Source organism: Aristolochia californica, unplaced genomic scaffold, assembly GCF_029961685.1.
Source record: "Aristolochia californica isolate CCGP_79_NKW_82.1479 unplaced genomic scaffold, dmAriCali1.0.hap1 SCAF_10, whole genome shotgun sequence".
Classification (NCBI taxonomy): domain Eukaryota; kingdom Viridiplantae; phylum Streptophyta; class Magnoliopsida; order Piperales; family Aristolochiaceae; genus Aristolochia; species Aristolochia californica.
Genome location: NW_027181771.1, coordinates 5,371,392 through 5,515,570, shown reverse-complemented (window position 1 = coordinate 5,515,570; position 144,179 = coordinate 5,371,392). Strand labels below are relative to the sequence as shown.

At 37.3% G+C, this 144,179-nt stretch overlaps 5 protein-coding genes and 1 non-coding gene across 11 annotated transcripts; 5 read left to right on the top strand and 1 right to left on the bottom strand.

Moving 5' to 3' along the window:
- The first annotated feature begins 43,216 nt into the window (after positions 1 to 43,216).
- TRNAR-CCG (transfer RNA arginine (anticodon CCG)) lies at positions 43,217 to 43,289 on the top strand. The gene has a single exon. It is a non-coding gene; the product is annotated as a tRNA-Arg (tRNA).
- A 1,921-nt stretch (positions 43,290 to 45,210) lies between these two features.
- Positions 45,211 to 50,193, top strand: LOC137940808 (cell division control protein 2 homolog). Its single transcript, XM_068785936.1, has 9 exons — positions 45,211 to 45,380; positions 46,009 to 46,061; positions 46,178 to 46,362; positions 47,217 to 47,337; positions 48,293 to 48,466; positions 49,111 to 49,274; positions 49,387 to 49,474; positions 49,608 to 49,661; positions 49,869 to 50,193. The coding sequence occupies exons 2-9, from the start codon at positions 46,053 to 46,055 to the stop codon at positions 49,956 to 49,958; spliced, it is 885 nt and encodes a 294-aa protein (XP_068642037.1). The 5' UTR covers positions 45,211 to 45,380; positions 46,009 to 46,052; the 3' UTR covers positions 49,959 to 50,193.
- Positions 50,194 to 52,487: 2,294 nt separating this feature from the next.
- LOC137942452 (uncharacterized) lies at positions 52,488 to 55,509 on the top strand. 2 transcript variants are annotated; one of them, XM_068788098.1, is made up of 5 exons: positions 52,488 to 53,120; positions 53,944 to 54,091; positions 54,200 to 54,417; positions 54,508 to 54,690; positions 55,036 to 55,509. In XM_068788098.1, exons 1-5 carry the CDS (start codon positions 52,932 to 52,934, stop codon positions 55,120 to 55,122), a joined length of 825 nt encoding a protein of 274 aa, XP_068644199.1. In that variant the 5' UTR covers positions 52,488 to 52,931; the 3' UTR covers positions 55,123 to 55,509. The 2 variants fall into 2 exon arrangements, with proteins under 2 accessions (XP_068644199.1, XP_068644198.1); XM_068788097.1 differs by having other exon boundaries at positions 54,505 to 54,690.
- A 5,045-nt stretch (positions 55,510 to 60,554) lies between these two features.
- Positions 60,555 to 65,348, bottom strand: LOC137942668 (organelle RRM domain-containing protein 2, mitochondrial-like). Its single transcript, XM_068788398.1, has 4 exons — positions 64,980 to 65,348; positions 62,829 to 62,897; positions 62,614 to 62,720; positions 60,555 to 60,687 (listed from the first exon to the last, which is right to left on the bottom strand). The coding sequence occupies exons 1-4, from the start codon at positions 65,098 to 65,100 to the stop codon at positions 60,604 to 60,606; spliced, it is 381 nt and encodes a 126-aa protein (XP_068644499.1). The 5' UTR covers positions 65,101 to 65,348; the 3' UTR covers positions 60,555 to 60,603.
- Positions 65,349 to 72,583: 7,235 nt separating this feature from the next.
- LOC137934514 (5-oxoprolinase 1) lies at positions 72,584 to 77,767 on the top strand. The gene is made up of 2 exons (XM_068778906.1): positions 72,584 to 72,884; positions 73,706 to 77,767. The coding sequence occupies exon 2, from the start codon at positions 73,777 to 73,779 to the stop codon at positions 77,593 to 77,595; it is 3,819 nt and encodes a 1,272-aa protein (XP_068635007.1). The 5' UTR covers positions 72,584 to 72,884; positions 73,706 to 73,776; the 3' UTR covers positions 77,596 to 77,767.
- Positions 77,768 to 100,078: 22,311 nt separating this feature from the next.
- On the top strand, positions 100,079 to 143,692 carry LOC137940756 (kinetochore-associated protein KNL-2 homolog). Of its 5 annotated transcripts, XM_068785902.1 has the most exons (10): positions 100,079 to 100,365; positions 100,446 to 100,531; positions 100,808 to 100,952; positions 107,609 to 108,448; positions 108,533 to 108,592; positions 118,569 to 118,656; positions 126,535 to 126,593; positions 132,259 to 132,307; positions 143,189 to 143,276; positions 143,344 to 143,692. In XM_068785902.1, exons 1-9 carry the CDS (start codon positions 100,246 to 100,248, stop codon positions 143,266 to 143,268), a joined length of 1,527 nt encoding a protein of 508 aa, XP_068642003.1. In that variant the 5' UTR covers positions 100,079 to 100,245; the 3' UTR covers positions 143,269 to 143,276; positions 143,344 to 143,692. The 5 variants fall into 5 exon arrangements, with proteins under 5 accessions (XP_068642003.1, XP_068641998.1, XP_068641993.1 ...); XM_068785897.1 differs by having other exon boundaries at positions 100,080 to 100,365; positions 107,609 to 108,592; positions 143,192 to 143,241; XM_068785892.1 differs by having other exon boundaries at positions 100,080 to 100,365; positions 107,609 to 108,592; positions 143,192 to 143,276.
- The last annotated feature ends 487 nt before the right edge of the window (positions 143,693 to 144,179 follow it).

Genomic DNA, 144,179 nt, shown 5'->3' with positions numbered 1-144,179 from the left:
ACTGTTTGCACTCGAAAAGAATCATGTATCTCACACAAAAGTTAGGTTAATTCCTAAGATAAAAGAGAGAGAAATTTGGATGTGATTAGGTTCATGGATTCAAAGCCCTTTACTCGATCAAGTGGTCACCATCCATGTATTATATACTTACAGTATTATATGATGATGTGATATCTAGTCAGATCATTGTCCAATGTTTAACAGTTCATATATGACCATCTAAACATACAAACATGTAAGTGAACAACCCTAATTTTCTCCAATGTTATTGACCTAGATGAATTTTGAGCACTAGGCTCTACAACACGATATCAATAGACACCCACCTCCCAATGATCAATCGCGAAATAGATGAATTCCGCAGAAACAAATAAATATGTACATAAAATATCTATTATAAAATATAGTAAATTCTTATAAAGTATTCTATATAGGACCAAATTGTAAATACACTTAGAAATATCCCACTTGACTTGATTACAATGTTCATACTTTTGATATAATCAAAAAACACTTTCATACTCAATCCCTTAGGCATGGGATCAACAATCATCTTTGCAAAGTTCTTTCTTCAACCTCCAATTGGTTTTTTTGCTCTCTACCTCTGATCTTTCCATTAATGTGCTTTGACCTCAAATGAAATTGAAAATCCTTGGTCAGACTTCAAGCAGTTTCATTATCACAATATAATGTGATTGGATCCTTCGCAAAATCCTGAATACACAACTCTAACATGACATTTCTAATCCAATTTGCTTATTGAGATGCTAAGTTTCTTACAATGCACTCTTCCTCTGTTGTGGAAATTGCAACACAATCCTGTTTTTTTATTCTTCCATGATATTGTGGCTCCACCAAACATGAAAACAAAACTAGAAATAGATTTACTATCATCTACATCACCCTAGTAATTTGAGTCAAAGTAACCCTCCACCATAAAAGCCATTTAACCCCTTTCCAATTATGTGGCACAGGATCCACTTGGTAATGACTATGCAAGCTAACAATGACACAAACACGAGGTCTTTTACAAGACATAAGATACATTAGACTCCCAATGGCATAAGCATAAGCATAAGCCGATTTCATCTTGTCCATCTTCTTCCTCTCCATTTCATCATGTGGATATTGTGACTTATAAAAAATGTTCTCTTTTGAAATTGGTTCATTGAGTATTTGGAAATGATGCTATCCACATAGGTAGTTTGAGATAAACCAAAAAATTTTGCCTTCCTATTCCACTCAATCTTAATCCCAAATGTTAAGGAGATAGTGACATCATATGTAATTAAGTGGGTGAGTAGCATGAGATGTAACTATGCAAAAATTGAAGTTTTTTTTTTTCACTCATGTATTAGGATTTTCAACCGTCTTAAAGCCCGACTTGTAGCTAAAGGCTATACCCAAGTTTAGGATTGATTATGAGAAAACTTTTTCATCCGTCGCCAAGTTTAACTCGGTGCGTCTGTTATTACCTCAGGCAGCTAATTCTCGGTAACTTGTCTTTTAGCTCATTGTAAAAAATGTCTTCCTCAATGGCGATATTAAGGAGGAAATTTATATGCAACAACCACCTGGATATGCGATTGAGGGGGAGTTGGTGTGCCACCTTACAAAATCATTATATGGTTTGAAGCAATCTCCACAGGCCTGGTTTGACAAGTTTAATCAAACAATAATTCGTTTTGGGTTCACAAGGTGTTCTATGGACCATTTTGTAATTGTCAAACATACTGAGAAAGGAGTTGTACTACTCACTATATATGTGGATGATATTATTTTGACAAGTAGTGATTTTGATAGAATCAGTTAAGTAAAAGACAAGATATGCAATGAATTCAAGACAAAAAACTTGGGATTTCTTAAGTATTTTCTCGGTATTGAAGTTCTTCAGTCCAAGTATGAAATTATCTTATCCTAGAGGAATAATGTTCTTGACTTGCTTGAAGAAATAAGAATGATGGGATGTCGTCCTGGTAAAACTCCCATGGAGACAAACACAAAACTATGTGCTATCTCAAGTGAAGAAGTTGATGTTAACAAGTACCAGAGGCTAGTTGGCAAGCTTATCTATCTCAATGTGATTAGACTAGATATTTCATTTGCAGTCAGTATGGTCAGTCAATATATGCATTAACCTCAGATGTTTCATTCACAAGCACTGGAAAGAATTTTCAGGTACTTAAAAAAGGCACCAGGACAAGTAGGTGTCATAGTCATCTCAATGTTGAAAGTTTTGCCGACGTGGATTGAGTTGGATCACCAAATGATAGGAAATATCCTTCGAGGTATTGTACTCTAGTTGGAGGCAACCTTATTACATTGAGAAGTAAAAAACAGAATGTAATTACAAGGTCTAGTGCTGAAGCAGAATACATAGCCATGACACATGCAGAATACAAAGCCATGACACAAGCGGTAAGTGAGCTTCTTTGGATTAAATATCTTCTAACTGAATTGGGATTTCACAAAAAGGCACTATGGAACTCCATTGTGAGAATCAAGCAGCAATCCACATTGCCTCAAACCCAGTGTTTCATGAGAGAACAAAACATATTGAGGTGGGCCGTCACTTTGTAAGATAAAAGTTGCAAACAGGAATCTTAAGCCTTAAACATGTTTCGACTCATAAACAGCTTGCTAATATGTTCACAAAATCAGTCAACTCCAAAAGTTTCTCTAATGCATGTACCAAGTTGGGGTTATATGATGTCTTTTTACCACAAACTTGAGGGAGAGTGTTGAAAATCATAGACAAGCTTAGGTGGTATCATTGTAAATACCTTATGTTTTGACTTTTCTTCCCTCTCATTGGAGGGTATTCTTGTAATTTTGTACTCTTGATATCTATAAATAAAGGTTAAGGGAGAGGGTTTGGAGTTCTTTCACAACCCTTATTCTCTCTCTCTCTCTCTCTCTTTTCCTCTTCATTCATCTCACGTCGTCCTTTCTCAGCTTCTCTTTTCTTCTTCTCTTCTACACTCTACGTTGAAGACCTTAATATTATGGAATCCTATAATCAACAAGAAAGAGTATGCTTGTCCTACACTCCAAAACATATTCATACCTAAGATTTGGAATCTTGATGGCTATCCTCTTCACATAGCTAGAGTTCTTAAGATACCTCGACACAAATACCTCTAGAGTTTAATATTATATAAGGATTATGTAACCCTGATACAAATACCTCTAGAGTTTAATATTATATAAGGATTATGTAACCCTGATTATCATTAGTGACAAATTATCCCTATCAAGTAGGCTCAGCCGAACCATCGTAAATTGGTCTTGTTCGTTCCTATTGTTGGCGTTATTCATCAACAAGTAGCAATTTAATAGTGACAGTGGTTGCCAGGTATGCCAAATATACATCAATCAATAATGCTCATTCTATTTTTGATAGTTGGGACCAACAAGTTCTACTGGCATTGAATGCTCTCTTTGCTGGTTACTTACCAATTGGGAAACCTTACTAGTGCTCGCTCAATCTTTTCTCGAAGGGACAAAAAGAAAAACTTGATCTCTGCCTTGTGTTGGAATTTTTGTGGAGCCATAGCAACAATGTATGTATAGACAAGTGAAGGACCACTGGATGAACTTGGGCAGCCTGTCATAATTAGGAATCAGCTCAATCCGGTTACTAAGGTTACCGGGGACATGCCGCATTTTGCCAATGAGGCAGCCATGAGGACCATCTACTTAAGTGGACTCGGACGTACTGAACTCAAATGGATGTCGTTAGGCATAAGGTAGCTACTGCGAAAGAAAGGCAAGATCCCCAACACTGGTTTTCCTCTACCTCCTCCTCTTCCTCATGTCTATATAAAGTTAAATTTTGATGGTTGCTCCCCTAGTGCCCGGTCAAGCTGGATTTAGAGGTATTTGTCGCTGGAGTTGACGTCTTCGCCATCTATTGGGAGAAGTTGCCTCTCCACAGAACTTGCATGATGACCAAACGCAGTCATTTAGTGAAGATAACATACACAAAAGCATTAAATATGGACCAGACGCTGTATTTAACAGTTTTGTGTACCCATCCTCACTATTTGACTTTTATCACAAAGAACTTGGTATTTGGATAGTTAACAAGTAAACTGTCCTTGTTGTACTGATCAGCATTTATTATAATGTTCCCTTGTGCACCCGCTACCACCCATCTCAGTATTGTACTCTTTCATTGCTATAGATGTCGACCATTTATTCTTCAACCTGCTTGTTCTTGGACCCCCATTCTGCTCACCAAATGCCCTTAAACCCACATTTCTAAGCGTATGCTTTGCTGCCTACCCATGTGCATCTGATCCAAAATCAAACCCATTATTAACAGGCAAAGAAGCCTTCAGTGGGTTATCCATAGGAGCCCTTCCAAGTGTAAAGTTTTATGCTGGTTTATTTGAGGCTGAAACACTTCTATTCTGCATGCCAGTGTTTTAATTCTAATTAGGCATCAGATACCACACAACTTCAACAAGTAAAAAGAGAATTAAATGCTCCCTTGATTACCTGATTAAACCATAAACTATTCCATTTTGGAAAAGCTATAAATTGTTTCAACTAAATAACAAAAAAAATTCGTTCGTGAGGAGGCTATCTACTTGATAAAAAAAACTGGGGCCATTTCTAAAAACATGCTATCTTTCTTTTCATGATTCGACATGACCTTACCTTAATAAAAAAAACAACGTCATACTTACTAGAGAAGCACCAGTAGCATATTATGAAATGGTGGACTCCGAAGAAATCATATTAATATCCAGATATTCTTTATGGATTAGGTCAGTCTCATGAGAATTGGGTTTCAACCAGGATGAGCCGATGAACATGTTTTGTGGTAATTAGGTTTTGATCTTTATTGCAAGTAACCTAGTTTTTTCATGAGAGGACTAAACATAAAGAAGTAGATTGCCACTTTACTCGAGATGCAATGATGAAAAAGGAGGTAGTGACTTTGTTCGTTTGGACTAGAGATCCGTTGAGAAATGTCTTCACCAAGGCCCTTGGCAAGTGAGAATTTATATCATTCTATAACAAGTTGTGACTCCTGGATATATACGCTTCTGCTTGAGGGGGAGTGTAAGAAAATACATCCAGGGTTATTTTGGTTATTTTAACCTCCACGGGTACTTTGGTCATTTTGCCACTTCAATAGTTAATTATTTTATGCAATCTTGTTTTGCATGATAAATTATATCATTGGTTAAATTTTCATATATATAGGATGTGTAGTTAGGGAGATACAAGGAGATTAAGGTTATTAATTGTATAGGGGTATTTTTGTAATTTGTAACTCAAAACACAAGTCGAAAAATTCATGCACATTTCCCAATGAAGCCTTTCAAGATCTTCATAAATTTCTTCTTATCCTTTTTCCCTCAATTTTCTTCACCCAAATCTGGATTTTTACAAAACAAATTTCACAACTTTCGAGTTTGTGTGCAGTCATTGTGATTATTCTTTATTCATTTTACGTCGTGCATCTAGTTTTGTGGATCTTGTGGTATATGTAGATGATCTTTGATTGTTTGGAAATGAATGAGGAAGTGAAAATTTATTGGTATAGACATTTCCAAACAATAGCAGACTTGATAAAGGGTAGTAGATTCCTAATTGTGGCTCACTTTCTGCTAAATCCAACATTTGCCTCCAGATTTCATCATCATGTTTACCGTTTTATTATGAGAAACGGCTTTCTCATAATCGTGGTCTCAACTTCTGGCAGTTGCAACTCCCTTGGTAACACGAAGCCATGAACAACCTTGATGGGAGGTTGGCTTCACGTTGTTGTTTGGTCCCCTGTCTCGTCACTCAAGCCCCTTCAATTGAGCCCTCGCCGAGAGTGTTCAGATCAGAAGCGCCGAATAGAGAACAGAGAGAAGGAATCTGAAGCGTATGGAAGGAGGTATGATCTTTACTTCCGTTTAAATTTATATGATGAATTTCATGTCGTTAGAAATTCATGTTTAGGCTTACAGTATGTATCAAAGCAGACCAGACCTCTCAGCGTTTCGATTCCGAGAGTTCTTTATTTTCGGTGTCTGTTTTTAAAAACAAATTATGTGGTCTCTACATGAGAGAGTGTGGACTCTGGCATCGGCGACAACCAGTGTCAAGCATGACGTCGGCGCCAACGACCATTCCGCACGGTTTGCTAGCGTCGACAACTTACAGAACGTCGATAGAGCCTGTCGATGTACGCTCTCTGTGAGCTCACCGCAACGACAGTTCGCGGCTCTCCGGCATCGCCGTAACACGTCGGACCCGGCACTGGTGATATTTTCGACAGGTTTGCTAGCGTCGACGACTTTAAGAAACGCCGACAAACCTTTGTCTCTGCGGACGGCTGGAGGTTGAAGACGACCTCCAGCGCGCATATATGAAATTAAATTCATAAAGTATTTTTGTAAATACCGTCGAGTTGGCTCAGGATGAGTCTTCTGCGACTCGCCGTTCCAACTCGGTAACCGCGACTCAAGTTGGGGTGATTCGGTGAAAAAAAAGGGAATGGGTCAACTCGGACGAGTTGAGTTGGCTCGCATTTCCTAAACCGAGCCAACTCAGTACTTATATTTGATTTTGCGCCAACGGGATTCGAACCCACGCACTGGCAAAATCATCTGCGCCAGCGACCATTAGGCCACTGGCCGTCTGCTGTTATGTATATTTTAATTTTTAGATTTATTTCCTGTTACAGTTTTATGCATTTTGGCATATATTTAAATGCATGAAATTAAAGTTATGCAAAATATTATAGTTTTTAATTATGCATATCTTATGAGAATATTTTGTGCATAATGATAACATGTTAGTGTAAGCTAAAATTATGCAATTCATGCTATTCTCATACATTTGTGAGATTTAATGTCTAGTGATTCATATAATTTTTATTAATTAGAGAGTAGCCACATCATCTTTAACTTAATAAAAATTATATATTACGATTAGGATCACATAAAGAATATTAAACATTAATTGTAACTAATTTTACTTGATATAATAAATTTTATCCTACAGGAATTTTTATTATATTTGAGTTTATTAGTTAGGATAAAATATCAAGTTATTCATAATTTACCCATAGGGGTTATGAATTCATAAATAATTTGATAGTTTTATCATAAAAAAAAAGTAGATATTAATTTTAATTAATTATATTTAATATAATAAATTTTATCCCACAGGAATTTTTATTATATTTGAGTACATTAATTAGGTTAAAATATCAAATTATTCATAATTTACCCATAGGAATTATGAATTCATAAATAATTTGCTAGTTTTGTCATCAAGTTTACTCATAAAGAATATTGAATCTAATTGAATTAAAAAATATTTAGCCCACATGAAATATTTTTTATGTCAATTGATTTAATTTTGAAGCATGATATTTTATTCAGGCCTCAGTTTTAACATCAGCATGTAATTTGTAATTTTATGCAGTTGTACAACCTGCACATTTCTCTAATATTCGTTTTGATATCCCTGATCTTAAGGGAGATAACTATAAGGTCTGGAAAGAGATAATACTTCTTCATTTAGGGTGGATGGACATGTTACGATATGTTAAAATGTATATTAAATGTAATTTATGTTCATAATTGTTGTATAATTTGGGATATGTACATAGGGTTATTTGATTAGGCTTAATGGGATGGAAGGGTATTGTCTTGGGCCCATGGGCCATTCTGTAACAGGAAAACCTAAAGGTTAAATACTTAATGAAAGGGGGAAAATCCCCTAACGGAAACATTTTTTGGATTGATTTTCATGTGTTTCGTTTCGCCGTGAAACCAGAGAGCTACGCTCCTCAGACTGTTCCGTCAGTCCCTTGATTTTACTTTGACATGGTATCAGAGCTCTGAAGGGTAATCGTCCGACGCAATTTTGTCTGACGACCTGTGCTGTCCGACGAGTTTTTTTCCTCTTTCGTTTCCGCATTGATTTCGAGAGTTGTTGGAAACACTTGTCGGGGGGGTTCCGTTGTCGGATAAGTTACGGGGGTTCCGTTGTCGGATAAGTTACGGGGGTTCCGTTGCCAGGCAGGGGGTTCTTACAGGAAGGGCAAACGAACGACAGAGGGTTCTCGCCAGAAGGGGAAACGACAAGGGTTGTCGGAAAGTATTCTCCGAGCTCGAAAAAGTTGTGGTTCCGTTGTCGGAAAAGTTCCATTGGTGGTTTCGTTGCCGGAGAAGCTACAACGGGGAGGGGGTTCTCACCGGAAGGGGGAACGAAGGTACGATTTTTTTTTTCTCCCGCATGTTTGATTCGATTGATTATTTGGCATATGTTTGTTTTGCAATTTGAGAATATTTGGGGGCCGATTTGCAATTTCTGAAAGTTTGGGGGCCATTCAGGAATTTCTGAAGGTACAAGGGTGTTTTTTGAATTTCTAATAGTTTGGGGGTCTAATTCGAATTTCTGTTACCCTGGGGACAAATCTTGGATTTCTACAAGTGTAGGGGTCTATTTGCAATTTCCGAAAAGTGGGGGTATATTTGGATTTTATCATGTCAACAGACAAGTCCGATTTCGCTCCTATTCGGTTCACGGGCAAGAATTACGGTACTTGGGAATTTCAATTCTGGTTATTTGTTCAGGGAAGAGGTTTATGGGGTCATATTGATGGGAGTGATCCGGCACCTGGCGATGCTGACACATTGTCAAAATGGATCATCATGGATGCTAGAGTCATGACTTGGATACTTGGATCTCTTGAGCCTCACCTAGTCCCAAATCTGAGGCCTTACAAAACTGTCGCCGATATGTGGAATTACCTCCACAAGGTTTATCGTCAAACCGGCATGGCCCGTCGATTTCAAGTTGAATATGAACGTGCAAATTTCACCCAAGGCAGTCGTTCGATTGAAGAATATTTCTCGGGCTTCCAAAATCTATGGGCTGACTACACTGACATTGTTTACAAGGATGTCCCTGCTGCTGCTCTCTCTCTACTGTACAAGTTGTACATGACACCAGTAAACGGGATCAATTCTTAATGAAGCTTTGTCCCGAGTTTGAGATTGCTCGATCACATCTGATGAATCGTCATCCAGTGTTGTCCCTAGATGCCTGTTTGAGTGAACTTCTTCGGGAGGAGCAGCGCCTCACTACTCAAGCTGGCATGGAACCTCGCGTTCAGGCTGATCTCTCAGCTCCTGTAGCTAATGTAGCACAAGGAAGGCCTCAAAGTGGGGAAACTAGTTCGGTTCAGTGATTCCACTGCAAGGCTTATGGTCACTTTGTTCGAGACTGCCCCAAGAAGTTGGTTCTGTTTTGTAGCTACTGTAAGAAGTCGGGTCATCACATCACCATTTGCCCTACACGACCTCCACGGAGGAAGCCTACAGCTTATCATGCATCCACCGGTCCATCTAGTTCTGCCACTTTGTCGCTTGCCGTTTCGGTCCCTATCATTCCTGTTCCACCAGCACCTGCCAGTTCCACCACTCTCACTCCTGAAATGGTACAACAGATGATCATTTCTGCCTTTTCTACTTTTGGTATCTCAGGTAAACAATACATTTCTACTCAACCATGGTATTTTGATTCTGGTGCCTCTAACCACATGACCAACAATGTGGTATCTCTTTCAAATGTCATAAAGTATGATGGCAATCTGCACATCAACACTGCTGATGGCAATACTCTGCCTATCAGTGTTGTTGGTGATCTCTCTCCATCTTTAGCTGATGTCTTTGTGTCTCCTGATCTGTTGGCAAACCTTTTGTCTGTTGGTCAATTGGTTGATAAAAATTGTAATGTTCAGTTTTCTCGCTTTGGCTGTCTTGCGCAGGATCAAGCGTCGGGGAAGGTGATCGCGAAGAGGCCTAAAGTGGGTAGGCTATTTCCACTTAAAGTCTTTCTATCCACTGTTATTCCCCGTTCTCCTATAATTTCTTTTGCTTGTAATTTTGTTGGATATGGCCCTAAGTTGTGGCATAGACGTCTAGGCCACCCAAACTCAGCTGTACTTTATACATTATTTAAATCGGGTTTATTAGGCAATCAAGATTGTACTTCTCATGACACGTCTTTTGACTGTTCATCATGTAAACTTGGCAAAAGTAAAACTCTATCATTTCAGCATCATGCCTCGCACTGCTTTGACCTTATTCATAGTGATGTTTGGGGAATTGCTCCCGTTATCTCACATGCCCAAATTAAGTACTTTGTCACCTTTATTAATGATTTTAGTCGATTTACCTCGGTCTACTTCCTATGAGCTAAGTCTGACTTTTTTGTCGTTTTTAAAAGGTTTCTTGCACTCATTGAAACTCAGTTCTCCGCTCACCTTAAAGTACTCCGCTCTGACTCTGGAGGCAAGTACATGTAGGCAGAATTCCAAGAATTTCTTCAAAATAAAGGCATTATCTCTCAATGTTTTTGTCCCTCGACACCCCAACAAAATGGTGTTGCTGAGCGCAAAAATCGTCACCTTCTTGATATGGTCCGCACCCTTCTCATTGAATCATCCGTTCCTCCTAGGTTTTTGTGTGAAACTCTCTCTACCACCATCCATTAAATTAACCTCCTGCCCTCACCTGTATTGCATCATGTCTCTCCTTTTGTTAAATTATTCTGTTATTCTCCGTCCTACACAGATCTTCGGACGTTCGGTTGTGTTTGTTTTGTGCATTTACCAAATCATGAACGACATAAACTTACAGCTCAATCTGTTATGTGTGCATTTCTTAGGTATGCCGGTTCTCAAAAGGGCTATGTTTGCTATGATCCTCAGGCGCGTCGAGTCTGTGTTTCTCGGAATGTGGTTTTTTTTTAAAACCAATATTTCTTTCCCTCTCAAGTTACACTTCTGTCTATCTCTTTGTCTAGTTTGTCGAGCTTTGATGAGCCTCAACCCACTACCTCGCTGCCCTCTCCTCCTTCTGACCGAGCATCTGCTCCTGATCCTCCCTCTGCTCCTGCTCCCCTCCATCTTTGCAGATCCACACGTAGTTCTCACCCCCTGACTGGTATGGTTTTACCTCCCATGTATCTCTGGTAGCTACTTTGTCTTCTATTTCCATTCCTTCTGGATATAAACAGGCTATAGCACATGAGTGTTGGCAAAAGGCCATCCAAACTGAACTACAAGCGCTAGAGGACAATCACACATGGGACATTGTGGCTTGCCCTCCTACTATTCGGCCTCTTGGAAGTAAGTGGGTCTTCTCTGTCAAGCTGCGTTCTGATGGATTGTTGGATCGGTACAAAGCCCGCCTTGTGGCCCTAGGAAACAGGCAAGAATATGGGATTGATTATGAGGAAACTTTTGCCCCAGTTGCCAAGATGACCACAGTCCGTACAATCTTAGCCATTGCCGCCTCTCAATCTTGGCCCTTGCATCAGATGGATGTGAAGAATGCCTTTCTCCACGATGATCTTCAGGAAGACATCTATATGAAGCTTCCCTCGGGTATGTCTACATCCTCTCCTGATCATGTCTGCAAGCTACGACGTCCTTTGTATGGGCTTAAACAAGCCCCCCGGGCTTGATTTGAGAAATTTCGTAGCACACTTATCCTCCATCGGTTTACCTAGAGTCAGTATGATTCCTCTATCTTTTATCATAAGTCTGTTGTGGGCATGATCATTCTCTTGGTTTATGTGGATGACATCATCATTACTGGCACTGACTCTGGACTGATTACCAAGCTTCAGAGGTGTTGCATGCCACTTTTCATATGAAGGATCTTGGTCGCCTCACCTACTTCTTAGGGCTGGAGGTCCATCACACACTCAAAGGTATTTTCTTAAACCAACATAAGTATATTCAAGATCTTATCACACTCGCTGGGTTGGAGGACACATCTTCGGTGGCAACCCCTATGGAGGTTAATGTCAAATATTGTAAAGATGAAGGGACTCTCCTTACTGATCCGACTATCTATCGATGACTAGTCGGGAGTCTCATCTACTTGACTACTACTCGCCCGGACATTTCCTATGTTGTTCATAAGGTCAGTCAGTTTATGGCATCTCCTCGACACCTTCATCTTGCGACAGTTCAGCGCATCATCCGCTATCTGCGCGGCTCCCCTGCTCGTGGTTTATTCTTTCCTACTGGCTCCGCGCTACATCTGGTTGCCTACAGTGATGCTAATTGGGCAGGGTGCCCCGATACCCGTCGCTCTACTACAGGCTGGTGTATGTTTTTAGGCGATGCACTGATTTCTTGGAAATGTAAGAAATAAGATCGAGTGTCAAAGTCATCTACCGAGGCCGAGTATCGTGCTATGTCTACTGCGTGTTCGGAAGTTATTTGGCTCCGTGGTCTTCTTGCTGAGCTCCAGTTTCCTCAGCCCTCATCTACACCGTTTCATGCAGATAATACAAGTGCTATACAAATTGCAGCCAATCCGGTTTTTCATGAGTGTACCAAGCATATTGAGGTTGACTGTCACTCCATCCGCGACACTTTGGAGCGCCGGGTAATATCTCTTCCATACATTTCTTCGGATCTTCAAGTGGCCGATGTCTTCACCAAAGCATTGTCTCAATCCCGAGATAATGTTTTGGTTGGAAAATTGTTGCTGGTTGACTCACCATCATCAATTTGAGGGGGGATGTTACGATATATTAAAATGTATATTAAATATAATTTATGTTCATAATTATTGTATAATTTGGGATATATACATAGGGTTATTTGATTAGGCTTAATGGGATGGGGGGGTATTGTCTTGGGCCCATGGGCCATTCTGTAACAGGAAAACCTAAAGGTTAAATACTTAATGAAAGGGGGAAAGTCCCCAACGAAAACATTTTTTGGATTGATTTTCGTGTGCTTCGTTTCGCCGTGAAACCAGAGAGCTACGCTCTCTGTTGTGGATCCTCAAACTATTCAGTCAGTCCCTTGATTTTACTTTGACAGGACATAGATTATGATATTCGGAAAGATGAACCACCAGTAATTACCGATACCAGCACTGCATCTGCAATTACACTTTATGAACGATGGGAGTGATCTAATCGCCTCAGTGTAATGTTCATTAAGACTAAAATTGTTGTTGGTATTCGTGGTTCTGTTGAGCAGTATGAAAATGTCAAAGACTTGCTGAAAGTCATTGATGCTCAATTTGTCACTTCAGATAAGGCATTAGCAAGCACCCTAATCATGATGTTCTCATCCCTAAAGCACACCAGTATGAGAGGAGTGCGCGAGCACATCATCCAAATGAGGGATATTGCGGCTCAATTAAAAAATCTCGAGGTTGATATGTCAGAATCTTTCGTGGTGCATTACATCCTGAATTCCCTTCTGCACCAATATGGACCCTTCAAAATCTCGTACAACACACATAAAGATAAATGGTCAGTTAATGAACTTTTGACCATGTGTGTTCTAGAGGAAGGGAGACTGGTGATGGAACAAGGAGAAAGTGTCACGTTAGCAACACATGGAAAGGGCAAAAATCAAGCCAAACAAAAAGGTAAAGGTAAAATACACCCCCGCCCCCCCCCCCCCCCCCCCCCCCCCCCCCTCCCCCCCTAGCTGGTATTAAGAAAGATTTCAAGTGTTTTTTTTTTTTGTAAAAAGAAAGGACACATAAAGAAGGAATGCGCCAAGTCTCAGAAATGGCTTGCTGACAAAGGTACACCAACCTCATTTTTTTGTTATGAATCCAATATGGTTAATGTCAATAATTACACTTGGTGGATTGATTCTAGATCAACAATCCACATCTCACATTCCTTGTAGGGTTTGCAAAACCTAAGGAAACCAGTAGGAAGTGAGCATCACATTTTCTCAGAAGACCAGATGAGCTCACATGTGGAAGCTATAGGAACTTTCTATTTAACTTTAAGTAGTGGTTTTGTTTTAAAATTAGAAAAGACCTTTTATGTTCCAAGTTTCTCTAGAAACTTGATTTCAGTTTCAAGGTTTGTACCTTATGAATATTCTTTTAACTTTTTAGACTCATCTTTCAGTTTATATTATAAGTCTGATTGTGTTGGGAATGGTACATTGTCTGATGGTCTTTATAGCATTAATTTACAAAACAATGCCACTTACGATTCAATGCATGTTCACACTGGTAATAAAAGAGGTGTTATTAATGAGGATTCCTCTACATTATGGTACCGGAGATTATGTCATATCTCCATAGATAGAATTAAAAGATTAGTGAATGAAGGGGCACTTAATACTCTAGATTTTACTGATTTTGAGACTTGTGTAGACTGCATTAAGGGAAAGCAGACTAACAAGTCAAAGAAAGGTGCCAATAGGAGTTCAACCATATTAGAGATCATACATACTGATAAATGTAGTCCAGACATGGACTCACATGGTCAGAAATACTTCATCTCTTTTATAGATGATTCCTCACGATACATGTATTTCTATATACTTTATAACAAGAATGAAGCATTAGATGCCTTTAAGATCTTTAAGGTTGAAGTAGAGACACAATGCGGTAATCAAATTAAGATCATGAGATCAAATAGAGGTGGAGAATACTATGGTAGATACACAGAGAATGGACAAGCACCTGGGCCATTTGCAAAGTTTCTTCAAGAACATGGGATTGTTGCCCATATACCATGCCTGGTTCTCCAGACCAAAATGGTGTAGCAAAAAGAAGAAACTGAACATTATTAGGCATGGAGCGGAGTATGCTTAGCAACTCCAATCTTCCTAGATCCTTGTGGCCTGAAGCACTTAAGAAGTCAGTGTATATATTAAACCAAGTTCAAGCCAAGGCTGTTCCAAAAACGCTATTTGAATTATGGAAAGGTTGGAAACCGAGTTTGCGACATATGTGCGTTTGGGGATGCCCGTCTGAAGTGAGAATTTATAATCCACAAGAGAAGAAGTTGGACCCCAAGGACCATAAGTGGGTATTTCATTGGATATGCTGAAAGGTCTAAAGGTTACAAATTTTATTGTCCATCTCACAACACTAAGATTGTGGAATCAAGAAATGCAAAAATTTTTGAAAATGACTTGATCAGTGGGAGGAATCCAACTCGGAACATAGTTTTTGAGAAGTATCATTCAAAATTTCAACCTTCCACCTCAAGTGATAGATTGGTTATTGTTCACAGCACCCCTCAAGTACAAACTGGTGTTGAACAACCAATCATTGAAGTTCTACAAACTGCTGATGAAATTCCAGTAGATCAGGTACTTCAAGAGTTGCCAAGCATTTTTGAACAACTACTTGAACCACATACTTCTCAGGAAAATGATGGTTCAACATTAAGAAGATCTACTAGACTCAGGAGATCAATAATTCCTGATGATTCTATTGTGTATCTGCAAGAATCTGACATTGGAACCGCAAATGATCCCATGTATTTTTCAGAAGCCATGAATTGCAAAGAATCAGAATTATGGTACAATGTCATGAAGGAAGAGATGAATTCTATGAAGTGTAACGGAGTCTAGGATCTTGTTGAGTTGCCTAGTGGATTTAAAGCCATTGGATGTAAATGGGTCTTTAAAACAAAGAAAAACTCATTAGGCAACATTGAGCTATACAAGGCAAGACTCATTGCTAAGGGATTCACTCAGAAAGAAGGAATCGATTACAAGGAAACTTTTTCTCCTATATCTAAGAAAGATTCCTTGTGCATTATTTTGGCATTAGTAGCCCATTTTGACTTAGAGTTGCAACAAATGGATATGAAAATGGCATATCTCAATGGAGATCTAGAAGAGGAGGTTTACATGAAACAACCTAAAGGATTCCCCTCTAGTGATGGTAACCAATTGGTTTGCAAGGTAAAAAAGTCAATATATGGATTAAAACAAGCATCCCGCCTATGGTATTTGAAATTCCATAATGTAATTTCTTCATTCGGGTTTGTAGAAAACATTATGGATCAATGTATATACCAGAAGGTCAGTGGGAGTAAAATTTGTTTTCTTGTTTTATATGTGGACATTTTGCTAGCAACCAATGATAAGGGTTTCTACATGAGGTGAAACAATTCCTCTCTAACAATTTCGATATGAAGGATATGGGTGAGGCATCTTATGTCATTGGTATTAAGATTCATAGAGATAGATTTCGAGGTATCTTAGGTTTGTCTCAGGAAACCTGTATTAATACAGTGTTAGAGAGATTTCAGATGAAGGGTTGTTCACCAAGTGTAGCTCCCATTGTGAAGGGTGATAGGTTCAATTTGAACCAATGCCCGAAGAACGACCTTGAAAGGGAACAAATGAAGGACATTCCATATGCTTCTGCTATCAGAAGCCTAATGTATGTTCAAGTCTGCACAAGACCTGATATTGTATTTGTTGTTGAAATGTTGGGGCGATATCAAAGTAATCCCGGGTTAGACCACTGGAGAGCTGCGAAGAAAGTAATGAGGTACCTTCAAGGAACCAAAGACTAGATGTTGATGTATAGACGGACGGACAATCTAGAAGTCATTGGTTACTCAGATTCTGACTGTGCTGGCTGTATTGATTCCCGTAAATCAACATCAGGATACTTTTTCTTGATGGCCAGTGGAGCAATATCATGAAGAAGTGTCAAACAGACTTTTACCGCCACGTCGACTATGGAAGCCGAGTTAGTTTCCTTTTTTGAGGCTACTTCACATGGTGTATGGCTTAAGAGTTTCATTTTTGGGCTTAGAATTATGGATTCTATTTCTAGGCCATTAAGAATATATTACGATAATTCAGTTGCTGTTTTTATGGCCAAGAACAACAAAAGTGGAAGTCGAAGTAAACACATCGACATAAAGTATTTGGCCATAAGAGAACATGTTAAAGAAAAGAAAGTGGTCATTGAGCACGTCAGCACTGACTTAATGATCGCAGATCCTTTAACTAAGGGCATGCCACCGTTTAAATTCAAGGATCATGTTGTGAATATGGGACTTGGTTCCATTATGTAAATTTTTCATTGTATGAACAATGTTATTTCAGTGAAATTCTTAATTAATGTGATATTTTTTCTCATATTTATGTGCACTTTAATTTTGAGAAAATTCATCTGTGTTGGACCAAGAGTAAACATAGGGTTTATTCATAAAGTATAAGAAATAAATACATAGTAATACATGGAAGATAATACTCATCATTAGAGAACCTATCGCCATGATTCATGTATTTATTACTTAAATTTAGATTATCGATGGGTTTAAGATTATATTAGAAGTTTGGACCAAGTGGGAGAATGTTTACCATTTTATTATGAGAAACTGTTTTCTCATAATCGTGGTCTCAACTTTTGGCAGTTACAACTCCCTCGGTAACACGAAGCCATGAACAACCTTGATGGGAGGTTGGCTTCACGTTGTTGTTCGGTCCCCAGTCTCGTCACTCAAGCCCCTTCAGTTGAGAGCCATCGCCGAGAGTGTTCAGAGATCGGAAGCGCCGAACGGAGAACAGAGAGAAGGAATCTGAAACGGAGGTATGATTTTTGCTTCCGTTTAAATTTATATGATGAATTTCATGTTGTTAGAAATTCATGTTTAGGCTTACACATAATACTTGTGTCTTTTAGATAGGAGCTCAGCAACAACTTTGTGTGAGCAGAATTTGACTGGCGGATACTAAGAGGGATTGCTAGATCCTCTACTCTTCTGGTTCGTCCCCTCTCCTTTCTTTGATATGTTGCGAGGAGGGGGGAATGTGTTATCCGGGTAATCCTACTGGAGTACCGTGTCTTGGTTGGCTATGAGAGTGATTGGTTCAATGTCTGAGTGGTGGTCTGTTTGGCGGTGGGGGTGAGGAGGTGAAGGCAGAGGAATGTCCATTCTAGAATTGGGAAGACAAATTGGGGGTGAGGAGTGAGGAGGTGAAGGCAGACACTTCCAGCAGAGCTCCTGTGTAAGAAAAAAACACAACAAGAATTAGACTGAAAAGATAAGAAGAAGCGAATGAAGAAGGGAAGAAAAATCGATTAGAACTGCTTTTGGCCAGAACAGTTGTAGCCAAAAGAATTGATGAACTGCTTTCTTCATCAAGAAAGAAAGTCAGAAAGAAAAGAAGCAATTATGGTTCTCTCTAACATCTCCCCCAGCAGCGATGCCATAATAGTTCTAGCATTCTACCCATTGCGACTTCCAGACACACCATGGAGGGAAGAAAAACAGAGAGAGAGAGAGAGAGAACGGAGAGAGACAAGAAGAAAACGTATACAAAAAAGAGAGAGAAAAGGAAGATCACATCCACGGACGAAAATGAAAAATAAAGAGGGTAACAAAGAAATCCTTGGTCGCAAAAGAGAAAAAAAGGAAGAATATAGAACAATTACTAAAGAGATCGAATAGAGAATAATCAAGATAATTAAGAAAACGAAACTCAGAGAATTAAAAGAAAGAAAAGATGGGAGGAAAAAGATGCAAGAATACAGAGCAGTGAAACTTTGCAATTCGCCAAAAATATTACATAAAACAGGAAATTAAAACGACAGGTGACAAGATTAAGAAAAGGTGAGACCTCGGAAGACACCAAGAAGAAGTGACGAGAAAAAGAAAACTCTCGCTATCTTTGTTCTTGCCTGCTCGGATCCTCCGGCTCAACGGTGTTCCTAATGTGGTAGAGAGAGGAGGACGCAGTCAAGGCCGGAAAGATTGATGCTATCGTCTCCATCAAAAAGAAAAAATTAGAAAGAAAAGAAGCGACGATCGACGGCTTCCTCCAACAACTTAATCAACAGCGACGTGCCACGGAGGAACTCAATACATCACTCTCTCAGGCTCTCCTCCTAGAAAGCCAGAACAAGCAGTTCTAGCCCTGTTAGCCATCGAGGTTTCTAGAGGGAGAGACTGAGGGGAGAGATATTGAGTTCGGCTTCCTTCTTTCACGGAGGTCTTCCTGGTCGCCTAGGGGAAGACGAAGACGAAGATTTGTGGAGGCCGATTACCTTTAATAAAATTCCTAATTATAAATTAATTAGTTCAGCTTTTTAACTATTAAGGGGGGGGGGGGGGGGGGGGGGGTTAGTCCACAATGAAGTGGAATGAATTCTCCCTGTATTATTTAGTTCATTAAATAATACCGTTAGTGCATAATGAATTGAATTGAAGTTAAATTACATCACTTCATTCTCTCAGGCAAAAATCAGGGAATTTAGTTTCCCACCTATTTTGCAAATCAACCAATTGAATCACGCGTTGCTGCCCCGCGATATTTCGGCCAAATTTATTTTTTCTCGTCCCTCCCTCCCTCTCTGCCTTCCTCCCTCTCCTTTCCCTCTCGTCCTTCGTCGCATCCCTCCCTCCCTCCCTCTCGTCGGCCTTGCTCCCTCTCAGCCTCCCTCTCCTCTCCCTCTCGTCCTCCGTCGCAGAGTACAGGAGGCCGAGCCTCTCGGCCTCGCGGCATCTCTTCTCTCTCGGCTTCCCTCCCCGTCGGCCTTCCTCCCTCTCCTCTCCCTCTCGACCTCCATCGCAGAGCACGGGAGGTCGAGCCTCTCTGCCTCCCTCTCTTCTCATTCTCGGCGTACCGTCGGAGCGCCGCCCCCGTCGTCGTGGCCCGCTGGCCCACCGCTGAGGAAGACAACACGCACTACGAGGAAGACGATGGTTTAATTTTTCCTAAGTTACGAAAAAATTAAACCATCATAATAAGAATAATAATTTATATTATATATATATATAATAATTATTTTTATTTATTTTATGTATTTATTTTATAATTACTATATTAAATTAGTGATTTAATAGTCATAATTAAAATAATTTTAAATAAATATTTGAGAAATTGTTTTGGTTTAATTATCCCATTGCTATAATTAATTAAACCAATGGTTTTAAATTTTGTGACAATATATTATTAATTATTAATACATAAATATATATATTATGTTATTGATAAATATATTTATGTATTTATTACATTTATTTTTTTATTACTATATTAAATTAGTGAGTTTTAATGTTAAAATATTTCTTATATTATTACAAAATAATTTATTTATTTATTACATGCACTTCTGTTATTTTTTAATTTTTATTCATTTTTAATAATTTATTCTAGTCACAAGTGATTATTGTATTAATTTATAATAAACTATAATCATTAAGTCATATAATATTTTTTTTAATTAGGATATTAACATATTTTAATATTACACGTTAAATCACTTATAAGTGTAGTAACCTATTTATGGTTAATTATCTGTTTAGGTATATGTTCCATTTAAGTATATTATAAAAGGTTACTCATTCTCTTGTTTATATCATACTTTTCATTTGGGGGCACTAACATTGGAATCTGTTTTCCAGTGCACTTGAACTCGTCTATACTAAAACCCAAGGATGAGTTGAAGTTGAATCAATTCATTTATGTTTAATTCAGGGGGGGTTAGTCCACAATGAAGTGGAATGAATTCCCCCCGCATTACCTAGTTCATCCCATTTATGGTGTTAGTCCAGAATGACTTGACTTGAAGTGAGATAACACCGTTTTATCTCCTCAGGCAAAAACGACTGAATTCTATTTCCGCCCTTTTTTTCAAGTCATCGAATTACCACAAGCGACGGCGTCGCTTCTTTCTCCCCCTCCCCGAAACTAAAAAATCACCCTCATTTCCTTTCTCCTCTCCTCTCGTTCAGCCTTCGTCTCTGGACGAAAATTTTCGCCCGACTTCGTCTCTGCTCCTCTCGTTCGGCTCTCGTCTGCTTGCTCTGCTCCTCTCGCTCGGCGCTCGTCTTCGTTCTCTGCTCCCTCTCTCTTGTTATCTCTCGTTTTCGCCCCATCTCCCTCTCTCGTCTCTTTCTCTCTCGGCCTTTCTCTTCCCTCTCCCTCTCTCGTCTCCCTCTTCCTTCTCGTTCTCGCTCTTCTCTTTCCTCCTCCCCCGATTTCCTTTGATTTAACCTATTCCGGTTTCGAATTCCTTCGATTTCCTTCAATCTTCTTCGATTTTCGATGGTTAGGCGTTGATTTCTTCCATTGGGCTTACATTTCCCCATTCGGCGGTGATTTCCCCCAAATTTCAGAAAGTAATCCGAAACCCTAATTTTTTTTTCAACTAATTTAGTTTTGTGTTTGAGTTAATTTTAATTTTTGTGCGTAATTTATCTTGATTGTGGCCAAATTAATTCCAATAATATCACATTCATTGAAGCTGTTTTTATCTTTCATAAACTTGTGATGAATTTTATTTCTTATACTGTTTATCAGCAAAATCTCTACACCCGTCACAGAAGTGACTTGTTCCGACTCTAAACATAACTCCCCTTTTATTAGTTGGTTTGTTACAGATTTGATTGTGCCCCAATAAATAATTTGGAAGAGTATTGACTAAGAGAACTGTAACGTTTCCCCGTTTGCTTTTAAAAAATTTATAAAATACTAAAAAATGGTTGCTGCAACCCCTATCTTAAAACCAGAGTTGGTAAAAAGAAAATTGGTTGGACTCTAAAATCTGAGATTTATATACGAATGGGCATATATCTTGGAGATAACATGGGGATGTAAGAAAGAGTATGTCGATAGGTACATACTCAGGAGAGTAAATCTGATGATGATATATATGTAGCAGGTTCAGCTACTACCCTTGGTATGAACCTTTAAAATCTGAGAGTATTGAAAAGGGGGAATTAAAGATCTGGAAAGTAAAATGCCCTGTAGAGAGATGTGCTATGAAGATAATACTCAAAAAAATTTCTTTTCTTCTTTTCTAAGTTAATACTCTGCAATGAAATTAGTTAGATTAATTTTGAAATGTATTAGAATGTTGTTGAATATGTTTGAAGTGCTATGGAATGTTTATGTCATGTGGTGAGGAGATTTTGGAGTTATAAATATCCACCACATGGTCCAATTCAAACAAGGCTGAGTCGCCTACACGGGCGTCCATTAGCCAACGAAACCCGACCCCCATCAATGACGATGTACGGTTCGTAGTAACTGCGAAGTCATATGGGGCTCTACCAGGGGTGTTCGGTGAATTTGGACTTCATGAGTTTGTTTTTGCATTGTTATAGTTATCTGCAATGAAATTAGTTAGATTAATTTTGAAATGTGTTAGAATGTTGTTGAATATGTTTGAAGTGCTATGGAATGTTTATGTCATGTGGTGAAGAGATTTTGGAGTTATAAATATCCACCACATGGTCCAATTCAAACAAGGCTGAGTCGCCTACACGGGCATCCATTAGCCAACGAAACCCGACCCCCATCAATGATGATGTACGGTTCGTAGTGACTGCCAAGTCATATGGAGCTCTACCAGGGGTGTTCGGTGAATTTGGACTTCATGAGTTTGTTTTTGCATTGTTCTAGTCATCTTCAATGAAATTAGTTAGATTAATTTTGAAATGTGTTAGAATGTTGTTGAATATGTTTGAAGTGCTATGGAATGTTTATGTCATGTGGTGAGGAGATTTTGGAGTTATAAATATCCACCACATGGTCCAATTCAAACAAGGCTGAGTCGCCTACACGGGCATCCATTAGCCAACGAAACCCAACCCCCATCAATGACGATGTACGGTTCGTAGTGACTGCGAAGTCATATGGGGTTCTACCAGGGGTGTTCGGTGAATTTGGACTTCATGAGTTTGTTTTTGCATTGTTCTAGTCATCTGCAATGAAATTAGTTAGATTAATTTTGAAATGTGTTAGAATGTTGTTGAATATGTTTGAAGTGCTATGGAATGTTTATGTCATGTGGTGAGGAGATTTTGGAGTTATAAATATCCATCACATGGTCCAATTCAAACAAGGTTGAGTCGCCTACACGGGCGTCCATTAGCCAATGAAACCCGACCCCCATCAATGACGATGTACGTTTGTAGTGACTGCGAAGTTATATGGGGCTCTACCAGGGGTATTCGGTGAATTTGGACTTCATGAGTTTGTTTTTGCATTGTTCTAGTCATCTGCAATGAAATTAGTTAGATTAATTTTGAAATGTTTTAGAATGTGGTTGAATATGTTTGAACTACTATGGAATGTTTATGTCATGTGGTGAGGAGATTTTGGAGTTATAAATATCCACCACATGGTATTTTGTTATTTCTTGGTTGTGTTTCTGTGTGTCCCTAGTTACTACGACGAGTAATGGTTGTCTGATAAAAAAAATTTCTATGACGACCATCTCGGATTTAGATTATAAATGGCTGAAAGAAGACAATAAACTCCTCGATCATATGACATTTGGACCTTCGATGATGACAACAAAATGCTCGATCTGTTGGTTGAGCAAGTCAATATGGGGAATAGGATGCCTAATGGGGTTTGGAAGCATGAAGTATATTTGGACTGTGTCAATAGGTTCAATGAAGACACAGCTAATAAAAAAACTGTTGAGCAGCTCAAGAATCGAACAAGATCATGGAAGAAAACTTACCGAACAGTAACAAGTTGTCTCAACACTAGTGGGTTCGGTTGGGATGCAACCACACATCGAGTTACTGCATGTCATTTTGTATGGCAAGACTATATCAAGGTCAGTAAATTATGATTGAGTGTAAAACATTTTGTATGTTTTTCGCATTACTAGAACTCTATGCCAAGTCGTCTAAATGATGTTTTATCCTTGTAGGAGCATAAAGAAGCTGAAAAGTACACACAACAAGGCTGCCCTCTTTATGACAAATTGGCTTTGGTAGTGGGAAACTCAATAGCCATGGGGAGAACAAGTCAAACTGACGAAGACATGAGTAATGATGTCCAACATCAGGAAGAAAATGAGCACGTGGATATGCTCGAGGATGTCGATTTAGGTAGAGAATCTCCTTCGCCATTCTTTACAGAAAATGAGTCGGCACCTGATCAGTCTCCAAGTACTAACCCGTCAAGTTCAAGTCTTCGTAGAAAGAGACCACAAATGGCCACTGATGATAGTATTATGTTCGCTGATACAATGACAAGAATTGCCACCCTACTGCAATCTCTACAAGCTAAAAATGATAAAGCCACCGCAGAAATTTGGTATGGAGCACTCACAGAAATCCCGGACCTATCAATAGAGATGAAGCTTCGCGCTCCTATATTGTTAGATACACCAATGAAGAAGGACATGTTTACGAAACTGCCAGTGGAAGAGCGAATTAATTGGCTTAAATATTGTGCTGGTGAAATGGAGTCAATACTTTGAAGTACACTATGTATTTTGGGACGATTGTTTTGAAGTTTAATTATGTTTTTTTAATTATGACTTTATAAGACGTATCATTGATAGATTATGAATTTTATTATGGTTAAGATTTGGGTTTTCATGATTGTCGTGTTCTTATTGTGTGGATGAATGTTGTGGGTGTGTGATTGGAGATGATTTTATATAGGTGTGATTAAAAATAGGTTATGATTGAAGAACATGGTATGTTTTTGTGTTGATGATATTATGAAGAAATAGGAATTATTGTTGAAGTCGTTATTATGGTTGTGGTGATTGTATTTGCAGGTTTCCATGGAAGACGAAAATAGGAATACAATGATGATTTTATTGACATGTCTTATGTACATGATGGGAATATACTATATGAACCATAGGTCTAGACGTACATTACGTCCTCGTGGGATTGGTAGTCCAATTTATTTACAAAAGGCATTAGCGAAATCACCTGTTAAATTTTGAAAAGTTTATAGGATGAATCAAATTGTGTTTAAAAAAATGGCAGAGATACTTTATAGCAAAGGATTTTTATCACCTACAAAGACCATCTCAGTGGAAGAACAACTTGCATATTTTCTCTTAACTGTTGGTCAAGGACAAGCGTATAGTGTCACAGCAGAGATGTTTGATAGATCAAACTGGACTATAAGTAGGTATTTCAATAAGGTGTTGAATGCTATTATCAAACTTCGGCCTGATTACATCAAACGGCCTTCAGAACGGACTCACTCGAAGATTTTAAACAATCCAATGTTTAATCCGTATTTTAAGGTAACATCACTTGACATATAATGAACAATTTTAGATTAATATTTATGAGTTACTTGTATTAATTGAAATGATATAATTAGGATTGTATTGGGGCTATTGATTGAACTCATATCAAAGCAAACATCCAACTTGAAGAACAACAAAGGTTCTGGAACAGAAAAGGCTATCTCTCACAAAATGTGATGGCAGCATGTACATTTGATATACAATTCACTTATGTACTTGTTGGATGGGAGGGATTAACAGCTGATTCCCGTGTATTGAAGGACGCATTGACTCGCCGAAATAGAATTTGTGTACCTGAAGGTAAATAATATATTGTTATGTAGTATTTTTTTTTTAATTATCTTATGTGAAAAATATTTTGTATTGTAGGTAAATATTATCTAGTCGATGCTGGTTATGCAAATATGTCAAGATTTTTGGCTCTATATCGAGGAACTCGTTATCATCTACAAGAATTTGGAAACAACCTTCCTAGAAATGATAAAGAGTTATTCAACCGAAGGCACTCATCTTTGAGAAATACTATTGAACGAACTTTTGGTGCTTTAAAAGCTCAATTCCAAATGTTGAAAGTCGCTCCTCCCTCTTCTTATAAGATCCAGATGAAAATTGTAATAGCTTGTTGCATATTACACAATTATATACATAAAGAGGATTACAATGATATGTTTGAATTGGAAGATGATGATTCCGATGATGAGGTAGGTGGAGGAGGTGATGAGGTCCGATTAGCTAGTGAAAATTTGGATGGAGATAGCGATGATAGCAATGATAGCGATGATCTTGGGGATGAAGGCAACCTATCAACAACAATGCGGAGGCGTCGTGCATTAGAATCCACTAGAGCTGCACAATTTCGAGATGCCATAGCAACTAGCATGTGGAGTGATTATTAGTGGTTGTACTTTATTGCATTTGAACATGTATGTTGTCGTTCGTATCTACTAAACTAATCAGTTGATGATGTTAAACGCACAAACTCTAATTATATTGGTTGTTGTCATTTTATACCTTTTTGTTTTAATTTTATTTATTAAGTATTTTTATACTATATAGTATGTTATTACAAAATAATTTATTTATTAATTATATTCATTTATGTTATTTTTAATTGTTTTATGTAATTTAAATAATTTATTCTACTCACACGTAATTAGTTTAATAATTAATAATAAAATGTAATCATTAATTGGTTTAATTATGCAATTGATATAATTAATTAAACAATTTGGTTTATTTATTATATTCCCTTATGTTATTTTCAAATTTTTATTAATTTTAAATAATTTATTCTAATCCCACGTAATTAGTATAATAATTTATAATAAAATGTAATCATTAATTGGTTTAATTATGCAATTGCTATAATTAATTAAACAATTAGGTTTATTTATTATATTCCCTTATGTTATTTTTAAATTTTTATCAATTTTAAATAATTTATTCTAATCCCACATAATTAGTATAATAATTTATAATAAAATGAAATCATTAATTGGTGTAATTATGCAAATTCTATAATTAATTAAACAATTAGGTTTATTTATTATATTCCCTTATGTTATTTTGAAATTTTTATTAATTTTAAATAATTTATTCTAATCCCACGTAATTAGTATAATAATTTATAATAAAATGTAATCATTAATTGGTTTAATTATGCAATTGCTATAATTAATTAAACAATTAGGTTTATTTATTATATTCCCTTATGTTATTTTTAAATTTTTATTAACTTTAAATAATTTATTCTAATCCCACATAATTAGTATAATAATTTATAATAAATTTTAATCATTAATTGGTTTCATTATGCAATTTCTATAATTAATTAAACACTTAGGTTTATTTATTATATTCCCTTATGTTATTTTTAAATTTTTATTAATTTTAAATAATTTATTCTAATCCCACGTAATTAGTATGTTAATTTATATTGAATTTTATTCATTAATTGGTTAATTATCCAATTTCTAAAATTAATTAAACCATTATTTTTATTTATTATATTTCCTTATGCTATTTTGTAATTTTTAATAATTTTATATAATATATTCTAGTCACGTAATTAGTATATTAATTTATAATGAATTATAATCGTTAATTGGTTAATTATCCAATTGCTATAATTAATTAAACCATTAGGTTTATTTATTATATTTTCTTATGTTATTTTTAATTTTTTTATTAATTTTATATAATTTATTGTAGTCACACGTAATTATTGTTTTAATTTATAATAAACTATAATCATTTATCTAGAAAAGGACACTGAAATCTATTTTCCAAGCACTAACACTGGAATCTGTTTTCCAGCCACTTCAACTGGCCTGGACTAACACCCAAACATGACTTGAAGTGGAAACAATTCATCTCACTTCAATTCAATTTTTCACTTCATTTCCACTTCATTGTAGACTAACCCCCCCTCAATTCTTCACTTCAATTCAAATTCATTGTGGACAAACCACATCCCCCCCCCCCCCCCCCCCCCCCCTAAATATCAATTTATTTTATTATTGAGATTTTAAATAATTTTAATTAAATATTTATTTTATGCTATAAAATAAATATTTCAGGCATAAAATAATCAAATATGAATAAAATAAGTAATTGTCAATTAAAATAAAAACACCTCTATAAAGACCAACATATTTTATGGGTTGTTACTCATTTATTGCTAATTGAACATAAATTTTTGAGAATTTCAAAAGCGAGCGGATGTTGGCTTGTCTTCCCTTAGACATTGGAATGAAGGATAATAAGAAAAGATAAGAAAATAATGGGAGAGGCCATGACCCCTTAGGCAACCTACTCTCATCTCTGCTAAAAGAAGAAAAGGAAACCAAACAATGAGTTGGTTTATTTTTCTTCATAATAAACATAATAAGATACTAGTTCCTTTTCTACCATTAAAACTCATATGAACCCTAGGTAGCTCTAGTGATATGTTTATTTATTTCTTCCATAAAATGCAGCAGCTAGTATAGATGCATGAAGAGATTTGTGAATTTTTATCAACAAGCATTTTAAAGTTGTTGGTTGAGAGTTTCCACTTTATTGTTTGAGTGTTTGGAGATTAATTTTCTAACAAATCTTTGAAATCTTCCCACATCTATCTGAACCCCTTCTTTAGTGTGTAATTTTGCTTTAGAAGTGAATCAAAAGGTTTAAAGCTTAAAATACTTGTTTCTTCCAATATATCTAACACATATTTCCTTTATGATAAAATGATGTCATGTCTAGATTGCAAAACCTTTATGCTAAGGAAATATTTCGGCAATCCCAAGTCCTAGGTTTGGAATATTTGATGAGTTCTTCTTTCATCTTCTGAATTTCATAGTTATCACTTCCAATCAAGATAATGGCATCCACTTAAAGTATTGTACCGAATCTAGTATATTTGATAAATATACTATGATCAATTTCACATCTTTTGAATTTGGGACTATGGATTACCTTTGTGAAATTTGTCAAACCATACTTGAGGAGATTGTTTTAAGTCATAGATAGGTTTCTAAAGTTTACACACTTTTTCCCCCTCAACCATAAAATCGAGTAGTTGTAACATGTAAACTTCTTGGAGATCACCATTTTCAAAAGGCATTCTTAATGTCAAGTTGATAAAGATCTCATTGAAAATTTGCAACAAGTGAAATACGAACACATATCGAGTTAAGTTTAGCAATCGGTGAAAAGGTTTCTTCACAATCAATTTTGTATTCCATGACAATAAACATGACTTTGAGATGAGTTATACTTCCATCCGCATTACGTTTGATAGTGAAAATTCACTTACATCAAACATGTTCTTTCTTAGATAGTAAAATACTAAGATCCCGAGTGTGTTTGGTATGAATGGCAATCATTTCCTCTTTCATGGCAACTTTGCACCCTAGATGTTGTAGAGCTTCTTGATAATCTTTAGGAAGAGAGATGGAGGAAATGGCTACAAAGTGTTTTGACAACTAGGAGATTATTTGTGAGTACAGAGAAAATTGGAAAAAGGATGGAAAGTAGTGGGCCATGGAGTCACACTTGAGCAAGGTTCTTTCCAGAGAGTAATGGGATGAGTGTCATAATGGGAGCCAAAAGGAATAGAAGGACAAGGAGAAGAACTTACGTCAGAATTAGCAAACTCACATGTGACTAGTGAGCCAGAGGAGGAGGAGTGTCTTCATTATCAAGATATAGTATTTGTTCGTCCAGTAGCGCATGAGGTTTAGATAATTGGAAGGGGGTAAGACCAACAGAAGAAGAGTTTGTCTGAGGATAGAAAGGTTGATCTTCCTAAAAGGTTACATCAACAGATATAAAAGTATTCTGGGTGATAATATATATTTCTTTTTTTTTATACCAAGAAAGATACATTTGAAGGCCCATGCATCAAGTTTGTTTTGACTTGCAGTAAAATTGTTCACAAAACAAACGCAAAATTTTAAAGAGAAAGTGAAAAAGGTTATTCATGAGGAAGAAAAAGAGAGATGAGTGATGAGTTTTGTAAAACAGTAGAGGGTATTTGGTTTACAAGATTGCAGGCGATGAGAACCTATAGGGCCAATAAAATTGTGGAACATTGATTAAAAATATAATAGCACGAACCATTTCTAAGAAAAGCCTATTTTTCCATTCGTCCACACTATTTTGTTCAAGTGTATAGACACAAGAGGTTTAGTGAGTTATGTTCTTCTATATAGAAAACACTTATAAGGATTGAGAGACATACTCCCCAAATTAATCTCAAAAATACCAAATTTGGAGAGGAAGGGCCATTAGCCTTTTTCTTCATTTACAATAATAGGTGACTAGAGCATTTTCTAGACACCTGATATGTATCAGTAGAAGCTATAAGACTTAAGTGGTTAACAGAAGCATGATATGTATCGATGATACGGGCAACCCAGAAACTGCAGAATAATATGATCGATGCCAAACGGACATCCATAATAATTGTTGTGCAGATACGCAACTTTCATTGCAGAAAAATAGATAGAAATGACAATTAATGACATGCCCACTTCCCTGGACAGAAGTGATGATTATTCATGTATCGTATTCAATTCACAACTACAAGTTACCAATCTCCTTTTCTTTCGAGGGTATAATTCTAGTTATAGGAAGATTGACGTTGATTTCCAATGTAGTCCTGCAAATTAAAAAGACAAATGAGCTAATGAGTTGTTTGTCATGGTGACAACGACACACTAATGCAGATTTGAGCCAATATTTTCTATGGTCCATGCTAACACAAACGGTTCCTTTTATTAGGTTTACACTAGTGCTTTTTTTCTATTTGGCTGCTATCCTATGAGGAGTCTCAGTACATCCTCCATGTACGGCCTATCGGATGGAATAGTTTTCTCTCCTCTTTTTCTGCATTGGTGACTGAGAAGATGAACGTGACAAAAAAAACCCTTTTACTCGTATTTCAATTAATCTTTACAGTTAACACTGAATTCGCTTTCCTAAAGATCAAGTCATTGTTGAATTCTTAAGAAAGGGATTTGGTGTTACTAGACACATTACAAATTGCATACGATACATAGGTGGTTTAGTTAAAAAAAAATTAAAATTATATGGTCTGAAAACTTTTTCCATAATCTATGAAAATATTAAGAAAGGGTGTCTTTATGTATTAAAAAATGTAGGTAAGCTAAAATAATCCTTCATTTTTTAAAGTTAAAGAAGAAACTTTCTACTAATCAAAGAAAAATAACTGAACTTTTAAAAAACTATAAGTGAGAAAAAATAGTATTATTAGTAATATCAGACTCTTTTGGTGTGACTTGCCTAAGATTGATCACATTATTAAGTGTGCTAATTTTTTTGGATAAATCTTGCGTAAACAAGTCCAATTTCTCAACTCTCTTCAATTGTAAAACATGTGTGATTGTAATTGTGTAGGTAGTGAAGAACAAAGATAAATCGAAAACCAATAATCCACCAACATAGCCACATTATATGTGTTTCAATGTAAAGCAAGTGATCCTTGCTAATTTTTTTGGATAAGTCTTCCGATACAAATCCAATTTATCAACTCGCTTCAATCGTAAAACCTTTGTGATTGTAACAGTGAAGGTGGTGAAAATCACATCACTTTGTTCACTATTTAAACCGAAAAAATGGCCATGTTGACTAGTTTTTACTTAGATCTTGGGTTTTTCCAATATTAGAATTGGACAAGGGACTAAAATCCATTCAACCTGCTAGTCTTATTATATCATGTTAAAAAAGAATCCAAATATTATTCGGGGGTTCCGATTTGAGTCCCAATATGATATTTTGAATAACAGTCAAAATTTGAATCCAATGGAACTTAAGTATTCGATTGAGTTTCAAATTGAAACCGAAATTAGGAGATCAATATCCAAATCTAAAATTTATTCAAATTTTTTAATATGATGTAATAATTTATATATATAATATTGTTTAAATGAATGGACAATATATATATTAAATGCTTGAAACTTGGGAGGGGTCTAGTCTCATTGATAGCGTGATGATATAAAAGGAGAGAAGAATTCATAAATAAAAAACACTTAAGAAGGAGCAATCAAATATAGTCGTCTATCCAGGACACCTCTAATGAACTCAACATTAAATTACTTGGAATCCATCGACCTCCAACCCACTAGCAGAGCTCCTGGACCAAGAAAAACAACAACAACAAGAATTAGACTGAAAATATAAGAAGAAACAAATAAAGAAGGGGAGAAAATTGAGAGAAAGAAAATGGAGAGACGATAATAAAATGTATAAAAAAAAGAGGGAAACAGAAGACGTCCATGGAGAAAGCTAAAAGGAATGAGGGAACAGAAGAAATTCTTCGTCAAGAGAATTAAGACAACGAAACTCAGAGAATTATGAGGAAGAAAAGATTTCCAATGTAGTCGTGCTAATTAAAAGACAAATTTAATAAAGATGAAGAGGCCACAGTGAATGGTAGAAAGATTGGTCGTATAACAAAAAATGGAAAGAAGAATGGAAGAAATTAAGATCGAGGGAAAAAGAACGAAGACAGAGAAACAGAAGAGTAGAGAATGGCTTTCTAGAGAAAGAGGTCGTGTAGTAGGTCCCAATCGAGCAGCAAAATAATCTTTGAGGAGCACTTACTTTCTTCGGGTGAAAGTTAAACCGCAAGTGTAGTAAGAATTCTCTATCCTTTATTCATTGCTAATCTTCAAATATATAAAGTGAACCCATGGAAAATGAGATTTGACTAACTAACCTAAACTCACGGAAATAAGATCTAACAACTTTGAATGAGCAATGGTAGTAATTAAAAATGCAGAAATTAAAATGGTTTAGACTCAATCCTCAAGCTAAAAACTTTGGATTCTTCTTAGGAATTCGTCCCAATATTCTCAGCTTATCAGTACTCCTCCCGCCAATTGAGTCCTTGTCCTCAAGGTCCAGATAAGGAAACTGATTACGGATCAATATTGTATCCTTCCATGTAGCATCTTCAGTAGGCAATTGCTTCCACTTCACCAAGCTCTCTTCAATAAATTTATCGCTTTGTTTAATCCAGCATGTATCTAGGATTTTCTCTGGTTCTATGGAAGCTACACCATCATCAGTAATAGAGAGGATCTCTACGGTAACTTGCGGAGGATCTCCAACATATTTCTTCAAAAGAGAGACATGAAAAATAGGGTGGACTTAAGCAACATTGCCAATATTCTTCTCGATTAGATAAGGGTTGTAAAACTTGCTGGAAAGTTTATGATTAACTCGTTTGAAGGCGGTTTGCTAGCAATAAAGATGTAGCTTAAGGAGGACCATATCATTGTTTGAAACTCCACATGTCACCTCTTTTTGTCGGCCGTTTGTTTCATTCTATTAGCTGCCATGTTCTTCACTATGTCAGGCACCAAGTTGAAACTGAGCTCCGCCTACCACCCATAGACCAACGAACAAACAGAAGTTGTGAACCGTTGTGTGAAACAATACCTCCGCTGCTTCATCAATCAATGGCCACGAAAATGGTATAGTTATTTACCTTGGGCAGAATTTCTGGTATAACACCACCCAGTGAAGAACTCTTGCCAGAATTTGCTAATAAAGTCGGGGTTGTTGTCACTAATGATTGACTTTGGCATGCCATGGAGTTTGAGGATATGCTCTACAAAATTTTCAGCTACAATCTTTGTAGAAAACGGATGGGATAAAGCAACAAATGAGCACACTTACTGAGTCTATCTACAACCACCAAAACACTATCTTTGGCGTGGGAGGATGGAAGGCCTTCAATAAAATCTAAACTGATATCATCCCACACCTAACAGGGAATGGAAAATGGTTGAAGTAATCCCGCTGGGGCTAGAGTTTTAGTTTTGGTTCTTTAGCAAACTTCACATTGCATAATATAGTCTTGGACGGACCGGTACATGGATGGCCAATAAAAATTTTGAGCTAGCCTTTTGAATGTTCTCAATACTCCAGAATGCCCTACCATTTTATTGTCATGAAATTCTTTTAATAGCTGGTTGCGGATAGCTTGTGGAACAACTACTCTCTTTTTGTAGAAACATAGACCATTTTGTATTGGCTATGGACCAGTGGGATCCGTAGTTGATTGGCAGCTCACTTGTTGCATATATGGATCATTTTATGCAGTCTTTCTTATATCATCCCAAAGAGTAACTTGTGAGATAAACAAAGGATTAAGGAGAGGGTTGTCAAGGAGGCAAGAGAGGGCATCAACTGCTGAATTTTCTCATCCTGGCCGGTAAAGAATTTCGTAGTCGTAGCCCAACAGCTTGTCTGCCACTTTTGTGGCTCAGGAGTTGCCACACGTTGATCCAGAAAGTATTTGAGACTCTTGTGATCATTTTGAATGACGAATTCTTTGCCCAAAAGATAGGGCCGCCAGGTCCGAATTGCTTCCACAATTGCTAGCATTTCCTTGGCGTAGATGGACCATGCTCATTTACTGATTCCCAAAGCGTGACTCATAAAAGCAATTGGTTGGCCTTGCTGAGTAAGAACTGCCCCAATTCTGTCACATGAAGCATCAGTTTCAACAATAAAAGAGTCATTAAAATTTGGTATGGCTAAAGTTGGGGAAGTTGTCATGGCTTGCTTGAATGCATCCGTTGCTTCTTTAGTCCACCGAAAACCTCCATTTTTTAGGAGATTGGTAAAAGGGCAAGCCAAAAGTCCATAGCCCCAAACAAATTTCCAGTAATAACCAGTCAAGCTTAAAAATCCGTGTAAGTCGATAATATTAGCCGATTGTGGCCAAGCTACCTTGGCCTCAATTTTTTGTAGCCTACCTTTACCCTTTGATGCATCACAATATGGCCCAAATACTCCAATTCCTGTTTTCCAAAATCACACTTGCATGCTTTGATGAAAAACTGAAGTTGTCTCAGGATATCTAATGTGGTTTTGACATGTTCTATATGTAATTCCCAGGAAGGACTATAAACAAGAATATCATAAAAAAAAATTATAATGAACTTGCGGAGATGAGGATGGAATATTGAATTCATAGAGGCTTGGAAGGTGGAAGGGGCATTGCATAAACCAAAAGGCATGACTAGATACTCAAAATGGCCATTATGGGTTCTAAAGGTAGATTTTTGAATATCAAGAGCATGTACTCGTACCTGATGACATCCTGCTCGAGTGTCTAGTTTGGTAAAATATGTTGCCCAATACAACTCATCTAGCATAGCATCTACCGTAGGGATGGGAAATCGGTCTTTGATAGTAGTTGCATTTAGTGCTTGGTAATTAGCACAAAATCACCAAGTGTCATCTTTCTTTTTTACCAAAAAAAATAGGAGATGAGAATGGACTTGTGCAGGGTCGAATAACTCCCATGTTAAGCATCTCTTGGATCTATTTTTCAATCTCTACTTTTTGAAAATAGGCATATCTATAGGGCCAAACATTGATGGGTTGAGTACCTTCCTTGAGGGGAATGTGACGATCGATATCTCTTATGGGTGGTAGTGTGGTTGGTTCTTTGAACATGTCCGCATAGTCCTTCAATGTCTGCTGCATGTTAGGATTGGTGTTTGCCCAGGTGGACTTCTCGACATCATGTGGGTAGACGAAAAATAGCATTTGACCTTGGTGCATCTCTTTCACAACCGGCGCCAATGATATTGCTTGAATGGTGTGATTAATTCTTTGTAATTTTCGTGCTTGATTATCCCATTGGAAGTCCATGGTTAATTGTTTCCAATTGCAGACCAAGGAGCCTACCATCTCTAGCCATTGGATGCCTAAAACCATATCAATTCCCGTAAAGGGTAGAGAATAGAGGGTTAGAGAAAAAGTAATGTCTTGTAAATTCACTTGTACCTTCTCCAAGCGACCCTAGCAGATTAGTCGTTCTCCATTTGCTACACGGATAGCAAACGATTTCGTGGGTACCACCAGAAGTCGAAGAAATCGTGCTACTTTCTCACTCAGGAAATTGTGAGTAGATCCACTGTCAATCAACACCCTCATGTGTTGAGACCCGATGGTGGTTGTTAGTCGCATGGTTCATAGAGATGTTCAACCTATTAGTGGTGCAGTGAGATTTCTAGTTCGTCTTGATCTCCTCGAGTGTCTTCCATTTGCCATTCTTCATTCTCCACCTCGTATTATTTGGTTTGGTTGCTAGCGTTGCACTCGAGAAGGAGTAGTTGAGATCCTTGGCACTTGTGTCCTGGGGTGAATCTATCGTTGTAGTTGAAATAGAGCCCTTGTGCTCGCTGTTTCTACATTTCATCCCAACTCAATCTCTTGGGTGTCGTCGTTGGAGTAGAACAATTTACTGGAGTGATGTTGTTAAGTACACGGTTCGGTAGTGGAGGTCGTGGGAACCTTCTCGTTCTTGCGATCTATTCATCCTTCATTCATGCTAGACTGATGGCTTCCTTCAATGTTCTGGGCTTGAACATTTGAATTCCATCGGCAATTTCAGGCTTCAATCCTCCCATGAAAGTGCCTACGAGAGCCTTCTATGGCCACCCGTGAACTCGATTGCCTAACCTCTCGAACTCTTTTTGGTAATCATGAAGGGATCCGACTTGACGAACTCTGGAAAGAGCTTAATCAAAATCTTCACATTATGTCGGTCCAAAATGAGCCCATAATTCCTCAAAGGACTCTCAGGTCACCAAGCGGTATTCCTCCTGGTAAGCTCTACGCAACCATTGCACCATTGATTACCTTCTCCTTCAAGGTGGAAAGATGCTAGAGTTACCTTTTGATTGCTCGTTGTGCCTTGAAATTCAAATAACTAAGCTACTTTGCTAAGCCATTTTGTTGGATCTTCTCCAGAGTATTTTGGAAATTCCAACTTCGCCATCTTGGAAGAGAAAATTAGTCTACCGCCGTTGTTCTCCTCTCAATGCGAATGGAAAGATCCATCTCGCCCATTGTTGTTGTTGCTAGAGGCTTCTTTGGTTGACAGGAAGGCTTCTGAGAGCTTGTTGATGGATTCTTCTAATTTTTGCATTCTATCATGAACTCCACCGAGCCCAGCCTCCAAAGCTTTGATCCGCTCTTTATTGGATGCCATTGGAGCGAAAGTCACTTGGTTCAATTTTTTTTGCAAGACATCGATTTTGGTGGTCCCTCAAAAAATTAAAATGCGAGGGGCAGGAGCGATCGTCTCTCCCATTGCCAACAGCTTTCAGCTAGAGGCGCGGCGAGTGTCCGATGGTGCACCTGGCGCCTCTTTTCTCATTGGAGACGGATGGTGATGAACTGCGTTGATGACTCTCTGGAGTGTCACGACAGAAGCAAGCGTCTCTCTCATCGCTGATAGTTTTCAGCTGGAATCGTGGCAATTGTCTGAGATAATTTAGTTCGTCTCCGATTGCTTTCTCCTGGTGCCATTTTTTCTCGCTGGATATGGTCGATGATGAACGGCATGTCGGGACGAAATCAAAAGGCCGGTGAGCAGAGATGCGTAGCTTCTCGTCGAAAAGAATGACTATCAAAGAAACCTGGTCTGATACCAATGATAGGTCCCAATCCAGCAACAGAATAATATCTAAGGAACGCCTACTTTCTTTTGGTGAAAGTTAAACCACAAGTGTTGTAAGAATTATCTATCCTTTATTCATTGCTAATCTTCAAATAAATAGAGTGAACTCATGGAAAATGAGATCTGACTAATGTAAATTCACGGAAATGAGATCTAACAACTTTGAATGAGCAATGGCAATAATTAAAATGCATAAATTAAAATGGTTTAGGCTCATTCCTCAAGCTAAAAACTTTGGATTCTTCTTAGGAATTCGTCCCGATCTTCTAGGCTTATCACCGCACCAGGCTTCAGGCCGATTTCTTGCAACGCCTAGAAAAAACTCAACACTGACTTCTCTTCTCTCTCTTTCTTTGTGCTACCATGCCAAGGGGTGAATTGCGGCCGCTGCATTAAACCTCACTGGCGCAAGCACCAACAACGTCCCACTCCAAAAGTATTTTGACCAGGTAGTTTTGGCCTTCTTGAGAAGGAGGTTACCGGCGCAAGGTGTTGAACCTGATTTCTCGATTGTTTCAGGTGTTCTTGTTGGGGGGCGAGGGGATGAAAGAAGACGAATGAAATTGTTGGAATTTGTGTTTGTATTGACCGGGCCAGTCTTTGTATAAGATCCATGGGATGCTTTCCTAAAAGGTTCGAGCCTTTTAACGCACTGGTTTCAACATGGTATCAGAGCAGGTTGGTCCCGAGTTCGAGTCCCGCTCCCACCGAATTTTGTCCCAGGTATTTCTGGTGAATTTGTCCTGGGTTTTTCCAGGAGTTTGTCCCGGGTTTTTCCGATGAATTTGTCCACGGGTTTTCCCGTGCGGGGGAGTGTTGGAATTTGTGTTTGTATCGATAGGGCCAGTCCTTGTATAAGATCCGTGGGGTTGCTTTCCTAAAGGTTCGAGCCTTTTAGCGCACTGGTTTCAACAAGAATTATAGATTATTACTCGGTTAAGTATTCCAATTGGTCGGATCCAATTACTAAACAATGACAATTATGAAAAAAAACCATTTAATTTTTTAGCCAATCTATAATTTTTTTTGAAAAACTTATACAACCGTAAAAAATAGGATGTGCCTATTTGATATAAAAAATAGCCTTATAAGTATTGGCTTGGATTGAAACAAGTATGGGAAATATCTGACCCCCTATTTTTGTTCGGCCTAAAAGATGCCCCGAAAAGTTTAGAAGAATAGAGAAAAAGAAATTGTGGAGCAAGATAGTTTCTTTTGGGGGAGCAAAGAAAATATTACTTGGAAAATAGAATTTTTTCATTAAAGCATTAATATATTTCATGTATTAAATAATCAAATATGGATAAAATGTATGTAATTATCAATTAAAATAAAATATCTCTATGAAGACCAAGATATATTTATGGGTTATGATATTCATTTCTTTCTTCTTGGTTATAAATTTTGGAAAATATCATTAGCTTGTCTACCCTTATTCATAAGGTTGTTAACATAAAATATTAAATTCTCTTTCAAATATCTGCCCACAATAAAAATACTTAGTGGACCTAAAATTGGGTCACTATGAATTAGCAAAGTTTTATCAATCTAGTATCCTATCAAAGACTCAAAAGCTGAAAGGTCTTCTTTGGGCTTTGGATTTGTTTTCTTTCTTTATATCATGTTTTCATTTAAAATGTCAACATATAATAAGAGCAGGAGAGAGCATAATATCTGAATTTCTAATAAAAATTAAAACAATTGAAGAAATGACAAAAGACACTACCTTAGACATTGGAATGAAGGATTAATTTTCAAGTCATCTTTCTTCTCCACCCAACTCTCTCTCTCTCCCTTGCTTCTTTCAGACTTGGCAGCAAAATGATCTAGACAGGAGACTAGAAGAGCAGAAAATCAATCTTGGAGTATTCTTTCTTCTCCATCCAACTCTTCTCTCCATTGCTCCTTTTATCCTTAGCTGCAAAATGATCCACACATGAGATTAGAAGAACCAGAACCCCAAAAAGAGAAAAATAAATTCAGAAAAGAGAAACTGAGATGGATGAGCTTCTCTTTTTGGTGCATGAAGACCTGATGCATCTTTGTAGACTGGGGCTTTCCCTTTGCCAGAACTGAGAAGAAGGAAATGGAGAACAGAGACGAATGTCAATTGTCAAGGAAATGGAAGAGATGGTTTTTGGTTTTGAAGAAGGAGAAGTGGAATCAGGTTAGTGGCTGAAAATGTAAGAGTAATGCCTAGAAATATGCTTGGAAAAAAGGTTAAAGAGGCATGCACGAGTCTTGTGGAGTTTGAAAACATACCAGACCAGCCGTATCTGTTAGGGTCCAATGGGTCCGAGTGTTAAGATCCAAATCTGACCCATTTGTGATTCAGACCCTGGAGCCATCAGATCAAAATTAGGGTACACATCCTGTTCACTACAAATTCTGTCAGCTACCCTTGGCATAGTACTGCTAGGCTTACGCACAACTATCTCTTATTGTGGAGAAACTGTCATCGAGGGTAGCTATCAGGTAGCTCACTGTACTCATAAGAAGCTCCATTTGTTTCTGTTGTTATTGTAGCAGTTATTTTTGCACCACCCTCCACTTGAGCTACAAGGCGATTCTTCATATGTTCAAGCTTATCTCTTGTGCGGATATACTCTGCTAGATTGAGTAGAGGCTAATTTGAAGCTAAACCATGAGATGTGGTTGGAGTATATTCACTCATCCCATTGAGAAGCTTCATCTGGTATATACCCAATACCTAAGATACTGTTGAAGAGTAAGTATAGAAGAGTCTTATGTGACTCTCACAGTAAAGAAGTTTTACAAAGACAAAATTAATATGGTAGAGTCTTATAAGAGTATCAGTGGAGGAAGTCTCACGGAAGAGTCTCAGTTGAAGGTGTTTTAGTGATGTTAGTATTTTATTTATGTTCAATTATTTAATTTTTCTAGGATTTATCTTTTATTGTTTAACTTTAGGTTTAACTGGGATAACGGTAATTTAATTGTAATTGAACTCTGTTTGTTTCTTCTATTATAAAATGATGTTCATTATACTCAAATTAAAACAAGTTAGTGAAGTATTTCTCTTTTCCAGAAATTCAACAAGGTATCAAAGTAAGTTTTGTGACTTGACTCGGTCAACCAACAAAGGCAATGTGATCCTTTTATGATATATCATCTCTAGTAGTTTAAGCTTGTATTCTACCTTTTTTTTCTTTTTTTTCTTTTTTTCCTATCCCAATACCTTTTGATTTCTTGGCATTCACAACACCAAATGAAATTTTTTATATTTCAAAGTATATATATTGACGGAAGATCTCCGAATCTACTTTCCAACACAAAAATATTTTTTCAAACGGAGTTATCTAAAAAGACAAATTGATATTTGAAGCAGGAAAGGTCTGACAACAAGAAAGGTTCGAGCAACAACATAAAACTTCAACTTTTGAGCCATTGTATACTATCAAGATTGAGACTTTATATGGAGAATTATATATTAAAAGAAATATCTATAAGTATATTTTCTTACCTATCCAACCAATTCTTAATCTGATTTTTCTAAAAGGAGATATTGATCTTGGAAGAGTCAATGGTCTTGCTGGCCAAAGAAGAAAGAGTACTCAATTCCACTAGATTAAAGAGTCCAAAATATATCATATAATTTATATAAAAATAATTATAATTTATGAAAAATAATTATACTCTAATGAAAGGTATCGAAGTCTAGTTTCATAAGGAGAAAATTTCATGTCAATCTGATCTATATTTAAGGAGATCTTCGCATTGGATTTAGCAAGTGTAAAGTTACAGAACGAAGAAAATCAAAAGGTCATCAAAGATTCCATAATGAAGTGTTTTATGTCAAATTAGTCATCAATTTAAAGCTCTGAGTTTAGTGTCTTGAGAAATAAATTATTTTTAATTTTAAGATATATTTTTTAAGATATCAATATTAGAATTACCAAAGGTCAGTTTTACCAAAAATATCTCATTTTTTCCTATTTTCTCTCCTATTATCTCTCCATGCATTGACTTGAATTTAATTTCCTTTTCTCCTCAAATCCAAGTTTTTAAGACAAATTTCTCTTCAACCAAAGAAGTTTGGTCAAACTAAATCACTCCACGATGTTCTCAATCAAGGTATGCAAAAATTTCATTCTTCAATGTTGTTTTCAAGTTTTGCATTTTTGTTACTTGGTTGTGTATTTTATGCATCATCGTCAACTCCAAAAATTGTGGTTACCCCAAAAAGTTGTACTTGGTTGAATTTATTAAGTTCTATCGTTATAATCTCCTCTAGTTTTTTTGTAAAGGTCATATTCTAGAATTTGTTTGAAGTATGAGTGTTGCATAGTCGCCTCCTTCTGATTAAAGTTGTTTTCCACTAATATTTTTTCAGTTTATCCTCTAGTGTTTTTATCATTGTAGAGTAATGTCTGACCCTGCTATATAAAAAGTATAGGAGTGTGTCCAGCATCTACCTTGAATCAAGTCTTTTGTTCTTCACCTAAGAAGTGATTTGTGTTCGAGTTATTCTTAAAAAGTGAATAGTCTCTTTGTTGTGCCCTAATATTGGGCTATTTTTTCGCCTTTGAAATTGAGTGGAGTGTGTTTTGGACTATGACAAACCACATGTATCTCACCTGGAAGTTCATCAATTATAGGGATTAGGTATTGTTACTTACGGAATATACAATTCTAGTTTTCTTGTTGTACTAGAAGGGTACAATAGTGTTAAGTGGATTCTGATTCTGATAACACTAAATCCACTAGTGCTTTTGTATTTACACTATGTGGTGGGGCTATCGCTTACAAATATTCCAAGAAGACCTTGATTACCAAATCTACCATGGAGGCTGAGATGGTAGCCTTAGAGTTGGTTGGTGGAGAAGCCGAATGGCTTAGGGGTCTATTATCAAACATTCTCATGATGGATACGCCAATTGCAACTATCTTAATTAATCGTGATAATTAGACAAATATTATAAAAATTAAATATAAAAATCATAATTCAAAGTCGTTTATGCATGTTGTTGCATTTCCTTTAGTCCTACATTGCTAAAAGTAATGGGGATACAGCTACCAACCAGTCTTCCATGAATTTGTGTGAGACTTACACACGTAAGTGTGCAAGGCTCTCATGCTTGCATGTATGCTTAGTCTTATACGTGTACATGGTCTCGCATGTTTAGGTGGGCCCATATGTTACATGTGTGACATGGAGAGCCAAAGCAAGATGAGTCTTTTTTAATCGGATCAATTCAACCATTAAGAATGGATCAAGATGAGAGCTAGAGGACAAATATGGGGAGTGTATGACGTCCTCCTCCATTGTACAACAATGGGGTTTTCACCCTACAGCCTTGCCTAGAGATGTAAGGAGAAAGTGTGGCACATGGGACCTCTCCTTGCTTCTATTTTTCAATTTTAGAATAAGTTTTTATTCCTCACCATAGCCCATGCTCTACCTTTCCTCCTTTTTGTTTTTCACAAACTGTCGAGGAGCCCCCCCTTCTCATTGTCGACAATGACTGAAAAAAAATTTAACTCAAAAAATTTGAGTGAATTGATTTCTTTCAAATGATATGACTTTTAGACCTATTAAAGTACATCGTTAGTTTCTTGTGTTTGTTATCATCAAAATTAGGTGGAACAAAGTGATGTTTTCCTCTTTGTCAAAACCCATGGTGTTCAATTAGAGACTTTCATGTAGTCTTGGGGAGGTAGAAGTTGGGCATAGGTCTCAATCCCATTTCCTTTGAATTCGGAAAATATTTCCTACTTGGGCAGGTTGCTTAGAGAGGTCAATAATAGGCATGGCATAGATTTAGCCAAAGAAAAGTCAGATATAACAATTTTGGTGATTAAATTTCCAACCAGGGGCACTAACAGCGCCTTAATGTTGGATAATTGCAAAGCTTACATGCGACTCACACATGTGGGCACATACACATGATTGTTTTCCGCTCTCCACTGTTCTCGTTCGCGTGCCCTCACAAGTCGGAAGTTAGAAGGCACCGACTGTGTGATTCGTTGACACATGATTCTTCTATCAAAGCGCAAAAGATAAAAAAGGAGTATTTCTCTGTGCGGTCCTGCCCAAATGCACCTCGGAAACCCTAGTAAATTCCGTCCCTGCTGCCTCCGGCGGCGAGGCCGAGGCGAGAGCGAAGCTTGTGCGTTACTCTTCCGTTCCTTTTCTATTTTCCCTCTTCATCCGATCCGATCTGAATAAGTCGAAAACTCCGACCTAGTTCTGCGTCTGTCTCAGATCAGATCAGAGGTATGCATTTCCTCACTCCATTGTTTGTTCTTGGCGTTTCCCCCAACGATTAGATGCTTCTGCTCGATCAAACGATCCGGCCGGGAGAAGGAAGATACGTCCAGTTTTTCCGGTTGACGATCAGTTTTCCGAATTCGTTTTAAGCATTTCCGATTATGAAGAACAGTAAGCGATCGCATAGCGGAGTGGATATCGCATTAGACTCCGAATCTAAAGGTCGTGGGTTCGAATCCCACTGCGATCGTCAACACTTTTTATCTCGATCTTTTGTAGACCTTCTTGTTCTTCCTTCTGTCTTTTCCAATAATTGGATTTTTGGCTCTCTTACATCCTCTCAACTGCTTCCCGTCATTTCTACGGCCCCACGGCGCCTTCCTCCTTCAGTCGAACGCTGGAGGCTCATTGCCTTGGACTTACTTTCACACTTTTTATCTTTCGGCCTTTCAATATTCACGTCTGTTTCTGGCAGTCTGCATCAGATCAAAGCAGGAAATGGTCCCGTATCATGTCCGGCTCATTAGCTTCTTACTGGCCTGCCACACCGCAGAAGATGCGTAAAGTGTATGTACGGAGTACGGTGTATTGTGTATGCGGATTCCATCTTGATTAACGGAACGATGGGTGAAGCGAAAGTGCGGAACATTCTGGATGCCTTTTGGTTCTTTCACTGAAGAGATTTTTGCAACCGAGTTGCAGGTTACAAATTTTCACACTCTTGGTACATTTTTTGTCGCTATAGTCTGACTGTAGTTCGATGGTGTTTGGTACGAGTACGACTGAGTCGGGTTAAGAGGTATTTGTATTCTGTAGCCTACGCTCAGGCTTTCAGCTTTTTTCAGTTTCTGCCTACTGGGGGGGGCAAGTCTGTTTATTGCACTTCTCTCAGTCTCAGTCAACAGAAACCACATAAAACCTCGCATGTATAAGTTGATTCATTTTCCAATATCAGAGGGCTTATCCCTGGGGCGATTCTTTATGACCGTCTGGAAGAAAGTTTTCCATCAAAGCTTCCCACGGCTTTTTCATGGCGATTACTGATGACATCAATTTTCTTCTGTCAAACTGTCAACTCTTAACTCTGCCGTGCAATAAAGTAAAATGAAATTTACTGTTTGTCTTTTTTTTAAAAAAAGTACAGTTTATTATTAGTATAAGAAGCTTTTTGTATCAATCTTGAATGTAGGTTCCTGAGTCCTAATTTTGTCCTTTGATGTAACATCAATTGAATTAGTCCTGCAAACATCCAAGGGGTCAAAATGTTCTAGCTATCTCAATACGCGGTGTCTGGTTGACCAAAGGCTAACCAGTTTGATCTTTCTTTGGTGTGAAAATGCCAAACTGTCATGAACATATACGGCTGTGAAAATTTGATCTTTGAACAATACAGATGGAAATAAGTGAAGAATTATTGTTCCATATCCATCAATGAGCAAACAGAAGGAACAATTAATCAGATAAAGTTTGGAAAAAAAATTATACATTTGCACCCAGAGTTTGTCTGGACAGCTATGGCATTAAAATGTCACAAGATTCCGGGACAATTTTAGGCCAGAACCATACTGACAAAATGTTTGGATCTACTAACCGAAGGGTGGGTATCCGATACAATAGTGACCATGAATTGTTTGATCTCCCATTATTCATGGCATTGGGTCCACCCCGGTTGCGATTCTCAACAATTTCGATGGAAATAAATTGACATAGGTGTGAGTACATTAAAGGTGGCAAAGCCACCCAATAGAAATAACAATTCAACTCTCACGTTTAAGTCCGCAATTGACCGTCATTGCTTTTTCTCTTCGTAATTTAGTAAAAAGAAAGTATTCTCATGTTACGCTTTACTGTACCCCTCCTTACTTGACTCGCTTGTTCTATTTTAGGGTGTCTATTTTCAAACTCGGACTCACCGAGTTGGATCTCCCCGTGTCTAGTTCCAACTCAAGGTCAACAGATCCCAAATTAGGATAAAAGGCATAAAACCGTGGGGGAGTTTTTTGAGAATAAGCTTCAATGTAAGGGCTATTTTCGTGAGTACGAGTTGAAAAACACGTTTTTCCTGCTTGTCGCAGTTAACTAGTGAATTTGACGCTAATGTCGCATTTAGGGCGCTCTAATTGCCACTTGACAATTATATTAGACTCAGATTCGAGACTAGTCCACTACACTCTCACATACGAGAACTGTAAAAGCGAAAGTAAAGAGAGAGAGAGAGAGGGAGCAGGGAGTTTTTTTTTTATTTTTTATTTTTTCTATTTCTCTCCCGCCTCTCCTTTCTTTCATCTGTTACAAGAAAAAAAAACAAGGAACTGAAATCGCTTGCAATCTGCATATTTAGGTCTCTGCATTGCAGTTGATGATCATGCCTTGGATGCTTTCTGTTTTTTTTTTTTTTTTCGTGCATTTTGTTGTAATGTTTCCATATTTCACGTTATGATGTTCGATTCCTGCATGAAAGCTTGAAATCTTATTAATGCTTATGGTAATCGCCCCTTCGTTTATTGATTCGTTTTGGTCGGTGATTTTGTATTTCCTCGTTTCAACTTTTATTGCTTAATTTTTTTTATGAATGTTTATTGCTGTTTTGTTGCTGTCCTGCTGTTTTGCCGATCTGATCTTTGTTACATCAAGGATTTTAGCTTCTTACGCTTTACGCTTCTGATTGAAGCGTTTTGTGTTGAAATTGATTGTTATCAGTAAGTATGGTTGTCTCTGGTCTGTTACTGTTTGACAGCGTGGTGGATCCTTTTCTTTTCTAACACTTCCTGTCCAGGATATTGCTTCTTTTACGAGGTCTTGTCTTTAGCTACATGTTATCTTTTTCAGTTTTATCTTTTCAATTTTCCGACTTCTGGTTAAATTCGGTCATAGACCCGCCGCTTTAATTTTCTTGATTGTTGTTTGTTTCGGCTTTCCACCTATGAAGTCCTGTGTTACTGACTTTGCTGTGACATTGTGGATTCTAGGTCTATCGTTGCTCTGTGCATCGTGACAGTCCGGTTTTGAGTGAATGGATCAGGTGTGATGTTAAATTTGTGATCCTTGTTGCTCAATTCGCGGTTTCTTATTTTGAGTTATTGGATATTTTGTCTTTTTTCTTTAGGTGTTTTAAGTTGACTTTTTGAAGTTTTGTAGTATGAGAAAGTTGAGAAGATTGGAGAAGGGACCTATGGTGTTGTTTACAAGGCCCGAGATCGTCTAACAAATGAGACCATTGCACTTAAGAAGATCCGACTGGAGCAGGAAGATGAAGGTGTTCCAAGCACGGCAATACGAGAGATTTCCCTTTTGAAGGAAATGCAGCATGGAAACATCGTCAGGTCTTATTTATAGCATGTTCATAATGAGCTTCATTTGGGATTTGTTCATTTATATGCTCTTGCTATGCTTTGTTGTATATTTCTATATTTTTCCCTTAAAAATGGGAAAATCCATTTTTTTTTTTTTTCTCTTGTAGTTTAACCTTATAATAGCTTACAGGAAGTACTTCACAGAAGTGTAAACCATTATTAAAAGTCTTTATTATCATTCAGGTTTTTTTTATTCTTTTCCTGAAGAGTGAAGACCTATTATGCATGCCTATTTCTTACTTTCTGAAGGTGGAGAATAACCATCATTCAGAGTTATTGGTTGTTGATCTAGTTTCCATCCTGAAGCATGAGGTGTATACAAGAATTGAAGCAATTAGAGATTCTTAATTATTGCAACCCCTGCAAATAGGCAAGCCAATGTATGAATTTGCTTCCTCATGCTTTGTAGGCCAGATCATGGTCAGAAATTTTCTCATGCTGAAATTTTTGAGTATGAATGGGTTTGATGCCATTATGTATCAGCAACTTATCACAATCTCATCAACATTGTCATAATCTCCACATCTTAAATTTTCTTTTAACTTACCTCTCCCTTGTAGATCATCCAGCTAGCGTGGAATCTGCTTGATTTTTTTTATTTTATACATATTTGTCAGTTTTTTGTCCTTTCTTGAAAGACCTTACAAAATCCCGTGATTTAGCTTTATAGAGCAATGATGTGATTGTGTCTTCCACATTTCTGCATCTTTCCTTTTCTTGTTTCACTGGTGGGTCTTTCTGATACTTTTTTGGCTTGATGTTGGTTAAGTTGTACTTATAAATGACTTCTCTTTGCTATGCTTACAAGGTTTCATATTTACCAGGTTGCAAGACGTAGTGCACAGTGAAAAACGTTTGTATTTGGTTTTTGAGTATCTGGACCTAGACTTGAAGAAACACATGGATTCATGCCCAGAGCTTGCAAAGGATCCACGTCTAATAAAAGTAGGTGAGATCTGTATGGATATGTGCTGATTAATGTCTGCTTGGTTTTTCTTTATTTGCACAGGAATGTGCTTGTGGAAAAATTGTCTGCTGTTTATTTGTTGGTTTAGAATTACTCCCATGGGAAGTGTATGCAAATAAAAAATTGGGAAATCATTCCGAAAGTGAACTGGTGAAAAATGTTCAAAATTACACTGTATAGATTGTAGTCTGAGTTTCGGACTAAATATGACAGGAACATGCTCTAGGTTCTGTTATTTGATCTCAGATACCCAGCATAATGAAAATGCATTTGGGATGACACTTGTTTACTGAATTCTTTTATGATGCCAATATGTTCAAGTCTTTATGTGTTTGTAGGCGAGCTACAAGCTTCTACTGGGTAGGTTTTCTATTGAAATGAGTTTTCCTGATGGAGCAGAAAGTTGAATAGAACGATAAACTCAAGATTCTGGGGAAAACATATCCTTCAAGAGTAAGAAGTGATCTGATATACTTGATATAAATCTGATGAGACTTCAGCTTATGTCGGTTCCAACCTCTGATAATTGTTTCTTTGTTGCATAATTTTGAGCTAAACTGACTTTCCTGGACATGGCGTTCAAACAATACTGTGCTCCCTTCATTTTGGGCTAAGTAGTGGCAGTTTTTTAAGTGCTTGATCTTTGGGGTATGGAGGTCCTGGAACTTTTTAACTTATGTTACTAGCATGTAGTGTTAGTAGTGTGTCTATTGCCTAAATCCTGTACTTAGGTAAACATAAGTCCTTCATGATTAGTGTTTCTTCTAAATTTGTAAACTTGTTAGATTGCTCCTGTGCTCTTTTCGTCTGCATTTAAATCAAACAGCATAATGTGCATTTCTTTAATGTGCTCCTGTGTATGCAATAAGTTCTCCTTTATAATACAGTTAGTTTCTTGGTAGTCATGGATTCATTTCTAATATATTATTGCAGACATATTTGTATCAGATCCTACGTGGCATTGCTTACTGCCATTCTCATAGGGTGCTTCACCGAGATTTGAAACCTCAGAATTTGCTGATAGATCGCCGCACCAATGCATTGAAGCTTGCGGACTTTGGACTGGCCAGAGCATTTGGCATTCCGGTTCGGACTTTTACTCATGAGGTATATTTATGTGCCAGTTTGACTTTTATGAATTTCACTTTTTCCTTAAATGCTCTGAGTGTTCATTTTGCTTTACATTTATACCTTTAGTGGATTGCTCTTCTTTGTGGGACTTCTAAATGTAATTCTGCCGTAGTAACTATTGAAGATTTAAAAGGGGAGGATAAGTAACTCGAATAAGGACTTGGAATATGTGTTGTTATACAAGTACTTACATCCATCTTATGGTGAAAATGAAGCATGAAACTTCTATTGGTTGATCAAACATGCTTCCCCCCCCCCCCCACCCCCCCCCAAAAAAAGAGAGAGAGAGAGAGAGAGACATGAAACCTTTCATTGATGGTATCATACCTAAGTTCAGCCTGGTGTATCAGTTGGTTAAAATTTTTGTTGGAGGGAAATCTTAATCCGATGGTCTGACATATCATGTGACAAGGCCATTCCTAAGGTAGTGTGAGCTTCGCTGAAAAGCATAATGTATTCTTGTCCACATTTCATGAAAAGCAGCAGAAACAAGTGTGCTTCCTTTTTTTTTTTCTTAGTAATGATTTTGTATTTATAATAGGCAACAGGAATTTTGTCTTCCCACCTTTTTTAGAATCATATATGGTTGTCACTGAAAAACATTTTGATTCTGCTTTCAGGTTGTAACACTTTGGTACAGGGCGCCCGAAATCCTGCTAGGCTCTCGACATTATTCTACTCCTGTTGACGTGTGGTCAGTAGGTTGTATCTTTGCTGAAATGGTGAACCAGCGACCTCTTTTCCCTGGTGATTCTGAGATAGATGAGTTGTTCAAGATTTTCAGGTGTTTCTTTAAACTGATGATTCGGCATTTATAATATAGTGACTGTATAAGATATTTCTGTTTAGATGTATATTTTATGTAAAATTTGTTCTATTCCTTTTTCTTCATGAAGAGTCCTGGGTACACCGAATGAAGAAACTTGGCCAGGTGTGAGTTCCTTACCAGACTACAAGAGTGCGTTTCCTAAGTGGCCTTCAAAGGTTTGAAGCACATAACCACATAACATTTGCTCTTATCTTCTTCAAGTATAATGTCAATACAGAAGAGAGTAAGCTATTCATCAATTAGGGAAAAAGAAGATTATTAATGCATGCGCCCACATCTGTTATGCAGGACCTAGCAACTGTGGTCCCAGATATGGAACCAACTGGCATCGATCTTCTTTCTGTAAGTTTAATGCAGTCTCATGGCCTTTCATACATATAGGCTATCTGCATCATCTGCACAAGCATTTTGTTTATGATACTGGCAAGAAGAGTAGCTCTTCTTAGATGCAATTCCTTAAAATTTAAAAGTATGTAAGAGGAAAATTGTCTGCAATCTATTTTAATGGTCCATACTTAAAAAATCTTAATATGTTACTTATCTTTGCAGAAAATGCTGTGCATGGAACCAAGTAGAAGAATCACAGCTAGAAATGCCCTGGAGCACGAATACTTTAAGGACCTTGAGCTTGTACCATGACACTCTTTCTCGTTGTTCTGTAAATTGTATCTTCACGACTACAAGGAAGAGTAGCATTTAGAAACCTATAGGATTGACATGTGTGAGGTTTGTGTGCATTTGTATGTTTTTTATCCCTTTCTTTTTGGTCTGGAAGTGGTTCATATGGAACCAGTGCTTGCGTTTGCTTGATTCAGATTGCTTGAAAATGAAGAGCATTTTTTTGTCTCCAACAAAATACGGTTCGGAGAGTAAATCACTACTCCATCTCTCGGTAAACCCACTTACCTTTTTCTTATTCTCATATGTCAATGAGCGTTTTTTTTTTCATAATGTTAGACGATTTGTTTTAAAAGTCAATTTTCTTCTTAAAGTTAGTAAGAAGCATGCCCTAGTGGCCACAAAACTGTCCAAAGTAATTCAAGACTTTTAAGTCATTCTTGCATTTTCAGTGTGTAGTTGGTATTTAGCTGCGAAACTCATGCAATTTACTTTCACATCATATGCAAACATGCAACAAATCATATCATGCCCAAATTTTTCATTTTGCTTCCTTATTGAGTTGGTCTTCACATTATCTACCTACCCTAGGCATATTTACTTTAAAATATTAGTGTTTGCTTGCATGACTTTGTTGTGACATAGTTACTTTTATGTCAATCAATCAATTTAGCAAATTACTTTAGGCTTGAATTTAATAATTGCTTACACTTTGAATATTTTACAAAGGTTGTGTTTTCAACTTTGACTTGGGTTATTCCCAAAAGAACATTCTTACTTTAATATCAAATTATGTGGGAATATAATTGAGTTGCTAATCAAAATTGGAAGACGACGTGCGAGTAGCTTTTTTCTTTTATTCTTTTTGTAGAATCACCCTAGTTAAGAGGTTTTGCATGTGAGCTAAATTGTATGCATGTGAGCTAAATTATATGCATGTAACTTTTTTATTTGTTATTAGTCGAGCCTTGTCTAGGCAAGACCAAATCCACACCTTGTGGATGTAGATTGAGTTGTTAAAAATTCCTTTTTTGGGGTTTAGACTCGTAAAATCCTTTAGTGAGTCTATGCTTGTGTAACCTAGTGTGTTATTGTAAAGTTCTTTTGTGGGCATTAATATAATTGGCCTTTTGTTGCCTTTGAGTTTTAAGAGTCATTTGACTTGAATTTTGGTGGGTTCAACTCCAAAGTGCAAAACAATCTGGTCTTTTGTTCCCAGCCATGACTAACGAAACCACAATTTGTGAATAAGTCATCAATTTGGTCATACTTAAAAAGGCTACCATGTTAATTGTTGACTATTCTTAAGGAAAAGCACCCAAACCCAAAGGCTTAGAGATGTCCATCTATACCTTTTTGCAAGGATAATTAATTTTTGACCTAGATACAACAATGTCATCTCTTGCCACGTTACCAATATATGTCATGAAAATTTTTATGTAAATGATCAAGGGGAAATTCTCCAACTTCATCCAAACATCAAACATCCAAGTGGGAGATGTGTTTGCATTTTGTGTCTCCTTAGTAGTTCCAATTTTTTAGAATGATCGCCTCTCGATCTTCCATTCAATGCCAAGGGTCTGTTTGAAACTCATGGAAAATTAAAAAAAATAAGAATTTGACCGTTATTATTCCTAAAAATAGTTAGTAAAAAGAAGAATTTGATTATTATCTTATTTTCACTAACTACTTTTTTAGAATAATAATGGTCACATTTTTATTTTCTTTCTTTTCTAGGGGTTCCAAAAAGGCCCTACAGGTATAAGTTTGATTGTCCTTCTTTAGCCGATGATATGAAAAACCGTCGGCCATTTGTGGCTCTAGCCTCATACGGGTTTTTAGTATTGAGATCTCGTATCAAAACCTTGCCAGGCTTTAGGGTCTGGATATACATCTATTGTAATAGAATAGCTCTCCCATAACAAAAAAAAAAAAACAAAAAAGTAATAGACAAGGGTATCAATTTTATCTATTTACCTGTTTTCTTGTTTAATATTGTAAAACAAAACTGAATAATTTTTTTTACCTAATTAGATATTCAAATAATTTTATCCAATTACCCGTTTATCATTTATTAAATAAAATAAAATTAAGTAAGGGTTATTTTGTACGTGATCATCCAATTATTTAGTTATATATAAGGGAAATTTGGTAATTTTATTTAATATATAAAAGATATTTTATTATTCTAATATTTTTTTGAACTATGGAATATTTTCTATGATTTTGTTATACATTTGAGAGACAATTTTGTATATGATTAGCTAATTTTTATAATTATATTAAATTTAAAATTATTATTATTATTATTATTTTATTTATTTACCTAACGTTCTCTTTTATCGTTTGATAAATAGGTAAATCTACCGTATTCAAAATAAGGTATATGAAATAATTTATTTCTTTTTATTTATCATTTACTATGGATAACACAGAAAGTAGAGCGAAAGAGAACAAAAATAAGATTTCTGCTAAATTTCTGGTGTTCAGAAATCGATATATATATCGGTTACCTAACCCTGTGAAAAGAAGTTTCTGCGAGTAGTTTGAACCAAAGAAAATCCATTACCAGCGCTGAGTGAAAAGATTGAAGCAAGAGGTTCCGATTGGCCGAGGTCGGAATCGACTCTTTCTTTGTCTTCCTCAAAGACCCCAAAGCAGATGAAAATCGGGGGCATTCGCGGTTTTTCACCAATTGAATTTACAAAAAGGAAAAAGTAATAGCAGCATCCTTTTTCCTCTCCCGGCATCTTCCACCTCCCCTCTCTTTTCACACAGAAACTAGGGCTTTTGCGATCTTCAATTATTAATTATAGTTGGAAAAACGAAAAGACAGGAGACATCATCTCTCTGGAGTCCGGACTGTGTTTCTGAAATTCTACAAAATTGAAGCCCTAAGCCCTTTGCACGTCTCCTCCTTCCGGAGCATATTGCGGGGTTTGTCTTTCCCTGGTGAACCCCTTTATTGGTCTCGAGATTAGGGGTTTGGGTGAGATGTCGTTGGGGGTCTGTGGAAAGCGTTTGGGTTTTGAAGAGATTTTCGGATCTTCTGCGCCGTCTTCTTCGGCGAAGAGATCCCGTTGTTCTAGGTTTGGTTCACCGGTCCGATCATCGGACTTCGGATTGGGGCCAGACGATAAGGTCTCCATTTTACTAAGGATTTTCCCGACGATGGAACGAGAGGTGAGAATCGTCCCTCTGGATATTCTACTATTTCAGTTTTATGACATGTCCACTAGTTAACTAGTAATTATGCCGTCTTTCTCTTGCGGAAGCAAACTGCTTTCGGTTGTAGAATTTGATCGAACTTGAGCAATTGACTGAAATCAAGTTCTCGAGCTAAGAATTTTTCATAATATATTATTGTGAAACCATTAAGTATTCATTTCCCTCAATCATCAAGGTCAAGCAAGTATTCAATCTGGGAACAATTTCTTGCTACTGGGTGAACTAAACCTCGTTAGATTCTTCTTAATTTCTAGTTGCATTCTTGCTTTACAGTTATTTAAATAGTCGAAAATCACATGTGTAAGCAGGTTCGAAGCTCTTACATGTCGGTAATTCTTTCTGGGCTGTGTGGATTGAGAAAATCTAGGTTGCTGGTCCATACCTCTAGTTCTGGTTGATTGTGTGTTCAATGTCAAATTACTTGGAGTCGAGGAAGAAGGCTCTTATTATTAATAATTCAGATTTCATTTATTTTCTTATCTGTGTAAAGCTTCTGCAAATCTCATAATTTTAGGCTTCAAAACCATTGATAGCATAAACTAAAGTAGGATTTATGAAGACATTCCCACAGTTTTTATACATGGGTAATGCATCTGCAAAGTTCTTAATATTATGCACAACCATTGACATCTATTGACGAAGAAGGTTTAAAAATCTGATTACTCATCTTCTATTGAGTAAATGCTGCTGCTGCTGCTGCTATATTTTGAACTTTAATTGTTTGTGATATACCATTTTGAGATTGACTCTCATTTATGACTGGTCGTGTTTGCCATAGTTGGTGGAATCAGTTTTAAATTACCACAATCACAAATTTGAGGATGCTGTTGAAAGTCTCCATGCCCATTGTCTTGGTGATGGTCCGACCACAAATGAGCTCTTGAGCCCTGACTCTATGATCATTGCAAACAACAATGATTTTCAAGGTAAGGAAATGACTCCTTAAGTTAATAAGAATATAACTTTTCTTGTGCTAAATTAGCGGAAGGTTGGTGAATCTTTGAAACACATTTTTTGTCTATTGCATTATTTAGGAGAGGAAAATATTGGGACTTCTCATGAGAAGGTTGAAGACTTAAGGAATGATTTAAACACTCAATCAAGAATCGAAACAAAAGAATCATCATGGCTTGACATATTTGTTCAAGAGATTCGAAATATGTCAGATCTCAATGATGCTCGCGCACATGCTGCGAGGGTCTTAGGAGCTTTTGAAGGAAGCATCATGGCCTATTTCAAGTGTTCACAGGATGTAAGCATTATCGGTTTTGTCATCGTTTGATCATCTCCCTTTTCATGTTCAATGATTTTCATGCATTTTATCCATCTTGCTGTACAGCAGGAAGTGCAGGAAGGTGCCTTGCTGAAAGAGCAACTTCAGGCACTATTAAGGGATAATCAAATTCTGAAGAGAGCTGTTTCCATCCAGCATGAACGACATTTAGAGCAGGAAGAAAAGGTGAGGGAAGCTCAACAGTTGAAGAACATGATAACTCAGTACCAAGAACAAGTCCGGACTTTGGAGGTAACTATGTTATTCTTTCTACCTTACTCTCAGTGTCTTTTAGTTCCTAAGTTGTGCGCTTCTGTTTTCATGCTTCTTCTTGATTCCACATACTGTTACTTTCGAATAAAATTGATTTTAATCATCTCATAATTGAATTAATATTTTAAGCATTCGGCTTCATGGTTTTTTGTCTTCAGTTCAGTCAACTTGATTCACAATATTTTGTTTTCTTTCTTATGACTAATGACTTAAACAGTACAAACATGGGTCTCTGTGTTCTTCATCATTTCTTACTTTTCCATTATCTCTGTTTTTGCATTGTATTCTAGTGTATAATGCTGAACCCTTCATTTGATGTTGCAGATTAACAACTACACACTGAAACTCCATTTGCAGAGGTTACACGATAGTAGCTCCATTCCAAGCCATTTTCACCCTGATGTTTTCTGATGAGTATTAGATCTGTTTCCTGTCACAACGAAGTGTTTGTGCCAGCCTAGTATCAATGTCTTAGTTCTAACCTTGAGCTTGTTTTGAGGCTTGCTTATACTGAGAAGTTTGTGAACCATCAGCAGTTGTGCACAACTGGCACCGGTGGCATTTTGAGGATCCACTGGTTCTAGCATTGTAGCTTGCTGCGAGTAGAGGAGGTTCAAATTTGTATTTGTTAGATTGTTTATAAGTGCAGCTTGGTTTCGATCAATGTTTGTTTTATAAGGCGAAGGTTCCTCAGGAGTAGAATGAAATCAGAAATGCTTGTAATATTGGCTTGTACCAAATATTCACTTGAGAAGAAAAAGATTTGTGGCAAAGTAATCAGATGAATAGCCTTTTACAGTCTCCAAACTGGGTTATCTGTTTCTGTTGTAATATCGAATTAAAAATTGTGGAGATGGGTTTCGGTCTCCATCACATTTTTGCTTGGGGAGGGCCTGTTCTAAGTGGGATGGGTGAAGTGAATATCCCTCTTCCTCATCCACCCACTCGCCCCCTCATATCTTATTTGACAGAAGGCTTTCCTGCATTTTTTCAATTATTTGGCAGAAATTGCCAAAGCGGACAGAGAAGAGGGGAAGCCAGACTCCCTCTCTCCCTCCCCCTAAGTGCAACACGGAAATGATGATTCACTAAGGGCATTGTAGTTATTACAAACACTTTAGGGGACTATCTTAGGTTACACTTGACATACAATGACATATACTAGCTTTATAAAAAAAAAAAATTATTTACTTGTTATGCCACCCTACACGTGAGTGTCATTCTAACACTCCCCCTTCAAGGTGGTGCATAAACATCATAAATCCCTAATTTTGAACATCATAAGCATCAACTTCCCTCCAAGTTGGTTTCGTGATGATATCTCCTGCTTGTAACTTAACTATGATGAAATACTAGTTGACCTCAATATGCTTAATCCTTTCATGAAATCTTGGGTTTGTTGCTATGTGAATTGTTACCTGATTACCATAGTGGAGTTGTATTGGTTTTTTAAAAGGGAAAGTTAGTTTTGATAACAAGGGTTTTAGCCATATCATTACACTTATTGCATGGGTCATAGCTTAATATTCTACTTCTGCAATTGATCAAAGTACGACTAACCGTTTCTTGCTTCGCCAGGTGACCAGGTTTCCACCAACCGTTGTATAATACATGGAAGTGGTTTTTTTTTTTTTTTTTTTCATTCAGAGATTCTACCCAATCTACATCGACAAACCTTTCTATGTTTATATGTACATGGTTTTTGTATACAAGTCCCTATCTAGAACTTTTTTTGAGGTATCCCAAATATTTTTTTCCAAGACTTGCCAATGTGATTTAGGAGATGATGCATGAATTAACTAATAATGCTAACTGCACAAGAAATATATGGTCAAGTTATAGTAAAGTAGATTAGTTTTCAAGTAGTCTTTGAAATCTTACGATGTCTACCTCATCGCCCTCTTCCATACGTAGCTTAGCATTTGGATCCATAAGTCAATAAAGAACGTATTTAAGTGATCCTAGATCCTTGGTCTAGGATCACTTAAATACTTTCTTGGTATAGAGGATGTAATCAAAACATAGCATAGTTTTATCACACGGAAAATATGTGCTTGACTTTGCAATAAACTTCTTTATTAACCTATGGATCCAAATGCTGGTCTAGGATGTCTTGCTTAGTTCATCTTTTGTTTTCTCTATTCTAATTTTATCACTTCTAATTAATATAATGTTATCGGCATAAACAACCATAGGTATTATGTTGGATCTACTTTGTTTGACAAACACAAAATGATCAATTTTACATTAATTTAAGCCCAAAAATTACTTTGCTAAATTTGTCAAACTAAACCTAAAAAGATTGTTTTGAGTCATAGATGGCTTTCAAAAGTTTGCATATTCTCTCCCCTTCAACCACAAAATCGAGTGGTTGTATCATGTAAACTTCTACATGGAGATTACTGTCAGAGTGGTTCCATCCACTCTTGTAAGCGGAAGCTTTCCGCACCTAACAGATCGGTCTGTTGGGTGTATTGGCTAGTCGTTGTCATGGTATCAGAGCTGGGCACTCCACGTCCCACGTTCGAATCCCATGAGAGGCGGTCAAGAATGGGCAGGGTGGGTGTCAGAGTGGTTCTATCCACTCTTGTAAGCGGTAGCTTTCCGCACCTAAAAGATCGGTCTGTTGGTTAGTATTGGCTAGCCGCTGTCATTTACCATCTAAAAAACATTTCTAATATCAATTTGGTGAAGCTCCCATTGAAAATTTCTTGTAACATATCCATTCAACTCGCCTATGCCCATCCATATGGCCCATACAAACAAGGAAACAAACAACTCATGCCAGAAAGCACACCAGTTAAACAACCTAGCAATACCCCATTCACCTGGACATTAGAGGGAAAGATTTTGAAAAGAGACTATCAATGCAGTATCCGACTAGCAATGAAGGATGCTCTACACAGCAAGCAAGCAAAGCCCATACAATTGGACGGAGTGTAAGTTGACAATTTGACCAACAAGGGTGAAAACTCTCTATTGAATTCCATTTACCCAATCAACAGCACAGCTAGTTGAATGAAAGCTAGAAGAAAAGGAAGAAAACAAGCATAGTAAAGAAATTTATCCAATCAGACCAACTCCGACCAATCACTCAGTGAAGAAAGCTATTGGAAGCATCCATTTAACAAGCTTACCAAACAAACAAGTCAAAGAAGTTGAATGCCCTTGAGAGAGAAAATGCATTGATGACCTATTCAACAATCTATCCAGACGGAGTAAAGAGAACAAAGAGGCATCAGATTAAGACCATCTAAAAGACACATTCCAATAAAGTAGCAAAACGAGATTGAAGGTTTTGATTCAATCATGATAAATCTTTAAAATCTATAAGTGACTTATCTATGTGACTAACAACTCCCAAAGAATATTTTAAATATATTTTACGATTGTTAAAAGGTCCATTTTTCCAAGATCAATGATTCAATTTTTGGATGATGAGAGTTGTGAAATCAATTTAGAGATGACATTTGGGCTTAAAAAAAATAAACCCACAAAGAGCTAAGTATATTTGGGTTTGAAATCGTTATGTGCTTAGCATCTAGAATCATTGCTCTTACACTTTGAGATCATATTATTCAGCATTCAATTTAAAAGAGTTCTTGCAAAAATTGAACATTTATCAAAACCAAGAATACCATTATACATGTATTCAAAATTTTATTGATTATTCTTGGTGAAACATATCTGAAATTGAGTACACTTACTTTGAAATCAAGTTACTTGCACAGATTATTACTTCTCGGGCTAATTTTTTAGAAGTCCAAGTGCTTATATACCTAAAGTTTGAAATAAATTAGATACAATTAGTCAAAGTCTAAATTGAGCTTTCACTTTGCTTTATATGTCTCTTGGATTGGAAAAAAACAATCAAAAATTTATTATGAGCTTCAAATTTTGAAATTAAGTTATTTAAGGATTTGAGCTACTGTTACCCAGAATAGGTACTTAAGATTAGTGTAATTATCTACTTGTAATGTTAAATTTGCCCACTCAAAGAGGTTATTATAAAGGGCTAAATTGTAAATAACCCTTGCAAGCATAAGCCAAGCCTTGGGTAGGTAAGACTGCCCCTATCTCAAAATTGCTTGAGAAAAGCATGTGTCACCAAAGAGTAAAGGCTAGTAATCCTTGTTTTCTACTTTAGGATCCATAAGTCCTTATGTAGTGTAAGTTGTTGCAAGTCCCTTTTGTGCGTCTAGGCTTGCATAGCTTAGTTGGTTGTTGAAAAAATCCTTTTATAGATCTACATTGTGTGTCGAATTTGCCGTCATAAATCTAGATGAAAATGTGTATTATAAGTTGGTTGTTGTGGTCAATTGAATAATGTAAGTCCCTATGTTGGCAGCATTGTAATTAGGTTTCCATGCAATTTGTTGTAAATGTTATTTGGTAACCCTAAATGAGGTACAAGCACCTGGATTATCAATCCAAAAAAAGGATTGCAAACAACTATAAATCCATGTGTTTATTGTGTAATTAGTTATTTATCCTTGAACTTTGATTGGGAAATTAATTTGCACATTGAATTATATAAAAGTGTGAACACACATAAGACAAGAAAAAGAGTAAAAAAAAATTAGCAAACACGAGTTCAATACATAAAAAAGCTAGATTAGTTCAGATTGGAGGTCATAAAAAAAAACCTATAATTGATGTTAACAAATATAGTTATTAGCTCATTTTTATTTTTTTAATTATTTATCACTTAATGTATTTAGTAACTAGTACTAATATCTGTTAAATATTAACATCAATTATATTCAAGAGTATCAGAACATCAACTTTCATCTACAACTAATCAACTGCAGAGAGTTTTTATTTTTTACACGGCAATACACCCATAAGAGAGATACTCTTTTAACTTTGGATCTCCCTGTAATGCCTTTTTTAAAACTGAAAAAGGCCATTGTTGCAAGATTATAACTATCAGAGGCATTTGTTTTGAATGTGTGAATTATAATTCAATCTGAATAACCCATTAATTTTGTGGTTCTTTTTCTTTTTTTAACATTTTTTGTGCAGGTGGCCATTGTGTTGTGATTGACTATATGAGCCTTCACAGGAAAAGAACTGAGAGAAATTAATAATAATGGAACTATATGTGTTCACCTTCAACAAAAGCTAGAAATATACTCAAAATGGACAAGTCGAGAAGAAAACAATCCACAATTGATGCAAATGATAAATATGATGACTCTACTAAAACCTTTACATTTTTTGTCTGAATATGGTAATGTTGTGTTATGGCTACAATGCCTAAAAAAGCTGGTTACTTGGGACAAGCCACGAACTCCATGGCAGTTTAATAAAGTACAGTGAGTATCAACCTAAAATAAGTTATAAAAAAGATACACTAGTAAATTTTGGAGGTACTAATATGATTACAATACATTATATCTCGACTTTTGATCCTTAAACAAGTCTCTCAATCTGAAACAAGATACTACAGTGAGACATATGGTATGTATTAATTGAGGCATATCAGAGTTTAAAACAGATATCCAGATACCCACCCTACTCCCAATTACAAAAGAGGAAGATAAGTATCATAGTTATAGAGATAGTTACCTGTATCCGAGGAAGTCATTTGTATTGCCATTACCGCATCTTCTTTTTCTGAGCACAAACAGTATAAAGAAAGTTTTAAATTAAAAGGTTGAGTGACCCTTTAAACAAAAAGTTGAATGTAATTAACTATATTTTTCTGAGGGCATATAATTTCTCAAATTTTTAAGGAGATGAGTATAATTTACTCAGTCATGGAATTAAGTCACATAACCCATTACAAAAGAGTTTAACATAGACTGAGAGTTTTGAATTCACAGCAGGTCCGTCCTTACTAGCTAAACTGCGCCATTGTGGTTTGATCCAGGTAGTCATGAATCGTGGTTAAGATTGCAAGGATTCGGATGTGTCCCTTTTAGGTGCTCGAGGGCGTGCATATTCAGCAAATATCACCCAACCATCAAGAAACTGAATATACCAAACACAAATCGATGTATTAGACTTGGAATGAGAAAAAGAAGGAAACATAAAAAAAAAAATACAGCAAAACACAACCAATGCCAAGCTGCCAGAAATGCCTATAGGAATTAATTTTAGATCACTTCCTATACTGTTGCTCAATTATGATCCCACTCATCCACAGGCTTAGCCTATAATAAGATCCAGTATCTTGGTGACCTATTTGTCACACCTTCACATCGAGATCTATACGTGAAGTTAATGAAAATTCTGGTGCTTGCTCTTGCCTTTGACTGAGATTCTCTTGGAAGGTTTGGACTTCCATTCTTAGTATGTTGGGGTTACAATTCTGCATGGTGGCTGATCTGCACTCGTTCAGTAAGTCGCTCACTGGTACCCTTCTGTCTGGCCTCGGAAAAGTGATGCTCTCTGCTTGTGCTAGTTTCATCCCATGGGGGCTTTGGAATGAGCGTAATAGAAGACAATTTGATGCAAAAAGTAAATCTGCAAATCGGATCGCGGACCGGGTAGTGGGTCATATAACTACTTGGCTTATAACTAAGAAGTCTTTCTCCTCATTTTTGGGCACCCCTATCCGTGAAAACTGCAGAAATTTGGCTATGATGCACTCTGGGACAAAGGTCCCAGTTTTGCAGGAATGGATTCCTCCTGAACCCGATTACCTTAAGTTGAACTTTGATTGCTCTTCTCTTGGTAATCTTGGGATTTCTGGTTTCGAATGGGTTATTTTAGATCATTCTGGTAATCAGTTTTTCTCATATGCCGGCCCTTTAGGCATATCCGACTCTACGTCTGCAGAGCCTCATGGCCTCCTCTCTGGACTCCGTGTTTTCAGAGACAAGTACAATCGTCCTCTTCATATCGAAGGGGACTCAAAGGTAGTCATTGGATGGTGTGAGTGTGCATCCCTTCCCTCGTGACGGCATTGGGATACATTTCGGGAGATTTTAGAAATTACCTCAATTGTATCTTGTATTTGGTCTCACATTCCGAGATCCACAAATTCGGTAGCAGATGTGCCTGCCAAGCAGGGAGCTACCCTACAATCACTGGTTGTAAGGAATCTGCTCCCTTCTCTTTTGTAATTTCTCTCGTTTTATTAATACATCTTAATCAAAAAAAGATTCTTGCTTATTACTAATCACCTTATTAACTACTCTTTATTTTCCAAAAAATAATTTTACCCCCATTTTCATTAAAATTTTAACTAAAAGGAATCAAATTTCAAACTTTTAGAAAAAAGGGAGAGGGCGCTCACTCTCCCAACGTGCAAGAGAGTCGGGTGGGAGAGGTGGAGGTCCCTCTCAGGAACCCAAGGAAGGGGGAGGGTAAGGCCTTGTTGTGCACTCTCTTTCTCATTGAGAAGATAGGGAGAGACAAATGTGAAGGACGATGCCATACCCTCCTCTCTCATGGGGACCTATGCTCCACCCTTCCCCTTTTTATGCCTCCCACTCACCGAAGAGAAAACAAGGGGAGGGCCGCAGCCCCCTCCCCTATTAGGGATGGCAACTAAAGGGAGATAATAATAGGAGGATGGCCCCTGCCATCCCCCTTTTCTCACTTGGGGACAGGGATTATCCCCAAGGAAGGGAGGGAAAAGCACCACTCTCTCCCCTCCATATGTTCCAAGAGGGGCTGCAGAGATCTACTGGTTTATCTGGACCAGCAAAGAACCGCTGCCAACAAATCAGAAGAGGATCCAATCCACATGGATCTCATACGAATGTGACCCACGTGAACGAGTTCCTCTCAGAGTTCCCATATGATTCATGGTCCATCTAAACCAGCAATCTAAGTTCATAAAAACCAAGCGGATGACAGTAATGATAAATATTATGTTGTGAGCTTAATTTAGCCATTTTTCAAGGGTGAGAGTAATTAACCCATATAAAAATATTTCACAAATGTGACCTGTCCATCCATTCCTTTAATGCCTTGCTCAGCATCTCTGGTTGTAGCATATCTCACAAAACCGAAGCCTCTGGAATATCCTGAAACACGGTCTTTTGCCACTGTAGCTGAAACCAAATAGAAATTAAAGAAAACAATTCAATATACCAGAATATATCCTTTAAAAAACAACACCGCAATGTGTAAAACCAAGATTTCACAGACAAAAGAACTACCAGAAATAACTTCACCAAATTTGGAGAAAGCTTCCTTAAGTTTCTCGGATGTAGTTTGCTTGTTAAGGCCTGCATTAATAAGATACCAAGAAATTAAAGTCACTGTATATATTTTTCCCTTCCAAGTGATGAACACTTAAGTAGTCATAGAACTCATCATTTGAGGAAGGATTGCTCACAGAACTCAATATTAGAGAAGATTAGAGGATAGAAACACCAATTTCTGTGTTGTAGGATCCCAAAAACTAACACTAATTCGAAACTGAGTTTGTTAAGAAGATTATTGGGTCTCAAGCCTACTCAAATAGAATTCATATGCAGCTCTGGAATTTGATTGATTTTCTTTAAGTTGTTAATGGAAGCACATCTATTTCATACTTCCCCTCAAGAAAGGAGTTTTGTTCTCTCTGTCTAGTCAACCAAATCCGACTGGGAGTCCAACAAAGCCTCCACAAAGGTTTTGTCCACGAGTAGATTACTAAAAGAATGAACGCCACTATCAGAATTTATGAACTGGAGTGGAAGAGGAGAAAGAAGAGAAAAAGTGGGAGAAAAGAGAGAAGGCAACAGGAGAAATTAGGATTTACAGACCACTCTCTTTCATCTATAAATTTAAAACTTTAGTAAAAAATAACAATAATGTACCTACTCCCTTTACACCCTACTAAATAAGTTCCATAAGATAATATTTTCCTAAAAAATTAAAAAAGTAAGTAAATGTAAAATATATCTTCTAACACTCTCCCTCAACCTAAAGAACCAGGAAAACTTGATTGAACATACAAGGTGCCACTTAGCAATATTTTTACCAAGAAAAGGGGCTCCATGAGTCCATGTCGGGAGCACATGGCTATGAAGATAAGACCTGTAAGTGGCACATAAAATTTTCAGCTGGTTCATTACAAAAAGAACATTGAAATTGATCCCTGACAAGAAGTTATAGTCATAGCTGAGGCTCGAAAACAACTATTTGAGTGTCTCTCATGGTCTGCTGTGGAGGGACAGGTAACATCAATCTTCTAGATGATATCTGTGTGGCAGTGCTTCTTAAGAGAGTCAGGTACACAAATATCTCGAGTATTGGGCGGTTGCAGGCACTAGACCAGACAGTCGGCGGAATACTAATCCAAACAAGTAAAACTAAAATCTCTTGACACCAATCAGTTCCAAGGTTGCCAAATAACTTGAAAATTTCAAATCCATTAGTGTACAACAGAGACTCCCCTAAATGAATCCATACATTTGAGCAATGCCGATCATGAAAAGTAGGTACACTGTTCAGAAAAGTTTCCTGAAATGGGATATTTGAGTTTGTAGGTTTAGGCAGCCAATGGGTCACTTCTAAATGGAACAAATAGGAGCCTATGTTTGCAACTCCATCAGCCAGATCCAAGTATTTCTCTCTTTATAAGTGAGAGAGAGATTTTCAACAGGTTTATCAAGAAAACAACAACACTTTGATTAGAAAACAAACATTTGATTTGCCATCATGGTCAAGCAGATTGTGAAGGCAGAGATTACATTAATCTTCTAGAAGATATCTGTTGGAAAGCTTCCGAAAAGAATCAGGGTCAATAATGCCTCATTATTGGACTATTGCAGGCACTAGATCAGCCCGATAATGGCATACAGATCCAAACCATCTAAGACAAAATCTGTTGAGACCAATCAGTTCAGAGGTAGCCTAGTACTTGGATAATTTCTAACCCGATTTGGAACAACTGTTTGAGCAAATGCTAAAGAGGAAGTAGAAACGCGGTGCAGAAATATCTTGAAAGAGGAAATTTGAGACGGATTTTTCCAAGCAGCCATATGGTCCAATACAGAATGGAAAAATTAGGGGCAGAGCAGCAGACTTTGAGCTTCTTCAGTCTGTTCCATTTGCTACATAAGTTTGTTAAATATGAAATATTTGTCCACCAATATCCAAATAAAAACTCATTGTGCATGCATAACGATCCGATGAGTTGCTCTTGTCAATTCCCATTTTCAAAGAAAATATTCTTATTCTTTCCTACTAAACTAGGGCACCTACCAATACAACTTTGAGGAGGAGAGGAGCATAATGGTGTTTTGCAGAAGACCCGTGCTTAAAACACAAAGACTTCAACCAAAAAACGATATCTCAGTAAAACTCCCAAATGGACTCACCTGATACGAACAGACTCGTTGACGGAATGGTGTCTGGTTGAGAAGGCGCGGGAGCAGGGTTCTTCCATGGAAATGTTGAAGTAGAGAACAATCGCCTCCCAAGTCTGGACCTAAGTGCCATTTCTAGAGATCTTGTCTCCAAAAGCGGAAGCTCTCGATCTGGGATGAACTTGAGTCGCCGAATAGTCTCTTGAGCTCTGAAGTTTCGGAGAGAATCAAACAGGGGTTGGACCGAAGAAGAGAGGGTTTTGGGAGGGTATACAAGCTAATCGAAGAGAGGGTTTTGGGAGGGTATACAAAGCTAATCGAAGAGAGGGTATACGAAAAGCCATGCGAAACGGTTACTTATAGCTGTTTCGAATATTTCGCAATGGATCAACCCTTGAATCTTAAAAGATAACGGACAACCTATAAAGAATGATAAATTAGAACATTTGAGATGATAAGCAAGTTGTACTATTTTTCTTTGAGGCGTATATCATTGTAGAGCACTTGTAGAATGCTAGAAAATGGGTGCATTTCTAATTTTTGAAAGAAAAAACTACTCATCTTTTGGACCATGTCGATTTGGTGGTGGTTTTGAAAAATTGCCATGCCAACCTCATCAACGAACAGTTTGACCTAATTAGGATCATATTGACGGTTCATCCAATACGAAAAGTCATTTGGTGCAAAACATATAAAACATTATCTTAGTGACACAATAAACCCTTAGAATATTCTGTAGGAAACAAAAACATGTTCACTCAACCTGGGTATAAGAGAAAAAGATGGTCACTAAATACCAAACTTCCAATCGGTTTATTTATTAGACTAAATTACAAAAGTCACTTTCGTTTTAGAGTTCAAATATTTGAAATGCATCTACCTCACTCTAGATCATACATAACATATGAGGCAACTATCTATACTTGAGGCTTATTATTTGGATCATGCATCATATATTTTATGAGCTTTTTATTTTTTATTGGATGATTAAACTAACGTTAATTAATAATTTATCATAGGGATAATGTTCAATATAATGAAAGTTTTTTTTTTAATTTTCACTAGTCAGTATAATGTGATGGTAGTGACAAGTAATGGCACAAATGTCTGTGTAATAAATGTTATATAATGTGTAACACCTATTGGCTATTGTGTTTTGGATTTTCACTATCTCAATACAAACAAAAACTCAAGACCCCCACCCTCAAAGATCTATGATAGTCTTTTCATAAGATAGGATAGTTTCATATGCTCTCATTTGAGTGAATTAAGAATTAATGTGAAAAAAAACTAATTTTAAGTCTCATCCAATGGAGTAAATGAAAAACCCATACATCCATTAGAGTAGTCATTAGATTTTATAGTCTTAGTCAATATTATAAAAACCAAACCGTCTATCAAACTGATAGGATGATATGTTTTGACCCAATCAGGTTAGACCGGTATCGTCTATTACTTTGATGGAGTCCAATTAGGTCACCTTCTTATTTTTTGTATATATATTATTTTATTAAAATTAGAAATGAATCAGTCTATGGTTAGTTGATTTACTATATTTTCTACATAGGTATTTGGTCATCACTTTGAATACTCCTCGTAATTTTTTCACCATTTCTTTATTAAAAAATTTCTACATAGGTATTTGTTCATCATTTTGAATACTCTCTCGTAATTTTTTTTACCATTTTTTTATTAAAAATAAATGAATCGGATTTAACCAATTTGATTCAAGTTTAGACTTAGACCACCTAGCCAAGTACTAATATTTTAAGCCAAAAAAAATTGATTCAGATTTAATTTGGTCGAATCCACCAGTACAAACTAAAACTAAAAATAGTGCCCCGAAGGGAGGGGGGGGGGGGGGGGTTGATGTGGTTAACATGGTATCAGAGCAGGGTTTTTTAGTTGACTCGATTAACCCACAAAGATAATGTGATCCTTTTTTTATCTATTATCTCTAAAATTTTAAGTTTGTATCTATTTTTTTTCTCTTTTTAGTCCCTATACATGCTATTTTATTTGTGTTTTCACCTCTATATTGAGTTTTTCATATTGCATATTATATATTGGCGAAAAGATATTCGAGTCTACTTTCCAAAGAAAAATGAATTCTGGAAATCAGAGTTTTTTACAAAGAGAAATAAATAATTGAAGCAGCAAAGTTCAGATTGCAAAAGAGGTTTGATAAGTAGCAGAAAGCTTCAACTTCTAAGTTATTTTATGCTATCAAGAACGAGACTTTATATAAAAAATTATATATCAAAAGAAATATCTATAAGTCCATTTTCTTAGTCATTCAACTAATTTTCTATCTAAGTTTTTTATATTGAGATATTGATCTTGGAAGAGTCAATAGTCATGCTAGCAAAAGGAGAAAGAGTATTTAGTTCGGCTAGATTACATAAACTGAAATCTATCAAATTATTTATCTCAAAATAAGTATATTTTATGAAGTAAAGTTATACTTGGATAAAAGGTATTTAAGTTTAGTTTCATAAAGATAAAATTTCATGTCAATCTGATCTATATTTAAGCATATATTCGTATTGAAAGACTCAAAGGTCATGCTAGTATCCTATTGCATTGAAAAATCCGAATTTAAGCCGAATTTTTTGCTTTTCTTTTTGTGTTGTTGTTATTGATCAACTATATTAGAAAAATATCTTACTTACCCCTTTTTCGGTTACCTTTCTCCTACCATCTTTTTTTAACTCTTACATACCCCTTTGGGCGAACCTCTTATGTGTTGCTTCAGTTGGTTTACCTTTTTATATATATATATATATATATATATGTGTGTGTTTTTAAGTCCATTGAGACTTTTTATATGTATTCATGGGTCTTTTTTCACCATCTTGTGAATGATAAACATTACCCACTTATCACCGATTTTTACCTTTGAGAGTCAGTGCCTAGGTTGGGACACCGTGATGGAGGAACTTATTACTACATCTATGTTATTTAGTTCAAGATGGGATCACTATCATTACCTCCCAGCTTAAGGGGGAGAAGTATGAGAAGTACAAGAAAGAGGTATTTTATATGTAGTGGTAATTTTAATGTGACTAAAATATTCAAGAAATGGGGAGCACAAAGATGAAGTTTTTGCATCTATGAAGAAATTTTTGCAGCAAAAGAAAAATAAAGACCATTAATCAATTTCATTGCAAGTTGAAGTTATAAACTCCAGTTTGAGGGGGAGTGTTAAAGAAAATATACGAAATCATTTTACATGACTCTCACAGTAAGCAATCTCACGGTGATAGAATTAACATGGTGGATTCTTACAAGAGTCTCACAAAAAGTAGTCTCAATTTAAAGGATTTTTTTATTTAACATTTTATTAATAAGTTAAGATAGATATTAACTTGTTTGACTTAATAAATTATTAAAATTTTAAATTAACTTTATTTATTTTATTAAAAATATAAAAATAAAATACTTTAAAAAATTTTAATTTTATAATATCCAAATGCTTAATCATATTTTTATTTTTAATATCTAAATTTTCGCTCTTAAAATATTAATTAAATATAATATTAAAAATATATATTTATGTAAATAAAAGAGAGAGCATTTTATTGTACAAAATTAATTTTATAAATTTATTTTTGTAGGATAATTTTATTTAATAAACTAAAATATAATTTAACTATTTTAATATAATGAATAAAATTAATTAATTAATTAATTAATTAATTTTAAAATATACAAATAAAATCATTAAACAAATCCTTACTTTTATAATACCGAAATGCTAATCAAATTATTAGTTTTAAAATATCTAAATTCTCACTCTTAAAATTTTCATTAAATGTAATATTAAAAATTAGAAATTTATATACATAAAAAGGGTATTTTATTTTATAAAATTACTTTAATATATTTAAATTTTATTTTAGATAATTTTATTTGTCTAAACTAAAATATATCTTAACTTTTTAAATTAATAATTTTTAAAATAAATTTAATTTTAAAATATATTTTAAGTATTAAAATTAATTTTTTATATTAAAATTTTTTTAAATAAAAATTTATATATAATATCTAAACACTTAATCAAATTGTTACTTTTGTAATATCTAAATTCTCACTCTCAAATTAGAAATAAAAAATAATATTAAATCATGAATTTATATAAATTACTCTATTAATTTAATTTTTATAAGATAATTTTATTTAAATTTTTTGTTAATAAACTAAGATAAATTTCAACTTATTTAAATTAATAAATAATTTTAATTTTAATTTTAATTAAATATATGTTATAAAATACTTAATTTTTATAATATCCAAATGCAAGAGTGAGAAGGGCCAGAATGAGGAGAACAAGAGTTAGAGAGCAAATAAGCATGCGAGTGAAAGTGAATTCACTAGCCTTAGGAATTGATTTCACTTTCACTCGTTTTTATTAAGAATGAATCAAAACTAATGACCTAGGTAGGTAACTCATTTTGACTTGCCGCTTGGGGGTATTAGTGCACTTCAGGTTCAAGTTAGGGGGGTTAGTCAACTTGAAGTCCGAGAAGAAGATCAACCGTATTACACCCTTCATCAGTTGAAGTCGTTAGTGGAGAGTATATGACATTTCATCTAGATGTTGGGGATGAAGCGGTTCTTCGTCTCCACGTTATAAAAAAATTCATCTCGTTGAAGACCATTTTTCTCATTCTTCCAGATGAAGGACGCGCGTTGTGATTGATTTTTTTCCCCTCTCACTCTTCGCACCCCCCTCTCTCGCACGTCCTCATTTCCAATTTTTCCTCCCTCTCTCCTGCACCCCCTCTCTCGTCTCCATGCGCCCTCGACGTCTCTGCTCCCTCTCTTCTCTCGGACTCTCCTCTCCGACCTCCGTCTCTGCTCCCTCTCATCTCCGGCCTCTGGCTCTCGGACTCGCCCTCTCTCTCGCACCCCCTCTCTCGTCTCCGTGCCTCCCTCTCTTCTCTTAGACTCGCTCTCCGTTTTTCTCTCTTGCTTCTCTCTCTCTCTTATCCCTCTCGACCTCCCTTTCTTCTCTCTCTTCTCCCTCTCTTCTCCCTTTCAGCCTCCCACTCCCTTCTCTCTCGCTATTCTCCTTTCCCCCAAAATACCTTCCAATTTCGTTCGATTTCCCCATTTCGATTTCGATTTTCTTTGATTTTGACATTTGGGCATCCATGTTTAATTTCTACTTCGATTAGGCATCGATTTCCCCATTCGGCATCGATTTCACCCTTCGCCTTCGATTTTCCCCAAATTTCAGAAGTTATGATTAAACCCTAATTTTTTTTCATTAAATTAGTGTTTTATTTGGTTTAATTTTATTTTCAGTGCCTAATTGGGGGTTATTTGTGCATAATTGTGGGATTTAGGGTTACGATTTAGGGCCTAAATTCTTGATTCGGGTTAGGGATTATTTTTTGGGCATACTTAAAATAGTTCAAGAGATTAACTAGAGATAAAATCAGACATTTATTTTTTGTGAATCAGTGAATTAGAGTTGTTCAACATTTTCGGTAAACTATCTCAATAACTGGGTGATACAGACAGCGACGATTGCGATGGTCTTGAGGATGAGGGTAGCCAACTAACAAGCTTTCGGAGGCAGAGTGCATTACAATCCACAAGAGCCGCACAATTTCGAGATGCTATATCGACTTCCATGTGGAACGATAAATGATGGTTATATCTTATTACTTTCGAACATGTGTCGTTCATAAGTACTAAACTTGTAACTTGATGATTTTAATATTAAAGGCACGAACTCGTTATTTGAATAATCTTTCTTTTAGGTTATTAATAAAGTTGTATATGTATTTATTTATTATTTTTGTTCAATTTTATTACTATATTAAACTTCATATTTAAGTCTCTGGTAAATAAAATATAATTAAAGTATGCATTTGATTAATTAATTACTTTTAATTTTGTAAAAATATATTATTAATTAATACCATGTAAAAAATCTATCTTATGTTATTAATACAATACTTTTTTATTCATTAATCATATTTATTTTTTATTTACTTTATTGTATTAGTGATTTAATAGTGGTAATTAAAATATTGTTAACTCAAACACTTGGTTTAATTAACTCATTTTTATAATTAATAAAATCAGTGGTTTTAAATTTCGAAGATGAAGATAAAGATGAACTTGTTCACACTAACACCCTATTTTGAAGATTTCGAAGATGAACTTGTCCACACTAACACCCATTTCGAAGATGAAGATCATGTAGATGCATGAGATGAAGATGAAGATGAACTTCAAATTTCCAGTTTGTTGACTATCCCCCCTTCAAGTATAACTGATTACACTATTCATTCACTTGAACCTATTAGTGCCCTCTCAGCGGTTCCTGAGTAAAATGGGCAAATTAAGATTCCCATCAAAATCCTGGTTCATCTCATTTCACTCGTGCGTGCTCGAGTGAAGGTGCGCCCTCTTGCACTTTCATTTCTTCACTTTCTTCCTCTCTACGTCTCTCGGTCTCTCTTCCTCTTTGTGTCTCTCGACCCCCTCTTTTGTCTTGAGGTTCCCTCTCGCCTTCGGTGGTCTCTTTACGTCTTGGAACAATCTCTCTCCTCTCATACCTCTTGGACCTCTTAGTTATCCCTACACCTCTCGCCTCTCTCATCTCAAACTTCTTCCGATTTCCCCATTTCGGCGTCGATTTCCCCATTTAGGGTTCGATTGCCTTAACTTCTACCTATTTCCCCCCATTTTTGGCTTCAATTTCTCCCATTATACTTAGATTTCCCTCAATTTGCCCCATTTGGTTTCGATTTCCTCCAAATTTCAAAAGGGTTTAGAGGATTTAGGGTATAATTTTTACGATTTAGGGTATAATTTCGTGATTTGGCGTTAGGGTTTAGGGGATTTAGGATTTAAGGTATAATTTCGGGTTTTGGGGTTAGGGTTTACGGTATAATTTTCTGATTAAAAAGTACTATATTAAAATCTATCTTAATGTTATTACAAAAATTACTTATTTATTTATTATATCCATTACTGTTATTACTATATTAAACTAATGATTTAAGAGTAATAATTAAAATATTGTTAAAGTAAATCGGACATTATAAAATATACATTTTTGTTTAAGTTATTTATTTTTTTATAATTAAATAATGTATCAATTAATTTTATCACATAAATTATTGTTTTAATTTAGATTAAACTACATTCATTTAATGTATTAGTGAAATATCTTATTTAATTAATTATTGTATTAAAATATTATAATATTACTTTAAATTACTTATTATAAAAATAACCATATTTCAGTTAGGTTTATTATCTATTTAGATATATTATAAAAAGTAACTCGTTCTTTTGTTTACACTTCATTTTTTTCTTTTTGGGCACTGAGAAAAGTGTTTTCCAGTGCACTTTATATTGAACACACTAAACACGAAAATATTCACTTTTCATTTCACATACACTAGTCAATTTACTTTCACTTAAACCCCAAGTGCACTAATTCCCCTAAAGTGCACACTAAACAGATTTTGAGTAATTTTTACAGGTGAAAGTTCACTTTCACTTTCTGAGTGGACAAAAACGAGAAAAAACATTTTAATAGAACATAAACGTTTGTACACGAAAACGCCCAGCGTCATGCTGCCGATATTCTCCTTCCCTAAGACCTCTCGCATCCCTCTCCGTCGGGTTTCCTACTCTCGATTTTCTTTGTAACTGTTGAATAAAAGCTCTCCTGTTTTTTTCCCTCAACCCTAGATGCTGCCATCTAAGCTGCTCTCTCCCTAGTTTCTCATGTTTCTTATTGGCTTAGATTCTGACAGTGCGAGAGGAGGAGCTGCCATTTCAGCAAACTCCGAATTTTTCTCGACCCGTTCTTTGTTCATCTTTCACAGGTGACTGGCTTCTGCCTCTCCATGCTCCCCAGCTTCCTTAGTCGTTGTAGCGGCAAAGGTAATTCTTCGAACTTCGAAGTTCAGTGGGGTGTGTTTTTATGCAAAGACAAGTTCAAAAACTACTTCTAAACTTGACGGTTACGATTGCTGCAGACTATCTGTAAGGCGATAGTACTCGATATCTTTTCACTGTTTCTCGGCTCAGATTTTGATCTCTTTTATTTGCAATATTCATGTTCAGATCGAAGCTGCTACTGATTGAATGTGAACAAACTTACTGAACTGTAATAAGAAACTAGAGAGAAGAATGAATTGTTGGAGGATCCTGATGGGAAGTTCTTAAGAAACTGGGGAGAAGAATTAAGTGTTGTAAGATCCTGATGGGAAGTTCTAAAGTTATTTATTGGTCATTTTCCTTTTCCTTGTTCTTGAGTATTGGATTGGTAAACGCAGATTCCTTATGGGTGCAAGATGCTAATGGTAAACGCAGATTCCAAATGGGTACAAGTTGCTAATATAGGTCGTCAATAAACTAGTTACACCAAACACTGTTTACTTTGTTTTCTCGCCCCAAAATTTTCCCTTTCATAGGGGTGCGGATCACTGTGCCTAGTTTGCTTTTCAATTTAGCTTAACAGATAAGACAATTGAAAACTAATGATGCACCTGATCTAAGTTAGCTAAGATTTCTTTTTCGACTGGTGTCCTTTTTGTAATTAAGTTGCAGATACTTGGGTCTGTTGGTACATTGTTGAAAATGCAAGTCTCTGTAGCAGAAACAATTTCGTATCTGATTGTCCAGTCCTTTCATTTCATAATCTTGTTTCTTTATCTATTTTCCCCCCAGCTTCTCAATCAACCACTTAATTGTTGCTTCAGGTTGGAGTACGAACCACTATTAGCCAGACACATACCAGGTTTCCAAAGAATTTCTCAGTAGAGATTGCAGAATGGTCTACGTTGCAGAGAATAAATTTAGGTTCTGTATAGATAGAGGGGGAACATTTACTGATATTTATGCCGAGTTACCTGGTCAATTGGGTTGTCAAGTGATGAAGCTATTGTCAGTGGATCCTCTGAACTATGATGATGCTCCAATTGAAGGAATCCGGAGAATCTTAGAAAAGTATACTGGGGAGAAAATACCTCGAACTGCAAAAATTCCTACAGAGAAGATTGGGTGGATAAGGATGGGCACAACAGTTGCTACAAATGCTTTGCTGGAGAGGAAAGGTGAAAGGATTGCTCTTTGTGTGACTCGAGGATTTAGAGATTTGCTTCAAATAGGCAATCAGGCCCGCCCAGATATTTTTGACCTCACAGTCTCAAAGCCTTCAAATCTATATGAGGATGTTATAGAAGCTGATGAGAGAGTGGAACTAGTACTTGATGGAGAAGAGGAAAGTGCTCTTAATTCTTCTTCAACTAATTTTAAGGGTGTATCAGGTGAGCTTGTTAGGGTTGTTAAGCCACTTGATGAAGAAGCATTAATGACTCTCCTGAGGGGTTTACTGGAGAAAGGAATAAGCTGTTTGGCTGTTGTTTTATTGCACTCTTATACTTATCCTCATCATGAGATGTTGATTGAAAAGTTAGCTTTAAGTTTGGGGTTCAAACATGTTTCTTTGTCTTCATCTTTGACTCCTATGGTCCGAGCTGTGCCTCGAGGCTTAACTGCTAGTGTTGATGCATACTTGACTCCAGTTATTAAAGAATACTTATCTGGTTTTATTTCAAGATTTGATGAAGGGCTGGAAAAGGTGAATGTCTTGTTCATGCAGTCAGATGGGGGTCTTGCGCCTGAAAATAGATTTTCGGGCCATAAAGCAGTTCTATCTGGGCCTGCAGGAGGAGTTGTGGGTTATTCTCAGACCCTCTATGGGCTTGAAACTACAAAACCTCTCATTGGATTTGATATGGGTGGTACTTCCACCGATGTAAGTCGCTATGCTGGAATATATGAACAAGTGCTTGAAACTCAAATTGCTGGGGCTATAATTCAAGCTCCTCAGCTTGACATAAACACTGTTGCTGCTGGTGGTGGATCGAAGCTCAATTTTCAATTTGGAGCTTTTCATGTGGGACCTGAATCAGTTGGCGCACACCCAGGTCCTGTCTGTTATCGAAAAGGTGGGGAGTTGGCAGTTACTGATGCAAATCTTGTTTTAGGAACTGTCATTGCAGATTATTTTCCATCAATCTTTGGCCCAAACGAGGACCAGCCTTTGGACATAGAGGTGACTAGAAAAGAATTTGAGAAGCTTGCAACCAAGATTAATTCCTATAGAAAATGTCAGAACCCAAGTTCGAAAGATATGTCTGTAGAAGAAATAGCTCTGGGATTTGTAAATGTAGCTAATGAGACAATGTGCCGACCAATTCGACAATTAACTGAGATGAAGGGTCATGAAACACGGAACCATGCACTTGCTAGCTTTGGGGGTGCTGGGCCTCAACATGCATGTGCCATTGCTAGATCCTTAGGCATGAGTGAAGTGCTCATCCACAGGTACTGTGGGATCTTAAGTGCTTACGGAATGGGTTTGGCTGATGTTGTTGAAGAGGCACAGGAGCCTTTCTCTGCCATTTATGGTCGTGATGCTGTCCTGGAAGCCTTTCAGAGAGAAGCTAAATTGTTACAGGAGGTAAATATGAAGCTTAGAGCTCAAGGTTTTTCGCATGATAATATCCGGTCTGAATCATATTTGAACTTGAGATATGAGGGTACTGATACTGCTATTATGGTTAGAAGACAGATTGAAGGAGAGCTAAATGACTTCGCTGCTGAATTTGAGAAGTTATTCCAGCAAGAATATGGGTTTAAGTTACAGGACCGGAAAATCCTGATCTGTGATGTTAGAGTCCGAGGATTAGGAGTTACAAGTGTTTTGAGGCCTCAGCCTTTGGAATTGCATGTAGGCTCACCAGAGCCTGAAGGTCACCACAAAATTTATTTCAGAGAGGGGTGGCTTCTGACACCTCTGTACAAGCTTGAGAAATTGGGCTATGGGCACCTCTTGCCAGGCCCTGCTATTATTATGAATGGCAACAGTACAGTAATTGTAGAACCTGACTGTAAGGCAATTATTACACGATATGGTAACATAAAGATAGAAATTAACTCCGCTCCAAGCACTGTAAAAGTAACTGAAAAGGTTGCAGATGTAGTGCAGCTTTCTATCTTCAACCACAGGTTTATGGGCATTGCTGAACAAATGGGTCGGACACTTCAAAGAACCTCCATATCTACAAATATCAAGGAGAGGCTTGATTTCTCTTGTGCTCTGTTTGGGCCTGATGGTGGATTAGTTGCAAATGCCCCTCACGTTCCTGTGCATTTGGGTGCCATGTCCAGTACTGTTCGCTGGCAACTCAAGTACTGGGGTGAGCATTTGAATGAAGGAGACGTGTTAGTAACTAACCATCCTTGTGCAGGTGGGAGCCACCTACCTGATATTACAGTTATAACCCCTGTTTTTGATAACGGAAAGCTGGTGTTCTTCGTGGCAAGTAGGGGTCACCATGCAGAAATTGGTGGCATAACTCCAGGAAGTATGCCTCCTTTCTCAAAGTCAATATGGGAAGAAGGCACAGCAATAAAATCATTCAAACTTGTAGAGAAGGGTGTATTTCAAGAGAAAGGAATAGTTGATCTGTTTCAGTCCCCCCAGACTGATGATCTTTCAGGTATTAGTATTCCTGGAACACGTAGGCTTCATGATAACTTGTCTGATCTCCGAGCACAAGTGGCCGCAAACCAAAGAGGAATAACTCTAATCAAGGAGCTTATTCAACAGTATGGTTTGGATACAGTGCAATCTTACATGACACATGTTCAATCAAATGCAGAAGAAGCTGTCAGAGAAATGCTCAAATTCATGGGGCAGTTGTTGCATATGAAAGAAGAGAAGCATGGTATTGTGACCATCGAAGAGGAAGATTTTATGGATGATGGATCCAGTATCTGCCTAAAACTCAGTATTGATTCTGAGAAAGGTGAAGCTACTTTTGATTTTAGTGGAACCAGCCCTGAAGTGTATGGAAACTGGAATGCCCCTGAAGCTGTTACAGCTGCAGCTGTTATATACTGTCTCCGCAGTTTGGTAAACGTAGATATTCCCCTAAACCAAGGGTGCTTGGCACCTGTGGAGATCCTAATTCCAAAAGGTTCCTTTCTTTCTCCGAGTGATATGGCAGCTGTTGTTGGTGGCAATGTGCTTACCTCACAAAGGGTCACAGATGTTATTTTAACTGCATTTCAGGCTTGTGCTTGTTCACAAGGATGTATGAATAATCTCACTTTCGGAGATGAAAGCTTTGGTTATTATGAGACTATAGGAGGTGGAAGTGGAGCTGGACCGACCTGGGATGGGACGAGTGGAGTTCAGTGCCACATGACCAATACCCGGATGACTGATCCAGAGATATTTGAGCAGAGGTATCCTGCTATTTTGCATGAATTTGGAATTCGAGAGAACACTGGAGGTGCCGGCCTTCATAGAGGAGGTGACGGCCTTGTTAGGGACATAGAGTTTCGAAGACCCATTGTCGTTAGCGTGCTTTCTGAGAGGCGTTCACATGCTCCTAGAGGTTTGAAGGGAGGCGGAGATGGAGCCCGTGGTTGCAACTTTTTAGTAAGGAAAGATAATCGCCTGGTTAATCTTGGAGGTAAGAATACCATCAAAGTGAAGGCTGGTGAGAGGATCAAAATTTTAACTCCTGGTGGTGGTGGCTGGGGTAGACTGGCTGAAGCTGAGAATTTAAAATAAGGTTTCAGCATTTTAGATAAAAAGAGATTGTAAGGAACTCTTTGATTTGAGAAATGGTGTATAAGACAGGTCAACTTGGCCTATTTTTTTCATGAAAATGGAATGGCTTTACTGACTCAGTGTGTGTCCCATTGATAACTGCTTATTGTACCTTTAAGTGAGGTTCATTGTTGTGCCGAGACTAGTGTTTAACAGGTCTCCATGTTGATTTATTTGTTATTTCTTGTATAGAAATATGTTCAACCGTGCAGAGACAGGAGTAAACGCATAAATTGAATAAGATTTAATGAAATCAGAGGAAAATTTGTCCATCAATCATTATATCTTAACAGGGCCTATTCAATTATGGTTATAATAATCTTTTAAACAGTCATTAATTCTTCTAGTTATTTAAGAAAAATGGTATTAGATGATTCACCATAAGAAACGCGGAAGGGATTGTAGAATGTGTTTCCCTTAAATGTATAGCTAAAGAGAACATTGCTCATATATATTAAGAAAGGAAAAATAAGGGATAAATCCTATACCCTCAAGTGCATGTTTTTTGAAAGCTGAGTGAAACACACAATGATGTACCATTTTTAGCATAAACTAAAAATGAGAAGGGAGGGAAAGAATGGGGAGTGGGGAACCAGTTTTCATTTCATGCTGTAGACCAAGATCGAACGGCTGAGATAGCTATTTTGCATGATTCGCACGAAATCGCCTTTATCGTTAGATATCTAAATTATAAAATTAACCTACTTAATTTACAAATGAGGTGAGTGAGCAACATATATTAAATGACACTAAATTATTATTTTATTTATTTTATATAATGTTTAGATAATTGTTATTTTATAATTCTCATTAGAGATGGAATGGGCTAGGGGCAATGCAGTGACGGTTTTATAAGTTGAGTTTAGACTTTTTTAAAGTATGATCCTTTTTGCATAGTTAATATTAAAATAGTTGGGTATGGAAACTTTAGTTTGGGTGCAAATTTAATCATGGGTCTATAGTTTGAATCATTTATTTATGAATATGATCATAAAAAGTCCATTTTTATTTGATATATTTTTACTATTATTCCATTGTTTTATATTAGTTTTGTAGGGCATGACTTGCATTTATCAAAGTTTAAATGGTTATTTACTTGTGTAATTTTTTTTTCTAGCACATACACTATAAATGAGTAATTTAATATGGGCATAAACAAAGACTTGGGTTGAAGTTCAATGGTGATATGAATGGTTTTGTAAATGGAGATCTAAAGTTTGAGTCTCCATCCACAAAGAAAAAAAGGCTCAAAAGGATAGAAAATGAGGGAAAAATAAAAAAGTGTCTAGTCTACAAAGCAACAAAGGTCTAACCATGATACAATAATAGACATTGAATGAAGATGGTTGCTTTGTCTGAACGTTTTTTCACATGGTTCTTCTAATTAGAATTGTTTTAGAGCATGTATGCCCTTTGCTTGAAGTGTTAAGTTGTAGAGCCTAATTAACGCCTTACGCTGAGTCAGTCCACGATATATTGATTGTTGTTTCATTAAGGGTAGTTTGGAGATTTTACACTTGTATTGTGGTTGCCCTACTTTTATCTTTATATTTGGGGACTGTTATTAGGGTTATCATCGAGGATCCTATGTTGCATGGGAGAAAGGTTATTTCTGTTATAAACTAATTCATCATTATAGTGAGTTATTGTAGCGACATAAGATAAGATGTAGTCTCACCTTTAGGGGAACATGTATGAATCTTGTGTTTTTGTGCTTGATTATTTCTTCTTCTACGATTATTATTGCTCTCGTTAGTATTGAATTAGGGCGTCGAATTCCTAACATGAAGCGGATTCAAGTTTGAGTTATTTCTAAGGATGACATTAAGATGAGTTAAATAGAGAATGTATACTAACTTTTCTTACATAAAGTGAAGAGAAAGTAAAGATTTCATTTGTAGTGCATTTTTGAGGTTAACAATATCTTGTTGGTAAACTTCTCATCATATAATTTTTTTTGTGCCCAATAAAGTTAATGCAGTGAAATTGTAAATAAAATTACCTTAAAATTTTCTCTATTTTGTTCAATATAAAGTTGTGTTATTGCATTGGAACCTAATTCTTCACCTATAAAATCTCTGCCAAGTCACCTAAGAGGAATTGATTATTCAGTTATGTTGCATGGGTTGGATTCTTCTAAGCTTAAAAGCTAGATCCAGGGTTATCAAAGGTGAAATTACAACAAAATCTCAAGGTAAGTCTTACCCTTGAACTTGGCAAGCTCTTGAAAAATGAATCAACATGGCCAAGTTATGGGTCAATTTGCAAGGTTACAATACTATGGTATTTATTGCTTTTAATGTTTTTTGTATATTTTAAGTAATTTAATATTTTGCACAACTTGTTACAGTCATTTCATTCTATTTTTTTCAAGTGTACACCTCGTCTATGACCTCTTCTATTAGGAACTTAGCTTAGTTTTTAACATTGGATGAATTTGAAGTAGTTTGGATATTAAGAAGAAGAAGAAGAATTGATCTTACATAAATATTTTAAACAATATCATAAATGAAGTGATAATAAATCATAATATGTTTGGTTCTTTCATAAAATATAGAGATAAGTATCCTTCCATAGGTGATGTTGGCTTTGATGTGCTTTACTAACCTTGCATGTCCTCCTAGTGCCTTCAATTTGCATGGTGTCTTGCCATTTTCCCCACATCTAGAGGTGGCATCGAGCCGAGTCGAGCCCGAACTTACCTATGTTCGTGCCAACTTTGATTTAAATATTTTGAATTGGAGCCCAGCCTCGAGCCTAAAATTGTTATCGATTTTGAGCCCAATAATTTTAACCGAGTTCATGCTCGAGCTAGAGCCGAGTTTGAGTTCCAACATACATTTAAAACTTTTCAAAAAATACATGTCAAATAAATTATAAATAAAACTATGCATACATTTTACATAAAATTGGGCATGACCTGTACTTCAAATTGGGTACCTACATAAAATTGTCTATACACTCCATCAACACAGCATAATATTATGAATAAAACTTACACAATAATCAAATACAAAAAAATTAAAAGAAATGTCAATATCAAATTACAATCACCTAAATAAAAACTATAAATCCAGTACAAATTTATAAATTATAGCTCTTTCTCTTCATGCTAGAAAACAATAAACTAAGTCCCCACATGAGCAAAATCTTCAACTTTGACAAAAACAAAAAAAATAGAACTTATTATTGTCAGATAAAAAAATACTCTTCCAATACTAGTTACTTAATGTAGTTAAAAATATTAAAATTATCATGATGAGAAAAACATGAAAAATCATGTAACTGGTAGCTTTATCTCCACAATCTTCTTCTCAGGCTGTCATCATAAAACAAAATTTTAATAAATACAACTAAAAAATATCATAATAAATAATTATTCAAAAGAAATTCACCTTTTGAATTTTCTTGACACCGTGAAGAGCCCGAACCCAATTACTATAAAAAATCAAAGCTTGAACTGTATTTGGTGCCAAGGAAGAATGATATGAGTCTATTACTCTACCACCAACACTAAAGGTAGACTATGAAGCTATTGTAGATATGAAAATTATAAGGATATCTATTGCCATCTTAGATAATACCTGAAATTTTATATGATTCACTTTCCACCATTCTAAAACATCAAAATCATATTGTGAAGTTTTCTCACAAATATACACACCTTCTTCAAGATAATTTTCCAATTCTGACCTTGGTGAATTAACTACTTCCACTTGTTTCACATAAGTCATTAACTTTGACCAACCAGAACTTGATGGAGAATATGACATACGACTGGTGGAAACACCCATAGAGCTAGTACTTGAAGCAATCCCTTCATTTCTAATATCCACATTATATAAGGATACATATTCATTGTAAATCTCATATGAGGTACGCCGAACTAAGTTTATATTCATCGTAGCTTACTCCTTAGAATATATCTCTAGAAAACACATTTCAATCAGCCTTAATTTGACCCTTGGATCCAAACTGAAGCAACGACCATTAACAAATTGCATTCACCCCAATACTTCTCAAATTTCTTCTTCATTCTACTAACCATTGTCTTAATGAAAATATTTTCATTTGTAGAATTAAAATTCAGAACTTCTTTTGCCCTATATACCTGACTAAGTTACAAATTAGAAGTAGGGTAGTCACTCCCAAAAAATATATTGGTAACTACGTTGAAAACTTCTAGAATCTCACACACCATTTCAACCTTTTTCCATTCATCAAGACTTGGCAAACAATCATAAATTGGTTCTCTAACTTGAAATCTAGGGAAATAATATTTGAATTTTAATGCAGAAGACAATATGTCATAAGTGGAGTTCCAACGAGTTGGACAATCAATAACCAACCTCTTTTCACCTAGTTCTAGTTCTTGTACAATTTCAGAAAAAAGTGCGAAGTCTAACCTCAGATAGATTTATGAATTTGACACTCTCACGCATATTCTCAATGATATCTTTAATCTGAATAAGATCATCATGGACTAATAAGTTCAGAATATGAGTACAACAACGCACATGAAATAACTTTCCACCACAAATCAATTTCTTTTTTTTTGAAAAATCTTCTTTCAAAACTCCCAGACAAACATCATTTGAAGCATTATCAACTGAGACACTAAATACTTGATTTTCAATTTCCCAATCTTTCAAACACTTGTAAATAACATATGCTATGTCAACACCATGACAAAGAGGAGGAACATGCACAAAACTCAAGACTAGTTTTTGTAGCTTGCAATTACTGTCAATACAATGCCTAGTAATAACCATGTATTCAATCTTTTGATTTTGGGACTTCCAAAGATCGTGGTAAGACTAATCTTGTTAATCTCTTTTAATAAAAGTTTTAATTTCTTTTTCTCTGCCTTATACACCTCCATACACTCCTTCTTAATGGTCTTACGAGATATTTTTTCATAATTCACATTTACCACCTTCATTAAAAAATTAAATCCTTCCTCTTCTACTATCATGAATGGATGCTCATGCTTAAGAATCCAATAAGCAATGAGTACTCTCATTTTAGCTTGATCATATCTGCCTCCAAACTCCACAAAAGGAAGTCCAAATGGACTTTGATCACCATTAAGCCCCATTGTTTGAAAGTTTATGGTTTTTTGTTTTCTCATTGCCACTTTTCTACCAGGACAATGTTTCAAATGTCGACTCATATGTGTGGTCACTCCACTACTAATAACACTCAAATTGGTTTTACAATGAACACATTGAGCCTTTTTTGTACCATTAAGTGAGACATCTTTGAATTCCAACCACACATGAGATCTTTTTTGTCTTTTTTAACTATGGGTAGAGTCACCTTTATCCTCATTTAGGGTGCCTTTATCTAGGCTCACTTCTGTTACATTAATAGTTCCGGAGGGATATGACTCTGGCGGAGTTGAGTCACTATCTATGGCCACACTAGAGCTAGAGTTAATTATTGATGTCAATTGAGGAGGAGGTGTTGGCATTCTTACTTCTACAAAAAAAAAATACAAATTAAAAACGTAAAGAAAAAAAGCAATCCAAACAACATTAGTAGTTCCATGCAAACTGGGTTTAAGCCCCAATTGAACTGGATAGATACAAAAAAACCGATCAGTATTGAAAATTGTTATTTATTCTTCCTTGTTTAAATTCTTAAGTGCACACTATCCTAAATCTTGATTCTTGAGAAAACCCATGTACAAACCTTTTGCTAAGTTTGTGGCTGCCTGGAGAAAACCCTTAAAAATACCAACAGGCAACAGAGAAGTGTCCCACCAGAGGAGATTTCTTAGAAAGAAATTGGCAACAAAACCTTTTTAAACATGATGGTGGTACAGAGGATGAAAGTGGGTCATAATATGTAACAATTGAAAATTTTATGATGAAGGTTGAATCCAATTGTTTTGAGGTTGGGGTGTGATATTGGAGGGTTGATTGACAAATATCTATCATGGTGAACAGATATGACATATACTTATATCTACCAGAAATATTGTGCTAATATGTAACTTATAAGGAGCTTGCTGATTTCTGAACTTTAGGTCCCTCTATGATGCAAAAGGATTCTGCATAAGGGGGTAAACATGAAGCATACTGGTGACACAGAAAAGATTTTCGACTTTCTAATAGAGACTTTACAAAAACTGAACTACTTAATTGAAGACTTTTACAAAATAAAACTCTCTTCTTCATAAGATTTTCTATATCTTGTTTCTTGTTCTTTGTTTTTTCATAAAGCTGAAAAAAAGTAAGATAATGATAGAGAGAGAGAAAGAGAAAGAGAGAGAATAATGTATGGGAAATTAACAAAGGTAGTTATCTCCATAATCTTATCTCTCACAAATTATAGACCTACAACAGACATAATCCACTCTCAGGTAATACTACAATGTAGGCCATTTAGGCAATGCTAAAATATATGCTACTTTTATAAAATTGTAGACCAAAAAAGTGTGGAGAGGAAATATATATAAACATCGAAGACAAAACAATGAGAAGAAAATAAAAGATATATGTAATCTTACCATGAGAAGACTCAACATCCAGAAAATAAAAGATATATCTAATCTTACCACGAGAAGACTCAACATCTAGAATGTGTAGGAAATTAATAAAGAAGGAAAAAGTGGAACGAAAGAAGGAAGAAGAGGTTGACTGGTTGTTTCATAACAAAAATATATTTTTCTCATTACCAATAAAATTGACAGAAGGGAGAGTTTCTTTTGTGAAGTAAGGAATAAAACTGACACCAGGAATAAAAGGAAAATTTGGACAAAAGGTAGAGTTTCTTACCGAAGCCTTGATGGGATCTTCGCTTCAAACAATACGATTCCAGAGAACGGAGCTCTCTGAACCTTTTAATTTGCGGGGGAAAGGAAAAAGAAACATGCAGAGTGCCGAATCTATGGAGTGAGAGGTGGTGAGTTAAAACATTAATACAAAACACTTAAAACTCAAAACACAACAGAACGGTAAGAGCTAAAAACATAAAAATCAACAGTAGTGGAGAATGAGATTACCTTTGAGAAATGAGTAGGAATGAGTTCCTAAAACAGCATCAGCATGAGGCGTTCGTCCGATCGAAGGTAAATAATGGAATACAGAAGATAAAAATGAAAAAAAATTAGTGTTAGTTCGGCGAAGAAAAATAAAACCCAAAAGAATAAGAATAAAACAACTTACCTCTTTCCGTCACTTCCGTCAGCGAGGAAGAAGTTCGGAGGAGGAAACCGAAGAGGAATAAGATCATAGAGGAAAAATCGAAGATTGAGACCCAGAGTAAGTAATCAGAGACTAAGATTGAGAGTAAGGAATCTAAGAGGGAGAATGCGGAATAAGAAGATGAAATCCCCCCATTTGATCTAAATCACCGCCTGACGAATGCCATTCTCTATTCCCTTGATTCCCGCTGAGAAAACGAAACGGAAGAGACGAAATCAAAAGTCGACCTCCCACTTCTGCTCCCGCCTCCTGACTCCCGACTCCTCGAATCCCGGACCCCCATTATGTTAACAAGCCGACTCATGAGCTTTCGAACCGAACCATGGTTCGGTTGAGCTTAGCTTGTTAACTTAAATGAGCCTTATCTGGATCTCGAACTCAGGTCGAGATCCAGATAAATTGAATCAAACCGAGCCGAGCTTGAGCCGCTCACAAATCGGCTCAGTTTGATGCCACCCCTAACCACATCCCGAGTTTTAGACATGTGTGCTACCACTTGGTATGTTATTATACATGACCAAAGTAGACACATCTTTGCCGCATAAGTGTGGGCATTGGAATGCTTAAATAAGAACTTGACTTAATTCAACTTGCCAAAACCCAACCAGATTTTGGTGGGAATGAGGTGAGTGAAATAAAAAAAATTTCCCATCTCAGTGCTGAATTTAAGCCTAATTAAATGGTCTATTTCAAAAATGATAAAATAAATTTATTAAAATTTAATATTTTTATTATAAATTATTGAAAGTTTGATGCCATCATATTATTATTGTTTTCTATTTTAGGGTGGTTAGTCAACATGAATCAGGAGATGAAGTTCATCCTGACTACTTATGTCATTCAAAGAAGCTTAGGGGGGTTTAGTCAACATTGAAGTTGAAGTTGAAGTTAGACTTCAAATTCAAGGTAATGATTTGATTCAACTTCAACTCTTATTTGGGTGTTAAGGGGGGTTAGTCCACAATGAAGTGGAATGAATTCCCCCCGCATTATTTAGTTCATTAAAAAATAGCGTTAGTGTAGAAAGACTTGAATTGAAGTGAGATTACACCATTTCATTCGCTCAGGCAAAAACGGGGGAAAACTGTTTCCCACCTAGTTTGCGAATCATCAGCTTTCCACGCGACACACGCAGAGCACGGGAGGCCGAGCATCTGTCGCAGAGCCCCTCGGCCTCCCACTCTTTCCGCCCCCCCCCCCCCCCCCCCCCCCCCCTCCCTATCTGTCGGCCTTCCTTCCTCCCTCTCTCGACCTCCGTCGGCCTTCCTTCCTCCGTCGCAGAGCACGGGAGGCCAGACGGCCTCCTGGCTTCTCTTCTCTCTCGGCCTCCCTATTTTCTCCCTCTCGACGTACCGTTGGAGCGTCGCCTCCGTGGCCATTGCCCGCCGCCATCGCCGTTGTCCGCTGTCGTCGCCGTTGCCAAGCCCGCCGCAGAGGAAGACGAAGATGATATTTAATTTTTCCTAAGTTAGGAAAAATTAAACCATCGTAAAAATTGGTTTAATTATCCAATTAATTAAACCATTAGTTTTTCATTTTTTAATATATTATTAATTAATAATATTTAAAATATATATTATGTTATTTATAAATTAATATATTTATTTACTTATTATGTATTTTTTATTTTTTATTAAAATAGTGAGTTTTAATGTTAAACTATATCTTATGTTCTTACAGAATAATTTATTTATTTATTATATTCACTTATGTTCTTTTTAACTTTTTTATTTATTTTAAATAATTTATTCTAGTCACACGTAATTAGTATATTAATTTATAATAAACTATAATCATTAATTGGTTTAATTATCCAATTTTTATAATTAATTAAACCATTAGGTTTATTTATTATATTCTCTTGTGTTATTTTTTTATTTTTTTATTAATTTTGTATAATTTATTCTTGTCACACGTAATTATTGTTTTAATTTATAATAAGTTATAATCATTAAGTAATATAATATAGTTTTTCATTAATTAGGATATTAATATATTCTAATACTACACGTTAAATCACTTATAAGTATAGTAACCACGTTTATTTTTGTTAATTATATGTTTAGGTATATGTTCTATTTAAGTATATTAAAAAAAGTTACTTATTCTCTTTTTTATATCATATTTTTAATTTGAGGGCACTAACACTTGAATCTGTTTTCCAGCCACTTGAACTCGTCTATGCTAACACCCAAACATGAGTTGAAGTTGAATCAATTCATTTTACTTCAATTCAATTCTTCACTTCAATTCAAGTTCATTGTGGACTAACCCCCCCTTAGTGTACACGAGTTCAAGTGCACTAGAAAATAGATTCCAGTGTTAGTGCCGGGAAATGAAAAATATGATGTAAAAAAGAAAATGAGTAATTTTTTTATAATATACTTAAATAGAACATATACTTAAACATATAATTAACCAAAATAAACATGTTTACTACACAAATAAGTGATTTAATCTACTATTAAAATATATTAATATACGAATTAAAGAAATGCTATATTATATTAATTAATGAGTACAATTTATTATAAAATAATGTAATAATTACTTGTGACTGTAATAAATTATTAAAAAATAAAATAAAATAAAAAATAACATAAGAGAATATAATAAATAAATAAATATTTTTTTATCAATAACACAATATATATATTTGTATGTATTATTAATTAATAATATATTGCCACAAAATTTAAAACCATTGGTTTAATTAATTATAGCAATGGGATAATGAAACCAAAATAATTGATCAAATGTTTTCTTTAACGATATTTTAATTACGAATATTAAATCTCTAATTTAATATTGTAATTACAAAATGAATATACTGAATAAATAAATAAAATTATTTTAGTAATAATAGAAGATGAATTTTTCATGTAGTATTAATTAATAATATATTTCATAAAATTTAAAATGATTAAATTAATTAATTATAAATATGGGATAATTAAACCAAAATAGTTGATCAAATGCTTTCTTCAACAATATTTTAATTATCAGTGGTAAATTTTTAATGGCTGGAAAAAAGGTTTTATTAAACCAAAAATAAAAAAAGGTTAATTAAACCAAAATAATTTATCAAATGTTTGATTTAATAATATTTTAATTACCACTATTAAATCATAAATATAATACAATATTTAAAAAATAAATATAATAAATAAATAACGCTAGTTTAATTTTTCCTAACTTAGGAAAAATTAAATCACAGCGTCGTCTTCCTCACAACACCGATAATGGCAGGGAGACAACACAAGCCTAGATTCAAGCAGATGAACACAAGGAATCTGTTGTCCCTCACATAAGACAATTTTAATGCTTTAAGAAAAGCTGAAACCCTTGATTTTTGCACGTTATCCCTTCCTTAGAGCGTTCCCTGCATAGGCCTCTCCAAGATCTCTACATCTCTATCACTTTTGGTTCTGAGGGTCAAGATAAATCGGGAGTTGTAACTCTGACTAGCAGGCAACAACGATGGAGGTGGTGCTCTGACGGTACGCCAGAGGTAATAGTACATCGGAGGCCTTGCAATAGAGACACTCTACGACGAAGCGGCCGCAAGCAACTGTGACGAACGCTTGACGATTGCGGCTTTGTGACGGAGGCCGAGAGGGAGAAGGGAGAGGGAGAAAAAAAATTAGGGGGAGGAAAGCTAAGAGGGAGAAGAGAGCGCGAGACAAGAAAAAAAAATTCGTCGCGTCACGAATGATGGCTTCAAGTGAATGATTCGGAAAATTGGGTTGAATCGCAATTCCACCATTCTAGCCTGAGTAGATTACCTGTGGTTTTTACATGATACTGGAGCTCATTTATTAGTAACGGCCTAATTAAATGAACAATGTAATGCGTGTGAACTTCATTGTTTACTAACCCGTGCACCAGCGTCACCTTCAAGTGAATAAAATAGGTAATCGGGATGAAGCCGCCCAAGGCTTACGTTGTGGAATCAGGAATCCACAGTATTTTCTGAGTCATCCAATTGAAGCCGTTGGGACGCGTCTCTTCCTCCCGATTTTTTTCTTCTCTCCCGATCTATTCTCCCTCTCGGCTTCTTCGTCTTCGCACTCCCTTCTCCCTCTCGGTCTCCCTATCGTTGCTCTCCTCCTCTCGATCTTCCTCTCGCTCTCGCTCTCGGTCTCCCTATCACTGCTCTCCTCCTCTCGATGTCCGGTAGAGGGCCACCGGTGAAAACCGAAGCCCTCCTCTGCGTGTGGTTGGAGGTTGAAGACGACCTCTAGTGCGCAGGGAAGAAAGAGAGAAAGAAAAATTTGGAACTCAGGTTACTTTTGATTTAAATTACGAGTCGAGTCGACTGAGTCAACTCGAACCGATTGGGATGATTCGCCGGGGGATGAGATGAGTCGGACGGGTTGGCGTGACTAGGATATCAAGGGTCGAATCGGATGATTCGAGTCAACTCAAACAGGCTGATCTGGCTCGCCCGAGAGAGGACCGAGCCGACTCGGTTCTAAAAATCAATTTTTTTGCGGCCACGGGGATTCGAACCCACACACAAGTGTTCGTGTTTAGAGCATATGTCCAGTACCCCAACTCGCATCCGTGAGTTATCATAGGATAAAAAATAGTATATATATTAAATTTGAAAAATTAAAGAATCTGTTTTTTATGCAATTTTCATTCATGTGAATATTTATGCATGAACATATAGTTATTTAATGTGCATATTTAAGTTCATTTTTAAGTTGTGAAAATTCTTATTATTTTTATGCAATTGGTGTAGTATTTTAATCAAATTGATTGAAGTTACATGTTGCCAAAGTTGCCTCTGTAGTGTAGATTAATTTGACTAAAAATATATAGATGTTTGTAGGGAGTTATTTATGCAAACTGTACTTGACCCAAAGGAAGACACAGTTTGGCCAAATAAAAAACGTACATGTGATGATAAATGTGTGATAATTATAAAGACTTTTCATGTGAACAATAGTCAGTCCAAAGAAAAGTTATTGTTTGACATAACTAATTGTCAGTATTTGATCATTGCACAGAGAGTACCACTTAGAGTTAATTTCTCTGTCCAAAGACTAGGAATTAATGTTGTACTAGGTATCTTGAGATGGGTCACCAAATTGGATTGTTTGTACATGTCTTGTTTTTCTTTATATGACATGCTAGTTAATGTGAGTATACTTGTTTATTACTGCTCAAATAAACAACATTCCAATGCTGAGCGGGACAAACTTTAAGGCATGGAAAGATACCGTGGAAATTGTCTTCGATCGTATGGATTTGGATCTTGCACTTTGAGCAAAGCAACCCACTTCTACTCCGAAAAACCTCAATGAGGTTAAAATTGAGAAGTGGGAGCGCTCTAACTGAATGTGCTTGATGATCATGAAACGTTCCATTTTGGAGGCGTTTCGGGGCTTTATCACTAAGAGCAAGAGCGCTAAGAAGTTTCCTGAGGAAATATAGCAATATTTTGCCAAGAACGAAAAATCAGAGGCAAGTAGCCTTTTGGCTAAACTCGTTTCAATGAAGTATAAGGGCAAAGGGAACATAAGGGAGAACATCATGGAGATGTCTCAACTCACATCAAAACTCAAGTCATTTAAGATGGAGTTGTCTAAGGACTTGCTCGTGCATTTGGTTTTGATATCTCTTCCTGCTCACGTTGGGCAATTCAAAGTGAGTTATAACACTCAGAAGGACAAATGGTCCATAAATGAGCTTATATCTCACTGTGTGCAAGAGGAAGAGAGGCAACAACGGGATAAGACTGAAAGTGCTCACTTGGCCTCAACCTCTCGAAACAAGAAGAAGAAGAGAGGTAAGGATGTTACGGAAGGATTTTCTCATATTAAGAAATAGAAGAAGTAGGATGAGGAGTTTACCTACTACTTTTGCAAGAAGTCGGGACACATGAAGAAGAAGTGTCCCAAGTAAGCCACTTGGCTTGTAAAGAAGGGTATGCCTCTAGCTCTAGTTTGCTCTGAAGTTAATTTAGTTTCTGTACCTAACGATAATTGGTTGGTGGATTCTGGTGCTACCATTCACATAAGTATGTCTTTGTAGGGTTGCCTGTAGAGCTGATCGCCAAGTGATGCTTAAAAATTCATCTTTGTGGGCGACGACAATAAAGTTGCGGTAGAGGCTATAGGAATTTTTATATACAATTAAACACTGGATTTTATTTGGATTTATTTGAGACATTTGTAGCAACGTGTTTTAGGCGGAATTTAATTTCTATTTCCATTTGGAAAAATTAGGTTTTTCTTGTTCATTTGGAAATAATAAAGTTAGTCTCTGCCAAAGTTCAAATTTTGTTGGTTCAGGTTCCTTAATTGATAATCTGTATATGCTTGATGTTGTTAGTTCTTATAGAGAAATACTGCACACGAGTTCATGTGGTTCAAAGCGAAAATTAAGTGAGAATTCTGCCACATTATGGCACTAAAGTTTAGGACACATCTCTAAATAGAGAATTCAAAGGCTTGTGTCAGATGAAATTCTTGAACCCCTAGATACTACAAACTTCCAAGTTTATGTTGAGTGCATAAAGGAGAAACAAATAAACATTAGAAAATTAGATGTCGAAAGAGCTACAAATGTCTTAGAACTTATACATACAGATATGTCTGTGGTCCATTCCCTACAACCTCATGGAATGGACAACAGTATTTCATTACGTTCATAGAAGATTACTCTAGATTCGGTTACCTATATTTAACACATGAGAAGTCACAATCCCTGGATGTCTTCAAGTCTTTCAAAGCTGAAGTTGAATTTCGACTTGGAAAGAAAATAAAGGTTCTCAAATCTGACCGTGGTGGTGAAGACTACGGAAGGTATGATGGATCAGGAGAACAACGTCGAGGACCCTTCACGATTTTCCTCAAAGACGGTGGAATTGTTCCGCAATACACCATGCCGGGCATACCCAACATGAACAGTGTTACTGAGCGATGAAACCGAACTCTTAAGGATATGGTAAGGAGTATGATGAGTCATTTCTTTTTTCCAGAGTCACTTTGGGGAGAAGCTTTAAAGACTACAATGTACATCCTTAACAGGGTACCAAGCAAAGCAGTTGCCAAAACCCCCTATGAGCTTTGGACAGGCAAGTCCTAGCATTAGGCACTTGTACATTTGGGGTTGTCCAGCTGAGGCACGGCCTTATAGGCCACATGAAAGAAAAGTGGACTCAAGGACGGTTAGTTGTTATTTTGTTGGTTACGTTGAACGCTCTCGGGGCTCTAAGTTTTACGATCCCACATCAAGATCCTTCTTTGAAACGGGAAATGCGAGATTCCTTGAGGATATTGAGTTTGGAGGGGAAGAAAACATAAGGAATGTTGTGTTTGAAGAAGAATTTGTTATTGATAGAAATCAGGTCTCCATACCTATTGCTGTTCAAGACACAATTCATGCACTAGAGGACAATGTTCAGGCTCCTATTCCTGACATTGTTCCAGATCAAGACAAGAATGAGATTCTTCCTCAAACACCGCCTTTAGAACAAACTCAACAACCTCAAGAAGTGTCATTAAGGAGATCCACTAGGGAGAGGAGAAATGCGATTTTAGATGATTATATCATTTTTTCCAAGAACATGAGGATGGCGTCGGATTGACAGAAGATGGCCCGATCAACTTCTGTCAAGCCATGCACAGTTTTAACTCTCAACAGTGGATTGATGCCATGAAGGATGAGATGAAGTCTATAAAAGATAATGACATTTGGGATATCATCGAGTTGCCTAAAGGTGCGAAGCTTATTGGTTGTAAATGGATATTTAAAACCAAGAGAGACTCAAAGGGCAATGTCGAGAGATATAAGACTCGTCTAGTCACTAAAGGCTTTATTCAAAAGGAAGGCATAGACTATAAAGATATTTTCTCTCCGGTATTTTTGAAAGACTCTTTTAGAACAATAATGGCACTAGTGGCTCATTTAGATCTAGAGCTACATCAGATGGATGTCAAAACTGCTTTTCTCAATGGAGACATTGATGAAACGATTTATATGGTACAACCAAAAAACTTTGTATCTGGTGATCCAAAGTCTATGATCTGTAAATTAAAGAAATTCATCTATAGTCTCAAACAGGCTTCCCGTCAATGGTATCACAAGTTCCATCAAGTCATAACCTCAAACGGTTTTGAAGCGAATGATGTTGATGACTATGTATATCATAAGTTCAATGAGAGTAAATACATCTTCCTGATATTATATGTCGATGATATTCTGCTCGCTAGTAGCAATATAAGCTTACTGCACGAAACCAAAAAAATTTTGACGAAGAAATTCGAGATGAAAGATCTTGGTGATGCCTCTTTTGTATTAAGTATACAGATACTTAGAGATCGTTCTCAAGGTATCCTTAGGTTGTCACAAAAATGCTATATCGATAAGGTTTTGAGCAGATTCAGCATGAAAGATAGTAAACCAGGAGACACACCTGTTGCTAAAGGAGACAAGGTTAGACTCAAACAGTGCCCTAATAATGAACTTGAAAGAAAAGAGATGCAGCAAATTCCCTATGCATCAGTAGTAGGGAGTTTAATGTACGCTAAAGTTTGTACTCGTCCCGATTTAGCATTTATAGTAGGAGTTTTGGTTTGAGCAATCCGGGTATGCAACATTGGAAGGCAGCCAAACGCATGATGTGTTATTTGAGGAGAACAAAAGACTACATGCTCACTTATTGGAGATCAGACAATTTAGAAATCATTGGGTTCTCTGACTGGGACTTTGCTGGATGCCAAGATAGCAAATGCTCCACATCAGGCTACATCTTTATGTTGGGGGAAGGAGCTGTCTCATGGAAGTCTGCTAAGCAGACTCTCATAGCTTCTTCAACCATGGTTTTGGAGTTCATTGCTTGTTCTGAGGTGTCCAACCATGGAATATGGTTGCGAAACTTTGTCACTGGGCTGCGAGTAGTAGATGGCATTGACATGCCATGAAAGATTTATTGCGACAATAACTCGATGGTACTTTATTTCAACAACAACAGGAGCTTGGCGAAGTCGAAGTTTATCGACATCAAGTTTCTAGTTGTTAAAGAGAGAGTTTAGGATAAGTAGATTTCAATAGAAAATATAGGGATAGACTCTATGCTAGCAGACCCATTAACCAAGGGCTTAACGCCTAAGGTCTTTCATGAGTACACTGCTCATATGGGCGTTATTTATGAGGATACCTTGGTTTAGTGGGAGTCATTTTTGTAGTATATGTTTGCTTTAGACATTGAGTTATTCAATTTTTTTCGTAATAAAATTGATTGTATATTATTCTTTTTCTGAACTGGCTTGTGTTTCTTTTTATGAGCAATGTTCGCATTGCATTAAGGACTTTGGAAAGTTCTTACTAAAAACTATAGAAAGACCAGTTGGAAATAGGCATGTCCAAGATCACATTGCATGTAATTTCTATGCCACTCATCCATATTTGAGCTATGTCATTGAGTGTATTAATATGGTGATCATCGTGGTTTAGTCACGATTGTATTGTGATGATAGTCGTGGTGGTTCCATAGTATACAAATGTGTGCCTAAAGAATTTATGATATAATTGTTTCAGGAATTATATGTAACCCAAGTGGGAGATTGTTAGGAAACTCACATTTCCTAAGTTGGGCAATATATTTAATTCAATTATATTTAATATAGGCTAAAATTAAGTGGTCTAATTTTGGTAAGCCCATAGACTACTAAAGAATGAATATGAGCCAATTGAGTAGATACCTATATTGTCTTAATTAGGAAATTATGAGAACCCTAATTAAACAATATAAATAGAACATCAGGGTTGTGGTCCCCAATACACTAAATCCAACACGATTTCTCTTCTCCCCATCCGGAAGAGTCACGACGGTCCCGTAGTGGAATAAAGGTGATTTAGTTGAGGAAGATCATAAAACCATTCATCTGTTCGTCACAGTAATTCAGCATAAGAAAGATAAAATTTCGGAATGGATCCAAGTATGTATCCCAAATCCTAATATTCTAGCGTGAAGAAAAATTGGGATTATGATTTAAGATTACGATTTTCTAACATCCTCTAGATGACTAAAATGAATCCGAACATCATCTCCACATTTTAAATTATGGAATCTGGTTTCCGCCAATTGTTGCCAATCATCTAGATGAAGTAAACGCTGCGATTCGAACCCTCGACATTTTGTTCCCCTCTCTCGGTCTCTTCTCATTTTCGATTGTTTTTGCCCTTTCTTCCGCATCTTCACCCCCCACCCCGCTCATCTCCCTGTGGCCCCCGAGCTCTTTGCTCCCTCTCTTCTCTCCACCGTCTCTCTCCAGTCTTCGACCTCTGTCTCTTTGCGGCCTCCCTATCCCTTATCCGTCTCACTGTGAACGTCCTCTTGGTGTCCTTCTCTCTTTCTCGGACTCGCTCTCCCTCTAAACCTCCTGCTCGCTTCTCCCACTCTCTTATCCCTCTTGACCTCCCTCTCTTCTCTCTCTCTCTTTTCCCTCTCTCCTCCCTTTCGGACTCCCACTCCCTTCTCCCTCTCGCTATTCTCTTTTCCCCCAAGATACCTTATGATTTCGTTCAATTTCCCCCATGTTGATTCGATTTTCTTCGATTTTGACATTTGGGCATCAATTGCTTAATTTCTACTTCGATTCGGCATCGATTTCCCCATTCGGCTTTGGTTTTCCCCAAATTTCAGAAGGTATGACTAAACCCTAATTTTTTTATTAAATTAGTGTTTTATTTAATTTAATTTTAGTTTTAGTTCTTAATTTGGGGTTATTTGTGCATAATTATCGGATTTAGGGTTACAGTTATGGGTCTAAATTCACGATTAGGGTTAGGGTTTATTTTTAGGGTTTGGTGCTCGGTATTTAAGGGTTAAGTGTTTAGGGTGAAGGATTTATGGTATTTTTAGGGTTTAGGTTTTGGAATTAGGGTTTTGTTTTTCAAAACTTTTTAGGGTTTAGGTTTATTGGGTGGTGGGGTTCAGGGTTTAGGGTTAGGGGCTTTTTAGGTTTTTAAGGTTTAGGGTTTTTTGTTTAAGCTTTGGAATTAGGGTTTAGGGTTTAAGGTTTTTAAGGTTTAGGGTATCTAGGGTTTAGGGTTTTAAGTTTTGGAATTAGTGTTTAGGGTTTAGGTTTTATTAGAGTTTATTATGGTTTGTTTAGTCCAGTTAAACAAGGCTGAGTCGCCTACATGGGCGTCAATTAGCCAACGAAACCCGACCCCCATCATTGACGAGGTACAGTTCGTAGTGACTGGGAAGTCATATGAAGATCTACTTGAGTGTTCAGTGAATTTGGACTTGATGTGTGTGTTTTTGCATTGTTTAGTGCATCTGCAGTAGTGAAAATTGTTTGATTAATTTTGAAATATTTTAGAATGTTGTTGAGAATTTTTGAAGTGCTATGAAATATTTTTGCCATGTGGTGAGGAGATTCGGGTGTTATACATATCCACCACATGGTATTCTATTTTTTGTGGTTTGTATTTCTATGACGGGTAAAGGTTTTTTGTTAAAGTTTTTTCCATGAGGACCATCTCGGATTTAAATTATAAATGGCTGTAAGAAGACAACAAACTGCTTACCATATGACATTTGGACCTTCGAAGATGACAACAAAATACTCGATCTCTTGGTCGAGCAGGTGAATATAGGGAACAAGTTGCCTAATGGGGTTTGGAAGTGTGAGGTATATATGGACTGTGTTAATAAGTCCAATGAAGACGCAATCAATAAAACAACTGTTGAGCGGCTCAAGAATTGAACAAGATCATGGAAGAAAACATACCAAATGGTAACGAGCTGTATCAACACTAGTGGGTTCGATTGGGATACACCAACACAACGAGTTACTATATGTAATTTTGTATGGCTTGACTACATAAAGGTCATTAAATCATGATGTACTATAAAATATTATTTATATTTTCCACGATACTATAACTCTATTTCAAGACGTCTAATGAATGTTTTATTCTTCTAGGAGCATAGAGATGCTGAGAAGTATAGATGTGAAGGCTGCCCCTTGTACGACAAATTGGCTGTGGTGGGGGGAAACACAATAGCCATGGGGACATGAAGTGTAACTGTTGTAGATCAAGGCGATGAACTCCTCCGTGAGTCAGAACATGTCCTTATGGACGAGCCCAAGGACGTTGATATAGTTAGGGATACTCCATCGCCATTCTTTAGGTGGAATGAATCGATAGTTGATCAATCTCGAAGAAGTAATCGGTCATCTTCAAGTCGTCGTAGAAAGAGACGAAAAATGTCCAGTGATGACACTGGTAGATTCATTGATGCAATGAAGAAAATCCCGGAGGCATTGAAGGATGTCGATAAGCCTAAAAAGGGCGATATCGAAAGAGATTGGGTCAAATCTCTTAGGGAAATTCCGGATCTGTCGGTAGACTTGAAGTTTCGTGCTCCTGTATGGTTGGATACGCCAAGTTAGAAGGTCATGTTTACGGAGATGACAATGGAAGAGTGGGGCGAGTGGCTTAAATATTGTGCAACAAACTATTTGTAATGCATTTTAAGTTCACTATCTTCGTTGGGAATATTGTTATGTATTAGGTATGATGTTTGAATTATGACATTGCAAGACTTATTAGTATGGTTAATATTTTTATTTTATATGATTGTTGTGTTAATACATTGCATGGATGAATATGGTGGTTGAGTATGGATGTGGATAATTAAATGGATATGGTTGCGTAGGGATGTGATTGAAGGTAAGATGTGGGAATGTGGATGAATATGGTTGTGTATAGGTGTGATTGCAAATAGGTTATGATTGAAGATTGATGTTTATTTGTGTTTATGACTTTAGGTGATTGAATTTGTAGATTTTCATGGATATTATGACAAACGAAGAAAAGATTGCAACTATTATTGCATTCACAAGTTTATTTTTCTCAATAGGAAGATACTATCTCTACCATTGCAACAAATGTGTACCACGTTCTTGTGAGATTAATGGTCCATTGTATTTGCAAAATGCACTAGACAAATCACCAATTAAATTTCAAAAAGTTTACAGGATGAATCAAATAGACGCAAATTGGCAGAGATACTTACTAGCAGAGGGTTTTTATTAGCCACAAAGACCATTTCAGTGGAAGAACTACTTGCATATTTTCTCTAACTGTTGGTCAACAACAATCTTATAATGTCACAACATAAATGTTTGATAGATCGAACTGGACCATAAGTAGGTATTTCAACAAGGTGTTGGATGTAATCCTCAAACTTCACTCTGATTACGTCATACGGCCTTCAGAACGCACACATTCGATGATTTTAAGCAGTTCAATGTTTTATCCGTACTTCAAGGTAACATCCCTTCCTCTAACTAAACAATTTTAGATTAATATACAAAGTTAGTCAATATTAATTGAAAATGTATAATTAGGATTGTATTGGGACTATTGATGGAACTCATATCAAGGTAAACATTCCACTTGAAGAGCGACAAAGGTTGTGGAATAGAAAGGGCTATCTCTTACAAAAGGTGATGACAGCATGTTCATTTGATATGCAATTCACTTATGTACTTGCTAGATGGGAGGGATCAGCAAGTGATTCCCGTGTACTAAAGGATGCATTGACTCGTCGAGATAGAATCTTTGTACTTGAACGTAAATAATATATTTTTATGCAATCATTTTTTATCTATTTTATCTTCAATTATTTTATGTGGACTATAGTTTATCTTATAGGTAAATATTATCTAGTCGATGCTAGTTATGCAAATCTTCCGGGATTTTTGGCTCCATATCAAGGAACTCGGTATCATCTGCAAGAATTTGGAGATAATATTCCTAGAAATGAAAAATAATTATTCAACTGAAGACACTCATCTTTGCGGAATACTATTGAGCGAACTTTTGGTGCTTTAAAAGCTCGATTTCAAATGTTGAAAGACGCTTCTCCATTTTTTTAAGATCCAAACAAAAATTGTACTTGCTTGTTGTATATTGCACAATTATATACGTGAAGAAGATTACGATGATCTATTTGAATTGGAAGATGATGATTCGGGTGGCGAGCTCGATGGAGGAGGTGATGCGGTCCAATTAGGTGCAATGGATGATACAAACAACGACGATGACGATGGTTTTGAGGATGAGGGTAACCAAGTAACAAGCTTTCGGAGGCATCGTGCATTAGAATCCACAAGAGCCGCACAATTTTAAGATACCATAGCGACTTCCACCTGGAATGATAAATGATGGTTGTATCTTATTGCTTTTGAACATGTGTCATTCATATGTACTAAACTTGTAACTTGATGATTTTAATATTAAAGACACGAACTCGTTATTTGAATAATCTTTCTTTTAGGTTATTAATAAAGTTGTATATGTATTTATGTAATATTTTTGTTAAATTTTATTACTATATTAAACTTGATATTTAAGTATGGTAAATAAAATATAGTTAAAGTATGCATTTGATTAATTAATTATTTTTAATTATTTGGAAATATATTATTAATTAATACCATATAAAAATCCATCTTATGTTATTATTAAAATAATTTTTTATTTATTAATCATATTTATTTTTTAATTTATCAATTGTTTTAGTGATTTAATAGTGGTAATTAAAATATTGTTAACTCAAGCACTTGGTTTAATTAACTCATTTTTATAATTAATAAAATCAATGGTTTTAAATTTAATGGAAAAATATTATTAATTAATAATATGTAAAAATAGATAGTGTGTTAAAGTTAGCATTGATAGATTTTTCCTGCTTAAGCATGACTTTTTTATGTTAAATTATACCATATATTATCAATAAATTAATAACTAAATGTATTATATTTGTTTATGTTATTTTTAATGTTATTTTATTTTTTATAATTAATCATGTATACAGTTAATTGGCTCACGTAATTACTGTATTAATATATAATAAATAGTAATCATTAAATAATATAATATATAATTCAATTAATTAGTATATTAATATATTTTAGTTATACATTAAATTAATTATTTGTGTAGTAATACTTTTTTTACCTAATTTAATGTTTAAGTATTATATTTTAATTAACTATACTATTATAAGTTACTAATTCTCTTATTTTACATGTTTTTTTCATTTGGGGAACACTGGGATGAAGATGATATTAAAATTTTATGTTTGTTGACTAATAACGTTCATGAGTGGGGATGGTTTTAGAAAACCCCACCTGAAAGCGCCACCCATATTGGCACAGTTTAGAGGAACATAGCTGCATATGGAAAATTCTCGATGCTATAATAGGACTATTTGAAGTTCGCTAAGGTCTCTCTTCCCGCTCTACTCCATTGTCTTGTTACTCTAGTAGACTGGATGTCTGGATCGCTCTGCACTCAAAATTTCAGCTGTTGAAACCTTAGGTTGGAAAAGTCGTGCAATATTCAGGTTGTCAGCTTCTGAATGGGGAAAAACCACTCAAAAATGGGAGAAGTTTCTCAAAATAAAGAACAAGATTCCTGGGCAACCCCCTTGGGCAAAACCCCTCTATCATGCTCTACTTGTCTTTCTCTTCCAAAAAAAGTGCGTTTTGCAATGCTCCCTTCTCAGAGTTTTAGTTTTGGAAAGTTCTTTTTGTGTTGATTTGCAAGTCGTTCTTACAGGTTGTTTTGTATGATTGGTGGCTGATTAAAGCCGAAACCGGTGATGGGTCTGAAAAATTAGGTGTAGGAGGAATGGCCTGGACAGGGTGAGTTAATTCGTGGCGATACTATTTTATATCGTGATGTTTCAATTTTTTCTTTTTGTAATTGATTTTTCTTGTGCGCGAGACTTTGCCGTATTTTGGGAACTGTAGAGGATCAGAGTGTTTCCTCCACCATTTAAGTGTCTCTTTGCAAATTAGTGCTTATTTGGCGAGTCATTGATGGACACTTTCTTCCTTCTTTTTTATTCCTTACTCTTTCTGCTTTCTCAAAAATTTCTCATCTTCATGTTCTGGTTCTCTACCCTTGACGTATTTCAGGCAAAAAGCTAGCAGAGTTTTCTGTTCCTCAGCAATTGTAAAGAGGCATGATTCGTGGAATTTGGAGACTGCTGATGGTATCATGGTTAAGATTGAGGGTCTCATAAACAGATTACATACATATCAAAATGGATTCTCCAAAGAGGTTAAATCTTTATCTTTTTCAAATAACTTTTTCTGTTAACTTATTTCTTTTTGATATAATATCTCATTGCTGAACTGTTTTCTACTTTTCAATTCTTTTTTTTTAATATTGAATCCTGTAAAATTGAGATTTGGAGAAGAAATTGAGCAGAGAATAAAGAAATACAGCATCCGGAAGTTTGCATGAGGAATAGAAATAGAGAATAGGGTTGACTGCTTGCCCCCTCTCTCTCAAATCCATTCTATTAATAGAATATCACATGAGAGCTTAAATACCCCGACTTGAAAAAGTTTTAAGTTGCAAAATACAATATGTCAACAATACCCCCAGCAACATAAACGTAGGCATCAAATGGTATCGGTTTGTTACAATATACATTGAATTTTCCTTCTTGTTCATGGCCTTCAAAAAAAATTTACTAAGTTGATTTTCAAAGTATATATTTGGAGTTATGTTTTTTCTAGTCACAATTGCATCTCAAATAAAATAACAATCTATTCAATATGTGTAGTCTTTTCATGGAATACTAGGTTACTCATAATGAAGATACTAGTCTGCTTATCATAAATTATCACCATTGGCTTATTGGTTGTGACACCAAATTATCTCATATCGACTTAATCTGTAGAGGTTCGCAGGGTATATTTACCATGGCTTTATACCTAGGCTCAACACTAGATTTCACCAAGTAGTAATCCTTACCATGTGACAAGATTATCGCACACAAAGTGCAGTAACCACTGGTCGATCTCATTTCGACTTTCAAACTTGCATAATATGTATCTGACCATATTAAGATTGTCATGAGGTTTATATCATAGGCCTTTCCTAAGAGTCCTTTTTAGATGTCTCAACATTCTTTGCACTGCATCAAGGTGAATTCATCTTGGGTTTTCCATAAATTGACTTGTGATGACGACTACATAAGAAATATTAGGCCGAATCGCTGTAGTGTATATCAACTTATTCATAATGTAAATTTGCATTTATTTATATTAAGGTTTTTGTTGGTTTTGCTCCTAGTAAGTCTGTCTCAAACAACAGATTAATAATGTATTTCCTCTGTGACGACACAATGCTTCCTTGTTGCTTGTAACTTCAATTCCTATAAAGAATTTCAGGTGTCATAAGTCCTTGGTTTGGAAATGTTCTTTCAAATATATCTTCATGTCCCAAATTCTTTGTCAATCAATGCATAAAATAACAATGTTATCTACACAAACGGTTAAACTGACCCTATCAATATATCTCTCTAGTGCAAACCAAATGCTCTGACTTACTAAATCCAAGGAGCATGACAACCTTATTGAATTTGTCATACTGAGCCCTAGGATTTTTTTAAGGTAATCAATAACCTTTTTCAATCAATAGAACTTATCATTCTCCCCTAAAGCAACAAATCCAAGAGGTTATTCCATATACACCTCCTTTCTGATATTCTACTTAAAAAAGGTGTTCTTGACTTAATGCCAAACTTCAGTCATAACAATAGAGATCAATATATGTCATTCAAGATAACAATTGGGATCAATATATGAGCTGACGTTAGGAGAACAACTCCATGTATTGTGGTTTGTGATGTATGGATATGCAAAGTGTTTGGCTGTTGATCTAGGTAGAGAAAGCAAGCTTGCTTTCTTGGGTTGTTTTCAATCTTCTTGTTATTGAATCCGTGAGCTGTGGCCTCGTAAGGAGCTTGGATGGATTTTTGTAGAAGCGATTGGAACGGCTGGCGGCATTCTGATTGTGTGGGACACTAATACCATTGAGGTGCTTGATCGCTTTTGTGACACTTACTCCCTTAGAATTAAATTGAGAGACAAATGATCAGGGAACATTTGGTGCCTTGTGGGTGTGTAGGGTCCTACTAGACACCATGAGAGACATCTCTTCTGGGATGACCTTGTGAGGACTTGTCAGAGGTGGCCCATTCATCTGATGCTTGTGGGAGACTTCAATGTTACACGCTTTTGCCACGAGAAATCCCCGCCCTCCTGGAGAATCACTACCTCCATGAAGCTATTTGCATACTTTATTGGCAGCTGGGATCTTGATGAGGTTACCCTATCTGGGAAGACCTTCACTTGGTCAAACGGCAGACAGCCCCCCGTCCTCTCCAAGTGTTGGAAGACGGGGCCCAAGCCCACACGACCAAGGAAGGCTCACATATTCAAGTGTATTAGAAGATGGGCCTAAGCCCATAAGACCAAGGAAGACCCATGGATCCAAGAGATAAAGAAGATGGGCTCAAGGCCCATAGATCAAGGAGAAGGCCCATAGGTCCACATACAATGATGGCAGGATGGTAAATAAAGAGTCATCTCATAGAGATGGCATTGATGTAATTAAGTTAAAGTTTCTGGGTTAAAACCCTAAACCCTAAACCCTAAGTTTAGGGGTATTATTGTAATACAATAGTTTCATAAATCTATAAATAGAGCTTCAAGGGGAGGGTTAGGATCATCAAGTCCACAACTTCTTCTTCATCTAGTTTTCTCCCAATGGGTTTCTCTCCCTTTTTCTCCATGAGCTAAATTCATAGAGTCCTGAAAATCAACACCAAGCTTGACCACTTCTTAGCCAACAACGATTAGCTTTAGTTATACAGCAATGCCACAAGCAAAGTTCTCAATAGGGTTGTTTCCGACCATAGGCCGATTATGGTAGATACCCACTTCGGCAGTTGCTCCCCCCTCCCCTTCAGATTCAACAATGCTCGGATGGCGGACCCCTCTTTTGACTCCTCTACCCAGTCCTTCCGGGAGAGGATGGTGGTGGCGGGCCCGATCGGGTGGAATTTCCCAGCCAAGTTCAAGATGCTGAAGCCGTTGCAGCGATCATGGGCCTCTGCGAGAAAGGCCTCTTCCTCAGCCGAGAGAGCCTCCGTCCTTTCTCAGATTTCCACTCTTGACTCTAAAGAGGAATCTATAAACCTCTCTTCGTCAGAAGTTACTCAGAGATACGCCCTCCAAGGGCAAATGCAGTCCTTCGCTCATAGTAAACTCGTGCATTGGAAGCAGCGTGCAAGATTTAATTGGCTCGTTGAGGGGGATGCCAACACTAAACTCTTCCATGTAGTCACCTCTGCTTGGAGAAGAGCCAACTGCATCAACACACTCAACGTCAATGGTGAGAGTACCTCAGATCAATCCCTTATTTCAGACTCACTAGCGAACTTTTTTTGTAGAATTATACTCTGATGGCCAGCTTGTTCGCCCTTTCTTCGAAAGGGTTCATCTCCAGGGTTTTACTTCGGCCGCAACTAGACTGATCGAGCTCCCTTTCTCTAGTAAGGAAATTGAAAAAGCAGCAGTAATAAAAGAAAAGGCATAGGGTTTCAATCTCCCTTCCCCTAGCCATGCACTTCTCCTTTTATAGAAGAAAGAATACAATTTTAGTGAAACTCGGAAACATAAATAAAAAGGGTACTATCAGTCCAAATAAACCATGAAACTACTAAAGGCAGATAAACTATGAAACTACTGTCTAGGGAGCTCCTAATTCAGCAAGGAACACTCTCCAAATGGAGAAGGGACAGGTCCCCAAGCTGGTGCTAAATTTCTAAACTACCCCTCTACTTATAAAATAATTACAAGCATACCCTCAGTGTTCATGTGCTATCATTGCAACACCCAAGAACATTGTCTTAGAGGTTCGGCTATGACTATTGTTACTTGTGTTATCCATTGTCTCATAGTCTTGGGCTTTGATTGATGACTCCTCTCAATGGAGGATCAAGTGGCACATGAGTTAGAGGCCACAAAGAATTGAAATGAAGTGATTCTTGCACAAGAACTCGAGTGGGGCCCCATTTTTTGAAGAAACAAGTTGAGCATGATTGCTTGTTGGTTGGGAAAGGTTTGCCGTTACATTGATGATGAAGCATTCAACTTGGGCACCCTCAGCCCAAGGGACCGGCAAGAGCAAGCTTGAAGGAGCCTCTATAGATGTTGAATTAGCTTCCTCTTGTAAAAAAGTCACAACCACATCCTGCCTCTCAGTTGGTGGAGGTTTCGACATGCTTTCAGTTGTTGTTTCAAGTTTAGAACTTCTTGTCATGGTTTGTGGCTGCACTGTACCAAAGAGATTATGCAAAGGGATTTCTAGCTCAATTTTTATCTTCTTTCAAGAGAATCTTTGGGACTTCATCTTGTTTGAAACGGGGAAAATGACGTCTGACAAGGCAAGTTCTGGAAGGTGCTATCATGTGGGGAAGATGACTCTCCTATGTGATAAGGTAGTATAGGAGGGTGCATGGTGGGAAAGAGGGATGAGTGCAGTTGTGGTTTAGAGACTTATGAAGGAGATGATATGTTGGGGTACAACTGAAAGGTAGACGATGATGATGGTGTGAAAACGTTGGGGCTAAGGTGAAATACAGTGTGAGAGTTTAGTGATGAATTGTGGAATTGGCTAGTATATAGTAGGCAGGAGTGGCTTGGTAGGTGAAGGGAGATGGGAGGGTCCAAGGGTTAGGAGGGTGGTTTTCCTAGGTGATAAGTGGTGGTTGTGTTAGATGTGGAGGAAACTTGTGAGAGAGGAAAGGGGTAGGGTGTTGTATCTAAGTGAGGGCGATGTGTGACGGAAGATAGGACCAGGTGTGGTAAAAGGGAGTGAGGGAAGATTTGTGGGGAGGTTCGTTATGAGCATGGTTGAACTGTGTGGGGGAAGGGTATGAGTTAGAGGATGGTATTGAAGTAATAAATACTATAGACCGGTGTGGTCAAGGGGAGTGACTTGGAAGGAATTTAGAAAGTACAAACATAATTGTCTAGACACTTTCAAACTAAAGATTTGGGACAATTGAAATATTTTCTAGGTATTGAAGTTGCTTGGAGCAAGAAGGGTGTTGTTCTATGTAGTATATTGTATATATGTTGCAAGAGTATGGTTTCTTGGGAGTTAAGCTAGTGGATACTCCTTTAGAAGTAAATGCTGAACTTCATGACTCTCACTGTCTTGTTCTCAAGGATAAGATCCAGTATAGACACCTACTTGAAAAATTGATTTATGCAACGGTTACTGGGTTGGATATATCCTACCCAAAAGTAGTAAGCCAATTCATGGAAAACCAAAAACTAGTACTTTTAGAGGCGCCTCAAAGAATTTTGAAATATATGAAAGGTGCTCCTGGGAAAGACTTATTATATACTCAAAATGAGAAAAGGTTGATGGATTGGGATATTCAGATGTAATTTATGCTGGGTGTAAAATGGATAGAAGATCTACTATTGGTTACTGTTGTTCTGTTGGAGGTAACCTAGGAGTTGGAAGAGCAAGAAACAAACTGTCATTGCTAGATCTAGTGCATAAGCAAAATACAGGGTGACGGCTCATACAGTTAGTGAGCTTATGTAGGCAAAATATGTTCTTGTTGAGTTTGGGTTCCTACTCCCGAACCTATAGTTATGAAATGTGATGATCAAACTGCTATATTCATAGCCAATTGTTCGGTGTTCCATGAAAGGACAAAGTATATAAAAGTTGATTGGCACTTCATTAGGGATGTTGCATGCAAAGGAACCCTGTATGTGAAGTCTTCAGAACAACTTGAAGATGTGTTCACAAAACCTCTTGGAAGGCGTGAACACCTTGCATTTTGTGACTAGCTGGGACTATTGGTAATTCGCTCTTCAACTTGAGGGGGAGTATTAAAATACTGATGCAAGGGTAGTTTGGTCATTTACCAAACTCATGTGGAGGTCATATGATTCCAGCATGTTAGGTTATTTGTCTTTATGTGGTCTTCAGAACAACTTGGAGACGTGTTCACATACCTCTTAGAGAGTGTGAACATCTTGCATTTTGTGACTAGCTAGGACTAATGGTTATTTACTCTCCAGCTTGGGGGAGAATGTTAAAATACTGATGCAAGGGTAGTTTGGTCATTTTACGAAACTCATGTGTAGGTCATATGATTCCAGCATGTTAGGTTACTTGTCTTTATACTATGTTTCAAATTTAGTATAATTTTGTTTTGTATTAAAGAAAGTTATAAGGGATATTGTACCTTGGGGCATTATTGTCCTTATACATCAAGCCACTCTGATGTTATAAAGAGGGGACGGGCTTGAATTTTGGGCCTAATCTCAAAGCAGCTCTTGCTGTTTTTCCTCAAACTCTCTTCTCTTCTCAATTTCTTCTATCCCTCTCTTCTAAATCTCTCCAGGATTCTTATTTTTCAAGCAGTTTGTGCAAAGAAGAGAAGAGGAGAGTAGGGTTGATTGGTCAAGCTCTCTCCCTTAGATCTGTTCTCTTTTTTTGATCAAGGCAAATTTTTTAACATATCTGTTCTGTTAATAAAATATTCCATCTGAGGACTAAATTTCCCCAAACCATAAATGCCTATTACTTAAGACACTTTTAAGTTACAAAATACAATAAGACAATACTGCTCCATCAACATAAATATACCTACCAAACACTTAAAAGGAGACTACTAACAGGCACAATGACATGACTACCCCTGGACCGCGTAATGACTGAAATTCCCTTAGTATAAATCATCTGTTGACAAATACCATATCCTACTGACTTGGACCCATGTCCTTACATTCAAAACGATTCATATGGCCACTCAGCTGAAGGCCTTGGTGCTTCTTAATATTACTTTCTTTAATTTCACATCATATTACTTCTGACAACCCACTGAACAGGTTTGCAGCATTTTTATGATGGGATTTCCTTTTGATTGGGATATACACACCATTGATCATCTTAAAGAAGGTGTGGCTGGAAGATCTCCAACAAGAGTGACTTCTTTTGATGAATCATCGAAGACTCCAATTGCTTTTGCTTCATCTGTAGCCTCCATCAATAACCTTGTTAAATACGTTCAAAACTTTGGTGACAATGGTTTGGAGAATGAAGGCAGCAAAAATCAAAATGCAAGCTTCAGCTGTTCATCTATGGAAGAGAAAGCCTCTGTTAGAAGTGAAACAAATGTAAGCTGCGAGAAGGAAGGACACAGGTTTGTTGCCAGTGATGCATGGAACTGCAGCTCGAGTACCTTCACAGAACGAGAAAGAAGAAATCTTATTGAAGTGAAGAGAGGAGAAGGTGTGCATCCAGAATGTCTGAGTGAGTCTAGAAATGAGGCTATTAAAAGTTCTTCTGACATTAAGTCAAGATTAAGATGTAGAAAAAAATCACGGTCTGTGGGCAGGAAAGTAAATCCATCTCAAGGTGAAGTGATTTGCAAGGAAAGTCAAACCTCTACGACACAGAGTTTAACAAACAGTAAAGAGGAAAGTCGAGAACCGTTCTGTGAAGACGGAAATAAAGTTCTCAAAAGGAGTAGTTGTGCAGGTAAATCATGGGCGGATCAAAAGGCAGAGCCTTGTTATAATGGGAAAAATGTCATTGCCTCAGAAGGGGAAAAGGACGATCTTAAGGTTGGTGCAAATACCTCTCAGACGAGAGGATCAAGTAGCAGATTGCAAAATTTGAAAGACAAAGGTAAAAAGAATCAGACAACTGCAGATAGCCTTAAAGAGGTGAAGAGTGAGATCACTACTACTGCCATAAGCCCCAATATTCAGTCACCTATTCGACATACTCATGTGGTAAAGGTGAAGCAGGAAAATAATAATACCAAATTTGGAAAGAAGAAAAGCATGAAATCAGGTTCTACACCAGAGGTAAGTTGATATTGACACTCTATGATCTTATGATCTTACTTGAATTTTAGTAACTAATATGACCTTGTGAGGTTTAAATGCATATAACTGAACTATAGAGTGATTACTCTGAAAGGTCTGTCCTGGTGTTTTGTGGTGGAAGAGGGAGGGTGGATAGTATGGAGAAAGTAGATCACCTAAGGGGGGGTTAGTCCACAATGAAGTGGGAATGAAGTGAAAAATTGAATTGAAGTGAGATGAATTGTTTCCACTTCAATTCATGTTTGGGTGTTAGTATAGACGAGTTCAAGTGGCTGGAAAACAGATTCCAGTGTTAGTGCCCCTAAATGAAAAATATGATATAAAAAAGAGAATAAGTAACATTTTATAATATACTTAAATAGAACATATACCTAAACATATAATTAACAAAAATAAACGTGGTTACTACACTTATAAGTGATTTAACGTGTAGTATTAGAATATATTAATATCTTAATTAATGAAAAATTATATTATATTACTTAATGATTATAATTTATTATAAATTAAAACAATAATTATGGTTTAATTAATTATAACAATTGGATAATTAAACCAATTAATGATTACAGTTTATTATAAATTAATATACTAATTACGTGTGACTAGAATAAATTATTTAAAAAAAAAAAGTTAAAAATAACATAAGTGAATATAATAAATAAATAAATTATTCTGTAATAACATAAGATATAGTTTAACATTAAAACTCATTATTTTTAATATAAATAAATAAATACATAATAAATAAATAAATATATTAATTTATCAATAACATAATATACATTTTAAATATTATTATTTAATAATATATTAACAAAAAATAAAAACTAATGGTTTAATTAATTGGATAATTAAACCGATGATGTTTAATTTTTCCTAACTTAGGAAAAATTAAATATCGTCTTCGTCTTCCTCTGCGGCGATCTTGGCAACAGCAGCGGGCGATGGCGGCGACGCTCCGACGGTGGGCCGAGAGGGAGAAAATAGGGAGGCCGAGAGAGAAGAGAAGCCAGGAGGCCGAGGGGCTCTGGCCTCCCGTGCTCTGCGACGGAGGTCGAGAGAGGGAGGAAGGAAGGCCGACGGGGGGGGGGGGGGGGGGGGGGGGGGGGCGGAAAGAGAGGGAGGCCGAGGGGCTCTGTGACAGAGCCTCCCGTGCTCTGCGACGGAGGTGGGGGCAGAGGGAAGAAAAAAAATCGCGGAGGAGGGGGGGGGGGGGGGGGGGGAAGAGAGGGAGGCCGAGGGGGTTCTGCGTCTGGAGAGGCTGACGAGAAGGGGGAGGGGAAGAAGCAACGCGCGTCGCGCGTGGAAAGTGGATGATTTGCAAAATAGGTAGGAAACAACTTTCCCCCGTTTTTGCCTGAGCGAATGAAATGGTGTTATCTCACTTCAATTCAAATCATTCTAGACTAATGCCATAAATGGGATGAACTAAGTAATGCGGGGGTAATTCATTCCACTTCATTGTGGACTAACCCCCCCTAAGGAAGGAGAAAATGAAAGTTCATTCCTTGGCCCATTTGAAAAAAAATATTTCTTTGATGATTCACTTTCCCTAGAGAGTATGCTTTTTCTATGTTAGTGTTTTTACATGGAAAGTATACAAGAAAAATGGGGACATTTATCTTCTTAATTTAAATATATAATTGATGTTGAGGATGACATCATCTACATCATTTCACTCAAAAATTCCTTAGGAAAAGTGGAATTCTATCTTTTAAGATAGAATTTCACTCTCTGTTTTTTGTTTTCCTTAAAAGAATGTTTCCTCTCTCTAAGGAATGTGAATCTACCTAAATCATCTATGTGCACTAGCACATTTTAGGCACTTTGTGTAGAGAATTTACACTCCCTTGAAACTTTTCTTGTGCACTAATAGTGCCTGAAATGAACTTCTCTACTTATATTTTTAATGTATGGGTGAAAGGGTAAAAAACATATATATATATATAGAGAGAGAGAGAGAGAGAGAGAGATTTTCCAGTAGATGGAGTTCAAACTATTGACAGAGTTCTAAAATAAACCAGATTTGTGCTTGGAAAATCAGAAATTAGGAAAGTAAATAAGTTAGGGAAGAGGAATAATGCACCAGGTTGTATCACTTTTGTGAAATAGAATAGGTCAGCATAGTTGATCTCTCCACCTCAATCTTTTTGTTGAAAGTAGTAAACCAAAAAAAGGAAGAAAGATGCGAGAGAGAAGAGTGCATTGATGCTGCACTCTTTGAAAGGTCAGAAATTGATCTCTCCGTTATTATGTATCACTCGAGTGAAAATAGAATTCATTGTCAGAAATTCCCCTCTCCTCCATTCTTGTATGTCCTAATTATATGACATAAAAACTAATAAATGAATCGTATAACTATCATATGGTACAACATGTTCCTACTCTAGAGGGATAATATAAGTAAGGTAAAAGGACCAAAATATCATTACATATAATTCAACACTCCCCAAATTGGAGCATATATACCAAGAAGTCCCAGTTTTTTTACAAAAATTCCTGAACTTTGTCTTTTCCAAAGCCTTAGTAAACATGTCTCCAATCTGTTCAACAAACTTAGCATACAGAGTGACTATTGCACCACTTATCACTGCAAAACATGCTTGGTCCTTTCATGGAAGACTAGATTATTAGCAATGAAGATGACAACTTGGTTGTCAGAATATATCACCATAGAGCGAACCGAAATTCAGTTAAGACAGATCTTGCCCGCAAAAATTCACTCGCATTATGAGCCATTGCTTGGTGTTCTATCTTTCTACTAGAGTGCCTCACCACGTTCTGTTTCTTGCTCTTTCAGTCGATTAAGTTTCGTCACCACATTTGGGATGGTTCCCCCTCCTTGTAATCTTGCTCTTTTGAGCATTTTAATATAACTCAGTACTACTTAAAAAAAAAAAAAGTTTCGTCAAACAAACACATAGTATCCAATGGTTGACTTCTTGTCCAGCTTACAACTTCCATAATCAGTATCAGAATACTCTACAATTTGCAAATGACCAAGAAGCTTATATACTAAGCCTTTCCTTGATGCTCCCTTCTGATACCTCAATAGTCTTTAGACAGCCTCTTAAGTAAATCTTCTTAGGGGTTTCTATGAATTGGCTAACCATACTTTCAAAAAATTAAATGTCGAGTAGAGTTATTGTTGTATAAATCAATTTACCCACTGGTTGTCCATACATGGTCTTTCCCTTGAGCATTGGACTATTGTCTTCATGAAGATTTTGATTCACTTCCATGGGTGTCTCGATAGACTTAGAATAGGGAATAAAACTGGTTGAAGCTTCTCTATTACTTGATCTTATTGCTTTGATACCAAGTTTTTTTTTTTGAAATGGTGAAAGGAAACAATTACATCAGGGGGGGGGGGGGGGGGGGGGGGGGGGGGGGGGGGAATCATATCAAACAATGAGGGATTGGAGGGAAGTCCCAACTTTAGCTAGTTTTTCGGCAAAAGAGTTTGCCGATTTGTTTACATGGTTCCAAGGGCAAGAAATGATAGATACAATTTCAGAGATGGAATGCAAGGTAGGCTAGTGGTTCCAAGGGGAAGAAGATGAACCCGAGCCCCAACCAATAAAAACGCTGAAGTCACTTTCAATGAGGAGGTGCCCAAAGAGCTGTTCCTTGAAACATTCAAGTCATGTACGAGAGCAGAGACTTCGGCGGTGGTAGAATAAGCAAACCCTAAGGGCCCTGCATAAGACAAGATTGCCTCACCCGAGGAGTTTCGAAAGACTCCCCCAAAGCCAACAGGTCTCGGACATCCCAAAGTGCTACCGTCAAAGTTCAGTTTAATACTGCCTAAAGGAGGGGGGGACCATTCAACCGTAGCTGGAGGCTTGGATGGACCAGACATGTCTACGAAGATACACCAATTTATTCAAAGTGGCATCCCCTTGAGCGCAGAGAATTCATGATGAGAGAAGCCTGTTGGAAATAAGGTTCACTGCCGACTCGATAGTGGTGTCAACGCTGCTGAACTTATGATTAAAACGCCTGTTGTTATGCTCCAGCCAAATGCACCAGGGAACATGTGCAAGACAAGCAGATAAGAGGATTTTGCCGAGCTTGGGGAGATGGATGCTCATAACCAGACGAATGGTTCCAATTAAATCTTGAGGAAGGCTGAGTTGAAGATCAAGTTTCTGAAAAATGCCCATCTTGACTGTCTAAGAATAGTTGTAGTGGAGGACATGTTAGACTGATTCATTGCAGGTGTCATAGAGAGGGCAGACAACATTGGGACTAGAAAAACCACGCCTGATAAGATTGTCAGCAGTAAGTATCTTTGTCAGCAGTAAGTATCTTCTCTCTGATGGCTGTCCATATGAAAAACTTAATTTTGTTTGGGGCGGATAGTTTCCAGGTAGCAACGGCGTCATGCTCAGAGGGGTTAGTTGTCCAACCTTTGATATGATAATATGCAAAGGTCACTGAGAATAGGCCATTCTTGTTTGGTTTCCAAATCATCCTATCTTGTATGTGGCCCCGGATTACTATCAGAGTAAGAGTAGATAGAAGAGCACAGAGGTCATTGGTCTCATAATCACGAAGCCTCCGTCTGAGCTGGAAATCCTAGTATCGATTGCGCCATACATCCGCAATAATGGCGTCTTGCCACGAAGAGATGACGAAAAGAGAACCGAATGTGTCCATATGGGGGCGATTACCACACCAAACATCCCGCTAGAAAAGGAGCCTCTGACCATTACCAACAAAGAAAGAAGTGGTGCTTTTGAATAGTGGTAGCATGGGGACCATATGGGGGAAGGGCGTCGGTGTCTCCCCCCTTCAGTCCACCAAAGACTTGGACATTGTAGCTTAAAAGACACTATGGGTGTCCAGTATGAAGCACGATGGGCATTGAAGTTCCATATCCACTTGTGGAGAAGAGCTTGATTCATTTCTTTAGTGGAGCGGATACCAAGTCCACCCAACAATTGGGGGAGGCAAACATCCTTCCAGTTGACAAGATGATAATGGAATGGGTCATCGGATCTTCGCCAGAGGAAGCGCTTTCTTATGGTATCAATTCTTTTGCATGCAGAGGCCGGGCAATGCATGAAGAGGAGATAGTAATTCGGGAGGCCAACAAGACAAGATTTCAAGAGAGTGAGTCTGCTTGCATTGGAGAGGAACTTGGCACGCCTAGTAGCCAGTCGATGATCGAACTTCTCAATTAGAGGGGACCAGAGGCTAGTACTGTCAGAGTGGTTCTGTCCACTCTTGTAGGCAGTAGCTTTCCGCACCTAACAGATCGGTCTTTTGGGTGTATTGGCTAGCCGTTGTCATGGTATCAGAGTTGGGCACGCCACGTCCCGCATTCAAATCCCGTGAGAGGCGGTCAAGAATGGGCGGGGTGGGTGTCAGAGTGGTTCCGTCCACTCTTGTAGTTGGTAGCTTTCCGCACCTAACAGATCGGTCTTTTGGGTGTATTGGCTAGCCGTTGTAAAGTACTTGGTCTACTGTCAAAGAGCGGGAGATCGAGGTAGGTTGATGGAGTGGTGCCCAACAAACATCCTAGAAAATCAGCCATAAGCATAAAGGTCTCCGAGTCAATCTGGTATCTGAAGAGGATAGTTTTTCGTCAGTTAATCAGCTCTCCTGAAGAAATCTCAAATAATCCGAGAAGGGCCCATAGTTTTCTAACTAGTACCAACTATTAGGAATTAGATGCCCTAATTCCAAACTAACAAGAGCAATAATAATAATCACGAAAGAAGAAAAAAACAAGTACAGAAAAAAGACAACAAAATTTATGCAGGTTCGCCTCAAGATGAGACTACGTCCTATCTTCCACCGTTGCAGTAATCTACTATAAAGATGAAATAGTTTACATGAGAAATCGCACACACTTACAAGTGTCTTTCTCTAACCTCTCTCGGGCCGCAAATCAAGATGCTCCTCAGATTATTAAACCCTAATAGTGGCACCCCAAATATAAAAAGGAAATTGGGGCAACCGCGATACGAGAGTAAAATTTCCAAACTGCCCTTAATGAAACAACAGTTAATATATCGTGGACTTGGCGAGGGCTCTGCCCGCACACCCCCGGGAGGGGGGCTTCCCGCCCCCCTTCCAACCCCCACAAAGACCTTATCGCGAAGGTCGATCAGCGTACCGACTCAGCGAAGGGCGTTAATTAGGCTCTACAACCTAACACCAACACCAAAATAGGCCGTGCCATTTGCGAATTGAAGTTTGGGGACATCAAAATCAGCATGATCAGCAATTGGCAGCAGCCATCCCTTCTCTTTGGCCGAGTAAACCAAAGAAGAGAGATATTCAACAATGATGTTGAAGAGCAACGATGATAGGGGTTGCCCTGCCGAATTCCACGAGACCCTTGAAGAGACCACATACAATACCGTTGATAAGAAGGGAATAAGAGGCGGATGATATGTAGCTGTTGATCCAGAAGCGCCATCTTTGGCCAAAATCCATTTTGGTGAGGAGGCAAACAAGAAGCCTCTAGTTGACCCTATCGAAAGCCTTTTCAAAGTTCAATTTAAACACAAAGCGGGGGAGTTTTATCGTCCTGAAGTAGTGTAGAAGCTCATGGCTCGACATTGCAAAATCAAGAATATTTCGGCCTTTAATGAACGTGCATTGCCCATGATGGATGACAAAGGGACGAACAACTTTGAACTGGTTGGCGAGGATCTTGTAAGTGCTCGTGGTGAGACTAATTGGGTGGAAAATCTGGGGGTTGTTTGACATTTGTTTTCTTGGGAACAAGGGCTATGAAAGAAGCCCCAATGATTCAATATGTTATTCCTCGGTGATACAAGTCTTGTAAACGTCTTCTTGAATGATAGGCCAACAACAACAATAAAACTTGCCATTATAACCATCAGGACCGGGAGCCTGGTCACAAGGGAGGCCCAGGGTAGCTTTTTCAATTTCACTCGTAGAGAAGGGGAGCTCAATCAGGTTGGCAGTCGCGCAAGTTGAACATTCTGGATGAAAGGTCTTCAGGGCCAAGTTTCTATATAGAAATTTGCAAAAAAGCTCACCAACGAGTTAGTAATGGAGTGCTGATCGGAGGTTGCCCCGCTGTTAACACACAATGAGGTAATTCGATTGGCACGATGCCTAGCAAAGGCCACAACATGGAAAAATTTTGTGTCGGCGTCGCCCTCAGAGAGCCACTTAAAGCGGGCTAGTTGTTTCCAACATATGAGCTCATTATGTGCGAAAGTTTGAAGTTGGTTTTGAATGGAAAAAAAACGTTGAGCTAGTTCATTGGAAGAGAGACACCTGATTTCTTCAGTAGCCTCGAGGATGGCAAGCTGGTTGAGGAGAGAGCTCTTTTCATCCAACTGTTGAGACTGGCGCTTCAAGGACCAAGATTTGAGGTGCTGTTTGAGTAACTTAAGTTTTTGAGGGAGGTACCAACCTTGTGGCCCATGAACATTGAGACCAGCCCAGCCATTCAAAACAACCGAGATAAAGCTGTTGTTGTTGAACCAAGAATTGACAAACCGAAATGGTGAGGGACCCCAACTTTTGAAATGAATGTCAAGCAAGATGGGCCAATGATAAAAAACGGTGTGCCCAAGAACTCTACCGGTCACATTATCATAAAGCCGCAACCAGTCCTCATTGGCTAAAAAGCTGTCCAATTTGGATAGAATTGGTGGTTGAGGACCATTAGACTAAGTGAAAGACTTCCAAAAGAGAGCTACTTCATCCAAATCACAAGCTTCGATAAAGTCTGCAAACTGCCGCTTTGAGGTTGTACTTCGGCTAGCTGGGGGGGGGGCTTTCGCCCACAAGGAGGGGGAGCTGCCAATGCATATAGTAAGGAGATCATCCCAAAATAGCTGACGATCTTGGTATCTAGTCGGACCATATACACCAACGAGGTGCCAGGTGCTTCCAATATTTCTATCACGAATCTCAATACCAATAGAGAAGGTCCCCAGGGTCCTATTAGAAACTTCAATGATCCGTGAGTCTCAAATAAGAAGGATGCTGCCAGAAGTGCCAATAGCGTCGAGCTTTAGCCAGTCAAAGTCCCAGGACGACCAGATGTCTCGAACAGTAGTAGGGGATAGTAAAGAGGCATTTGACTCTTGAAAGATGACAAGATTTGCTTTGGAAGAAGAAAAAAGGTTTCAAATGCTTGCCTGACATCAGGCAGAGCCAATTCCACGCACATTCCAGGAGACAATTATCATTTTCCACGTTTCTTTTGAACTTCCAAGGTGGTTGATCACCAGGTAGAGTGCTAGAATAGACGACGCTCATAATTTTGTCCAACTTCATCATCTGGGCCCATGTTTCCTCATCGAACTTGTGTTTCTCTGACTAGAGAACCTCAATATAGGTTTGGGCACACTCGCCGATCTCGAGGAAAATATAATGTCCAGTGACTGGTCTTGAGGGTAAGGATTCCGAGTATTGGGCTCACCCTGTAAGAGTTGCCTGGGTTGACCATGGTTTCTTCGCTGGTAGGTGGCAATGAGGGGAGGGGATAGATTTTCTGGTGTTGTCGAGGTCGGTTGCAATTTTTAGAGCTTGATTCAGAATCAGAAGGGTATTGGTGTTCAACGCATTGCTGGGGGGGGGGGGGGGGGGGGGTGGTTGGCAAAGCGTGGCCTTCTTTGTCAGGGTGTCAGGGGAGGTAGCAGTTCTTGTTGCACGACAGGGGGAGCAGGTGGCTGTTGTAGGGGGGATTTGAAAGATTTGATACCAAGTTAAAAGTAGTAAACTAAAAAAAGGAAAAAGAGATCAGAGAAAGAAGAAGGCAAAATAGGGAGAGAGAGAGACGAGTGTGTGGGTGCTGCAATAGTGAAGAGGTTGGAGATCGACCTCTCCTCTATTGTATATCACTTAATTGAAAAAAAAGATACATTGATATAGATACCCTTCTACACTCAACTCCTTTTATCTCCCTATTTACATGTCATAAACTGAAAATTGAACCATATAATTACCATATGAAGCAGAATACTTTCCTACTTTAGAGAGATAAGATGGGTAAGGTAAAAGGACCAAAATACTATTCACATATAATTCAACTTCTGTTCAATTGGACCTGGTTCTATCCCAAAATAATTAGCCACTTAGGAAGTCTATCGCTCAACCTTATGAACCAGTACCATGTCATAAAACTTGTGAATGTGGGACTACTCTCACTCAGCTTTTTCTCTCACGTTCAGGCTTACACTTAACAGGCTAGAGACATTTGACAACACATAAAGAGCGCAAACTCAACAGAGCACAAACTGGGCCGAGGCCTAAACAAACATCCAATTGAACCTGGTTCTATACCAATATAACTAACCAATTAGGAGACCTATTGCTCACACTTATAAACCAATAACATACGACTTATCAATATGGGACTATTCCCACATACCAGACTTAAACATTACAATTCTTCCTTTTTATTCATGACTCTTGACAATATCCTTACTGAAAACTTCTGAATTAAAGGCTTATACTATCCACCTAATTTCAACTTTTGTCTCTATTACATTGTAATTTGATAGAGTCAAAGGAACCAAAGTTAGCAGAAGTATTCTGAGTGCATGAGCAAACACTCTTATGAAGAGCAATGGGCTTAGAAAACGGTCAATGACTTAACTAGTAGCTGAAGCCTTCAATTTTTTATTTTTTTTTTATTTTTTTTATGAAATGTGAATTTATAAAGAGAACAAAAGGAGCTAACTCCTGACAACAAGAGCTGAAGCCTCCAATTAAGGTAATGATTCAATACAAGGGCTAGAATCAAGAGAGATGTTTCTTGGTTTCCTTCACTATGAGTGTACTTGAAGAAGCTTGCCATACCATTATACCCGAGACTAACAGGTACTGGTACTTGAGAGGCAAAAAACTAATAAAATAAAAGAAATGTGTATTCTCAAAGGAGGTCGAACTTGATACTTCTACTTCTTTTTGTCTATTTTTTTGTAATAACAGATTATGTTTACTTTAGGTTTTTAGAACTCCAACGACCTCAGGCAGAGAAGTGCATTCATCTTTCAGCCCAACAGAGTCGCTTAATTGGAGAAGATCAAGATCAGGTCTACTTTTTTATTGTATCTACGAACAACTTCTTTTATAACCTTCCTGATGTTTGAATTATATGTTGTTGTTCTTTTCTTCTTTTAATGAACTATAAAGTGGAGGGAATAAAAGATTACTTGTAAACTTTCTTAAAAAAAATTGCATGTAAACAACAAAGTTACCCATCTGCATATTAAATTGATACCTAGAAAAACCAAAGGACAAAAAAGCCCTTTTTGGGTTTATAGTGTATGTGTAACACTCCCCATCGACCCTCAAGCTAGGGATTGAATATTGTAAAGACCCAACTTGCAACAAATTTTAACAAATGATGAACGACAATGGATAATATCCTTCACATAAACAATCATGATGATAATATGAGTACCATCTCTCTTCATAAAAAATAAAAAATAAACAGAAAAAAGATAAAAGATGCACCTAGTAAACCCATAAGATTGAATCATAGAGCTGAAAATTTCAAACCATGTAAGAGGAGATTGTTTAAGACTATATGTTGACTTTCTCAACTTGCAATCTTGAGGTTGTTCCTTATAGGTCACCATATTGAAGTGCATTTTTAACATCTAGCTTGTAAAACATCTAGCTTGTAAAGTGGTAAAAATCATTGAAGGAGACTCGAAGATTGTTATCAGTTGGTGTTCCAAAGATAGCTCCCCCCTTGGTGCCACTGGCTTATCACAGATTGCATTGCTAACATTGTATCATCTATCCATTGTAATTGGAATCTCATTCCTAGATCAGCCAACTCTTTGGCCGATAAATTGGCAAAATTCGGGACTTCCCAACAATCTCTCATTGTTTGGGAAAATTTCCCTCCTTTGTAATTTGCTCTTTTGAGCTTCTGTCTTAATAAAAATCAGCATCATTAAAAAAAAAAGTGGTAAAAATCAAAATTTGAAGAAGGCGATAGAGGAAATTGGGGCGAAAACCTGCAACACCCGTCAACTTCAATTGGAAGAAAAGAGGATATGAGGATAAATGTATACATTAGTTAAGGCTAAATGATAGTATTACCCCTTTATAAACTACTACACTTAAAGTAATTTAAGTTAACTTCCTAATCTACTCCCAAATCTCAAAGTGAATAACTATGGGCTAGTTACAAGTGTACCCTTAGCCTCATGCCTCTCATTACTCCCCCTCAAGTTGAGGAATACATGTCAAAGAACCTTAGCTTGTTACATAATATCAAAAACTTCTTTTTGGGAATTGCCTTGGTAAAAATATCAACCACTTGCTCAGAACATAAGGGGGCAGATGTGACTGCATTCATTATAGCTTCTCTAATTTTGGTGCATTCATGAAATATAGGATTACTTGCGATGAAAATGGCTGCTCTATTATCATAACATCTCTATTAGTTCCTTAATTGGAAAATCAAATTCTCCCATAAGACCTTTAACCCACATCAATTTGCATGCTAGATGGGCTATTGCTTTTTATTATACTTTAGCACTTGATTGAACTACTACGATCTACTCTTTACTTTTCCAAGTGACCAGATTACCTCCAACAAATGTGCAGTGACCATTAGTGGATCTTTTGTCAAATTTTAAACCTGCATAATCAACATTTGAATATCCCATAATATCTAAGGAGGATAAGTCACATACTTTAGTTTTTTTACCTGGAGCTCCTTTAAAGCATCTTACAATTCTCATAGCACACTAAGATGAACACACCTTGGGTCTTCCATAAATTGACTTACTACATTCACAATATAGGAGACGTCTGGGCGAGTAATATTAGTATATAGCAACTTCCTAATACCTTTTATACAGTCTTATTTTTCACTTTTTTGGGTCTACTTGTATCATGTAAGTCTAGGCTCACATCTATAGGGGACTGCTGGTTTTGCCCCCTAACAAACTAATTTTCATTAACAAAGCAAGAATATACTTCCTTTGGGTAAGAGCCATACCTTCTTCACTTAGAGCTTTTTTTTTTTTTTGAAATAGCGATGATTTTATTTCAAGAAAAAAGAAAATACATCAAGGGATGCCTCCCCTTACAACTAGGGATTGAAGGGAGGGACCCAATTTAGCACAAGAATTTGCAGCCGGTTTGGCTGATTTGAGAACATGGGACCGAGTACAAGGGATAGAGGGTACAAGATCCATAATGTCAAGGTAAATCTGCGCCACCACCCAATAGCTGTGGCTTGGTCTCTTCAAGCTCCCCCTTGCGCCTGGTTCTTTGTCTGGTGCGTCTGTTGGAATAAGATACTCACTTACGATGTCTTGCTTCGTCGCGGAACTCCTGTTGTCGACCCATCGTGCTCTGTTTGCCACAACTCATCAGAAAGCGCCACCCATGTACTCCTACATTGCAGCTTAGCATAGTCGGTCTGGGCCAACCTCTTGAATAGAATCGAGATGTAGTATTGCCTCACTCGTCATCTCCCTTCGATGATCCAGTAACTTGTTGGCTCTCGGCTTTCCAAGCTTGGTAAACTCCTCATTTCCAATTGTGCGTGTCATAGCTAGTTGCGCGTTTCATTTCAGTTCAAGGGCTCCTCTGACTCTAAACTCGCTGAATCTATAGTGGCTTATGTCTCAACTTGGCTCCTCATGAAGAAAGATTTCCTCCATCTCATAAGTTCCCACCTTCGGGGAAATTGGCGTCTTGTTGCTACTGTGGCTGGGGCCTATCGCCCTCCTTCTATGGTTATCTGGAACCCTCCGCCTATCGGTTACCTTAAACTAAACTTTGATGGTAGCGCCTTCGGGTGTCTTGGGCTTGTGGGATTTGGTGGTGTCATCCATGATGACTGCAACAACCTCCTTCTCTCCTTTGCTGGCCTCTTGGGCATCTCGGACTCCACCTCGATGGAACATGCTGGGTTGCTTCATGGGTTGATGTCCTTCTATGATCGTTTCTTTGGTCCCTTCATCATTGGGGGAGATTCTAAAGTCATCATTGATTGGTGCGCAAAGTCCAATCCTCCTCCTTGGCGCCATTGAAACATCTTTTTGGATATTTGTAACATCTCTTCCTCCCTAAACTGTATATGGAATCGTGTTCCTAGATCCTCTAATCATCTTGCGGATGCTCAAGCTAAACGGGGTACATCCCTCCAAATTCTTGATGTGGTGGGAGGCCCCCCTCCCTCTAGGTTGTGAATTTTGCTCTCTTTATAATTCACAATTTACATAAAAATAAAAGTCACGACTTGGTTGGTTAATAGCATGGAGCCGGGGTTCAATGATTAGATTTTGAGTTATCAACATCCAAAGAGATGTGGAATGCCTTGTTTTCAATTATATCCTAGGAGAGTAATTTATGTCGTATATATAAACTTTATGCTTGGTATTTCAATATGAAGAGGGATGATCGGTTATTGATTGACTATCTCATTGAGATGAGGAGTTTTGTGTAGGAAATAAACACCTTTTATCCCTTCTCTACGGATGCTGAAGACATTCTTAAGGAGAAAAATAAAATTTAGGTAGCTTGCTTTCTTTATGATTTGGGATCAAAATATGATGCTATAAGGGCCCAACTATTAGCCAATGATGAAATAATTACACTGGAACAAACATTTAACTGAGTAATACACGCAAAAGGTGTAGTGACTGGCAAAACTAAGAAACTTGCATGGCTTCTTGTGCAACTATTCTCAATCCTTAGTTGCCTAATAATAAGGTTGAGAACCGAGGTCGTGGGCGAGATTCCTCTACTTGTGGATGTGGTCATAGTGATAGAGTCTGTAGGGAATGTATCCACTATAGGAGGACCGATCATTCTCTAATAAATGTTGGGAGAATTTTGGAAAACCCACTTGCGGGGTGGGGAAAGTGAGAGGGAAAGTGAAAGTGATAGTGAATCACTTGTTTGTGTTAGTGTGTACAATATAAAGTGCAGTGTAAAGTACTTGTTTGTATTAGTGTGCACAATGGAAAGTGCGGTGTAAAGTGTAGAGAGATTATTTATTAATAAAATATTTTGATATATCTGACTTTCAGAAAATTAAATTCATATTAGTTAATAAATAAAATATATTAAATATAATGATTAAACAAATGCTTACTTTTATACTATTAAAATTGTAATCAAATTGTAATTTTGTAATATCTAAACATGAAATAATTATATAAAAAGGATATTATAAAATATTTATTAACTTAATATATATTAGTAATATCAAAATAATATTAATTTATTAACATAATTTATAAAAAGTAAAATATTTACACAAATACTTACTTTTATAATATCCAAAAACTTAATGCAATTATTATATTAAAAGTGTTTAAATTCTCACTCTTAAACTAACGTATATACGCAATTATATTTGTTTAAATTCATTACCCAACGTACTATGCAAACATCGTAATAATAAAAATAAAAATAATACAAATGTAACTCAATGCCCCTTGTTTATTTTCAACCATATATCTACCTAAAAATCACCGTGTATCTTGCATCCAACTAATCCATTAGGTCACCTAGGTTCCAAAATAAGCCCTCCCATTTGAGCCAATAATTGGGATTCTAACACATTGGTGGCAAGATAAAAATGGGGAAGAAAGAAAAAAAAATTGTAGGGCTTTCTCTTGGAAGCCCAATTTTTGTCTTTGTTTTTTCACCTTGGGCTTTAACATCATAAAGGTAACAACTTCTCAATTTTTTTCCCTTAAATGCTCCAATAGAAGTTAAAAAATTCTATTATTTTAACTCTAAACTAACATCTCATTTTAGTTAGGGGTATTTTTCCCGGGGTCAGGTTCGGAAAAATCCTTCCCCTCCCTATCCTCACCCATACGGGGAAAGGAGAAGCCCTTCGCTGTTTTTTTGAATCAAGTTGGGTCGAGTTCTCCATGAAATCTGACCCAATTCCTATCTTTGTAAGTCTGCTAATCAGGTTTGTGATGTCTTTAAAAAACACTTAGGAGGTGAGAATTTATCAAATTTTCAACAAGTTGGGCTTTTTTTTTTTTATGAAATGTGATTTTATTAAGAGAGCCAAAAAAGAGGAGCTAACTCCTGACAACAAGAGATTTCAAGGAGGCTCCTTGCTTGGCTAAAGCATCATCCACAAAATTTGCTAATCTCGGAATGAGAGACAAAAAACAATAAAAAAGATTGACAATATCCAAAATTTCAAAAAAGGCATCCCAATGGCACCATGGAGGTGAAGAGGCATTCTCGCACCAGGTGATCACCACCTCCACCTTAATGTCTCCCTCGATCAGAATTGGCCCGAAGCAATGATCACGAAAAACACGAAGTCCATTAAGAAGACTTTGAAGCTTGACCATCGTGGAGTCCGCAATACCAAGAGGGCCGTAGAGGGAGACGATCTGGTTGCCAAGAGAATCACGAATCACGCCATCGAAACCCGCTAAGCCAGAGAAGATCTGTCAAAATTCAACTTATGGACACCAGTAGGTGGTGGGGTCCACTCACAGATGATAGGGGGCTTCGAAGAAGTGTGGAGCTGGGCAAGGCAAGCATTTGGCAGCTGGCAGCCAAGTCCTCTGGGAAGCAGACATGGAGCTCAATTCTGCTAATTATCGACGTCTAAATCCCCCAAGGGAAAGGGCATAATAGAAGCAGGCGGCTAACAGTTTCTTCATTTGCATGGCAGAAAGGGCAGATGGGGTCAACTTCGAGTTGGCCACAAATTCTGAGATTGTTAGCAGAGAGAATCTTGTTGCGGCAGGCACTCCACATGAAGAATTTTATTTTGGGGGGGGGGGGGGGGGGCACTGAGATGCCATGTGAACTCCACTGCATGCTTGGGGACCACGAGTGATCCCGCCTCGAATAATAAAATAAGCGGAAGAGACTGAGAAGGAGCCACTTTTATTTGGCCACCAGATTAATTTATCTGATTTGTTAGCTTGAATTCTGGTTTGCTGCAAAGGGTCCAAAAGGCGACTAGCTTAAAGACCTTCTAGCTCAGATAAACTACGACGAGGCTGAATGTTCCATCCCCCATTATCAACGATTTCAGTTATGGTACTATTCCTCAATCTTCAAATTCTGAAGAGGCTAGGGAAAGTGTTCTGAAGAGGCATATCACTCAACCACCAGTCTTCCCAAAATCTGATGTGATGGCCATCACCCACATAGAATCGGACTGCCGATGAGAAAGTTGGAGGAAGGAGGTAGAGAGACCTCCATATAGGAGATAATTTCCTTCTGTTTACCCCTTTGGTCCACCAATTCGAGGAAATGCCGAGCTTTGAAAGCACCTGTTAAGGTTTTGGGTTAAGTACTTGGTTTTCTGCTACCTACCAGGCCGGTCTTTTGGGTAGTATTGGCTAGGTGCTTAACATTTGGTATTAGAGCGGGCACCTACGTCGCGAGTTCGAATACCGGAGGGGGCGACCTAGCGGTGTCACTAGAGTGGGCCGCCGTGGTCGTCGGCTCGTGAAGGTGGGATGTGATGTTATGGTTCTGGGTTTAAGTACTTGGCTTTCCGCTATCTACTAGGCCGGTCTTTTGGGTAGTATTGGCTAGGTGCTTAACAACATATTTTTCCAGATGTTTAGAGCAAATGAGTTGAGTCTCCAAATCCATTTAAGGAGCAAGGCTTGGCTCATGTCATTGGAGAGCTGGATTCCGAGACCTCTGAAGCTCTTCCGGAGGCAGACTTCCTCCCAACTGACCAAATGGTATTTGAAATCAGGGTTGTTTCCTCTCCAAAGAAAACACTTCTTTATTTTATCTAGTTGCTGACAAACAGAGGTTGGGCAAGGCATGAAGGATAAATAATGGTTTGGGATGCCAACAATACATGATTTCAAAAGAGTCAACCTTCTTGCCTTGCTGAGCAACCAACGAAGCAAGCTGCAATTCCATCTTCTCAATAACTGGAGTCTAGAGATCTTTGCAAATATGGCCAGTGAACATAGGAAGGCCGAGGTAAGTACAAGGGGTGGATGAGATTGGGCAGCCAAGCACTTCCGTCATTTCTGAGAGGGAGTTCGAGTTGATATTGAATCCAATCATCAAGGAAGTTTTTTTCCAATTGACTTTTTGACCTGAGCAGATTTCGAAGAGCCCCAAAACTGCCTTCACTTTTTTTATGTTGGCCATTGTTCCTGCTCCGAAGATCAAAGTGTCATCCGCATATTGAAGGACAGGAATATTGAAAGCCAAGGAGCTGTTGTTGGGTTGAAGCCAATCACATTCTTTGGCCAAAAATAGCATAGCAGAGAGGAATTCCGCCACAATGTTGAAGAGGAGAGGGGAAGGAGGATCTCCCTGTCTTAAACCTCTTGACCCATTGAAACATCCACAAACCTTGCCATTCAAGATAAGTTGGGCTTTTTGACACATATGTTTTATCTTGAGAAGCATCAAGAAATAAGGGTATTTATGTCTTTTCTCAATCTATATTTATGTGTCTTTATGCCCCTCTTGGTTTAGAGGAGTTTCTAGTTTCATTGTCATTGAATTATGTCAGGAATTAGTAAGTACTAAGACACTGAAAGGTGTCATTGTAATGAGGGGCATGTTGTTTTCTTATTTTATTTCACTAAAGTAAAAAATAATAGAAGGTTACGGGTTGATAATGGCCCCTAATGAGATTGCCATCTTTGAAGGCAGTTCTTTCTCTCCCATTCTTCTCTTCTTCTCTTTTCTCCCTCTAATCTCTCAATTACTATATTCTACAATCCCAATCTAATTCCCTTTGTTACCTTAATAAGGATTACATTTAGAAGACAGAAGTTCCCTTCTGTCTAATAAATACATAACTAGAAAACCAAAAGATAAAATACCTCTTTCTTGATTTATTGTGAATGTGCAACACTTCTATTTTATTGTCCCAACTATTTGTTTATTTCAGGAAGATTACTTGTCCCAACTATTTGTTTCTTGCAGGAAGATTACTTGTCCTAACTATTTGTTTATTGCAGGAAGATTACTTGTCCCTAGGCAAGCAATCTGGCTCAACCAGAGGGTGGTTTATGAGCAGGTTATGTCTTTTCCTTTTTTGGTGTGTTTTCCATTGGCTAGATTTGTCCATGACTATTCTGTTTATTTCTAGTGCAAAAAATGTGCGGGGAAATTCCACGGTCTATATACTTAATAGTTTGTCTGGAAAGAAGTTTGTGTGTTAATTCTTTAATGTATCAATCTGCATTTCTTTATACCAAGGTTCTTTCTTACTTCTGTTGTTCTGCTAGATACTCGTGATAAGAGATATATCAAGAGTTGGAGAGTATTTTAAAATGAGAAATTGCTCTTCTTCTCCCTCTCATACTTTCTGTAAAGGTTGGGTTGGTTTCTCTCTAAATGAATAGTTTTGCGAGGCCTCTTGCTAACTAATAAATTTTGGATCTTTTATGCCCAAACAATGTGGGACTGGTCTCCCACACACAATAACTTTATCTTTCAGACAACTAGCTTGATACTTGAAATACATACTGGTAGAATTTTTTACCTGCTCTTCATCACATCCACGTCTAAACAAAGAACTTGGCTCAAAACAGAAAAGACATTCACACTTTACACATAGAGAAGGCACACAGAGGCTGCATAGAACAGAAACACAGGCTTGGTTTGCTCTAATACCTTGTAAAAGTTGGGCTTCTTTCTCCCAAAAGAACTTGCTGAAGTTCGGAGGTCTCTTCCCAACTAATTAGCAAAAGATTTTTTAATCCAAAACCAATATGGGACTATTCTCCTAGACACAACTTCAACTCTGAAACCACTAGTCTGGGATATGGAGCACATGTACATCTATATATTGCTACACTTTACGACCCACAACACTTTTTTGAGTAACCAACTAACATTCTTGTTAATATACCGGTTCGGGGGTATTTACGTCATTTCCTATATAAAAATTATCTTATAGTATGGCTATTAAATAAAAAATGTCTAATTTTATATCTGGTCCAATTTTCATTCAATTTAGACATGTATTTTAAGAGATGAAATTTGAGTATTGAGGGGTATTTTCGTCCTTTTGTAAAATATCACTTTAACCCTGATTAAAAAGAGGGCAGAAGTGCTTTTTTGGCATGTTCTCCAAGGCAGCAAAGCTGCTCTTCTCCCATGTCTCCTTTTCTCTTCTATTTTCTCCCCAAATCTCATATTTTTCATGGTATCAAAGCAATTTCACACATCTTGGGCTGATTTTTTTTCAATTTTGTGGACTTTCTCTCCATTTTCAACAATCTCCTTGAATGATTTTCCTAGATTTCTGGATTGATAGGATAAAAATTTCAATTTCCCCTTTTTTTGCTTGCCTTGGCCTCTCGACTAATGACTATTGCTTATATTTGATTAATTATTGGATTTAGAGGTGGTTGATGATTCCAATTTGAAGAAATTCTTCAAATCTGCCTGCATCATTAACCCTAATACTGACATCATCATTCATATGGCCTGTGTCATTCTGATTTCTTGCAATTAGGTAATTCTTTCATCGATTTATGGTCTTAATTACTGAAGTTGATCATATTGCTTGGAAATTGAATAGATTGGGTGTTGAATTGCCTTAATTGACTTCGTTGCGGTGCGCACGTGACTGCACAAGCATAGAAATTTGGGGAATGTTTTTCTTTTTGGTTGATTGATGCTTTCTGGTGGTTTGTGATATTTAAAGGCATAATCCAACACAAGTTGCTGTCTAAAGACTAAGAGTTCAAATGTGAAATTTTCTCGGCCTATTCAAATAATTACGATCCGGTTGAATGGATTGAATTATATGTGAACTGGTCTGCATCAATTTTGATGTATTTGAGGGCCAGAAGAATGGCCAAATATATAACAGATGATCCCCCTACGCCTATTGTAGAAGATAATTTAGTAATGACTTGGTTGATCTATAGTATAGAGTCCAGATTTTGAATTGTAGTACTGTGAAGGCAATGTGGACTACCTTGGCCTCCATTTTGTCCCAAAAAAGTAATTTTCAAGGATCTATGAGTTTTATGTGAAATATTTTAATATGAAGTGTGGAAGTAGATCAGTGACAAATTATTTCATTGAGACAAGAGGGGTACTATAGGAAATTAGTACATTCCATCCTTTTCGCACCAACCAATTACCACCTTTGAGTCCCCCTCAATATGAAGAGGACCACTATAATTGTCTCGGAAAACACGGAGCCCATTGAGAAGACCTTGAATCTCAGTCGTTTTTGAGTGAGCAATGCCTAGCGGACCAGCATATGACAAATACTGATTGCCTGAGGAATCTGAGATAACACCCCCAAAACCAGCCATTCTAGGGTTACTCTGAGAAGAACCATCAAAATTTAACTTTAGGAAACCAATCTCTAGGGGGGGGGGGGGGGGGGGGGGTTCCATTCTTGCATGGCCGGGGTCTTGGTTCCACACCGCATTTTTGCAATAATGCTCCAATTATCTTGGATAGATGAACCAACAAAGGAGGAGAAAGGCTTCTTTGGAAGGAGCCATGTAGAGATCTTACCAGACACACAATCAGCCACCCTTATTGCAGAATTATTTCTAGCATCAAAACCCCTCCGGTTACGTTCATTTCAAAGCCCCCATGGAATGAAACCAGTGCATGCGGATATCAAAAGCTTTCCAAGCCCTGAGAGGGGAGTACCAATGAACATCTTGCTAAAAGAAATCAGATCCGCCGACGCACAGAATTGCAACCCCGTCTTACTGAGTATGGAAGTCCATACCTTCCACGAAAAAGAGCCAGTGGGGTAAGTGAGAGTCAAATAAAGGACAATAGGAGTAAATATCCCAAATAACAATAACATGATAATGATAATCAAAGGAAGATAAGATGATGGGGCCACAATGTTCTTTATTCATATTTTCATCAAAATAACCAATGCTAACAATAGTCAGCAACCAAGGAGTCCCTCTTCCATAATAATGTCTCAGTCAAAGAGACACAATAGCAACAACGGATATGGGCCAATGCCCAAATAACACGTACCAAATAATGAAAGTCCTTAATAAGGACACATGAAATAATCTACTGTGAGTCCATCCAAATGTTTCTTTGAATATATAAATTTTCCTATAAGTCTCGTTCTTGATGGCATAAGCTGGCTCGAAAGTTGAAGCCTCCTGCTGCTGCTCAAACCTCTCTTTCAATCTGACTTTTGCTACTTCAAATATCGATTTCTCTTTGTAGAAACTTCTAATTGCCAAAATTCGTTTTGCGTTGGAAATTAGACTCGAATATCTGTCTGTCAATATATAATATGAAATATGAAAAACTTAGTATAGAAGTGAAAACACAAAGAAAACAACAGGTATAGGGATTGAAACGACAGAAAAAAAAGATAGCTACGAACCTAAATTGCTAGAGATAATAGATCAGAAAAGGATCACATTATCTCTGTGGGTTGGCCGAGTCAACTCACAAAACCTGCTATGATACCAAGTTGAATTTATGGAAAAGAGAAAAACTTCATTGATTTGATGTAATCTGAGTACATGAACCCCTATTTATAATAGAGGAAAGTAGTAATCCAATTACAATTAAACTACCCTTGTCCCAATTACACCTAAACTCTTAACACTTAAAGATAAGTCCTAGCATAATTAAATAATCCAACATAAATAGAAGACTAACATAACTAAAACACCTTTAAATTGAGACTCTTTTGTGGGACTTTCTTCCGTGAGACTCTTGTAAAACTCCACCATATTCATTTTGGCTTTGTGAGACTTCTTACTATGAGAGTCCTATAAGAGCCTTCCATATCTTATCTTCATAATTAGGTGGCCATTTTTATTGCTAGCAACCTTGTATTCCATGAGATAACGAAACATATAGATGTTGACTGCCACTTCATTAGAGATGCACTTATGTAGGGGAAGGTGATAACTCTTTATGTGAAATCTTTGGACCAGTTGGGAGATATATTTACAAAGCTTTTGGGAAGACATGAACATGTATCCATCAAAATACCCCTGAACTGGTATTTTGGTCATTTCTTACATTACATTTTTCTCTTATAGTATGGCTGTTAGATAGACAATGACTTATTTTATTTATGGTTGAATTTTCATTCAATTTAGACATGTGTTTTAGGAGATAGGTAATTTTGAGTATTGAGGGGCATTTTTATCCTTTTATAAAATATCACTCAAACCCTGTTTAAAAAGAGGGAAGATATGTCTTTCTGGCACAATTTCCCAGGCAACAAGGCTGCTCTTCTCTCAGGTCTCCTTTTCTCCTATTTTCTCTTCTGTTTTTTCCCCAAATCTCATATTTTTCAATTCTAGTAACATTCTGGTAAGAAACTAGATTTGGGAGAAAGAAAACAACATCAAGAGTTTGAGGAGGTCTATCTCTTGCAGGAAAGAGAGTTGTATATTTGGGGTCCTTTTTTATCTTCCTTTAAGTGAAAAGATTAGGCTTTTTTTGCTTTATATAGTGTTATTTTGCTTCACCTTCTTCTTCACATTTAGTCAATTCTTCTCTCTTTTTTTTTTTTCTTTTTCTTTCAATGCTCTCAATTTCCTACAACCTTTTCATGGTCTTATCTTTTGCTTGATTGAAATTCAATGACCTCCAAGTTTGTGTGCTGCATGGCTGTTGGTGTGAACAATTATATGCCTACATGTGTTTGTACACACGTTTGTGGTTATTCGTCATGCTGCAAGATTGAGTGAGAGCAATCACTCCTAGAACCTCAGCGTGCGACCTAGCTAATGTTGGACGACAAATAGGCTAGTCAACCTCCCGTTCAAGAAGAAATAAGTAAAATGGAAGAGAAACAAAGCTTGATGTGTAATGGAAAATACTTTGCATGAAAATGAGATGTTCTACATCAGTTTGCAAAGCCTATTTATAGGCAAAATGGAGATAAAACCTCATCCCTTTATCATATTCTAACTAGGAGATTTTGCCACTTTATTCAAATTTGGATGTGGCATTATCACACATGCCTAAATCATCCCAGATAACTCTTATCCATATCCATTTGGACAGGCCCCAAACTCAAATTTAAAATCAAACAACTAGCTAGCCAGCCTTGTGCCAGCTGTTTGGGGTGCTGCCCATGCCCGAGCATCTGCCTTGATTGCCTGCACGCCCTCATGCACTCGCGAGCCTGATCTTCGCACATGGGTGCTCCCGCCGCAGCTGTTGTTGCTGTGCTTGTGCTACGGCTGTTTTGTGTTTCTGAGCCGCCATAAAGTGCTACCACCCCCAGGGTGGACATTTTAATGAATTGGGGCTACCACCTCTTTGGAAACCCCGTTTTGGCCATGTTGCTACTCTACCCCTTTTTGACTCTGCAGCATTCAATTTTGCTTGTGTTGGATGTGCCGACTATGCTGTGTCTGCTCGTGTATCACTGGGTAATTGTCTTATCTTTTCAGGATGCTGCCTCAACAGCTTCAATCAACATTTAGGAAGCTGAAGTATATAGTTTTATTTGTCTTCAGTTACATATCTGATTTTTGTGCTACCCTTCCTAATTGTGGATCTTCTAGACTGTCTTCCATTTTCCTTCAGTTGAAAAATGCATTTTACATGTACTGTTCATGTATATTTCTTTATCCTGGTAATTTTGTTGTTAACTCTGGTCATTTGTGCTGACAATTGTATGGCATGAGACTAGTGTGGGATGTACTTAAAATTCACATTGCATGGTGCATTTTCAATTTAAAAAGGTTTGATGATTGCAGGATGGAAGGATTGTTGGAGCTGAAACGGGCCATCTGGCATCTCCTTCAGGTCTATTTCGAGCCACTTAAATTTGTCTTTTACTCGTAAAGTTTAAGCCTATGAAATATGCACGCTGACTTAAAAATTCTTTCTAGAGCATGAAAAGATAAAACAATCTTGTATCTTGTTGCATGTCTTCCACTTGGTAGAATTCCATTTCAGCTTGTCCGATAGGTAATGTGACGGTTGTACTTTAATTTTCTTATACATGCTTGACCACTTTAGTATGTTGGCACTGGTCATGTTGATACCAAATGGGTTATGATGAAATAGGAAACAATTTGAGAGGTTAGGGGCTAAACATATTAGCTTCAAAGGGACCTCTTTTCTAGACTTATCATACTGAACACTACGAAGAAGGGGAAAATTGTCCATCTGAACCTTTAGGGGCAACGAAGGAATAAGTTGTCCATCAAAATTTAGAGGCAATTAAAAGTTGTATATCATACGAATTCAGAGGGGGTATTGATCGACCCTTTGGCTTAATGTCCAAGTGAGACTCTTTCTTAGAGGACTTGGGGGTTGATCTCATGGATGATTTCATATTCAGGTAAGATTGGCTCACTAATATCTAATGAAAGAAAAATTAATGGAGCACTAAAGAGAAGTTCAGTGTGGCAATAAAATGGACATGTTATGTTATGAAAACTAAAAAATCTGATATTTTGGTGAAAATGAAGAGAAATAAGAGAAGAAGAGCTTGGAGAGGAGCATCAGCTGTTGCCTTGGAGTGCGTACCTCAAAAAGGACACCAACTTTTCTTTTAATCAGGGTTTTAAGTGTTTTTTACATAAAAAACAAAAATACTCGAAACATGAACTTACTTGTCTCCTAAAATACACCTCTAAAATGAATGAAAATTGGACCGTATGCATATGAAGACGTTGCGTACCTAACATATATCATATAAGATAAAACATAATAAATAAAATGATCGAAATACTCTTAAGTTGATATTTTAACTCTCCTCAAGTTGGAGAGTAGATATCAAATAACCCCAATTTGTCACAAAACAGTATATGTTCATAACTTCCCAATGGCTTGGTAAACACATCCCCCAACTGGTCTGAAGACTTCACATATGGAGATACCACCTTTCTTTGCATAACTGCATCTCTAATAAAATGGCAATCAACCTCTATATGTTTAGTTCTCTCGTAGAATACAAGATTACTTGTAGTAAAGATGACCGCCTGATTATCACTCTTCATGACCGTAAGACCTAGCAACTAGAAATCAAATTCAAGAAGAACACATGTAATATACATAAGCTCACTAACCGTGTGAGTCATTGCTCGATATTCAGCCTTTGCACTAGATCTAGCCACAATTGTCTGTTTTTTACTTTTCCAGCTTACCAAGTTACCTCCAACAAAACAATAGTAGCTTGATGTAGACTTTCTTTCCATCTTACACCTAGTATAATCAACATTAGAATATCCAAGTACATCAATCTGTAGCAACCAATTTTAAATGGGAGTTTCATCAGTTAGATGTCAAGAATTGTTTCTTGAATGGTACACTCTCTGAGGAAGTCTACATGTGCCAACCACCTAGTTATGTGGTTGAGAGGGAAAAAATATGTTGGCTGAATAGAGCAATACATGGGTTGAAATAGTCTCCGTGGGCTTGGTTTGATAAATTTACCACTGTGGTTACAAAACATGGGTTCAAGAGGTGTGAAAGTGATCACTCATTGTTTGCCAGAAATTTCACTAAGGGCAACATTCTTATGGCCTTATATGTGGATAATAATGTTATTACAGGTAGTAGCCTTTGTGGCATTCAGTAGGTAAAGTAGGACCTTAATAAGGAGTTCCAAACCAAGGATCTCGGGCTTCTCAAGTACTTCCTCAAAATTAAAGTTATTCAATCTAGACATGGTGTAGTCCTATCACAAAGGAAGTACATACTTGATTTGTTGAAGGAGACCGGGATGCTTGGATGTAAGCATGCGGACGTAATGTTAAGTTGTGCGCAAGAACTGGTAGTGATGTTGTTGATGTTGGTTGGTTTCAACGGTTAGTTGGGAAGCTGATCTATCTCATAGTCACAAGACCAAATATTTCCTATTCGGTCAGTATTATCAGCCAATATATGCATCAATCACAACAATCACATTGGGAAGCATCGGAAAGAATCATTCGGTATCTTAAGAAAAGTCTAGGTAAGGGTTGCTATATACCTGTCATGGTCATATAGAAATTGAAGGCTTTGCTGATGCTAACTGGTTGGGTGCCCTGATGACAAAAAATCCACTTCTAGTTACTGTACTACTATTGGGGGTAATCTAGACACCTGGAGAAGCAAAAAACAAAAAGTAGTGATTAGATCGAGTGTGGAAGCCCGATCCCTCTTTGCTTCAGATTATGGCAGAGACTCTAGGATGTCCCTTCATGATTGCTCCCACATACTACCTGGGTCTTCCTCTTACTGACAGTAGACTTCAGATGGGTCTTTGAGCTCCTGTGATAGAGCGGCTTGACAGACACCTCTCCTTCTGGAAAGGTAGGATGCTCTCCAAGGCTGGTAGATTGATCCTCTTAAACTCATGCCTAGCGGGTATTCCCAACTACTTCCTCTCTTTCCTGGCTTGCCCCGCCTCTATTAGCCGGCGCATTGACATGATATGAGACGTTTTCTGTGGTATGGCACTAGAAATGAGTTTCACTGTCACCTTGTCAGTTGGCATGAAGTGTGTAAGCCAAAATCTTTGGGTGGTCTTGGGATCAGGTACACCAAGGAAATGGGGCATGCTCTATTGCTCAAGTGGTTTTGGAAGATCAACTCTTCCTCGTGGGGCTTCGTGGAAGCCATTGGTTGTCTTTAAGCTTCGGTGTCCTGGTGATAGATGGATCACTGGCGGCAACTATCGTCATCTCTCCCCCATTTGGAAGGCCATGTTTCATTTGTTCTCCTCTTTCTGCACTACCATTCGGTTCTTTGTTGGAGATGGCTCCAGTCTGCGTTTTTGGACGGATTGTTGGTCGGGTGATGGCTCTCTTGCCTCGTCTTACCCACCATTGCTTCAGCTCACCACCAGATGCGACTTATCTATCTATGACGCCTGGCGGAATGGCTCATGTAATCTCTGCCTTAGATGCGACTTTGCTGATGACGAAGCCGTTTCTATTTGTGGCTTGATTGATAATCTCGGTAGTGTTATGGTTCACCCTTAGACGGTTGACTGGATGATTTGGCTCCCTGATGACAACAGGTGATTCTCATTCTCCTCGGCCTACCGTCATCTTATGGGATAGACCCGACCTCCCGCCTCACATTCGGCTGCTCTTGCCTAGTGCCCCTTGGCCCCGCCCAAGGTGAAAATTTTCGTTTGGAGTGTCTGCCGCAACAAGATCCTTACTGCAGACAACCTTATTAGGCGTGACAACACCACTCCTGATCCTCTCTGCCCCTTCTGCGGGATGGCGGCTAAAACTGTGAATCACCTCCTCCACTGTGACTTCGCCTGGAAGGTCTGGACCTACATGATTGACAGCATGAGACTCGGCTTCTGCATCCCGCTTGACCTGAGCACCATGTGTTGTTTCTCTTCTGGAAGCCTCCTGCCCAGCCTGAGCAAGCTTCTGCTGGCTGCCTGCATTGCTTTCATTCCTTGGTGCCTCTGGAAGGAAAGGAACTCCAAATGGTTTGACTATACTTTCCACTCTGCTAGTGAGGTTTCCTTCACCGCCACTGGGCTCATATCGACCTAGATCCGCACCCGGAAAGAGTTTGCCTGCCTCTCTTGTGTCCCTATTCGCACCAATTGGAAGATTATCGCTCAGATGTCTGTCCCCACTGCCCCCCTCCGAGTTGTTGTTTGGGAGCCTCCTCCTTCCGGATCTTATTAGCTAAACTTTGATGGTAGCACCTTTGGGAACCATGGTTTGGCTGGGTTTGGTGGAGTGATTTTTTATCCAGGGGGCATTGCCATCCTCTCTTACTCTGGCCCTCTCGGAATTGCTGACTCGATCACTACTGAGCTCTCCGGTCTCCTTCATGGCTTGTGAATTTTTCAGAACCGCTTCAGTGGTCCCCTTATCGTGGAAGGAGACTCCAAGATTGTCATCGGACGGTGCTCCACTTCATCCTTCCCCCCATGGTGTCATTGGCAGATTTTTCTTGATATTTTGGACATTGTATCCACCTTTTCTTGTACTTGGTCTCATGTACTTAGATCAGCCAATTCGGCTGCTGATTTGTGCGATGAATAAGTCCCCCCCCCCCCCCCCCCCCCCCCCCTCCCCTGTCTCTTCAATCTCTTGTTGTTAGGGGAGGTCTCCCTTGATGTATCTTCTCATTCTTTGAAATAAAATTATCAACATTTAAAAAAAAAAAAATCAAGTGTGGAAGCGGGAAGTCATTCATGACTGGGCTTGGGTTCTAGATAACCAAGCCTGTACAGCTTCAGGTAGTCCACATTGCCTTATCTGTACTACAATTTTTGGTCACTAAATCGTGACTCCATACTTTTGACCAACCAGGTTATTACTAAATTGTCTTCGACCACTCTATCCTCAATAATAGTTGTTAAGTTGTGGAGCCTAATTAACGCATTACGAAGAGCCCCCGAAAGGTCTACTATATATTGACTATTGTTTCATTAAGGGTAATTTGGGGATTTCACACTTGTCTTACGGTTGCCCTAGTTTTTTCTTTGTATTTGGGGGCCCCACTATTAGGGTCATTATCAAGGATCTTGTGTTGCGGGAGAGAAAATTTATTTCTTGTAAACTACTTCATCATTATAATGAATTAATGCAGTGGCGAAAGACAAGACGTAATCTCATCTTGAGGCGAATTTGAATAAATCTTGTGTTTTTCGTGCTTGATTATCTCTTCTTTTGCTATTATTATTGCTCTCATTTATTGAATTAGGGCGTCTAATTCCTAACAAGTGGTATCAAAGATTGGTTCGTGATTGACAGCAATGGCTGGCAGAGAAGGATCGACACTTGGAATCAACAGGTTTGATGGTATGGATTTTGCCTTGTAGAGGATGCATATCAAAGATTATCTATACAGTAAAAAACCGCACTCACCACTTCTAGATATGAAACCAAAAGGCATAAAAGATGATGAGTCGAATCTCGTTGATAGATAGGTGTTGGGAGTGGTTCGGTTGACATTGTCAAAGAACGTCTCTCATAACGTGGCGTCAGAGAACACCACAGCTGGAAGGATGAATATTCTGTCTGATATGTGTTTGAGAAGCCTTCTGCAGATAATAAGGTACATCTCATGAAAAAATTGTTCAATTTAAAGATGACAGAAAATACATCAGTGGCAACACATCCGAATGAGTTTAGTACGATTGCCAATCAATTGACCTCCGTTCAGATTAAATTTGACGATGAGGCTCGTGCCTTAATTCTTTTGGCATATCTGCCAAATTGTTGGGAGCCTATGAGGGCTACGGTCAACAATTCTGTAGGCAACAAGAAGTTGATCTTTAATGATGTTCGTGATATTATTCTTGTTGAGGAAGTTCGTAGAAAGGACTGGAGAGTCATCAACATCTAATTCTGCTCTAAATGTCGACACTAGGGGCAGGAACTTCGAGAGGAATTCCAACAAGGGCATCAGTAGATAGAAGTCAAGGAATAGAAGAAATAAGTCCAAATTCGGAAACAATGTGGAATGCTGGAATTGTGGCAAGTCTGGTCATATAAAGAAGAAATGCAGAGCATCGAAGAAGGATGAAAAGAAAAACGATGCAACAAATGTGGTGACTGAAGAAGTACAAGATGCTTTACTCTTGTCGGTTGATAGCCCTATTGACTCTTGGGTGTTAGATTTAGGAGTTTTTTTTTTTTTCACACCACTGTGCATTGCGAGATCATGGTGAATTATGTTGTTGGAAATCACGGGAAGGTATAACTTGCTGATGGAGAACCTTTGGATATTGTTGGTATTGGTGATGTCAGTTTGAGGATTTCAAACGGGTTAGTGTGGAAAATTGACAAGGGAGACGTGCCAAAACTGATGTGTAATCTGATCTCAGTAGGGCAACTTGATGATGAAGGACATAGTGTGACTTTTAATGGTGTTGCCTGGAAAGTCACAAAGGGAGCCATAGTTGTTGCACGAGGAGTTAAAACTGGAACTCTTTACATCATTTCCAATTGCAGAGACACGGTTGCAGTTGCTGATGCTACTACTAATTCTGATTTGTGCCATTATAGGCTCGGTCACATTAGTGAAAAGGGAATAAAAGTGCTTTAGTACCAAAGGGAAGCTACTAGGGTTGAAATTTGTAAACAATAGTTTGTGTGAAGGCTGTATTTTTAGCAAGCAGGTCATGGTTCGCTTTTCTAAGCCTGGAAAGCAGCGAAAGACAGCAAAATTGGAGATGGTTCATATAGATGTGTGGAGAACTTCAATTGTTACCTCCCTTGGTAGTTTTAATTACTATGTGACATTTATTGACGATGCAAGCAGAAAAGTATGAGTGTATTTCCTAAAAAACAAATTTGATGTCTTTGATGCTTTCAAGAGATAGAAAGCAATGGTTGAGAATGAGACATATTTGAAGATGAAGTGCCTGCAGTCAGATAATGTGGGAGAATACATAGATAATGATTTTAAGCGGTACTGTGTTGATAATGGAATCAAGATGAAGAAGACCATTCTTGAAAAACGTCAACAAAATGGTGTGGCTGAGAGGATGAACAAGACTTTGAATGAGCGTGTTAGGAGCATGAGATTACATGCGGGATTGCCAAAGATGTTTTGGTTTGAAGCTATTAGCACCGTTGCCTATTTGATCAACAGAGGTCCTTCAACACCATTGGATTGCAAAATACTAGAAGAAGTTTGGAGTGGCAAAGAGGTAAATTGGTTGTGTTTCTTATATTCACATTGATTCTACTGTTAGAAGTAAACTTGATGCTAAATCCAAAATATGTTTCTTTATTGGCTATGGTGGTATCGAGTTTGGTTATCGTTTCTGGGATGACTAAAGTCATAACGTTATCAGGACCAAGGATGTGATCTTCAATGAAGGTGCCATTTATAAAGATAGGTTGAGAACAGATTTTGAGAGCACAAGTAATGAAACTAAGAAGTCTGAAATGATTCAATTGAGAGATCTTCTAGTTATTGAGATCGAAAATATTGCTCAGGAAGACCAGGAAAACATACCCCTAGAAATAAATCAGAACATTCCTGTGACTGAACTCAGGAGATCTACCAGAACTAGCAGACCACCACAGAGATACTTCCCTACATTGAATTATATTCTTTTGACTGATAAAGGTGAATCAAAGAGTTATGAGGAAGCCGTGCAAGTTGATGAATCAACCAAGTGGGAGTTGGCCATGAGGGATGAGATGGATTCACTGATATCCAATCAGACATGGTAGTTGACCGAGTTACCAAAAGGGAAGAAGGCTTTGCAGAATAAATGGGTTTACTCAATAAAAGACGAATATGATAGCAGCAAGCGGTTAAAGGCAAGACTGGTTGTAAAAGGCTTTCAACAAAAACAAGGCATTGACTACACAAAGATTTTCTCTCCAGTACTGAAATTGACTACTATTAGAACAATGCTTTGGATTAGTAGCAAATGAAGACTTGTACTTCGAGCATTTGGATGTAAAGACAACTTTTTTTCATGGTGATTTGGAGGAAGAAATTTACATGATGCAGCCATAGGGTTTCAAAGCACAAGGAAAAGAGAAAATAGTGTGTAAACTTCAAAAGAGCTTGTATGGTCTTAAATAGGCTTCAAGAGAGTGGTATAAGAAGTTTGACACCTTTATGAGTAGTAATGGTTTATTTAGGTGTCATGCAAATCATTGCTGTAATGTGAAGAACCTTGATGACTCCTATATCATTCTACTGCTATATGTTGATGACATGTTGATAGCTGGTGCTTGCAAACAGGAAATAGATAAGTTGAAAAGAGAGTTGTCCAAGAAGTTTTCAATGAAGATTTGGGTGCTACAAAACAAATTCTCGGGATGAGGATTACTAGGGATACTGATGTCTTGAAATTGTCACAAGAAGAATATGTGAAGTAGTTATTGAGCAGGTTCAACATGAACGATGCAAAACAAGTTAGTACTCTTTTGGCCAGTCACTTTAGGCTATCTAAGGAGCAATCACCTTCTAAAAAGGAGTGGGCCTACATGGCCTATGTGCCTTATGCTTTTGCTATTACCAGTCTCATGTATACCATGGTGTGCACTAGACCAAACATAGCTCATGTAGTGGGAGTTGTGAGTAGATATATGAGTAATCCAAGTAAACAACATTGAGAAGCAGTGAATTCGATTCTCAGGTATTTGAGAGGCACTACAGACTCAACCTTATGTTTTAGAAAGTCAGACTTGGTATTCTAGGGTTATGTAGATGCTGACATGGCTGGAGACATTGATGGCAGGAAAAGTACCACTGGATATGTACACACATTGGGTGGTATAACAATTAGTTGGGTCTCTAAGTTGCAGAAGATAGTTGCTCGTTTTACAACTGAGGCAGAATATGTCGCTGTGATCGAAATTAGCAAAGAGATGGTATGGTTGTAGTTCTTCTTGGAAGAATTAGGTCTCAAGCATGGGAAGAATGTGTTGTATTGTGACAGTGTTATTGATTTAGCAAAGAACCTTGTTTATCATGCTAGAACAAAGCATATACAAGTGCGTTATCACTTCATTAGATTGACTCTTGAGGATGGAGTATTAGCACTTGAGAAGATTGAAAGGAGTCAGAATCTGCCTGATATGTTGACAAAGACTATCACGATTGAGAAAATGAAGTTGTGTGCAAGTTCAGTTGGACTTCCCTCTGAGGATTAAGAAGTTGTTGCCGCTGCAGAGAAGGTATTGATGATGGATTAGTCTCCAAGTGGGAGATTGTTAAGTTGTGGAGCCTAATTAACGCCTTACGAAGAGTCGGCACATGGATCGACCTTACGCAGATCCGTGATACATTGACTGTTGTTTCATTAAGGGTAGTTTGTGGATTTCACATTCATATTACGGTTGCCCTAGTTTTCTCTTTATATTTGGAGGCGCCGCTATTAGGGTCATTATCGAGGATCCTATGTTGTGGGAGAAAAGGGTTATTTCTCTTGTAAAGTACTCTATCATTATAGTGAATTATTGCAACGGCGGAAGACAGGACATGGTCTCACCTTGAGGCGAACCTGTATAAATCTTATGTTTTTTGTGCTTGATTGTTTCTTCGTTTGCCATTATTATTGCTCTCGTTAGTATTGAATTATGGCATCTAATTCCTAACAATAGCTATAGGGGGGTCATCTTTTATGTATTTGGCCATCCTTTTGGCCCTCAAATACAACAAAACTGATCGAGACCAGTTGACATAATTCGATCCATTCAATCGGACTGTAGTTATCTGAATAGGCTAAGAAAATTTCACATCGGAGCCCTCATTGGTCCTTTGGACAGCAACTTGTATGTTGGATTTTGCCATTGAGCACCACAAACTACCACAATTCAATGCAACAATGCATCAACAATCAAATAGGAACCTTTTGCCCAAAATTCTATGCTTGCATAGTCAAATGGGCCCCACAATTGAACCAATTAGGGTAATCCAGTAGTAATTCCAATCAATTTCCAATTAATAACAATCAATCTCAGCAATCAAGACCAGGAATTGAAGAATAAACAACTTAATTGCATGAAATTTGGGTGATGCATGCAAAATTGATGATGATGCAAGCAAGGTAGATAGAGGGAGATGCAGGTAGTATCGAAGAAATTTCTCAAATTGTGATCATTAAATGACTCAAGACCCCAATAATTTTTTAATTCGTAGTAGCCATAAGCCAATAGGCTATGACAGGCAGAAAAAGGGAAAAAATGAAGTTTTTTTCTTCCAATCCAGAATTTTGGGAAGATCTTCCAAGTGAGTTGAAGATTGAGAGAACCATAAAAAAATGAGAGAAATCTGCCCAAGAAGTGCTTAACCTTGCTTTGATACCATGAAAAATCTGTTATTTGGGTGAAAAAGAAGAGAAATAAGAGAAGAGGAGCTTGGAGAGAAAGAACAGCTGCTACCTTGGGCTATGTTCCTCAAAAAAGGATGCTCTTTTTTCTTTTAATCAGGGTTTTAAGTATTTTTTACATAAAAGACAAGAATACCCCTCAAAACATAAACTTATATATCTCCTACAATACACCTCTAAAATGAATGAATTTGAACCATATGTATATGAAGACATTGCCTGCCTAACAAACACCATATAAGATAAAAACATATTATATAAAATGACCAAAATACCCCTAACTTGATATTTTAACAAAAACTATCATGTCTCATGTTCTGAGGGCTTGTGGGATGTGACCTCGTTTTTTTGGTATATAGATGTCTAGTGTTCGTAAATGAAGGAAAGTTCACTTCAAGATGGGGTTAGACACTCGAAGACCACCTCATTTTGGCAATTCTGTTTTATTGCCTCTTTGAGTTTTTTACAGTTTTCTCGCGTTTAGTGTCTTCTTAAACCTTCAAGTATTTTCTTCCAAAAGAAAAACGCTTCAAGTGTTCTCTGCTGGACATCCCCCATTCAGTGCTTTTTTAAATTCAGAAGGACATATATATTGCCCATATCAAAACAAATCAATTGTACGTAAGAATTTTATGTTTCCCAATTCAACTCATGAATAAAAATTCCAAGTTATTCTGTGTTTATTTGAAAATAAATTATCTTCTTTCATAGAGTTGACACCTCGGCTGCATCTCACTTTGACCCGCCTCTTTGGTGATGTTGCTTTTGTGCTGAATATTTTCTACAGTCAAAGAAGTGTTACTTCTCATTGATAATGGATAACAAGAAGGAACAATGGTGTATTCTTTGTGTGTCATTTTCTGAAGTTCAGTTGTTTAAGAGTAGGTGCTTCTTTTCTGTTCTCTTAGCAGGGATTGGACCAGCTTCTCCCAGACGAAAACGAGGACGTCCCAAAATGAAGGCATTTCAAAATGACTGTGCTTATTGATAGAAATGGTGGTTTTCCCTGTTTTTTTATTTTATTATTTTTTTCTTTCTTTTGATTGTTGGTGGTTTTTTGCAGAGGTGATCTCCACCATTGTCTTACCCCAATCCGGTGGTTACAGTTGGATAGCCAATTTGACAAATATGTATGCTTTAGTGAGTATACCAGTAGATGAATCAACTTATAGTCAGCTACAAACATTTGATTGAGTTCACTGTTAACTGATTGTCGTAATAAAATATGGAATCAGGGGCATTTTGGTTATTGCACATGTATATCCATGGTCTTTGTTGGTTAGGAAGATAGTAGGATATTGGTATATCAATCTTATTATGTTTTGTATGTCATTTTTTGACTTTATTTGGCTGTATACAACAGACCCATGTACTAAGGGCATTCCTGTCATTTTAATTATCTTTTCACATAATTGATATAGTAAAAGAGATTAGGGATCGAGTTGATACCTGATGGCTGCCGCTTTCAACCTAACTTTCTTCTCTCTCTCCTTCTTTCTTCCTCTTCACATGGTACTAGAGCAATAAAATTTGAGATTGTGAAGTTTTATAGTTTTAATTCCTTTGTTTAAAGTTTTCAGCCAACTTCTACTGGGAGAATTTCTAAAAGTATGTTCATGTGATTGCTTAAAGGTCAGACCTTTCTCTTTTTCCTTATGCCATAATGACTTTGGTTAATGGCTTGTAATGTTGTTACGTGTTATTGTACCCCTATTGGGTTTTTTTCCCATCTTTTTTTAGGTCTGCAGTGGACTTGTGCCAGCACAGACTGGTCTAAGTCTGTGTTGCCTGAGTAGAAAGTTCTTTGGAAGCGTTGAAGTGTGTAGGTTTCTTGTGATTGCTTAAGGGTCAGGCCTATTTCTTTTTCATTATGACATAATGACTTGGTTAATGGCTTGT

Bases quoted from the DNA above. Each gene is read 5' to 3' on its own strand.
- LOC137940756 (XM_068785888.1), top strand. From the start codon at position 100,246: ATGGGGAAAAACCACTCAAAAATGGGAGAAGTTTCTCAAAATAAAGAA. The intron at 100,366-100,445 runs GTGCGTTTTGCA...TCGTTCTTACAG, and splicing joins GTCTTTCTCTTCCAAAAAAA to GTTGTTTTGTATGATTGGTG. The intron at 100,532-100,807 runs GTGAGTTAATTC...GACGTATTTCAG, and splicing joins GGAGGAATGGCCTGGACAGG to GCAAAAAGCTAGCAGAGTTT.
- LOC137942452 (XM_068788097.1), top strand. From the start codon at position 52,932: ATGTCGTTGGGGGTCTGTGGAAAGCGTTTGGGTTTTGAAGAGATTTTC. The intron at 53,121-53,943 runs GTGAGAATCGTC...TGTTTGCCATAG, and splicing joins TCCCGACGATGGAACGAGAG to TTGGTGGAATCAGTTTTAAA. The intron at 54,418-54,504 runs GTAAGCATTATC...CTTGCTGTACAG, and splicing joins ATTTCAAGTGTTCACAGGAT to CAGGAAGTGCAGGAAGGTGC.
- LOC137940808 (XM_068785936.1), top strand. The intron at 46,363-47,216 runs GTCTTATTTATA...CATATTTACCAG, and splicing joins CAGCATGGAAACATCGTCAG to GTTGCAAGACGTAGTGCACA. The intron at 48,467-49,110 runs GTATATTTATGT...TTCTGCTTTCAG, and splicing joins TTCGGACTTTTACTCATGAG to GTTGTAACACTTTGGTACAG.
- LOC137934514 (XM_068778906.1), top strand. From the start codon at position 73,777: ATGGTCTACGTTGCAGAGAATAAATTTAGGTTCTGTATAGATAGAGGG.
- LOC137942668 (XM_068788398.1), bottom strand. From the start codon at position 65,100: ATGGCACTTAGGTCCAGACTTGGGAGGCGATTGTTCTCTACTTCAACA. The intron at 62,898-64,979 runs GTGAGTCCATTT...TTATTAATGCAG, and splicing joins AACGAGTCTGTTCGTATCAG to GCCTTAACAAGCAAACTACA. The intron at 60,688-62,613 runs GTCACATTTGTG...TGGTATATTCAG, and splicing joins TTAAAGGAATGGATGGACAG to TTTCTTGATGGTTGGGTGAT.